This window comes from Myotis daubentonii, chromosome 2, assembly GCF_963259705.1.
Source record: "Myotis daubentonii chromosome 2, mMyoDau2.1, whole genome shotgun sequence".
Classification (NCBI taxonomy): Eukaryota; Metazoa; Chordata; class Mammalia; order Chiroptera; family Vespertilionidae; genus Myotis; species Myotis daubentonii.
In genome coordinates this window covers 41,711,245-41,830,390 of record NC_081841.1, presented here as the reverse complement: position 1 = coordinate 41,830,390, position 119,146 = coordinate 41,711,245, and the positions used below count along the sequence as shown (strand labels likewise).

At 38.9% G+C, this 119,146-nt stretch overlaps 1 protein-coding gene across 1 annotated transcript; it reads left to right on the top strand.

Moving 5' to 3' along the window:
* Positions 1 to 31,036: 31,036 nt before the first annotated feature.
* Positions 31,037 to 118,674, top strand: LOC132227447 (sucrase-isomaltase, intestinal-like). Its single transcript, XM_059682554.1, has 23 exons — positions 31,037 to 31,123; positions 38,552 to 39,071; positions 41,463 to 41,565; positions 41,772 to 41,920; positions 52,563 to 52,731; positions 53,047 to 53,143; positions 53,518 to 53,630; positions 83,081 to 83,206; positions 84,001 to 84,132; positions 85,565 to 85,678; positions 87,214 to 87,330; positions 89,812 to 89,896; positions 98,811 to 98,928; positions 105,773 to 105,941; positions 107,444 to 107,560; positions 108,498 to 108,646; positions 109,388 to 109,472; positions 110,832 to 110,888; positions 112,665 to 112,795; positions 114,321 to 114,409; positions 116,345 to 116,394; positions 116,585 to 116,743; positions 118,484 to 118,674. Exons 1-23 carry the CDS (start codon positions 31,039 to 31,041, stop codon positions 118,544 to 118,546), a joined length of 2,997 nt encoding a protein of 998 aa, XP_059538537.1. The 5' UTR covers positions 31,037 to 31,038; the 3' UTR covers positions 118,547 to 118,674.
* Positions 118,675 to 119,146: the final 472 nt, after the last annotated feature.

Sequence of the window (119,146 nt, the reverse complement as noted above, 5' to 3'; positions counted from 1 at the left end):
TATTAATTTGAATAATCTGATATCAGTCTAGCATGGGCCTCTAGTAGTGTTTTCTAAAAATGAGTCTTTGCACTATGAAACATGGCTTTTGTATGTGTTTTTAATGAATATGACAAAGATACTCCACTAAGAGCATCTTGTGGCCACATGCTATATAAGACATACTAGACCAAGTCCCTCCCTCAAGAAGCTCCCTGTCTATTTAGGGAAGGCACAGATATACACTAATGATTGACTTAGGAGGATATTATTTTTAAGATCTGCCAGCCTGAGCAGAGGGGATTCAGTAAAGGACTTTTCAGAGATGGTGACGCTTGAGCTGAGTGCTGAAGTGGCCATTTGGAAGGACAGGAGAAAGACATTCTATGCACAAGCACTACATAGGCAGTGAAGTGGGAAGAGCATCACACATTCAGGCATCAGCAAGTAGTTCTGTACAGTCAAATGTCTATCACAATTGAAGTGGAATATGAATTAAAATAAATTCTGTATGTTTGGAGGAGTAAAGGGAGATGTGGCCAGAGGGTATTGATCAAGTTTTGAAAAGCCTGCGTGAGACGGAGAGGAGGTCCATTGGGTGTCCATCAGGGTAGTAACGTGTCAAAAAATCCTCGGGGATGACTTTCAGTTCAAAGTGACAGAGTAAAGGCATCATTGTGCTGCTCTAATAATTGAAACTCAATTATAATCTATAAAGAAGGGCTTCTAACATAGCTACACCGAGGCAGGTAGAGAGAGGGGAAGTTGCACCTTGGGAGATGTCCAAAAGTGGTGTGCATAACCTCAGGGGATATAGCAACAATACTGCCTTTGAAATAGCCAGGTCCTGGAATGTGGGAGGGCCATGAAAATATCTTTGAACTCTACTTGGCACCCCCATAGACTAGCTGACGAGGTAGGTGCACGAGGAAGTGTGTAGCTAGATCCTTTTTATCATCCCAACCCAATTAAGCTACTTCCATGACAGAGTAGAGCAAAAAAAAGGTGGATGGTGCACCTAGGGAGGCTGGCCTGCTGCTAAATAATAACACCTGCACACATGCACGCACACACACAAACATGCGCACACACGTATGCGCCTCATATAAAAGCACTTCACTTAGTCAGGGAGACTTTCTGTTATGTGCTAAGTAAAAGCCTTGGGTGACAGTGTTAAAGGAAATGTCTGGAAACAAACAAAAACCCAAGTCATCTCCGACCCATCTTCTCCCATCACCCTTCCCTTAAATAGTCTTCAAAGAAAAGCTAACCTAGGAAAAAATCAGTCCCCATTCTAAGACTCGCTTCAAACCAATACAATATAGTGATTATGTTACTTAGTTACACAATGCTCCGTCTTGCTAGCAGATTCCATCTGGAGACTTTCTCCTGGGAGCAGGTCCTTCCCAGCCAGGCCATCTCATACCTTGATTACCATCTTGAGAGCCAATCAGCAGAGGATCTAGTTAAGTCAAGCTCGCATTCCTGACCCACAGAAACTGCTAGATTAAAAACTGTGTTGTTTTAAGCGTCTAAATTTATTATCCTTTGTTACACAGCAATAGAAAACAAATTTATATCCAGTTACTGATTTCTGAAGCTTACAGTCTCATGTGTGACCTAGACAAAGAATAGAGTTGCTTGAAACAGAGTGTGGTAAAAGTCAGACTGGTGACAATTTAGAAGTGTGTTCCCAGAGAAATGAACATAATTCAGTGTTGCTGTTATCAGGAGAGAGAAAGCTTTCTGGGGGGTAACAGATCAGATCAGGGAAGCTTACTTATGTTGGAGCAAAGAAGAAACAAAGAAGTGTTTAATGCATCAGAATAGTAGAAGCTAATTTGCATATTAAATCGATCACTTCAGTAGTGAGAAATGTAGATTTTTAACAGAAAGATTGGAGTTGAGGAGATAAACATAATTAAATTGAGAAGATGAGGGCTAGAATGAACAATATGGCAGTGAAAATAGATAATGGAGAGGCCACAAGCATATCTGGAAAATATTACACATGCAGGTGTGTTTGGCCTTGGTGACTCACTGAATTTGGAGGATTGAAGAAAAGAGAAACTGACACTGAAGTTGCTGACTTATGTGGCAAAAGGTAAGAGATAATGCAAAAATATAACTTTCAATAGGTAAAATAATTCCCATACAAATATGAAATACTCACATCAAACACTTTATCAATTTCTTAGCTTGTTTAACTTACTTTTTAGATAAACAGTAAGATGCTATTGACTCAAATGATAAACTGGAGACATAGAAAATCAAAATGCTGAAATGAATTTGCTAAGGGATGCAAGATTTATAATAACCTCCAGGACAATACAATACAATGTTTGGAATAATTGTGTCCACAGAATAGAAATCAAACTGGTCAAAATTAATTTGTAATTCTAGGGACAAGAATAACTAATCTCAGTTTTCTTCCATTGACGACGTTGCAGCGTAGCCAAAGACAAGGGGTACAAGCCAGTGTTCAGCTCAGCATTCCACTGCAAAGACATCCAGCAATCTTTTGTCCACTTCATTTTTTCAAAATTTTCCCAGGTGATGATGCCAAAAATGAATCCAGGCAAAAAGGGAGCTCGGAAAGGAAACAGGAAAGAAAACCCCAGCATGCCATTGTGAGAGAAAAGCTTCCCTTTGCCAGTGGTGGACTGTGAGGGCGAGAGGGCAGGCCCCGTCAGCATTGTTCCCTCTGACGGGTCCAACCTTGAATGAGTCTGATGAGGTAGAGATTTCAGAAAGGCACTGGGCAGTCAGGAACACTAGGAATGAGGGCAGATTTTCCCAGGCGGAGCCTGAGGGAGGAGGCAGGCCTGCGGGAGAATCTGTGCATTTGGCTCAGCACTATATCCAACATCGATGGAGTGAGAGTGCAGATTTGAGGAGAAGAGAGACTAAGGCTATCCTCCCTGAGGCTGTGCCTGCTCCCCATGGCCTGCAAATGGCATGCAAGGGACTGAGAAGTGCCTTTTACTCTAGTGCAGCCATTTTCTTCCTTGTTCATCTCATGGCACATAAACTAATTGCTAAAATCCTGCGGCACACCGAAAAATAGGTGTAATTTTGATTCATTCCCACCAGATGGTTGCTGTTAGCTTTTTTATTTGGCAACCTAAGAAGGGAAAAGAGGTCAGAGCCCCTGCCTAAGTAGTCAGGTATTGCATGTTATAGTTAGGTATTACAAATTCTTGCAGCACACTGCTGACAATCGCTTCTCTAGTGGAAAGCATGGGGAAGTGCTGAGAGCATGAGGGGAGTCATGGAGACTCCAGACCACAGGAAGTGAAAACCTCCAGGCCACAGGCCATTGCCACACCACCTCATCATGTTTTTTGCATGCTTCAGTATGCTGTGAGTAATGCAGCTTTCTTTCAATGACGCTGAAAAAAGAGAAAAATAGAGGCAAAAAATAGAGGCAGAATGCATTCTATTCTTCCATTAAATATTTAGGGAACACTTAACCATGTTTAGACCACGGACTGGTATCCTTTGTGCTGTATCCCCATTTAAGAAGAAAAAGTACAGGAAAGGCACAGTTTAGGGAAAGATATGTGTATATGTCCCTCATTTTTTCTCCCTTACTCAGGAGGACATGCCTGTATTATTTCAGTTCACAGAAATTTCATTCAAAAATGTGCCAGGTGTAATGTTAGGTCCCAGGGAAGAGCAAGGTAGATACAGTGTTTGCTTTCCTTCCAGTCTAGTTAGAAAGTAGCAATTACACAATTGTGGTATAGCCTGGTAGGCAGTATGCTAAGCCAAGTGCAGTGTGCTGGAGAAGGATCTATGGCAGAGCCTGAATTCAGACTTACATTCCATCTTCAGGCTTGGTTATATCACTGTCAGGGTACCTGCAGTTTGCTTAGGGATACTTAGGCTAAGCTACAACCCATTCAAAATGTGAGGGCTCAGTCCAGGATTCATCAGCTGAAATAATATTAGAAAAGGCCACACTTTAGAGGTGCTGATCAAGCAAGTTGATTGACATTTGAAGGTTTCCTCATTTGCATACTAATGCCAGAAATGAGTTTTTAATTGGTGAAATTGATGGCTTGATTATTAGAAAGGTAAATGTTGCAAATGAGCTCTAATTGGTGAAATTACACGTATATGAGGATTGGCTGAACTGTTTTAGATATACTCATGCATAAGCAGAGGGCAGTAATCAAGCAAATCTGCTAACCTAGACCTGTAAGAGGTTTGAGCTCTGAGTGGTCCCGTGTCCAGCCACTGATGGGGAGGATTTCCGGGTACTGATGCTGCCCCTAAGGGGAAAAGAATTCTGCTCTGGAATGTTGTTGTGACTGCCTTGAATAAAATTCTCATGAAAAGTGGGACTTGGAGAGAGAGCATTGTGCTAAGTGAAATAAGTCAGTCAGTGAAAGACAAGTACCTTATGATTGCACTTCTATGTGGAATCTAATGAACAAAATAACTAACAAATTAGAAACAGACTCCCCGATAGAAAACAGACTGACAACTGTCAGAGGGAAGTTGGGCTGGGGGACTAGGTGGGAAAGGATTAAGCAAAAACAACAACAACAAAATACACAAAAAACACACACCAAAACCCAAAATTCATAGACATAGACAGCAGCACCGTGATTACCAGAGGGCAAGGGGAGTGGGGGAGGTAGAAGAGGTAAAGGGGGATAAATGGTGATGGAAGGAGACTTGACTTGGGATGGTGAACACACAATACAGTGTACAGGTGATGTGTTACAGAATTGTACCCTTGAACAAAAGAAACCAACAAGAGCTACATACCTATTATATATTGTCAAAGGAGATAAAAATAAATTGGAATAGAAAAAACACACAATGTGGGGGTTGGAATATGTAAAGGGACAAAGATCTGGGACTTTATGAGCTTACAAAACAAGTTATATAAATTGTTTTTGTTCCTGCTTGCAAGGAATGTTGGCTTAATAAATGTGGCAGGATCTGGTCTGAGACTTGTTTTTCTTATAACCTGGTAACAAAGTTGAGAGCACCTAGCTTTCAAGTTGCCCTCATGTCAACATTCAGTGAGCAGAAAGAGGAATCGCATGGGAGGTATTTAGTGGCACACACACACACTCACACTCACACACACTCACTACTATTTCTTTTTTTTTGTCTAAAGTTTTACATATGTCTTCTTTTATCCCAATTGATTCCCCCTCCCCCCAGTCATTCCCACCCCGGGCTAGCCCCCACCACCCCAGTATCTGTGTCCATTGGTTATGCTAATATGCATGCATACAAGTCCTTTGGTTGCTCTCTAACCCCCCTCCCCTACCATTTGTTTCTGGGTCTATTCTTGTTCATCAAATTATGTTGATCATTTTTTCCCACATATGAATGAGATCATGTGATATTTATCTTTCTCCAAATGGCTTATTTTTCTTAGCATAATGCTCTCCAGTTCCATCCATGCTGCTGCAAATGGTAAAAGTTCCTTCTTTTTTACAGCAGCGTAGTATTCCATTGTGTAGATGTACCACAGTTTTTTAATCCACTCATCTGCTGATGGGCACTTGGGCTATTTCCAAATTTAGCTATTGTAAATTGTGCTGCTATAAACATAGGGGTGCATATATCCTTTCTGATGGGTGTTTCTGGTTTCTTGGGATATATTCCTAGAAGTGGGATTACTGGGTCAAATGGGAGTTCCATTTTTAACCTTTTGAGGAAACACCATACTGTTCTCCACAGTGACTGCATCAGTCTGCATTCCCACCAGCAGTGCATGAGGTTACCTTTTTCTCCACATCCTCGCCAGCAGATTTGTTGATGATAGCCATTCTGACAGGTGTGAGATGATATCTCATTGTTGTTTTGATTTGCATCTGTTGGATGTTTAGTAACTTTGAGCATGTTTTTACGCTATTTCTTTATACCTTCCATGAAAAGTATTTCCAGCCCTAACTGGTTTGGCTCAGTGGGTGGAGCATCGGCCTGCGGATTGAAGGTTCCCAGGTTCAATTCCGGTCAAGGGCATGTACCTTGATTGTGGGCACATTCCCAGTGGGGAGTGTGCAGGAGGCAGCTGATCTATGTTTCTCTTTCATCGATGTTTCTAACTCTCTATCCCTCTCCCTTCCTCTCTGTAAAAAATCAATAAAATATATCTAAAAAATAAAACAAAAACAAATTTAAAAAAAGTATTTCCAAATATATTGCATAATTCCAAGTAAAAAAAAAAAAAGGGAAACTTTATTTCAAAAGGGAGAAATAAAACATGGTTAAGAAAGTTTGAGGTAATTTTCAGCTACTTTGACCATAACCTGAAAAGCCTCCAGATAAATTTGTTCCCTGAGTATTTGGTCTGATTACTTTTCTTTCTCTCCCTTCCTCCTCCATCATCCTGTCCTCACACAACAATTTGAAAATCAACTGCTGCTTGGATCTGACAGGCAGACCCGTCAGAACAATAACATGGCCTGGAAGTGTGTTCCTGATGCTGAAATAGAAAGGCTATCTGCGAACTTGGAATATTGGGAAGAGCTCAGCAACACTCTAGGAATTGTGAGGCTCTCTGTGGTGATTACATATTAACCACAAATACGGATTCGTAGGTAGTTCAAATGTCCAAGACCTGAGAATCAAAATTCCATTACTTAGAGTCACTTAGATATTATAAATATGAACGAAGGCTATCATAAAAAGAAGGCGTTCCAAGCAGAGCAGACAAACCCACGCTTGATGACAGAGAGTGTGCACCAGTGTGATTGTCAGGTGTCGGTGGTGGCTCTGCTGAACCAAAGGCGAATATGTTCTGATCGGGGAGGAGGCTAGATGGAGCAGAGGCCAGGATTAGCGTGGTAGTTAGGGCCCAGATTGTGAGAGGCCTGGAGTGCTGCATGAAGGAATTGCACTTTTATTCTTAAGACTATGCAGATTCTTGAGGAGTTATTGAAAGACTCTAAATTAGGAATGACATGCCAAGGGGTTAATTGGGTGTGGAGCAGAATAATTCAGTGTAGCATTTTTCAGGAGATAAAGGATCGCCTCTGGGTTGGGAGAAGACGGTGACAGGAATCCATAAAATGGTGGTGCTATGATACACTCCTCTTCCCCTCCCCGAGCTCCCACTGAGAAAAACAGAAAGACGATGGAACTAGTGGAGTTCAGCACAGCTTTTTGTTCTTGGTTAGGAAGACAAAGGGCACTCCTTCCTTCCCTTCTCCCTGGCTGGGACTACCGTGTGGTTGGGAAGCCTCCATTCCTTTCCAAAGCTGCTTTGACTTTTTTTGGCTTTACCCAATTTTATCCTTTTAAGAATTTTATCTTTTCAAGGGAGCAGACAGCCCTATAAGTCGTCTCTTTCCTGCTCCCTCTACAGGGGACCTGCAGGAGGGGGGAGTACTCTAAGGGGTGAAATGATGTTTTTGGGGATGAATACTGGAAAATGCAAAATTTTTCTCATAATCACCTTGCTTTTTTACACCTAAGTATGGCTTTATTGCTCAGGTTGGATAACTGAAAGCTTTAAGTTTTTTCCCCATTCTCTTTTCTTCTTCTTCTTTAATTAAGAAATGTAAAATTACCAGAGGAATGTTACCAGAAAGTTTATAAACTCTTAGGAAACAAGAAAGGAGACAAAACCCCATAGAACACTGAACAAAGATTATAGAAAGGGCAAGTGATGATTCTTTTCAGGCAAACCTTTTGCATACCCTCACTATGTTGTCTCACTATGTACTGACTTAAGGCAAATTGAATCCACACTGACTTTAAGTCTTCATGGGGGTTTTTCCTCCCTGTTTTTAAGCTACTGGGGAAGTCCAGCAGAGGCTAGGGCAGTGATGGCGAACCTTATGAGCTCGGCATGTCAGCATTTTGAAAAACCCTACCTTAACTCTGGTGCCGTGTCACATATAGAAATTTTTTGATTTTGCAACCATAGTAAAACAAAGATTTATATTTTTGATATTTATTTTATATATTTAAATGCCATTTAACAAAGAAAACTCAACCAAAAAAAATGAGTTAGCGTGTCAGAGGTGTCATAGGTTCGCCATCACTGGGCTAGGGGATGTTTTGGTTATAATTCAAGGACAGATAATCAGACCTTCTGGGAAAAGAAGGAAACTGATAGTTTAAATTAGGATCTCCTTGTATCCCAGAAATTCTAGTCCACATGTCCTATCCGTATACATGTTGTTCCTATGCCTTGACCTAAGCAATTTGGTCAAATGCAACTATGAGATCTTCTTTGGTAAACAATGGTACCTAACAATATTTAGAGGTTGCCAGGGTTAACTAAACCCTTCACCTCCCCACCTCTCTATTAAGTTACAAAGGAAACAAACAGACCAAATGCTCTCATGCTTACAGCCACCCACTAAACAAACATTTAATAATAAGCAGACATAAAACAACTCAGACAATTCATTTCATAGGCTTAACGAATCTCCAGCTCCCTGTTCTTTTGTGTATTCTGACAAGACCTAGCATGAAATACTTACTCAAGGTGAATGTGACAGTATTTTAAAGGCAGAAGTTAGATTTATAATCAACATCAAGCAATATGACTCTCTTAACAAAGTGGTTGGATCCAGTTCTGTTATAGAATCAATCTTTGGAAGCCTTTCTAGAAAGTGAAAGGCTCACTAGATTTCCATATTTATTTGAGAGTTCAAATAGATATAAATGGTTTTAGCCAATTTATGTATTTTGATTTCATTACTGAGAACTCTTTTGAATATCTGTTATATGATTAAAAGGCCACAAATCTTCACCAGCCTTTTTTCTAGCATTCATTATGTTAGTTTACCAGGCCTTTGGTATTGATTGGAGATAACGATATCAGAAAGGCTTGGAGTAGCAACCTCTGGAGCACAGATATTTCTCATTAAATGCTAGTTGGTCAGGCCTGGCTTGTACCTTTCTCATTAGGACAATAAACTACGCCCATACTGTCACTTAAACGAATACATGAGGAATATCACATTGTCTGTACTGAAGCATTTTAAGTTATCACGCTCATAACACCTGCTACTATGGACTCCATGCTTGTGTGCTCCCCTTCTCCCCTACTCACCCCCCACCGCCCCGAATTCATATGCTGAAACCATAATCCTCAATTTGGAGATGGGCCTTTGGGATGTAATTAAATCATGAGGGTAGAGACCCTGTGAAGGAAGGTTAGAGTTCTTATAGGAAGAGGCCAGAGTGCTAGCTAGCTGTCTCTGCTATGTGAGAACACGGCAAGAAGATGACAATCTGTAAACCAGGAAGAGGGACTTCGCCAAGAACTTGACCATTCTGGAACCCCAATTGCAGGCCCCTGCCTCCAGAACTGTGAGAAATGAATGTTTGTTGTTTAAGCCACCCAACCTATGATATTTTGTTATAGCAGCCCAACCTCACTAGGACACCTGCTGTAGTTAATTTAACCTCCTAGCCTACTAGCTGACGGAGGTCTCACGAGGTCCTCCCTATTCCTGTTCAACTGAGCAGCACAGACCTACATGCAAGCATTAAAAATGATGTGCTGCTGGTGCCCCTTTAAAACACTGAGGGCATTTACATGAAGCCACATCAAAATGGTCTTGCTACTTTGCATTTACTCATTCATATTCTTCAGGAGGAGAGCTTCAGTTTGTAAAATGGTCCAACATCGAATATGTCAAAGTGCAGCATACATTTAATTACATAATTTGATTAATAGTGCTTTAGAGAACACACTTGACATTTACTTAGGAAATTTGATTCCTTTGAGAATTGTTTATCACTAAAAGAGTACTCTAAATTTATATTGATGTTATCTTCTGAAACCAAACCTTTTCTTCAATAAACAAATCATGTCAATTTTAGTCATTTTTAAAAAATCTGGATTTGATGAGTTTTTGTGCGTTGTTATTCAACAAAGCCAGATAAAATACAGGATGAGCACCTCACTACTGCAAGATAAAAGCACATCTTTCAGTTGGGCAACACTGCAACTAACTTTCATTTTAAATCCTCCACCAAGGATATCTTTTTCATTGATTTTTAGACAGAGTGGAAAGGAGGGAGGAGATATAGTGAGAAAGAGAGAGAGAGAGAGAGATCAATTGGTTGCCTCCCGCTGGAGCCCTGATCAGGACCCAAGATCAAACCTGCAGCCAAGGTACGTGCCCTTGACAGGGAATTGAACTCAAGACCCTTTGGTCTGCAGGCTGACACTCTAACCACTGAGCAAACCAGCCAGGGCACAACTAAATTTTTTAGAAACTTCTATTGAGATCTATGTTTAAAAGACTGTTTTTAAAAATATGAGTAGTCAACTTACCAAACCTTTTTTTCTTTATTTTCTTATTAGACTAACATGGGCTTTATTTTATTACATTTGTAGTGATGTGATAGTAGAACACATAAATATGTTCAACTTGAATATTACAAAAAATAGTTTTTCTCCTTACCAGAGTTTACCAACCCTGTCTGTGTATTAGTTCTGCTCTCTAAGTCAACTAATAGACCATGATCGATTTGTAAATATTCCTCAGACTGTCCCCTTTATCACTGATGGGAAAAGGAAAAAGAGTCATTAGGTGAGACTCATTATTGAATGAAACCCTTATGACAGACAGGTGGAGGGCTCTGCTGAGCAAGTTGATGTGAGGCTGGGGGTAGAGTAGAAATAGGTTACCCAATAAAATACAGAATTCCAAGTTAAATTTGAATTTCATATAAATGAATGATTCTTTTAGTATAGGTATAAATGTATATACATATTCACATTAAAATATTTCTTATTTACCTAAAATTTAAGGTCTTTCGTATGTTTGATTCTGAAGCCTAGAAACTCTAGGTAGGAGATGGGGGAGATGGGAAATCTATATTTCAATTTTTGTCTTTGCCTGTATATTGTAAATTGTGTTTTTTTAAAAAATGGTGATCTTAAATGGAAGCTCCTCCAGAAAATCATTTTGAACTGAGATTTAGAGGGTTGTTTTCATTTCTACCTAAAACTCTATGAATCTTTCTTTCTGAAACCAGTAAATCAGACTAATGTGAAATACACTCTTTGTTATTTGGAAATGAGTAGCTGAGGGCCATTAAAAGGGGGAAATGGGATGGACATTACTGCCGGATCATTGGGGATTGGTAGAATTTGTGGGTTGTTTGGCATACAGTTTGACTATGGGAAGCTCTCCGTTAGTGTTTAAAATCATATACACTTGAGTCCAGCTACAACTTTTGATGTCTTTCAGTGTTTTCTTCCTTAAGATAGTGAAATAAATATAGCAATAGAATAACAATAATATTTGATTGAATCATGTCCTGGGGATTAAAGCAAATAATGTTACAGAAAAACTGGACCAGAACCAAACAGCGCTCTGAGAGTTTGGAGTTACACTTTATTCACCGCTGCGGGCTTAGGGAAATGAATCCAAATCTAAGCAAAGCTACAAGCAGAACTTCCCTTTTTATAGAAGAGCCAGTCCTTTGTGTGCTTGCTGGCGGCGGCCTTGAAAACTATACAGTTCTATCCGATTAAAAAATGCACCTGGCATGGCATTGGATGTATCTAGTCTCTAGCCTACAAGGTCAGGGAGCTAAGTTTATCTCCCCCACTATTCAAGCAGGCTAGAAAGCAAAGTTACTTTTTCAGAATAAGAGGCCGTCCAAAGAATAGCAGAGAATTCCAAACAGTGGTTTTACAGAACAGGGGTTTTCCTTCACAATAATACTTGTAAAATTCTTAACCTACTTGTCTTATACAAAATACTCAAGAAATGGTAACTTTGTTTTCTTAAGGCTTTTCAAAATCAAGTGTGTTTTGCCCAAAGTTGGATATTTTTCTTTAAAGACAAGTAAACAAGGAAAATTTGGGGGTTTACTGAGGACATTTCAGGGGAAAAAAACATTTTATTTACTATGTAAATTGGGCTAAGGAATAGGCTTGAAGGAAACTATTTGTCTAAAAGAAGGGCGATCATGAACAATTTGGTTTGTTTTTTTTTTCTTTCCTTTTAAAATTATCTCCCCTCTTTTATTGATAGATCTCTAGGGATTATCACCTAAACTCCCATTTAATATTTCAGTATCTGTCATGTACAAATATTCATTGTTTGAGTAAAGAGCTGAATTTATATAATCAGAATAATGATAGTCTAAAGGCCTATAGTGTTTTAATGCAGAAAAATTACATTCCCAAGTATTTGGAAGCCTTTGAGGATTTTATTTTTACTATTACTATAATAGGCTACTTCAAATATTTATTTCTTTTTAAACTTGATTTTTAATAATTATTTAAAGAATATAGATCTTCAAACTGATAGAGTGCAGAAATATGATATGTTGATTGTAGTTAGGCATGAGATAGGTAAACTTATGATAAAATTGGTATGTGATGACTACATTTTCTTCTTTGAGTGAAGCAAATCATCATAACCTGGTGAGGCAGAGCCTCAGAATCTCCAAGGATGGGATTGCCTTTCTCAGGAGCTTCAGCAAAGAGGTTCTGATTGGATTACACCTGGTCACGTTAACTAACTCATTATTTTGATTATTTTAGATGAAATTATTTCATTCATCTTTGTGGGTTGAGGAGGTTCAGTGACTCAGAAGTCAAGTTCTCTTCAGTTCCATATTTGAATCCTTTGGGTTTTTTTTCCCCACCTAATTGACATGGGAGCTGTTTAGGCAAACGTTTTCACTTAATAGGAAACTACATTTATTCATTCATGACTAGATGGACACAATATTCACTCTAAACAATTTACAGTTAAAGGGAGATGGACTAGCAGTGTGTATGGGTGGTTGGAAGTAAGTGTATATCTGGAAGAAGAGGGGAGATCATGGAAAGGGCCTGGGAAATCTTCCGAGAGGTCAAGCTTAAGGATGGGCTTAGAAGTGAGAATAGGCATGTGCCCCAGGACTTGACAACAACTGGTTTCAAAAGGAAAAGAACTGGAGCAGGTGGAGGGATCTCCTTGAAAAATGACCTATTTAGGAGATCTTAATAGGTAACCAGATAGGGTGAATTTTGCCTAGACTCAACAGAGTTAGAACTTTTGACTTACTTAAAATAAATGCTTTCTTTTTTTAGTTGACTAGAATAATAGCAAATGTCTCAGCATTTAATATGTAGCGGGTTTAAGCTCTGCATACATTATCTCATTCAATCCTCATCACAACTCCTTAAAGTACAATTGTTCCCAGTTTGAAAATGAGGAAATTGAAGCTCAGAGAAGTTTAAGAACTAGAGTCAAGGCTGAAACCCAAGTTCATCTGCCTCCTTAGTCTGTAGTCTGATTTGACCATTTTTGTAGGTTTCTTTTTAATTTAAGGGATGAGTGCTTAATATTCTTCTCTTTATACTAAGAAGACAGAAAATCAGCAGAAATTCTTTAAAATAGAATTATTAGCATGGCCTTTCATGCTGTTTCACCCACACACAAAGAAAATATATGCACTCAGAATTTACACAAACTAGTTACATAAGTGATTTATTCTTATTCCCTATTTTAATGGAACTATACAGTTGGGGGGGGGGCAATAGCAATTCAAATATTTATCTTTTGGCATATCCAAGAAAATAGAATTCATTTGAAGAACTAAAGTTGAAATGGTTGTCTATACAATTTATTTTTAATATTTTGCTATCTCTATCTGTATTTTTTTCTTCTTTTCTTAAAAAAATTTTTGTTGTTGTTAATCTTCACCCAAGGATATTTTTCCATTTATTTTTAGGGATAATGGAAGAGAGAAGGAAAAACAAAGAGAAATATCGATGTGAAAGAAATACATTGATTGGTTGCCTCCCTCACCAGCCAATCATTGCCTGGGTGGGGAGGAGGCCACAACCAAGGTATGTCCCTTTGACCAAAATCAAACCTAGGACTCTTTGGCCCATAGGCCGATGCTCTATCCACTGAGCCAAACTGGCCAGGGCATCTTCTTTTCTTATTGGAAAAGGAGATTGGAAGTTTCATTGTTAAATACATTGGGTGGTGAGGTCCATGTCCTGATGGATCAATGACTTAAAGATTTCAGGATGGCTGAATTTGTGATACAGATAAGAAAGTAGGGGATAAAATAGAAATTAGGCAAATAGAGCCAACTGAATGTCAAGACCCAGAAATGAGGATAGTTTCTGGATTCTTCTTTTCCTCCCTCAAGCTGCTTGTGAGCCCACCTGTGAAAATGCCATTCTTTGGGAGATAGTCTTAGAATAGTCTTCAGTATTTCCACTAGAGGGCAGTAATATCCTCTACTATCTTCAGTGATGGTAAATGTTCCTTAGTTTGATAGAGCAGAGAGGGATTAATCCAGCTAAAATTGGATTGCAGGGTGAATTTGGTACCAAAGTCCAATAAAAGAGCAGTAATATTATAGCAACAATTATAGAGCTACAAAGGATTTTTAAATCAAAGTTACAAATAAAATAAATTGCCACTGTTTTGTTTTTGTTTTTGTTTTTGTTTTTAAATGGAATGGTATCCAAATGCTGAGAATGGTTAATCCTGGAAGCTACTATCAACAGTCTTCAGTGAGACTTGTAAATGGGCATAATCATTGGTGTCCCATGAAACCATAGTGAGACTATCTTTCAGATCAGAAAAAGAAGTAGGGATATAGCATTCCTTCGGAGGAACTCAAATGTCTAAATCACTTTGTCTTGTGCAAGAGGTAGGTCTCCTGTCTCTAACTGCACTTGTCTCATTCAACTATTGCAAATTAGCTTAATGGAATTAGACACTAACATGGTATCAGAGGTGCAAAATGTTTACTAGGGAGAACACTTGTGGAAGGTAGGGGGAGAAAGCATGATTGGGCAGAGCATGAGGTTTAATTGTGATGCAGGCCTGGCAAAGCCTTGGCCAACCTGGCTGGGAGCTTTGGGGCAAGAATTTCCCATCAGTATTCTGTGTTAGACTGAACTGAATAGCATTATACCCCTCTTCTCACTCAGTCATAGATGTGAGCTCCATTGGAAGGGGCTCAGGAAGATCCTGAAAGAACTGTGAGGTGGAAACTGTGTGAATACCTGAAAGGTGCCTTGCTATAGACTAAATATTTGTTCCTCCAAATCCATATGTTGAAACCCCAGTTACTGGATGTGATGGTATTTGGAAGTGGGAATTAGGTTTAGATGGTGTCATGGAGATGGGGTGCCTTGATGGGATTAATGTCCTTATAAAAAGAGAGAGAACTCTCTCTCTCTCTCTCTCAAGTACTCTTTCTCCCTCCCCCTCCCGCTTCCCTCTCCCCCTCTCAGACATGTGAGGATACAGCAAGAAGATGGCCATCTGCAAATGGCTCTTATCAGACACAGATTCCATTGCCACCTTGATCTTGGGCTTCCCAGCCTCCAGAACTGTGAGGAATCGATGTTTATTGTTTAAAGCACCCAGGCTATGGTAATTTATTATAGCAGCCCAAACTGAGTAACACAAGCCTTTTCCTACTACCACAGTTAAATTCAGTTTTTGGATGTCAGATAAAATTGCTAAAGGCGCTTCCACCGTGTCATTCTAAAAGACTCCTTGTTCAATGCAAATTTCCTAAAGAGTAGATCTGCCCTATGATCATAGTTTTGTTTTTCCATAAAATTATACAGCTGAAGAATAGCAAAACCTTACTCAGGACAACCTACTCATTCTACATATGTGGAATGTGAAGACGAGGTGATAAAGTAACCTACCTAAAATTGCACAGAACAGTTAGTAGCAGAGCTAGAATTTGGATCTCGTCGCAGTACTTAATCCAGTACTCATTCTAATTTGCTGATGTGTGTCAGCCTGGCCATACACTATTGGCAGGTACCTCCTGTAATCAGCAGAAATCCACCCTGCCCCCATTCTCTAACTGTTGATATCTTGCTTTCATGCCCGAGTCAAATGCTGTCTCCATTCTGTTTGGTTGAATTTTCCTTCACCTGGTGAGGAAGGCAGTATAAGGTGATACAAGTTTCTTCCTAATTGGAAGCCAACATAGAGTAGATTCACTGGAACTCTGCATGTTTGCTGTTAGTGTGGGAGGTAAACGAGAGAAAAACAGCAGTAAGAGAGAAGGGAGGAAGTTGAACAGCTAAGGAAAACTTGAGTTGTGCCTCAAGCTTGTCCTGATTGCATGAATCAATTCTTACATACAATGACAGGTTCTTATGTTATATACCATACCTATGTTATTACATTTTAATCACTGTAGACACTGGGTTGGAGGTTGGTCACTATTGTCCCCTGTTACAGATGGGAGAACTGAGGTGGGATAGGTTAAATAGTTTGCACAAAGTCTGACAGGACTTTCTTCCTCCCTTCTTTCTCCTTTCCTTTTATTAATTCATTCGATCTTTAAACACACATTTCATTGCCTATTATACGTCACACACTGGCATTATATGTAACCTACACTGGACTGTGATGATTCCTTAAGAAAAAGAGATTTAGTGATGGTTATCTTGTTTTTGCTCTGTTTTTGTAAGTCCATTCTGACTAGTGTAAAAGTATTGGTCAAAGTCTGTCCTTGTGACTTAATGCACTGAAAAAATATAGAAGAATTAGTTTTCTTCTAATATGAAAAACACTTGAAATGGTCTGATTATTGTGATGAGAATGTGTGACAATTCATTGTAGTACTCACAGTTCTAACACATTTCCTATGGTATGTGTTTACACATATTATGAAATTTGTTTATATACTTGAATCTGATACTTTTGTTCTATATGTGCTACATACAGTGTTTTGTTGTTCTAATTTGTAATCATTTTTCTCTATCTACCTATAATCTCTCTTAATTGTTTATCATTTCCTTTAGTCTGATAGTGTATTTGATGTATCCTAAGATGTTTCTTTAATATTTATGATATTTTAGAGTTCTTACATACAGATTAGTCATTTTTAGCCTTCTTACAACTTTCAAAAATTTGATTAAGTAAATGTTTAATGGTGCACACAGTTTTTGATTGAATACATAAAACAGTCCAAAACTCACATTTTTAATAAGCCTCAATGTAGTGTATTAAGTTCAAAATCAGTGGTGCATGTTTATACTTAGGACATTGCAAAATTGATTTAAAAATATTAAGTCAATGCATGTTCAGAAATGCATTCAATTGTTTAAAACCAGAGACTGGGGATTAATTCATAACCTGGACATGTGCCCTGACCGGGAATCAAACCAGCGACCTGTTGGTTTCTGGGTTGACGCTCAATCACTGAGCCACACTGGTCAGACTAGAGTCTCAGTACATTTCTATGGCCATCTAGGCCAAAAGAAAACCTCGTTATTATGCTTATTAAGTTTAAGTGGCCTTGCCCAAGCTACTTAATAAATATTTGTGCCTTATCAACTTAGGAAAGTCGAAAACCGAATGCACACAAGCACAAGGAAGAAAACCTGTAATACTTAGTTTCATTCTTAAATAACTGCAATTACTTTTTAATGGAATGTGTATCTGTTGAGTACTACACAACTTCTAACCTTGGAATATCTTTGGACACCATCACACTCATGTCCACAATGATTTTTGCACAGTCCTTACATTTTTATCACAACAAACACCAAAAACCAAGATTTGCAAAAATATGACATCATTGAAAGGAAAGCAGTGCAAACTCACATTGAAACTGTAAACCTACTTGAGCTAGTACTTTGTATTTGACAGATCTGTTTCCTCAAAATTTTAAAATATCCCTCGGAACCCTGTGAGTTTGCTGAGGTGCTTTTTTAAAAAAAATATATATTTTATTGATTTTTTACAAAGAGGAAGGGAGAGTTTTTTATCGAGTTAGAAACATCGATGAGAGAGCAATTTCGATCAGCTGCCTCCTGCATATCCCCTACTGGGTATATGCCCACAACCAAGGTACATGTCCTAGAGTGGAATCGAACCTGGGACCATTGGGTCTGCAGGCCGATGCTCTATCCACTGAGCCAAACCAGTTAGGGCTGTTGAGGTGCTTTAGAAAGCCTTGAAACCCAGTGTGAGAACTAAAGTACTGAGAAATGGCCATGGGAGTTTTCAGTGGGAGTCATAGATAGGGAGACTATAGATCTCATTGTCCAAATAGAGATAGCAAATGTGAAAACGAAAAGGGGCGCTATTAAGTTGTGACAACTCAGATTGTCTGGGGAAACTGGAAACTATTAGTTAGCTAGTAAATTAGGTGGAATAGCAGAGTGAAACCTTGGTTTGAGTGGCTTTAAGAAAGAATGGGCCTGGCTGGTGTGGCTCAGTGATTGAGCACTGACCTATGAACCAGGAGGTCACGGTTCAATTCCCGGTCAGGGCGTATGCCTGGGTTGTGGGCTTGATCCCCACTGCGGGGGTGCAGGAGGCAGCCAATCAATAATTCTCATCATTGATGTTTCTATCTCTTTCTCCCTCTACCTTCCTCTATGAAATGAATAAAAATATATTTTAATGAAAGAATGGGAGAAGGCACATTGGAGACAGTGAGTACTGAAGAAAACTAGTAGCTGAGAGCACAGCCCAGTGTCTGTGGAGCTGGTGGAGGAAGAAAGAACAAAATGGCAGGAGGAGAGAAGCAAGAGACCAACCAGAGAAGAAAATTGCATGGTGGCCATATTTAATCAGATCAAATACAAAAAGTAAGCCAGATGAATAACTGAAGTGTATACACTGGGTATGTAAGCAAGACAAGAGGTTTCTGAGCAACTGCGAAAGGGTGGAAAAGAACAGCAGAGTAGATTTCACTCTCTAGAAGGGACGGCTGGGCCCACCGCTAGGTGAGGTTGCACGCCAAAGGGCTGAATTATTTTAGAATGCAAGAGACTTGAGCATCACCTCACATTTTTGTTTTAAAGCATTTGGTGGGATGTGATCTCTCATCTTTGTAACTGCTTTGTATCTTTTGTAACTGCTTATGATCACTGACTTTATTCCTGTGGGAAGAAAATCCTGAGACACACTTCAAGGACCATTTAAACTCTCATCTCTTTCTGGTGCTTTCAGAAACCCTCTGAGAGTTAGTCTATTTCATTCTTCTTGAAACTTGGTTGTTTTTGTTTTTGTATTTAGTCCTTGATTGATCTCTTATTTTCAGGGTGCACGTCTGGCCTTCCAAGTCACCATAAACTTCCTGAATGGGGCCCCTCCCAGGACACATCAGGCTTGCCCCACCCTCGGCCTCTTGCCCTGGCTGTTCACAAGGACGCCCTTCCTCCTGCTTCAGATCTTCACTCTAATGCCCCCTCCTTAAGGAGGCCTGCCCTCCACTCACGGAAATCGCAACCCTTTTTCTCCGCCCAATTCCTGTTTCTCACTCACCCTTACTCTGCTTCATTGTTTCCTGCAGAATTTTCAACTTCTTACATATAGTTATGAATGTTTGGTGTTCATTTTCTGCCTCCCTCCAAATAGAACATAACCTCTGCCTTTTTTAGGGGACGGGATGGGAACCTCTGTTCACTGATGAATCCTAAAGCCTTTGGTAGAAGATGCTACAGAAGTCACTTACTGAGTGAACACGTTTGTTCTTTATACATTTTCCTCAACGCAGTAAATCTCATCGGTGGCTTCAATAAGTCTTCGTTAATTTCAAAGAACTGACTTGTGTTGGTTCAAAACCTTAAAGTTCTGTAAATACCCCAAATGACAACAATGGCTTCCTTTAACCTTCAGTGCCAGAGCCCGTTTTTCTGTGTAGATTGGCCAGTCAAAGGTTGTTTCTTTTTTGCTCAAGCCTGGAATGAAATGTTTGTTGAAATTTCATTGACTGCTTTTATGTTCCACATTTTTATTTAGCATTTTTAAAAATTGATTTTATCTTTTTTATTTGCCATTTTTTTTGTTCCCTTATACTTTTCATACAGCTTGCTGCCTCACGATTCTATTCGATGATACTGGCTTAAAAAATAAAACAGATTTTCCTTTTCTCCAAAGAAATAGAAAACTTTCCTTTGCACTCCAAGGGGTATGCAGGAGGAATACAAGCATGAATTCAAAGCTAGGACTAAGACTCAGCATGCGCTTTTCTTTACTAAAGTTGGAAAAGTTGAGCTCAGAAGCATTGTTTGGTGTGGTTGAATCAAGTGAAACTACGTGAAAAATAAAGGCTTTCCATAGTCTTACAGAAAAAAAAATGAATTTTGCTCTTGAAAGAAAAAGCCCCCTCGCCTCCTTTTAAAAATGTCCTCAGGTGAGGTTTTTTGCCATCAAATTTTTCTATTTATGTCTGATGTTTTCCCCAATCAATAGAAATCAGCAGGACACTCCAACAGGAATTAGTGTTAATTCTCTAAGATAGAAACTGCTTTTAGGAACTGGATTTAATCCTTTTTCTCTTTCACTTCTTTGGGTTTATTTCCAGTTTTTATTTGTAGCTTGTTAACACATTGAATGCTTGTTTAGTGGCTTTGGTTTGGGGTATAAATGATAATTAATTGTATTAAGAATGAGCCATCTAGTGTGGGGTTACTGCCTGCTGACTCGCTCTCGGTCACTGGCATCTGCACGTTTTACATGCTGTCAGAACCTAGCCAGTAGGTGGATTAGGCAGCGTGTTCATCCACATCATGTCCTGAATATCCTTTACGGGCTCAGAGTTCTGTAGGGCAGCCCAGTGCTTATTCTCTTTCAATTAATAGGCTTTATTTTTTAGACTAGCTTTATGTTCACGGCAAAATTAGCAGAAAGTACAGAAAGTTTCCACATATGCCCATTCTTCCTTCTCCCCGCCCCTGTGCACGTGACACACACACACACACACACACACACACACACACACACACACACAGCCTGCCATACCATCCTACCATCAACATTCCACGCCAGAGTGGGGCATTTTTTATCATCTATGAAACCTCATCGACACTGATTATCAGTCAAAGTCCATAGTTTACATTCCATAGTTTACATTACTCTTGTATGGTTCATTTTATGGGTTTGGACAAATGTATAATGATATATATCCACCATTATAGAATCATACAGAGTAAGTTTTACTGCTCTAAAAGTTTTGTGTTCTGCCTATTCGTCCCTCTTTCCTACCAAACCTCTGGCAACCACTGATCCTTTTACTATCTCCACAGTTTTGACTTTCCCAGAATGCTGCATAGTAGGAATGATACAGTACGTAGCTATGTTAGCTCGGCTTCTTTCACATAGTAATCTGTATTTAAGGGACTCTTTGTCTTTTTGTGGCTTGTTCTTCCTTTCTTTCTTTCTTTTTTTTTTTTTTAGTGCTGAATGATATTTCATTTTCTGGACAGAATAAATAAACCACAGTTTATTTATCCACTAACTGATTGAAGGACATCTTGGTTGTTTCCAAGTTTTGGCAATTATGAGTAAAGCTGCTATAAACATTCATGTGCGGCTTTTGTGTGAAAATAAATTTTCAGCTCCTTTGGGTAAATAACACAGAGCATAATTGCTGGATCCTGTGGTTAGAGTATGTTTAGTTTTGCAAGAAACTTCCAAATTGTCTTCCAAAGTGGCTGAAACAATTTGCATTCTCACCAGCAATGAAAGAGAGTTTCTGTTTCATCCACATCCTCACAGGCATTTGTTGCTGTCACAGCCCCCCATTTAAAAAACATTTTCTAATTTCATGTTAGGATTTCCAGAAAATATTCAAGAATCAAAGGCCAGGGATCAATTAATATATTTTTTCTAATGATGAGAGTTGTTTTTTTTTCTTTCCTTTAGTACTATGTCTTATTTGTGAGGTTTCCCTGGAAACTTATAGAACATTCCAAGAGAGAAAAAAATACAAGATTAATAACAATGGCAAAGGACCTAAATAGACACTTCTCCAAAGAGGACACACAGGTGGGCAAAAGATGCTCAGCTTCACTAATCATCAAAGAGATGCAAATTAAAACGATAATGAGGTATTACCTCACATCTGTCGGAATGGCTACTATCAACAAATCAAGAGGATTATGCTAAGTGAAATATGCCAGTCAGAGAAAGAGAAGTATCACATGATCACACTCATTTGTGGAATATAATTAAAACATAAACTGATGAACAAAAATAGATCTAGAGACATAGAAGTATTGAACCGCAGAGGAAGGCAGGGAAGGGTGGGCAGGGGGTAGTGATCAACCAAAAAACTTGTATGCATATAAGCATAACCAATGGACACAGACAAAGGGGTGGTGAAAACCAGGGTGGGGGTGCAGTCTGGGAGAAGTCAATGGGGGGAAAGGGGACATATGTAATACTTTCAACAATAGAAAAATTAACAATAAATAAATAAATAAAGACTAAACCACCACCACCCCCCCCCAAAAAAAACCACACACAAATCAACAAATGACAAGTGTAGATGAGGATGTGAAGAAAAAGGAACCCTAATACACTGCTGGTGGGAAGTAGAGTGGTGCAGACACTATGGAAAACAGTATGGAGTTTCCTCAAAAAAATTAAAAATGGAATTTCCATTTGACCCAGTGATCCCATTTCTAGAAATCTACACTAATAAAAGACAAACATGCAAATTGACTATACCTTTGCTATGCCTTAAGCCACGCCCACCAGCCAATCAGAGCAACTATATGCAAATTAACCCAACCAAGATGGTGGCCAGCAGCCACAGAGCTGGAGCAAGCAGGAGGCTTGCTTGCCCCAATGATGGAGGAAGTCAAGCTGCCGCGGCGGCTCTGAGCTCCACTCAAAGCAACAAAGTTTCAATTATAGAAGGTAAATAAATCCCAAAATAAAAAAAAAATAAAAAAAAAGAAGAGGCTGGGAGCTTCCATCACTGGAGGGGCTTGGCCAGCCTGAAAACGGCCCTCAGTCCCTCACCCAGACTGGTCAAACCTCCATGGGGTGAGGGTCCCCACTGGGGTGCCTGGCCAGTCTGAGTGAGGGGCTGAGGGTCATTTTCAGGCTGGCCAATCCACTCCAGCGACGGAAGCTCCCAGCCTCTCCTTTTTTTCTTTTTTTTGACCAGCCTGCAAACAACCATCAGCCCCTCACCCAGGCTGGCCAGGCACCCCAGTGGGGACCCCAACCCTGAAGGGGGTGTGACCAGCTGCAAACAGCCATCAGCACCTCACCCAGGCTGACCAGACACCCCAGCGGGACCCCCACCTTGATCCGGGACACCCTTCAGGGCAAACCAGCCGGCCTCCACCTGTGCACAAGGCCTCTATCCCATATAATAAAAGGGTAATATGCAAATTGACCCTAACAGCAGAACGACTGGGAATGACTGGTCACTATGACACACACTGACCACCAGGGGGCAGATGCTCAATGCAGGAGCTGCCCCCTGGTGGTCAGTGCACTCCCACAGGGGGAGCTCTGCTCAGCCACAAGACAGGCTGATGGCTGCCAGTACAACAGTGGTGGTGGGAGCCTCTCTCGCCTCCTCAGCAGCACTAAGGATGTCCGACTGCAGCTTAAGTCGGCTCCCTGCTGGTAAGTGGACATCCCCGAATGGCTGCCAGGCTGCCAGAGGGATGTCTGACTGCCAGCTTAGGCCTGATCCTCAGGGAGCAGGCCTAAGCCAGCAGGTGGACATCCTCCAAGGGGTCCCAGACTGCAAGAGGACATAGGTCGGGCTGAGAACACCCCTGAGTGCACAAATTTTTGTGCACCGGGCCTCTAGTATATCATAAGAATCCCAAAAAACCAATTAGAAAGTACCCCCATTTTCATAGCAGTGCTATTTATAATAGCTAAGATCCGGAAACAGCCTGAGTGCCTATCAGTAGATGAGTGGATAAAAATGTTGTGGTATATTTAGACAATGGAATACTATGCAGCTGTAAAAGGGTACTCGTACCATTTGCAACAGCATGGATGGACCTGGAGAGTATTATGCTAAGCTAAATAGCCAGTCAGAGAAAGACAAGTATCACATAATCTCACTCACATGTGGAATCTAATGAACAAAATAAACTGTTGAACAAAATAGATCCAGAGACATAGAAGGGTGTAACAGACTGTCAAATCTCAGAGAGAAAGCGGGAAGAGATTAACTAAAGAACTTGTATGCATAACCCATGGACACAATCAATAGTGTGGTGAAGGCCTGGGAGGGGGAGGGGTAGGCAGGGTGGAGGTGGTCAATGGGGAAAATGGGAACATCTGTAATACTTTCAACAATAAAGATTTTAAAAAGATTAATAACTAAGAAGAAATAACTTTGAACAGTTTGGGCAGGTAACAAGTGTCTACATTTTTGACTCTATGTTGGAAATTTTGAAAAGTATTTATTTTGTAATGTAGGATTAGAACTACAAACTTGACTGCATACTCACTTCCACTCACTACTTTTTCTTTCTATTTTAATAGCATTCAAATCAGATAAGAGCCTTTCACTATATCTTACACCAATATTTTAGATTTATTAAATAGCATATGCATTGAATTCATTATATTGCATCCTTGACTATTTGAAAAGTTATTCTTATTAAAATAATCCTATATAATAAAAGCATATAGTATGCAGGAGTTCGTATGGGAGTTCGACCAGGGAGCAGGGCTGGCTGGGGGAAGGGAGGGAGTACCTAGCCGGCAGCTGGCAGCTGGCAGCCAGCAGCTGGCAGTTGCTAGGTACCCTACCAGTGCACAAATTTCATGCACTGGACCTCTAGTTAATAATAATAAAATTCATAATCTCACCAACAAAATAATATAAATCTTTTATTTTGCAAACTCTTTTTAATGTGAATGCATAATTTTTATAGACTCAAGTGCTAAATTGTATTTATTGGGGAAGTTTTTGAATCAAATTGAAAATATTGAGTTTGGAAAACTCAAATAATCAAGACGCCTATTTCCACCCTGGGGCCAAGGCATAAGGATGCTATAGGCAGTTGGTATCTTCTGAACTTCAGAAATATGTACATATATATGTCCACATGTATATATAATAAAATATAATAATATATATTTGTTTAAAAAATAACATCTAAATTTTTTTCTTGTTTTTCTTTTAAAGATTTTTAAGTTGACTTTTAGAGAGAAAGAGAAAGGGAAAAGAAGGGAAAAACGACCCCATGTGCCCTGATCAAGAATCGAACCAGCAACCTTTCAGTGCACAGGACAACATCTAAATTTCTTAAAGAATATTGGAAGAAAACCAATTGACTAAGAGCTTTCAGATATCATACATTAAACATTATGGGAAAATATATCTTTGTATTTGCCAAAACCTACAATTATAGCATGCATTGTGAAGAACATTCAGCTTTTCTAATGAGGGAAATCTATTTGGGCCACTAGATTCAGCTTGTATGGTGTTTTGTGTTTGCTTAGCTAAACTAGTATTCTTTATTTGAATTGAGGTCTCCTTAGTTTATTGTAGTTGTACTTTCACCTCATTAAATGGTGACAAGCCTGATTTTCACACATATGTGAGAATTGACACAACTTTGATTTGCTAACAAGGGCCTGTCTGCCCTAGTGAGAAATTTCACTGAAGGATGCTCCTGGAAGTATCACGTTCTCACTTCAGCTAATAAAGTGCTTAATTAATGAAGCTGCCAATGCCAATTCTTTTTTGTAAAACATTGAATGCTGTTAGAACTTTCACCAGATTAGAAAATGACCTTACTTTTTCCATTGCAACTCTTTCTCTTTACCTAATAAGTCTACCTTTTAAAGTCCTTGCCTAAGATCATGGACATAAATGCCTTTGTCGAGTCCTCCTTTTAAGGATTTATTTTTATTTATTACAATTGTAGTTTATATATACTAACTACAGGCCCAGTGCATGAAATCCATGCATGGCAGGGGGTAGGGGGGTCCCTCAGCCCAGCCTGAACCCTCTTGCAATCTGGGACCACTGGCTCCTAACTGCTCACCTGCCTGCCTGCCTGATCACCCCTAACTGCTCACCTGCCTGCCTGATCACCCCTAACCGCTCTGCCTGCCTTCCTGATCACCCCTAACCGCTCTGCCTGCATGCCTCATTGCCCCTAACCACTCGCCTGCCTGCCTGATCACCCCTAACCACTCTGCCTGCCTGCCTGATCACCTCTAACCACTCTGCTTGCTTGCCTGATGCCCCTAACCACTCTGCCTGCCTGATCACCCCTAACCGCCTCTGCCTTAGCCCCCGCCACCCCAGCTTCATCGGGAAGTACGTCTGGAATGATGTCTGGACGGTCGTTTGGCTGTCTGGTCTAATTAGCATATTTTGCTTTTATTATTATAGATAGTTATACTGTTCTAGGATATCTAACCAACGGATGTAAAAGAAATACTAAAACCAAGTAACTTTCTTAATAAAAGACTTCTATTCTATTTTTGTGGCTATAAATTAGAAATAAATTTATATGTTTTTAAAATGTTCATTCAGAGATAATCACATACATAGATTTACAAATTTGGGAAGCTGTAAAATATTTCACATCATGCTTTTTGCTAAAGATGTATTATAAATATTTTCCCATGTTATTAAAGTTGTTCACAAATATGATATTAAAAACAAAATCATCTTTCATATTAAAGTACCATAATAAACTATAACAACTATGATGTAAATGATTGGAATGTCCAGTAGACTTTTAACTTGAATGTTATTACCTCTTAATATTATAAATTGTTAGTATTCACGGCCCTGATTTTTAGGATTAGTTAACCTGCAGGTTAAAGTAAATGTTTGTTTGGTTTGTCATGTGTTACCTTCCCACTCAAATGAATAAAAATAAATATACTAAATCAGTTTGTAAACATTTAGGTGATAAGATGGGTAAACTGCAAGATGGCTTTGGGGGGAGGAATATTACCCAATAGATATACTTTTCTCATAGCTGCTTGTTCCTGGTGTCACCAAATACAGCTTGACTTGAAAAAGCATTTGACTCTCTGATATATAATGGTTTTCTGTGTTTTTTTGTTTGTTTGTTTTTGAAGAATGATCCAGAATGAGTTTTGTGAATGATTTGACTAAGAAAAGGGCACTATCATTGGGATTGTTGGTTAAACTTTGACCGAAGCTCAGTAAAGTTTATTAAATCCATCCATGCCTGGAGAGTAGAATAAAAGATTTATTACTGGCTTGAGAATGATAGACAGGATATTGAAAGATAAGGTCTAGAAAGGACACTGTGGAGTTTGGAAATGTGAAGTAGAACATGCCCGATGGGACCTTGTAGGATGATTCTCCTCAGGACTCTAAGCCCTGGTGGTTTCCACAGTTTGAGCTTTCCTTCTGGTTATGCTCTTTCCTTGGAGAAATGAGAGTGACTGACAGGCTATACTTCAGGAAAAGTGTTAAAAAATAAAAGAACAGAACAAACATCACAGTAGATTCCCCTCTCATCCCCCCCCCCCCCTTAAAGTTAGATGTGTGGTTTGTCTCTTCTGCTCAATAATAGTGCCTCCTTACCAGGTCAGTATAAGATAAATGTGAGCTGCATTAGGCTGTGGATATGTACTTTCTTAGATGCATGTTCTGTATCTTTTTCCTCCATCTTTTCCCCCTACATTGAGAATCTGGAATGAAACTTGTAATCCGTGTTAGTGATATAGGCCCTTCTTCATCTAGGAATTCACAAAGGAGGACAGTTTAATTTCAATGTCATTTCCTTTTTGCTAAAATAATTGACCTGTTTGAAGAAAATCCAACCAACATACAAAGAATACAACAGCTTTAGCTTGCTGTTAAAACTTAGAGGTAAAGGTAATGGGAAAATACCAAGTACCAAATGAAAGCTTGAGTCTGTCTAGAAATAAACTGATGTCTTGTTACTGTAACCCAATTAACTCCCTGACTGTTACCGAACAGAACTATGCTTGTGAATGGGGTGGGTCTTCTATGCCTTCCCACTACTCCCAGGAGGTCTCCATTCATGGCACTTGGTCTGTGAAGGAAGGAATTGTGTTGTGTCCCCAGGATCTAGGCAGCATTTGACCCATAGTAGGCGCTTAATAAATATTTATTGAGTGACTAAATGTACCTTTCAGAAAGGTACATTGTTTTCTGAGTAGAAACCACATCCTTAGGGAGCATCCATAATGGAATCTGTATATAAATGTTTTGAAGAGGATCTTTGAATTGCATAAGGTTCTGGAAAAGAGAAATGTGTGTGCGAGTTCACGCATATCCCAGATTGATTATATTATTTACATGAACGTGATAAATAAAGTGCTGTCACCTGTCCGCTTTCTCATTCCTCCATCACCAAGTCACTGGGATATTCAGGGAAAAGTTTGGAGCAATTACTGATTTAGCTCTGACCTTCTTTCCCGTATTGGATGTATGATGACATCCCGCTATTTTCCTCATTAGACTAGCTCCTGAATATTTCACTTCAATATCTTGCTTATTTAGATTTAATATCCAGAATGCTCTCACCAGCAGGTTCTCCTCCTTAAATATGCTGAGCCCTAGAAATTGATGGATGTTTTTGATCTATATGTCAATGTGAAAAATGAGAGATACAGCATATTAGGATTTCTGTTTATATATGCTTAAAATAGCAATTCACCTGTTAACTTGTATAAAAAATATGGTGCTTTATGTAATCAGCATAATCTGTTAATGAGATTGTCAGAAAGGGGTGATTATAATCAAGTGAGTAAATATGCACAACAATAACCATTTAAGATATTAAATTTTTATTTTAATTGGAATTTTAAGATAAATTATTTTAATAAACTCTGGGGGAGGGATCTGATTTGTCTTTAGGCTTTCATATTGTAAACAGTGATTTAACACAGTCCCCAGAGCTTGCAAAACTATACAATTCTTTATCCTAAGGAATTAGAAAGGTTGCTGCAACTAATTATGATGATCATAGCATAAATTTATTTTTACACATCTGTTCCTCCCTTTGAATATATTAAGCAAATAGAAAAAATAATTAAAATATGTTAATACAGCTGGAAATTTTAAGTATACCTGTAGGGTAAAGGTAAATTAATATATGTGTATGCACAATTATGCTATCTAACAGAAAATATCACATGAACTGAGTAGTTATGGGAATTTTAAGTTTATTACAGGAACTTTGAACAAATGCTTTTCTTACAAGTCACCCATTATTTTAATTTATTTTTAAAACAGTTAAAATTTATACATATATAATACCATATAAGTAAGCAGTATTTCTAAGCATATTTCTGAGTTTCAGCCAATAATCCAGATTTCAAAAATTCTCCTTTGAAAACACCCTGAATTTGACCCTAGCACTGATTTAAAGTTTTAGTAAAATATGTACTGTGAATAAATGTATAGTAAATGCTACTGACCTTTTCCTACTTTGTCATACTAAGAATAAATCAAGTCTAAGATTTTGTGGCATCTAAGATTTTTTCCCATTCTGTCTGAATTCCAAATGTTCAATCTCATTTTCCTTCCAAAGGAAATTTTGTTGTATGTTATGTCCTACTTTTTGATTTATAAATATGAGTGCCACAGCTATATAAGCACTTGACAAGTTTTTGAATACATACATAGTTTTATTTTTTCAGATACATAGTTTATTGCATTTCCTACTTGACATAATTGAGAAGTGGCTAAAATTCCAGCTCCTTTACTTCATGAGTACTATTTACATGGACCTTTTCCATGAACCACCTGAGAAGTAGTGCTTTAAAGTAGAAAGTTGATGATAGAAATGTGGGTCACTGTCCTCCAGGGTTCTGGTCGGGTCTATCTCGGATGAAAAAATAAATATGATCAGTTTACCAATGAAAATATTCAATGGATGATAAATGTGCATGTTCTACTTACGTAACGTTTAAGTGTCTGTACCCTGTGGGCTCACTATTCCTTCAGAGAAGATACCTTGTGTGTCCTCATGAGACAGAGGACTTGGTCCTACACACCCGTCCTATAAACAAGGGCTCAGCATTCTAAGGCTTCTTGCCAGCTGGAATTAGAAACGACAGGACAATGATGTAGTAAATGTGCAGATTTCTTCCCACCCACACTTCGGCAGCCCTGTTTAAATCGTACTGCTGTGCTTTGGCTCTGGTTCAGATCTGGGCCCTGCTGTTGGATGACGGGATTCTGAACTCCTCTGTTCCATTCTGAATAAGTCTGTCCAGGCAGAATTTATTAGAAGGAACCAAGTTCTTCGGCAGCTACCAATGGAAGTATCACTGTATTTGCCAACAGATTCAGTTTCCCACTAAAGATGATTAAGAGATTCTTTTGTAAAAATATGAGAGGCAAGTTGGTCTTTGCGGTTTTCCTGTTTGCTTTTTTCTGTTTGATGTCAACTGCCCCTCATTTCTCCTTCCTCCTTCCTAGAATCCAGGCTCCTTCTGATAATTAACGTCCAGTCAATTGTTGTGACAGACTGATGAAGGTCCTCTGCCTTCTCCTCCCAGGATCCTTCCTTTCCACTTAGAAGAAAAGTTAAACTATTCCTTTCCACTTTATTAAGTTAAAATTACTTCCAGTAAAAACACAGCTCTTAGCCTTGATAACCCTAAAGCTGAGACTTTGTGGTTGGGAGAAAATGTCACATGCTGTGGTTTGTTAGTGAGGGAAAGAATACTGGAAGATACTTTTCTATATTTCACCGCATATGGAGTTGCCCATTTGCTTATACGTAAGATAAAGCATTGTTGAATACTGATGAGTTATACAATCTTATGACTTTGGTTTAACTTGAGTTGTTTCCTACATAAACTCTTTCTCCCAATACTTTTATGCTGACCCTTAAAGTACAGTGATTGAAATTTTTGCTCAACTAGGAATAATTTAAAAAACCACAGAATTGGAAATTTTGAGGTTTAGAAAGAAAAAAAAATTGTAATTCATTGGCAAATTCTGTTACCTAGTCCTTAATTCCTTCAGTAGGTCAAGGGACCTAGGACATGTCAAAAAGAGAAGGTGACTTTTCACTGACATCCGTCTTCTTATGGATGGTAATGTTATAGCTATAACATTATTTATAGATCTTCATTCTAACCCCATGAAATAGGCAGGGCAGGTATTGTATCCATCTTACATTGGAAGAAACCTTGACTCCTAGAAGGTAAATGACACATCCATTACCACAGCCAGCAGAGAGCTAGATTAAACTCCAGGCCACCTGCATGCTAGTCTCATGTCTTTCCATTACACAGTAGTGCTAGCCACTGGTAACCTTGTGGGAAGACTTTCAAGGACTTGTTCTTGGCCTCATTGCTCTGTAGAAAAAATTCAAGGCCAAACAATTTATTCAAATTGTTCCATATAAATATGTCACATGCCATGAGCAAGTGTCACTTTTCTGGGACCATGAGGGCCATAAGGTTTCTCCGTGTTTGTTCCATGGTTCTGGCAGGTAAGGAACTTACCTTTTGAAAATGTTTCTTTTAACAAATTTTTAATCAACATTTAATACAATAAGAGTGTTAAATCAACCTATCTAATCTGTAATATTTCATATCTCTTATCCTTGATGGGTTTCCAAAAGAAATTTAAGGGTTTTCTATTTATTAATGATAACCTAATTCATTAATTAGATACTTTTTAGCATATGCCTGTTTCTAACCACTGAGAACACCAGCCAGGGCTGGTATTTAGTTAAAAAAAACACATAAATTTTCATCATCAACTACTTGGCAATCCTGTAATAAAGTTTATGTGAGAATCGCAGGATAATGTATGATTCCTTCTCTCAGTTCTCAATTTTCAGTGTAATCAATATTCAGTTTTTTTCTGGGCAATCATGCACAAACACTATTTATCTATCTGTGTGTTTATCCATTGAAGTGCCCTTTGTCCTGTGGATTGTTCCATCTAATGCCACTGAGAACCACTTCAAGTTGGTGCCAGTAAGGTGTGGTGCTCTTCTTTATTTCTTGAATATAAAGATGTCCCAGGCTCCTCTTAAACATTCCTTACCCTCAAGGGAGTCATTTTCCCTAAGGAATGAGTCTTTCTTTTTAATGAGGTGTGGCAGCTAAAAGTCACGTTGTTGATGGTAGAGAAGCTTCTTATTGATGGGTTGTCATTGCTTCTAGTTTTCTCAGTGGTCAGTGGTTGAAAACATGCCTGTTTATGAAAGAGTATGATTAATCATTATTTCATGCTAATATTTTCAAGTCAAATTATGCTTAGTGTATTGAATTATTTAAAAAATTATATAGTTACAGTTTCTTATGCTGAAATATTGTTTCATAGAAACATAACATAATTACTCATTTGCTTTAGGCAGCAATATATTCAATATATTCTTAGTTTCCAAAATTAAAATATCAGTATTAATATTAACAATGTGACCACTGGGATTCATGTTACAATTTCATTGTGGTTTTCCCTTTAAGTATAAGTACACCATTAGAAATATAAAAATATTTGCTTTAAAATCATGAGGTATTCCTTTTGTGTGTGTGGACATGTTACCAACATAATAAATTAAGCAAATGCATCTGTTTTAGCATGTGTCAATTTTTTAAAACACTTCTTTTAAAATCAATTTTGTTTTCCTGAAAATTCAATTAAAACATTGGCATGATCTCAAGAAAAACTATATGACAAGATACAGCTAAAGAGTGATCCTTTTCTTCCTCACCGTGTTTCTTCTTTTCTCCAATATGTAATTATTCTTATTTATTTTATCCTTCCATTGTTTCTATTTGAAATTATAAAGAGATGCATATATATATATATATATATATATATACATATATATATATATATATATAGTATCTCCTACCACATTTTTACAGAAAAGGTTTCATTCAGAAAAACTATCCTGAACCTTGTTTTTTTCTACTAAATATACTCTGGAAATCAGTCTGTATAATATATACAAGTTTCTCATTCCATTTTATGATTTATGTGCCCATCATTTATTTAATTACTAGGGGCCCGGTGCACGAAATTCGTGCACTGGGTGTGTGTGGGGGGGGGAGTGTCCCTCAGCCCAGCCTGCCCCCTCTCACATACTGGGAGCCCTCAGGCGTTGACCCCCATCACCCTCTGATCGCCTGATCGGCCCCTTGCCCAGGCCTGACGCCTCCGCCAGAGGTGTCAGGCTTGGACAGGGGACCCCCATCTCCCCCTGATCACTGGCTCTGGCCCCCACCCAGGCCTGAGGCCTCTGGCCCAGGAATCATGCCTGGGCAGGGGACCCCCATCTCCCTCTGATCGCTGGCTCCACCCCCCGCCCAAGCCTGACGCCTCTGACCCAGGCTTCAGGCCTGGGCAAGGGGACCATCATATCCCCCCAATCCCCGGCTCCGCCCCCCACCCAGGCCTGATGCCTCGGCCAGAGGAGTTGACCCTCATCACCCTCCGATCACCAATCACCGGATCAGCCCCTTGACCAGGCCTGAGGCCTCTGGCAGAGGTGTCAGTCCTGGGCAGGGGACGCCCAGCTCCCCGTGGTTGCAGGCTCCGCCCCTGCCTAGGCCTAACGCCTCTGGCTGAGGCATTGGGCCTGGGCAGGGGACTCCCAGCTCCCTGCGATCTCCTGCTCTGCCCCTGCCCAGGCCTAACGCCTCTGGCCTAGGCGTCTGGCCCAGGCAGCGGGGACCCGCAGCTGCAGCGGCCCCACGATCGTGGGCTTTGCTTTAGGCCCAGGCAAGGGACCCCTAGCTCCCGGGACTGCCAGCTTTGACTGTGCCCAGCTCCCATCGCTGGCTCCACCCCTACTTCCTGCTATCACTGGCCAGGGCAGCAAAGGCACTTGATTCTCCGATCATGGCTGGGGGGCAGGGCAAAGGTGGCCCCAGGGCCACCTTTGCCCTTCCCCCCAGCTCTTAGTTCCCCCCTGGGTTTCCGATCACTGTCAGTGGCAGGGGGCTTCTTCCTGCTTTCCCTTTCGCCTCCCTGCATTGTGCCTACATATGCAAATTAGCCGCCATCTTGTTGGCAGTTAACTGCCAATCATAGTTGGCAGTTAATTTGCATATAGCCCTGATTAGCCAATGAAAAGGGTATCGTCGTACGCCAATTACCATTTTTCTCTTTTATTAGATAGGATTCCTCTATTGAAGGACATTTTATATATTAGTTGCCATTACAAATGATGTTTCACTAAATATCTTTGTGTACCTTTGGGATAAATTCCTAAAAAATAGTATTTGGTCAAAAAGTGAAAGCATGCATAATATGTTAGGTATTGTCAAATTCTGTCAATAGCATTGTGCAATTTTGTATCCACGTGCCAGCCATGTACTGATGATAAGGCTCATTTTCCAAAAAGTATGTTTACTGATTTGAAGGCAGTTCTGAGGCAGGTTTTCCATGGGCCTCACTTGCAAAAACATAGTTTAGAAATTATCCTATACTAGAGGCCCATTGCAGGAAGATTCCTGCAAGAATAGGGCTTCCTGTGGCCTCAGCGAAGCAGAGAAGGGAGCGAAACCGCCGAGCTCCCGCCTCCATCGCCCCACTTGCTTCCCTCCCATCCTAGTTGTCTTCAATCTTTGCTCCGCGCCTGCATGTGCAAATTAACCGCCATCTTTGTTGGGTTGATTTGCATACTCATCTGATTGGCTGGTGGGCGTAGCAGAGTGACACCAATTTGCATGTTTCTCTTTTATTACTGTAGGTAATAAAAGGATAACATGCAAATAAGCCTAACAGCAGAACAACCAATCAAAGCATAATATGCTAATAACTAGGGTCCCAGTGCACAGATTTGGGCACATTGAAAGGAACTGTGGGCAGAAAGACTGTGGTAGGCACAGGGGCAGGTCTCAGCCCATCCTCTGCATCCCCGCCTGGCCCCTTCCACCGCAGTCCTGGTCCCGTCTGCCAGCAGCCCCACTCCAGCTGCCACCGTTCCCATGCACTGATGGTGCTTGCCCTGCTTGCACCAACTGACGGCGTGGAGCAATTGGGGCCGGTGCCAGCAGTGGGTGCAAGTGGGGCCGGCACTGTCAGTGGGTGCAAGCAGCAGCGGATGCCCCGATTGCCCCTCAGGAACAGGAGGAGGTGGAGAAATACTCAGGAGCAATCGGGGCTTGCAGCTGCCACTTGCACCTGCTGATGGTGCCAAGTGATCACGACCAGCACTGGGCGCCTGCAGCAGGTGCTAGTGGAGCAGGCACCAGCAGCAGGTGTGAGCCGCTGGCAAGACCATGGTGTGTGGGAGAAAAGAATTTTCAGTAACCACCAGAGGCTCACCCCAATGACAGTGACTGGCACCCCGCCTTAGTCTGGCGCCCCGCTCACCAGCTCCACCATCCCGCCACAGCCAATGCCCACCATGTTCTGCACTCTGCTGCCTGCTGCCAATGACCACCATGTTCCGCACGCCCCCTGGTGGTCAGTGCATGTCACAGCAGCCATGTTGTTCAGTTGTTCAGTTGTTTGGTTGTTCCATCGTTTAGTCTCTTTGCATATTAGGGTTTTATATATATAGACTAGGGGCCCGGTGCACGAAATTCGTGCACTGGGTGTGTGGGGGGGGAGTGTCCCTCAGCCCAGCCTGCCCCCTCTCACATACTGGGAGCCCTCAGGCGTTGACCCCCATCACCCTCCAATTGCAGGATCGGCACCTTGCCCAGGCCTGACGCCTCTGACAGAGGTGTCAGGCCTGGGCAGGGGACCCTGATTTCCCCCCATCACTGGTTCTGCCCCCAGCCCAGGCCTGATGCCTCTGGCCCAGGCGTCAGGCCTGGGCAGGGGACCCCCAGACCCCTCTGATTGCTGGCTCTGCCCCTTGCCCAGGCCTGATTCCTCGGCCAGAGGTGTAGACCCCCATCACCATTCGATCGCCTGATCGGCCCCTTGCCCAGGCCTGATGCCTCCGCCAGAGGTGTCAGGCTTGGACAGGGGACCCCCATCTCCCCCTGATCACTGGCTCTGGCCCCCGCCCAGGCCTGAGGCCTTTGGCCCAGGATTCATGCCTGGGCAGGGGACCCCCATCTCCCTCTGATCGCTTGCTCCACACCCCGCCCAAGTCTGACGCCTCTGACCCAGGCTTTAGGCCTGGGCAGGGGACCATCATATCCCCCCAATCCCCGGCTCCGCCCCCCACCCAGGCCTGTTGCCTCGGCCAGAGGAGTTGACCCTCATCACCCTCCGGTCACCAATCACCGGATCGGCCCCTTGACCAGGCCTGAGGCCTCCGGCAGAGGTGTCAGGCCTGGGCAGGGGATCCCCAGCTCCCCGCGGTTGCAGGCTCCACCCCTGCCCAGGCCTAACGCCTCTAGCCGAGGCATTAGGCCTGGGCAGGGGACTCCCAGCTCCCCGCGATCTCCCGCTCTGCCCCTGCCCAGGCCTAACACCTCTGGCCAAGGCATTAGGCCTGGGCAGGGGACCCCCAGCTCCCCGCAGTTGCAGGCTCCTCCCCTGCCCAGGCCTAACGCCTCTGGCCTAGGCATCCGGCTCAGGCAGCGGGGACCCGCAGCTGCAGCGGCCCCGCGATTGTGGGCTCCGCTTTAGGCCCAGGCAAGGGACCCTTAGCTCCCGGGACTGCCAGCTTCGACCGTGCCCAGCTCCCATCGCTGGCTCCACCCCTACTTCCTGCTATCACTGGCCAGGGCGGCAAAGGCGCCTGATTCTCCGATCATGGCTGGGGTCAGGGCCGCCTTTGCCCTGCCCCCCAGCTCTTAGCTCCCCCCTGGGTTTCCGATCACTGTCAGTGGCAGGGGGCTTCTTCTTGCTTTCCCTTTCGCCTCCCTGCATTGTGCCTACATATGCAAATTAGCCGCCATCTTTGTTGGCAGTTAACTGCCATCTTAGTTGGCAGTTAATTTGCATATAGCCCTGATTAGCCAATGAAAAGGGTAGCGCCGTACGCCAATTACCATTTTTCTCTTTTATTAGTGTAGATATGCTAAGGCTGCTCAACAGCTCACTGGATGTGCACTGACCACCAGTGGGCAGACAGTCAATTGGTCGACCAGTTGCTATGACATGCACTGACCACCAGGGGGCAGATGCTATGACCGGTAGGTTAGCTTGCTGCTGGGGTCTGGCCGATGGGGACTGAGTGAGATGGGCCGGACATGCCCTGGAGCACTCCCGTGGTCCCTCCCAGCCTGATCGTGCACCGGTGGGGTCCCTCAGCCTTGTCTATGCCCTCTCACAATCCAGGACCCCTCGGGGGATGTCAGAGAGCTGGTTTCAGCCTGATCACATATCACCCTTGGAAGGGTGTCAGACGCAGGGCTCATGGCTGGTGAGTACTGCTGTGGGACTGATTGGGCAGGAGCCCGCAGCAGGCACAGTGGGGCCAGGATGAGTGGGAGTGGCAGGTAGGAGCTGCAGGCAGCATTGGACTGCAGGTTTTGGCCTGATCCCTGCAGGCCACCCAGAGGGACCCCACCCGTGCATGAATTTGTGCACCAGGCCTCTAGTTTATGATAAAAGAGATCAGAATGAAGAGGTGAATTGTATCTGTGTTTAGATGTTTTATCCGATTTATGGAGAAAAAGATTTATAACCCATGACATTTATTGTATTAGTACAGTAAAACTCTCACAAATACCCAAAGTGATGAAAGCATCCCTGTCTGCAACAAACCTAGGACTTTTAAAAATAGCAAGCCACAAAAGAAAGGATGAGAAAGTACAGCAGTATTGTGGCATTCTTGTGGGGTCCAATATCGGATAGGAAAAAAATTGATTCATTTGAAATATGGTATTGGAGGAGAGTTCTGTGGATACCCTGGACCACAAGAAAGATGACCAGGTGAGTCCTAGAGCAAAATAAGCCTGAAATATCACTGGAGGCACAAATGACAAAACTGAAGCTGTCCTACTTCAGGCACATCCTGAGAAGGCAGGGTTCTTTCGAAAAGACAATAATGCTGAGAAAAATAGAAGGCAGCCGGAAAAGAAGACCAAATATGAGGTGGGTGGACTCTGTAAAAGAAACCACAAGAATGAGTCCATAGGAGCTCAGCAGGGCTATGGAGGACAGGACACAGTGGACATCACCCATTCATGGGGCTGCCAGGAGTTGGAATTGACTCAACGACACATAACACATGATACCTTGTTAGTTTAGAGGAAACATGTATTGATATTTCTGCACTATTATTATTGAAGATGGACAACTGCTATCTAGACTATAAATGAAGGAAAGTATAGCAAACAGAACAGGCAAGTTTACTGCCTTCTGAGAAATTCATTTGGTAACATTTAGAAGATGATGATGGGTAGATGCCTAAAATTGTGGAGATAGTGAAGAATGTGCACACTGAGAATATTAGGAGCGATAAAGTAAAATGTTAGTGCTTAATTTCTAAGGGACAAGGTTTTTTTGTTTTGTTTTGTTTTTGTTTTTTTGCTTTGCTTTCTTTTACCGAGGCTGACAGATTTATAGTACATACTGTTTTTTGTTTGTTTGGTGTTTTTTTTTTTAAAGTAAGCGTTTTTTATTAAGTGGTTCATTTTCTTCAGGTATTTAATATCATTCATTTTATTATTATTTATTTATTGATTGATTTTTTACAGAGAGGAAGGGAGAGGGATAGAGAGCTAGAAACATCGATGAGAGAGAAAAATCGATCAGCTGCCTCCTGCACACCCCCTACTGGGGATGTGCCCGAAACCAAGGTACATGCCCTTGATCGGAATCGAACCTGGGACCCTTCAGTCCGCAGGCCAACGCTCTATCCACTGAGCCAGACCGGTTAGGGCTATAGTAGATACTGTTTAAATCCAGTAACTATTCCACTCATAATCTAAGCACTTTGAGAGACTTCTTTTTTTTTTTTAAAGTTCCACCAAAGTATCTTATTGATAATTATGTTGTCTAGATATTTTTTTGCACTTACGTTGCCCTGTTTTCCTTCTTGGTTCAGCTCTAGTCCAGTCTGTGAGTTCAAGTTCATGCTTGGCACCTCTAGCCCCCCAACTCCGTAAAGACTGTCACCCTGATCCCGGAGCTTCCGAAGCCAGTTGTCTGGCCAGGAATTGCTGTTGGTCTCCATGGAAAACCCCAGGCATCCCTTGGTGCTTTGAGAAGGTGGATTCGTGTTCTGTAGTACCTGAACCCCAGCGAATTGATTGTCATCCCGAGTCAGGAGCCAATGAAGCTGCTTGTATGAGTCGCGGATGTCACTGGTGTGCCTCCGAGAACACCACCGCTCCGTTTTGTTTCTATAACTCCGAAGAAGAAGCCACTTGTTCCATGAAATTTCCCATTCAGAACCGCGTTGATTGCCATCCTCAACCAGGAGCTTCTCGAGAAGTCTGTGAAGCTAAAGGCTGTGTCTGGTGTTCTACAACCGTCGCCAATGTGCCCTGGTGCTTCTACCCTGCCGATGGTCCACATGGCTACACCATGAAAGACGTGCCTCAAAAAACAGCTCAAGGATGGAGGTATACACCTTCCAGAGCTTTTAATAGCCACTTCTACCATCAGAACTTTCTGATGCAGCCTCATGGGTTTGTTTGGTACACATACCACCTCAGAGATTTCATTCTATTTGTATTGGCTCTATCCTGAGAACTCTGAGCCTTCATGGTGAATCAGAAAGCCTAAAAGACATCATGGCTTTTTGCTTCCTAATTGTTTTTACTTCGAAATCACTGTCAGACTCCCCTGTTGAAGAGTAGGCTACGCCTTTCTTTCTTGTTTCTCAATCAGTTGTGTGGGCTCTGCCAAATAGCCGGAAACACTCATTATTTTGTGGGCTGGGATGATTCCTTGCAAATAGGTTAGGCTATGGTAAAACTCTTGTCTTTTGTGTGATCCTGTCAATCTTTTCCTCTTTTTGTTGCATATCTTTTGTGAAGCATGACACAGCACTTAATTTTCGGTGAAATGATATAGAAAGTCAGAATGAAAAATTGCCCCGCACAGCCACTATTCCAGAACATCAGAAATTATACTTTCACATCATAAGAGTACTTCCTCTCATTAATAAGTGCAAAAGTAACTCAATCACAAATGATAGGCTTAACTTTTATAAGGAGAACAGAATAAATTGTCGTTATGGGGTGAGGCCACAACATTAGTAACAAAGAAGCAGAATTTCCAGAGGATGAGGCCCAGAAATCAGGATTTTAAAAAGATTCCCAGGTGATTCTAATGTGCAGCCAAAGTTGAGAACCACTGCGTCCAGCTCAGTGGTTCTCAACCTTCCTAATGCCACGACCCTTTATTACAGTTCCTCATGTTGTGGTGACCCCCAACCATAAAATTATTTTTGTTGCTACTTCATAACTGTAATTTTGCTACTGTTATGAATCGTAATGTAAATATCTGATATGCAGGATGTATTTTCATTGTTACAAATTGAACATAATTAAAGCATAGTGATTAATCACAAAAACAATATGTAATTATATATGTGTTTCCCGATGGTCTTAGGCTACCCCTGTGAAAGGGTCATTCGACCCCCAAAGGGGTTGCAACCCACAGCTTGAGAACAGCTGGTCTAGCTGGAAGCAGAAGGGTGAGGTCTGGGCTGAGAGGAACTGGTTTATGTCAGAGTGGGACAGGGTAGTCTTGGAAATATAATGAATTCTAAACTGAAAGTAGAGAAAAAAATATCATCACATTTTGATTTTATTGCTTCTGGACCTTGAAAATGCTCTACATTGAACACACTAGCCTATTCTATGGGCTCAAATATAACTTGATTGAGCTAACTTACATTATATGTTATTTTCTCTTATTCTAAGTTAGCCTTGGTTTGAGTTTTTGCAGATTTTAGCAGAGACCATCATGGGAAATTTTTTGAAAACAGATTAAAATCTGAAATTAAAATAATAAGAGCTCAGGATGAGTAAGCAGTAAACCATAAAATAAACTAAATGTCAGATAAATTAAATTATAACTATATTAAATTCTGACTTGGAACAAAGATTATCCAGAAGGGGGAATTGTAAGAGAAGCAGAAACACTGAGCAATTCAAAAAGACTCCAAACGTCAGTGTCTTCACTGTCTGGGCAGCCTTTGGCTTATTGGTAATGTGTGCCTAGCCTTGCACTTGACTCTGGGCCTGGGAGATCCTGTTATGTCTCGATTTGACCATCAGATCATTTTGCTGAATTTATACAACATCTCAAATATTAATGGATTCTTTGTAAGTCAGGACAGAATGTTCCACAGCAAAACAATGTCAGTAACTGGTCCTTTTCCATGATAGACCTAAAACAGTGTACCTAACCAAGAATGTACCTGAGCCTTCTCTCCCTGAACCTAACATTGGAAAGCTGGGTTAGAGTGAGTGGTAGTGGTGACGGCACTGAATTGGAGATTCTAGTAGCTGGACATGTGTAGTTGTTTCACACACATTTGTATGCAGGATGAGGAGAGAGGACAGAACTGGGAGGAGAGGGGCTGTGCCCAGGGCTTTGGGTACATGACTGTCCATTAATTACTTCTAAGCCTGGCTTTTAGAAGTCATGGACAGCCATCCCAATTGAACATGACAAAAGATTTCATTCTACTACAGGGCAGATTGTATCAATATCAACTAAGTCAGGTGGCCATGTTTTTTATTTTGTCGTTGCAGTTTTTCCTATTCTTAGAGATGTATCAGCAAGAAAATTAGTTGATTTATTTCCATTTCAGTGTTTCACATTTACTCTTCAGTGTTTCTTCTCTGAGTAAAACATTTCTCATCTGAATTTTTGTTTTCTTTGAAAGGATAAGTTGTTTATCTCCCTGTTTATCAACATTTATTTTAACTGAGGAATTCCACTCATCTATAAAAATAAATGTGCTTCATTTGGGTTAATAAAAGTGGTTTGTCTTATAGGGTAACATTAATCAAACGTGGTACTATATCCCTGTTTGGAAATGATATTTCCCCAATTGTAATGGATGTAGAATTTCATACTAAGGATCGTCTTCGATTCAAGGTAAGTGTAACTGATAGTCTGTATTTATCATGAATACAAACCTTGTTAATTGGAAGTTTTAAATGTCATAACATTATTTGATTGAGTACCTCACATAATATCTTGTTTTGGAGGTAACTACAATTTACTGTTTCACTTATTTGTAGCATTGCAATTAGATCATTTAAAAAATTAATACACTCTTTATTCTATTTAACTTGTTTTAGATTTATGATCCTAATAATAAACGATTTGAAGTTCCACTAAATATTGAATCTTCCTCAAATGTGTCTTTTGAACCCAACTATGATGTTGAATTTATAAATGATAGAACCCTTCAATTCAGAGTAATAAGAAAGAAGACAAGAACCATATTGTAAGTACTACTTACATGAATATGCTCTTAGTTTTGTTCCCAGAAACAATGCATGGAAAAGTTATGGAGGATATGGGATTAACAAGCTGAGAATATTAGAAATATGAAGTTTAACTTAAAGCTATGTTTTAGGGTAAGATAGGGTAGGAAAATATTCATGTAGCCTCCTGTTAAATTATGTATTCAGAATTAAATTACGAGGAATTGAATTATAAACTACTTACAGCATTAAAATTCTGTGTTCCCTTCCAAAATTGAATTTATTTGGACTGGTACATGGTACACATTCTGTTAATATCAGCTGTTATAATTTTTACTGGTTTTACTATTCATCAGCGGTGTTATTTTTGAGCGCATGATAATAAAAACACATGCCTACTAATCTAAAGTAATATTAGTAATTTTTTATTGATTTGGGGCTTGTCATTTTTATGCAAAATAATATAGTGCCAATTTTTGTTTTGAATTTCTAGGGATATCTATGTTATCCTGACCATTCGCTTCCTTTTTTAAAAAAATATATTTTATTGATTTTTTTACAGATAGGAAGGGAGAGGGATAGAGAGTTAGAAACATCAATGAGAGAGAAACATCAATCAGCTGCCTCCTGCGCACTCCCTGCTAGGGATGTGCCTGCAACCCAGGTACATGCCCTTGACCGGAATCGAACCTGGGACCCTTCAGTCCGCAGGCCGACGCTCTATCCACTGAGCCAAACTAGTTAGGGCCATTCACTTCCTTCTAATCTATACTGGCCTTGAATTAACAAGAATTGTAATGTGGTTATACCTATACAGAAAGTAAAGCTATCCTTGGTTCAGTAACTCAGATAATCAGCTTCTGGTTCTAATAGTGCTGCAGCTTTCAATGTTTATGCTGCCCACTTAGGCATTCTTATTCTATGAGGCCGTGCTGAGTTCCTAAGTGTGGTGGATTTTAAATGGCCACAGATACTTTACATGTCCTCCTGGTCAAGAGGGGAATTCTGTTTCCTCACCTCTTGATTCTGCGCTGGTCCTGTTTATGCTTTGGTCAATAGAATGCATAAGAAATGACATGTGACTTCCAAGATCTGGCCTCAAGAGGCCTTACACCCTCTTGAACCATTTTTCACATCATGTGATAAAAGTCTACATAGAAAGGGAGGCCCAGACATTTAACTTAGTCCAGCCATTCCAGGTGAATCCCCTGTCTTATGAGTGAGACCTTTGTATGCCATCCAACCACAGCTAAGCTGACAGCTGGTTCCTTTCTGACCACAAGGTGCACCAATCCCAATTTATGTCCATATTAGAAGTAAGACCAGAATCATTGCCTACTAAAGGTTTACACTAAATTTTGGGGTGGTTTGATATGTAGAAATTGATAACTAGGAAAATTTGTTACAGTGGCACTCCCTAGAAACGGGCTGTCATTGGTAACAAAAACATAAATCATTTGTTGTTCCCTGGCTTTAGGACCCAATGACAAGCAGAGGCTGCAAAATGGTGAAGAGGCTGGTGGGATGGTGAACAAACTATTAATAGAAGCTGAAAGGATGGTTACCCACGTTGCTTATATCTGCCTACAATAATTTGGAAGTTAGAAAACGTATCTAATGAACTTGTGTATCTGACACAGATTTCTAGGCATAATCTTGAAAATATTAATTGACCTCTTCTAACTGTGCATAATGTCATAGGAAGAGAGAAATAAACTAAACAAAAAACCATACAGATTTTAAGCAGGATTTAGAAAAAAAACACATCAAGAGCTTTTGGATCTGTTGATTGGAATATGAAATTCCTTCTGATTCTCAGTCCTTCCAGACAGCAAAAGACTCCCAAAGATAGAAATGGTCTTAGATAAAGATTGACAGTGTGTGACTATAAAGCCTTTTTTGAGACTATGGAAAGATTTTGTATTGTGCCTGATAGAACTAGATAAAAGTGTCTCTCACAATCTTAAAGGCATTTTCCCACAGTGCTTTGCCCATAATAAAAGGGGCTTTTTCTCTAAAAGACCTATAGATATGGCTTTTGGGTTATAAATCATATTTATAGAAAACCCACAAAGGTTTTAAGGGCATTGTATCAGTGTGGGCTGGAAGAGTCAGAGATACCTCTGACTCTTTATGAAAAGATACCTCTGATGCTTTACTTTCTATGGCCAGCAAGTAGAATTAGACAGCTACTAGCTGTTTTTTATGATGAAGGCAGGACCTCTCAAAGCATGAAACCAGAAGCCCTGAGAAGGTCCTAAGAGTCACAAAACAATGGATTAGGAACCAATTCTTAAGGACTAAAACTGGGCCTACCCCCAGAGTAGGGGCCCTGATAAAAGGTGTCTGGATTTCAGAATTTCTGTGGACTACAAATTGCTATGTGCCTCCTAATCTTTCCTTTTGTTTTTATTAAGAATAATTATTGCAATTCTCCTATCTTTTTTCAATCATTGTGTGTTTGTGTGTGTGGGGGTGGGGAGTGGGGGAGGCAGATATTTTGTTTTTGGAAAAGGTGACTGCCCTGGAGGCGCCTCATCGTGACCATGAGATTATGGATGATGTTATAATGGCTTGAACCTTTTGAGGATTTTAGGAGGGACAACTATATTTGCATAGGAGTGGAATGTAAATAATTGCTGCCAGGAGGTAATCTATAATAGATTAAGATATCTATAAGGCCTTTTCAACTTTTCCCATCAGGTGGTAGAGTCTAATTCATCATCCCTAGATCTCTGTTCACCCTGTAACTTGCTAGAACTAATACTAGTAGAATGTGGCAGAAAACCTGTTGTGTGATATCTGGTCCCCAGCCTTAAGAGATTTTACAGATTTCACTGTTGTATTCATGGAACACTTCTGTAGCATGTGCAGAAGCCTTTGATAAAAGACCATATGGAAAGAGAAGCCCAGTTATCCTGCCTATTCCATCCATTTTAGCTGAGTTCCCAGATTAACCAGCTCTAGCCAGGCCCCAACTGGCTGCAACTGCATGAATAATTCCAGGCAAGACCAGCAGAACTGCACCAGCAATTGTGAGGAATGAGGCATTTTTAATATTCTAATTCACAAAGTTTTGGGGTGGTATGATACATAACAATAGAAAACTGATACAATAACTTTGAACAGCTGGCTCTCGTCTGCATGTCTTGTTCACAGTGGGCAGGGTAAAAGAGAATGTGGTGGGTAACAAGCTCATGGTCAGGAATGAAAACCAGCTCAAAGCACTTGCCTCATAGAACCTGGAAGTGGTAATATAACCTTATCAGGGATAAAGCAAACATTCAAAAAGAGCACATTCACTGTAGTAGAAAGTGTAGTCTTGGGTCAGATGAACCTGGGTTCGCAGCTCTGCTTTGCCACTTGGTTTGCTGTGTGAATTCAGGAAAGTAACTTATATTCTCTTAGCTTAGCTTTTTGTTGTTGTTGTTCAGGTGAGTTTTACTAAACCTTGAATGAAATAATATAAGCAAAGCTGTGTTCTCTATAAATGGTAGTCCTTCACCCTTTATCACAGGTACATATTTTATCTTCTTATGAACACTTGACATTTTCTTATGAATGTGTTTTGTTTTATGTGTTTATCTTCTACTAGAACAAATGATCGTTGAGGGAAGGGACTCCATCTATTTATTTTACTTCAGGGTTGGGGAGCACATGAGACCTGGTTGGAAAGTTTGTAAGGAAGACATTCTGAGAAAAGGGAAGTGTGTGGAAGGCCGCCTGCCCTATTTATCAGAATTCTGACTTAGGAGAGTGCTGAAGGCAGTGCCACTAATTATTAGTTGACCTTTCCAAACAAGTCTGTGCATGTGCAGACCCCTGGGTGTTTACTGGAATCCTTATACTTAACCTTTTGTGTGTTCTTGCTTAAAAGACACTACAAACACATGTGTCTTCCCAAGATTACTTACCCTACTGATTGTATCTAAAAGATAAGCTTTATCTCAAACTGCTGTTATAGTAAAAGCCTAATGAGGCAGGCAATTGAGGCTCTCTGGTTCCTTTAGCTGGACAGCCCCTTAGCCCTCTCTTTCACAGCAAACAGTTGTGTTGCAGTAATCCACTCATCTATCACTCAGGGTCTGCTGGTCAGCCCTGGCATTTCAGCATCTCTAACACATAGATTAATTGGTGCTCAATAAATACATGCCAACTTACTGGTTAATTATGAATTTGAATATACTGAAATTTCTGGACTTGTATGTATTGAGAAAGACACATACAGACAAAGTCCTCTATAATTTCATCTTTTCTCCTTATCTCTTTTGTCTGCACTTTCTCCCTTTATAATGCCCTGGCTTTTCTATCCCCTTTTCTTCTTTAGACCTCTGAATCTCTATTTAAACCTTTGATGTGTTCCAATTTCATATTGTCAGCTGCCTGTCAGACAATAGGAGCTTTCTTATTCGGCTAATCCTTCAACCTTACAATGTTCAAAGCTTACTTCATTCTTCCACACCCCACCCAAATTTTCCAGTGTCCACCTTTATGCATCCTACTCCAAGCCAAACTGGACTACTGCCTTGCCATTTCTGAGATCTACCCTAAACTTTTCTTTCTTTCCACATTTATTCAGACTATTTCCTTTTTCATTTTTTAAAAAATGTATTTTTATTGATTTCAGAGAGGAACAGAGAAAGAGAGAGAGATAGAAACATCAATGATAAAAGAGAATCATTGATCAGCTGCCTCCTGCATGCCCCCCATTGAGATTGAACCTGCAACCTGGGCATGTGCCCTGACCACGAATCAAACTGTGACCTCTTAGTCAATAGGTTGACATTCAACCACTGAGCCACGCCGACTGGGCTATTTCCTCATTCTTGAATGCCTTTCTCTTCTGCTTCTGCTTATCAAAATTCTTCCCAAGTGTAATCTACTATATTCATAAAATTTGTCTGATCGCACTTCCATATGTGGAAGTGACCTCTCTTTCTTTGTAGCTGAAGTAGAACAAAATCTGTATTTTTCTTTAAAATCCCATACCATACTTCACATCATATTCATTTCACCTTATTACCTCCCTCTGGATTTTAATTTCCTTTATGGCAGAATCAATGTCTGGCTTATTTTTATCATTTTCATATATCCAAGCATGCAGCAAATGTTCAATAAGCAAATATCAGTGCACACTTGTCCACTATCCTGTAAGTACGTTTTAGATATGCTCAGAAATAGCGAGACATAGTTAGACTGAAATTAGAGAAATAGGGAGTTTCTTCACCTAAACTAATGAGAATGCAAAAAGCATTCAGGAAGGAGGTTGTGAGCAATGTTGCTGATAGGTTAAATCAGGTGAAGACTGAGAATTGGACATGGGGTTATACCAACATAGTTCATTGCTCATCTTTTTTTTTTTTTATTGTGGTAAGAACACTTAACATGAGACCTACAAATTTTTAAATGTACACCACATTACTGCTGACTATAGGTACAATGTTGTACAATCTCTGGAGCTCACTCATTGTTCCCTTTGACAAGAGCAGCTCCAGTGGTCTTGTGGCGGGTCAGGCCTGAGAGGAGTATCTTCAAGTGAGAGTGGGGAGAGAAATCGGCAAGAATGACGGTGAGCGACTGTTTTGGAAACTTTAATTTTAAGGAAGAAAGAAATGAGGTCAGGAGAGAGAATGTGAGTTTTTTTTTCCCACTTAAGATGAGAAAAATAACAAAGTGTTTATAGTTTGATATGAAAGACAGTGTAAGAAAAAGTGGAGAGAAAGGTCGGAGTCTAGTGAATCACTAGAGGAGTTAATCTGAGGAGCACAGGCAGTTCATTCATCCTAACAGACTAGGAGGTCAAGTCAGAATACAGGGGCACAGTCCACGTGGTGGATGCTCAAGGTTTAAAACCAAATTCTTTTGAAATTGCTTAGACTGAAGGCTAAAAGGAGCAACTGGGGTCTAGTTTGTTTGGACTGTCATGCCACCTTTTAGGAAAATGTCCCAGCTGCCTGGGGTCTGGTTGTTGAGGACATGGGTCTGAATGGTGCTTTGATACCCTCTCTGGCTGAATGGGAGCCCGAGGAGCCCAATTGCCCTAAGTCACGATGCTCCTGGGGGTACTGCAATTCATGTTGTGGTAAACACCTCCTTCTCTATCTCCTTGCTCACCCCACTCCCATCAGACAGCTTGGTTGAGAGGGCTTTTTCAGGGGTCTGTGTTAGCATGCACTCAAGGGAAAGTGAATTATTGAACTTCCTATCACTCTGTATAAAACCTTTCCCATAATGAATACTCAATACATGTTGTTGCATCTTGTGCGTTCTTCAAGTACATTCACCTGGTGTTTGCTATTGGGAATAAGGAATAATAAAGAATATACTCACTATTGTCAGTAGAGCTAATTAGAACTGCAGAGAGAACAAAAGAAATCCAAAATGAAGGTAAGAGGAGTGGAAAAGGAGATTTAAATTCTGACAGGAAGAATGAAATAAGACTTCAGGGAGGAGTTGATTGTAGTGAAGCCTTATTTTTGTTTAAAAGACCTATATAAGAAAGTAAAATTCTAAAGCAGTTCTATTTCACTTTAATTTTTATCTGATCTATGCAGTTTTCTTTCATTTATAAAATATTTAAGGGCAAAGTCGTATGGTATTATTCTATTTTATTTTTCATCTGGTATTATTTTAGTTGCAGTAAAATTATTTTAGTTTTAATTGATCAATGAGAAGGCATTTGAACAATGTATTTGAATGTCATTTTAAAACTCAATTAACATTGTTGTCATAATACTATGTCTTTTTTGTTGTTGTTTACTTATTGGAGTCTAGTGGTCCTAATTTTTAATGCTTAATGTAGGTAATTTCCAAACAAATAATGGAATTTGCTCCTTTATTCAGGAAGTCTTTTTCCTTCTGTGTGCCTTATTTTATAAGTATAAATATATATTATGTAATTATATGTATAATAAGTGTTCGTGAAGGGGAATGAGAAACAGGAAAGAATAATGGTTAATATGGCTTATGAAAATCTTAAGTGACTGCATATTCTCTGAATGGTGCTAACCCTTTGAGAACATTAAGAATTACAACAAGAAGCAGAAGAGGTCTGACAGAGCGTATGCCTCTTAAGTCAGCTATTCCAGACCTAGAGAACAGGCGGTAGCAACTCACAACATGCCACAAACTTCTGACAATCAGCTCTTTCAAAACACCTGACATGTGAATTCCATGGGTAATGATTAGGTTCCTTTTTTAAAATATATATATTTTTATTAATTTCAGAGAGGAAGGGAGAGGAAGAGATAGAAACATCAATGATGAGAGAGAATCATTGCGACTGCCTCCTGCATGCCTCCTACTGGGGATCAAGCCCACAACCCAAGCATGTGCCCTGACAGGGAATTGAACCATGACCTCCTGGTTTATAGGTTGATGCTCAACTGCAAAGATGGGCCTTTTTTTTTTTTCTAAGGAAAAGGGTATAAGTGTATCTATATATGTAAATGCCTAAGTGACCAGTCACTATGATGCGCACTGACTACCAGGGGGCAGGCGCTCAATGCAGGAGCTGCTCCCTGGTGGTCAGTGCGCTCCCACAGGGGGAGCGCCTCTCAGCTGACCACGGGATGTGCCAGACGCGTGGCTGGTGAGCGCTGCTGCAGCGCATGAGCCTCTCCTGATCGGGACTGACTGGGCGGGAGCCCACTGCAATTGCAGCGGGGCCAGGATGAGTGGAAGCAGTGCAGCCGCCTGCAGCAGCCTGATCCCTACAGGCCACACCGAGGGAACCACAGGTGCACGAATCCGTGCACCGGGCCTCTAGTATTTAATAAAATATATATAGGAGAATTGCATCTCAGGTTTGTGGTTACAACTAATAAGACCGGTAGCAGCTTGTCCTTATTTCTGCTTGCCTTATATAAGTAAATGACACTTTAGATAAACCCAGGAAAACCAGGTGCTTCTATAAACAGTAGCATAGACTAGTTTTGGAAGAATCATTGACAGCATACTACTAAAGCTTAAGCAATACCATTCTTTACAGAGAAAAGTCAAGGCCAAAGGATTTTTCTTAAATTACATTTTTTGAGAGGTAAAGTAACCTTTAGGTTTTTGGCAAATTGAGCTTGAAAATAATTCCTTACCTCTAAGGAATGGTTACTGTTCCTTAGAGATAGGTTCCTTTATGGTTAAAGCTGCTGGGAAAATGCTGAAATGCTTCCCTGGTAGTTAATAGCTATTCCCTGAGCTGGTCCCGTGTCCCTCCTGCTGTTCTGTCACCCTCCTTTGCTCTCAACTAGGAACCCACACATCTCCCTCAGTTTTTGCAAAGACCCGTTCTCTGGGGGGTCTTCAGCTCTCTGCATCACAGGGATTCTGATATCTCATCATGTGCTGAGCTAATTTTTAATTATTTTGAATATAATCCTTTTGTATAGTCTTTCTGAATGGTTTCTTTAGCAATTGTTAAGTGCTATTAATATTTTTATACAGTCTTTGAGGCAGATGCTTAATAGTCAAAACAAGAGCACATTTTCCACTGTCATTAATTTTTTAAAACAATCTTTGAGGTAAATGATTGCTACTGATATGATTTAGTTACTTAGAGAGCAAATAATGGTAGCATGTAGGTCTTTATTTTATGTCTTTGTGGCTAGGTGAAACTTTCAATGAACTTTTAGGAAACTATACTTTGAGGTTTTGATACTTATAAGAGAAAAAATGAGAGAAATCTTGCTCTGAGGCTTCCGATGACCTGAAAAATGAAATGCGTGTTCTTGTTCATTAGGGTCTGAAAAACCTGTATTCAAATAAGAACACAAGAAAAAAAGATAATAAAGGCTTTTTCCCATGGGAAACAGATTTGATACATGCCATTACTCTTCACACACGGAACTTACCTGCTCACCGTATTTCCCTGGACCTTCACCTTCTCAGGCTGGGATATGTGCCCTGGTCTGCCCCTGTATCAGCGTGGACTTGTTTATCAACATGTATCCCGTTGTGTTGTAACTACCTAGTTGTTCCCGACTCTCATTCCTCTATGTATTTCTCCAGTGTCCAGTGCTGGGCACTCAGGAAATCATCCTTGAACGAGAGGGGGAGGGGGAAAGGAGGGAGAGAGAGAACTAAAAAAGCAACAAGTTCCAGCAAACATTTTAGTGTGGCTACAAGCAGCAGTCTCCGCCAGGGTGTGAACCTTGGAGCACGTGCCTCTCCTGGGAACAGGGTTGGGAACTGGAGGGCAGTAGAGGCTGTGATGAGGTTGTGGGCTCGGGAGCAGCATGGGGGCCTCTCACCTGTGGCTGTGTGCTGTCACGGCCTCCACCACCACTCTCTCCTTTCCCGTGGTAGGTGCTTTAACCCTGGCTCTCACAATGTAAACAGGTGTTCTTGAACAAAAGGCTTCTTTCATCCTTTACCTTTGGGAAATGTCAGCGCAGCAGTCAGCTCTCGGAGATTCGGTCTGCATTGCCACTTATTCAAAACTCTGAAAAAGTCTCACAGAAAAGAATCTAGCTCAGTTTGGGTAACCCAACGATTCCCAAGTTTTATCTGAACACAGACCACTTTTATTTCAAGAAAGACCTACTTCCATCTCAACAGATAGAATGCTGCACAAAAATTTGAGCACCAAAACTGACTGAATCCTGGCACTATTATTTGGGTAATTTTAGGCAAGTTATACAACTTTATTCTTTCTGTGTCTCAGTTTCTTTTTTTAAAAAAGTCATTATTAAAAATATATTGTTTTATTTTCTTTTTTCCCATCATCATTTATCGCCCCTTTCCCCCTCCCCCGCCCGCCCTCCCCCGCCCCCACCATCACATTCACCACACTGTTCAAGTTTCAGAATTCTTTCCTTTTTTTCTCAATCCCTCCCTGCTAGCCCTCTCCCCAGAGGTGTCTACCTGCTCTCTATCAATGAGTTTGTCTCTATTTTGCTTGTTAGTTCAGTTTGTTCATTAGATTCCACATATGAATGAAATCATATGGTACTTGTCTTTTTCTAACTGGCTTATTTTTCTTAGCATAATGTTCTCCAGGTCCATCCATGCTGTTGCAAAGGATAAACTTTTCTTCTTTTTTATGGCTGAGTAGTATTCCCTTGTGTAAATACACCACAGCTGTTTTATCCACTCATCTACTGATGGTCACTTTGGTTGTTTCTAAATCTTGGCTGTTGTATACACCATGGGCATTAAAGTCTTTCTCAATGCACATATAACATAGGGGTGAAATGAACATAGGGGTGTTGTTTTGTTGTTGTTGTTGTTGTTGTGTTGTTGTTGTTGTTGTTGTTGTGTGTATGTAAATAAATTCCCAGAAGTGGAATTGCTGGGTCACAAGGCAGTTCCATGTTTAATTTTTTGAGGTAACGCCATACTGCTTTCCACAGTGGCTGCACCAGTCTGCATTCTTCATTTTAAAAACAGGCATAATAGTGCCTCCCCATGGGAATATTGTGAGGATTAAATGAAATACTGTATATATTACCCCAAACATTTAGCAAATACTTAACAAACATGAATTGCCATTTCCTCAGATCCCTCACATCCCGTCTTTATTATCTCATCCCCCTTTAAGCTAACTTTGCAGGATTTTTTTTTTTGACAGGAATTTAATGGAGAAAGGAGTTTTTATCAAAGTTTTATAAAAGTTTTTATTAAAAAAGCCACCCAGTCACTGTCATTCTGCTTCTCTGTCTGGCACAGGTGGCAAACGACTCTTGGAGGCCTGATATTTTCTAACCAGTACATACAACTGATGACCTCTGTCCCATCGACTTCCATCTACGGATTTGGTGAACATGAACATCCGTCCTTTAAGCATGACATGAATTATGTTCGATATGGAATGTTTTCCAGAGATCAGTCGCCAGTGGTAATGTGTGGATATAGATTCTTAATATTAGAAATCTGACTTATGGAAAGGGAAAAAGGGAATGAATGCTAAGAATGATTTTCTATAAGGTCCTATAAGCCTACTCTCAGAAATAATTTGGGTTTATACTTAATTGGTGATAATGGCAAGTTTGAAATTGACATCCACTCAGGTTTTCACCAGTTTGACTTTTACCCTCACTAAATATATGACACTTTTATTTTTTTGACATGTCACTAATTGCTACTGGATCTCATTGAGGTAGGAAAATTAAATTGTAATTCATGAAAAACAATATTTCTGTTTGTGTTGCAGGCACTTAGCAATCTCTATGGAGTTCATCCTTTTTATATGTGCATTGAGAAAGACTTTAATGCCCATGGTGTCCTCCTCTTGAATTCCAATGCCCAAGGTAATGTGGTCGTCTGGTTAAATCATAAAGAAGCCAATGCACAACTTAAATGCTGCTTTTTCCCTTTTCTCCCTTTAAAAAATGCTTATTAATCAGAACAATATAGAGTGAGAGATTGTCTACAATTTAATATTTTGTTTCAAAATGGAAAGGTTTTAGTGAACCACATACAGTCAGCCTAATAGATTGCAGAATTCTATTAAGACACAGTACTATAGAAATCAGAAGTCCTTCAACAAGCAATGTTAGAAATTTCAGTGCCTAATATTAGATAGGCAACCTAAGTAGCATCTAAGTGGCAGAAATATTAAAATAGTGATCTCTGCCATTTATATTATTTGTACTTATTCTCTATTTTGCTTTGTTCTTTCCAGATGTCACTCTGAGCCCATCTCCTTCTTTAACATTCAGGACCATTGGAGGAATCCTTGATTTCTATATGTTTCTTGGCCCCACTCCTGAAAATGTTATCCAGCAGTACACAGAGGTGAGTACAGCACAGTAATTCACATTCAAGTTTTCTTTGTCCTGGCTGTGAGGGAAGGGGGAGCAATTAGCAACTAGTCTTTAGTCTTCCAATCTCCTAGCTGTTTCCACATTTAGGTAAAGGCTTCTGACATGGTTACCATTTCATCTCAGCTCCATTACTTCTGATCCATCATACCCTGTGCCACTTGACTCTCTCCCAAAGAATTCATCAGCCAGCCACTTGATTCTCTGGGATCCAATAGAACTGGGTGTTGAGGAGTCAATGTTTGGAGGAAAACCTCCTGATGGGACAGAACTCCTGGGGAATTGTGCAGTAGTGACCTTGGTTTATCATCCATACTCAACCTTTCTTTTTGCCCTCCTTCTAGATCAGAGGTGGGGAACCTTTTTTCTGCCATGGGCCATTTGTATATTTATAACCTCATTCATGAGCCATGCAAGATTATCAACTTAAAAATCTGCCTGCTATATTTGGTGAAACATTTAATGCCTTGGCAGGGCCAGACAAATTATATATGGTCTGTGGGCTGGACATTCCCCACCCTTGTTCTACATCTTTCCTTTCTAGATCTAGGTGGAGATACTCCACCTCTGTCCCCTGCCCCTACATCTACCAGCCATTTGGTACACAAATGTAGCCAAGGTACAATGCCAATTTGTTGCTCATCCCCCATCACACCTCATTCCTCAAATGATCTCCCCAGGGTGAACTAGTCAAATACTACCAAAATCCACAGGGATGTCTGCAGTTCCTAACAGGAAACTTGCTAACCCTGAAAAACTGTCTAACAAAATAATTGTAGGTGTTAGAGTAGGTGGATGGGAAAGGTAGGGTGAATGTGTTTTGGTCCGGGGGGGCGGGGGGGAGGTTCTTAGCAGAGCTGTTTAAATACTAATTACTAGAATGCCTTTTGTTATGGCTGTCACTGAATCTGATAAGCAGGAAATTCAAAATGCAAAGACAAGGCCTTTGTTGGACAATCATGGGAAGAGAAAGGGGACCTGTCCCATCAGATTTCTCAGTTCTCTTGGAGATCAGGAAGTGCCTGATGGAGGTTCCTGGGCCCAGCTGGAAATAGGCTTGCACCAAATTTTGTGGTTTCAAGGGATTCCATAAAGATGCATCAGTTCTCTTTCCCAAAGTCTACAGAAGCTTCATCAAGGCGTTTAGAAAAGATGGGATTGAGAATGGAGACAAGAGGGGGGTTGAGGAGAGAGCTACTTAAAGCTGAAAGTGACGCCATCCTCCTTTTCTTGTTGCTTGCTTATTTCTGTCCTCCTTCGTTCCAGGGGACACCTACAGCAGGGGTCCCCTCTGCCTAGAACGGCTTTGGTTTGATTCTCAAAGCCTTTCAAATCACTAGCAAAGGATGTGACAAAAATGAAGCAAAAGTTAATCCCATTTACCTTGTCTCCTGAGCAATCTCTCCCTTCTTTGAAGAACTGGCCCAAACTGACAGCTTAAAAGAAATAAACTTTTCTCTTTCATTTTATTTTCTATATATATATAGAATATATATATATATATATATATATATATATATATATATATATATATATATATATTACACAAGTGTCCCCTTGGGAGGTCAACTGACCGGGAGTCAATCGCTCACTATGATGTGCACTGACTATCAGGGGGCGACATGGAATGAAAGAAGGCCCTGGCCAGCAGCCAGCAACCACTAGGGACCCTACCCGTGCACAAATTTTGTTCACTGGGCCTCTAGTTGTTGATAATATAAACCTCCCTTAGCCCACTTAGTACTCTAGGAGAGGTTATATACATCTGCATAGCTTAGATTTCTAGTAAGAACACTCCTACAGAGGGCCTGGGTTTGAATCCTGTCTACTGTTGGTGTGCTGTGTGATCTTGGGCAATTCCTTAACCTTCCTGTGCCTCTCATTTCCTGCATCTGTAACATAGGGATAATTGTAGTATCTACCTCATATGATTGCTGTAAGAATCAAATGTGATAATAAACATAAAATACATTTAATCACCCATGAAGCTCCAGAAAATTCCATATCACGGACACTTATTTTATTAGGTTTCTCTGAAGCTGCTGATTGCTGTCTTTGAAATCCACTTGCTAAGCTTTTGAAACAGTATTTTCTGGTTTACCTATCCCCTTCTAGCTTCTTTTTCTTAATCTCCTGACAAATGTTTTATTCACTCCATCAGTGTTAGTATTCCTATCAGTATTCCTCAGCGTTCTGTACTCTTCAAGAACAGCTTTTCAGCAATGGCATCACCTACTATGCATGCACTGATGAGTCACACGCCCTATCTCCAGTCCAAAGCTTTTTCGTGAACTCCAGCATATTTATTTTTGCCTATTGAAAATGTATACTTCACATTCCACAACCATCACAACATATTCTATACAGAATTAATAATCTCTTTCTAAACTTCTTACTTTAACTAGATCTTCCCGTTATCATTTTCTGAGTTAACAGAATTACCAAGAACCCAATCATCCAAGAAAGAAACTGAAAAACTATCTTCTTCTCGATCCTTCATTGTCTGACAGCCCATGGATTGATTCTGTCCTTTTATTTTGTCTCTGGCGCTCTTGCCTTAAAGAGCTTTCATCTTTCTCCTTGGAAGGTTATACTAACTAGAGAACTGGTTCTCTTACTTCCTGTTTGGTTTTCCTACAAACCATTTCTCATTCATACTTTTGTCAGGAGGATACTTCTAAAAGGTTAACCCTACCTTTCACTCCTCTGTTAAACATCTAACCGTTATCTAAAGCAGTGGTTCTCAACCTTCCTAATGCCACAACCCTTTAATACAGTTCCTCATGTTGTGGTGACTCCCAATTTCATTGTTAAAAATTGAACATAATTAAAGCACAGTGATTAGTCACAAAAACAATATGTAATTATATATGTGTTTTCTGATGGTCTTAGGAAACCCCTGTGAAAGGGTCGTTTGACCCCCAAAGGGGTTGTGACCCACAGGTTGAGAACCGTTGATCTAAAGCATCATTGGCAACTAAAAATATATGTATTGCAAAACACATATGTAATTTTAAAAATGTTAGTAGCCAAGTAAAAAATGTAAAGACAAGTGAAATTCTATCTAGAACATTATCATTTCAACATGTAATCAGCCAAAAAATAATAATGAGGTATTTTATATATTTTTATACTAAGTCCTTGATACCTGCTGTGCATTATTTTATACTTAACATCACATCTTAAGTTGGGCCAGCCATATTTTAAGTATTCACAGCCATATGTGGCTAGCGGCTCCCATACTCGTCTACATAAGACTAAAGGATAAAACATCTAAATTATTTTGCATGGCTTATGCAGGCTTTTAATTAACTGCTTCCACTCTGTATCTACAGCATCATCTCCCATCAACTTCTTTTCAAACTCTGCACCCCAGCCCTACTGAAAATGTTCAAGGTCTGCTATGTTCTTAGCATACATGCTTTCCCTTTGCTTGGAAAAATGCCCATCTCATCACCTTGGTGATTGGCTTGCTCTTTGTACCACATTTTCTGTGAAATCTTTCTCCTACTGTTGATGATCTACACTCCCACTCTACATGCATCCTTCCTAGTTCACACACAGTATGAATGGAAGCTTTGTTATCTAGTGACTTCTAGTCTTGCCTTTCCAACCAGTCCAGGTCCTCTCTCCAAACCTATGAAATCAGGTATTATGGAATTTATCCTTGGCTGGCATAATGAAGAGCCCTGTTTGAATCAGTTTTTTATTTCCTTAATTTTAACCCATGTCTGAGCAATTTATTTTTATTGCTTTGGGTATAATTTACAAATCTACTTTTTTCTAACAAACGTTCAAAGCCACATGAAATTAAATTATTGGTAGTTATTTATATTATTTTTATAATGCTAAACCCCCAATGAAATTAATCTTACGGAAAGGGGACTATGTGCAATTTCAGTTAATTAACTTACTAATTAATTTACATTCTTTAATTAGTTTTTCTTTATTCTTTAGCCATAACACAAATGACTTAACAACTTTCTAGCATGCTGGGACACTAAAAAAAATCTTCATTTACATAGTTAGAAAGAACATCTACATTTCCAAATAAGCATGCCTTTGTGACTATTCTGGATTGTTTAAAATGAGGTCAATGAATATATTTCCGAATAAGTTTATTTTTAATTACACATTACTATGGAAATTTGTTCTCCATGTAAAAGTGTCAAATGATGCAGAAGTATACTCCCAAATCCTCCTGCCTGTAGCTGTAACAACCACTTTTAATAGTTTTCCAAATATTCCTCTAGAAATTTACTATGAATTTATACACATGTATTTATATTTTCCACTCATGTATGAGTAGGATAATGCTAGAACTATTTACTTTTGTGAGGTGGTCTTTTAATTTACCTCTGTGTTAGAGATCTTTCCATATGAGTACTTATAAAATCTATATAATATTTTTAGGACATAATTTTTTTAGAGCAGTTTTAGGTCCATAACAAAATTGAGAGGAAGTTACAGAGATTTCCCATATACCTCCTGCCTCCCCACATGCATAGCCTCCCCCATCGTAAACATCACTCACTAGAATGGCACATGTGTTACCAAGGATGAACCTACATTGTCACAGCATAATCACTGATGGCCATAGTTTACCTTAGGATTCACTCTTGGTGTTGTACATCCTAGGGGTTTGGACAAATGCATATTGACATATATATTTATTATTATAATATTATACAGAGTATTTTCATTGCCCTGAAAATCTTCTCTTTTCTGCCTGTTCATTCCCGTCCTCCATCAGCCGCCATGTCTCCATAGTTTTTCCTTTTTCAGAATGTCATATAGTTAGATACAGTATGTATGTACTAGCCTTTTCAGATTGGCCCCTTTCATTTGGTGATGTACATTTGAGATTTCTCCATGCCTTTTTGTAGCTTAATAACTTATTTATTCTTAGCACTGAATGATCTTCTACTTTCTGGATGTACACAGCTTATCTATTCATCTACTGGACAGATTGGTTGTTCCAAATGTTGGCAATTATGAATTAAGTCGCTATAAATATCTCTATGCAGGTTTTTGTGTGGACATAAATTTTGACCTCTTTTGGGTGAATACTAGGAAGCACAATTGCTGGATCATATGGGAAGAGAATGTTTAGTTTAGTAAGAAATTGCCACACTGACTTCCAAAGTGGCCTCCAAACCAGCAATGAATGAGAGTTTCAGTGGCTCTCTAGCCCTCACCAGCATTTGAAGTTGTCATTGTTCCAGGTTTTGGGCATTCTAATAGGTGTGCAGTGATGTCTCTTGTGACTTAATTTAGATTTCCCTGATGACATATGATGTGGAAGGTACTTCAGGGACTTATTTGCCATCTGTATATCTGGTGAAGTGTCTTTTAAGGTCTTGGGACCATTTTTTTTAAATCCTGTTGTTCGCTTTCTTGAGTTTTAAGAGCTCTTTGGATATTTTGGCAACTGTCCTTTATCAAATGTGTGTTTTGCAAATATTTTCTCTCAGTCTGTGACTTGTCTTCTAATTCACTTGACATTGCTTTTTGCAAAGAAGGACTTTTTAATGTTAATGAAATCCAGCTTATCAATTATTTCTTTCATGGATAGTGCCTTTGATGTTATATCTTTCTTCTTTTTAAAAGTTGTACCAGCTGACATTTTAATGTTTTCCTATCGTAGAGAGTGGAGCAACAAACATCCTTGTTCAAATGTCTTTGGGCACATGCACGCTTCTGCAGGATATATGTGGTAAAATGCATGAATGAAGGACATGCCTATTTAAAATTTTGATAGCTATTGCTAATATCCCTTCAAAAAGAAAAAGACTATTAATTTTCATTTGTGTCTAGAATACAAAGGGTAGGAAATGGACTTTAAGACACTGAAGTGTGTTGGTGGCAGGAGCACTGGGTTCAAGCATCAGAAGAACTGGCTCCTACCCCCCATTCGGGTGCTCTAATTAGCTCTGTGACATGGCATGAATCACTTAACCTTCCTGTCTCCCTGTGTCCTTTAAACTCCCAAAATCCTACTAGCTACAGCGTCTAACCCTGGCTTTCAAGCATATAGTAGAATTCAACAGGTTTAACATGCAGTTTATGAAGACTGCCTTTTCTAAACCAATGCGATAAATCTTCTTGCCTGCATTCTGGTAGAATGGAGCCAAGTGCAGAGAGAAACTAAGACGCGCAGGACGCACTCAGGTTCTCAGAAGCCAGGTCTGCACGGGTGTCTTGCTCCCCCAGGGCTGCTTTGGCTCAGAGCCCTGCTTTCGGCTGAAGGTCTGAAGCTGGGAATGAGTCCAGGCAGCAGCAGACAATCAGAAAGAGAGGAGCAGGCCCAAGGTGTGGCATGCGTCCGCTCGACAAGCTTTCTGAGAGAAAATGCTGTGTGGCCCGACTAACCGGTTTCTCAGTATTCACAGGTGGAGATTTTCCGTATAAAATTTTCCGTAATTCAAGAGTTTTATTCCCCACACTGGTGCCAGCACAGGGTCCAACCAGTGACTCAAGTAAACACTGTCCTTTACCAGCATTACTAATACCACTGTAAATGTTTGCTTGGTTTAAATACAATAGCACTGCAAGGTGGTGGAGATAAAATCAACTCAGGGGAACCTGATCCCAGGTTTTGCTAGAAAAGTGAGAAAGTGAATAGAAGGTCAACCGCATGTAATTTAAAAAAAAAATTCAAACTGGAATTCTGAGATGAAACTGAAAGATTGCAGTGATGCCAGCGATGCCGGCTATTTTCTAGGCCGCTGCTTCTTCAGTGTTGCTGCACATTAGAATGTACTGATTTTGAGAAAAATTGACATGAGGTGGAAGGTGGAGGGTTGTGGGGAGGGACTCCCAGAGATTCTGATTTAATTGACCTGGGGACTGGCCTGGCACTAGGATTTTACAAATCTCTCCAGGAGATTCTAATGCTCACACCAGAGAGCCAGAGTTCCAGCCTTGTGCTACCCTGTGTGGTAGCCACCAGCCCCGTGTGGCACAGAACGCTTGGAAATGCACCCAGGTCAACTGGAGACAGGCTCAAAGCCTTCGTGTAGGAAAAGAAAGTGACATTGCTAATTAATATGTTATTCATACCATATTTTAATGTCAATAGTACATACTACACATTAATTTAACAGTATATTAATACCACTTATTAACATGATATTAACAAGATTAATAACACGATTATATTGATAATTACATGTTTATAACAATAAAATACTATTTTATATGACTTGCATGTTGAAGTGATATTGTGAGTTCAGATATAGTGAGTTCAATAAACTATATTACTAAAATTAAATTAAATTTTACCCGTTTCCTCTTACTTTTTAAAATGTGGTACTAGCCCTTGATGGTTTGGCTCAGTGGAAAGAGTGTCAGCCCGAGGACTGAACAGTCCCAGGTTTGATTCTGGTCAAGGGCACATGCCTGGGTTGCAGGCTTGATACCCAGTATGGGGCGTGCAGGAGGCAGCTGATCAATGATTCTCTCCCATCATTGATGTTTCTATCTCTCTCTCCCTCTCCCTTCCTCTCTGAAATCAATAAAAATACATTTTAAAAACTGTGGTACTAGACATTTTAAAATGACCAATGTGGATTATATTTGTGTCTTGCATTATGTTGCTATGGGACAGTGCTGGGTGTCATCGGTCCAGGCAAGATCTCTGATGCTGCCGTATGTTCACATATTGGGAAGATCCAGGACACTAGTTAAAAGAGGGGGAGGGGCCCACTTTATGTTTGGGGCCATTTCTTTTTCTCACAAACACAGAAATAGTTTTCTGAATAAGATTTAGTCTTTTACCAGCATTACTAATATAATTGTCAATCTAATGTCATCTATAAACTCTTCATTTCCCTGTTGTAATATCAAGGTAAATTCATCAAAATTTGTGTGTGTTTTTAAAAATAAGCTTAAATATTGCAAAGGAGATTACTCTCAAAGTCCTTTCCTAAGGCTAAAGCTCTCTATAAAATCGCTGACTTCCTCTGGAGAATATAGTGGCTGTGGAAAGAAATTCACTGGCTTCGCCAAAGAGGAAGAAAAATCTTGTGATCTTGAGTCCTAAGGCATCAAACGGCCTTTTTTTCCCCATAAAATTTTTATACCAAAGAAGAATTTGAGAGGCATAATAATAGTCAATACTGAACCAATCTACTAGAACTTTCATCTCACCATTTTTCTTAATAGTCAGTCCTGTTTTCTAGCAGTGAGAAAGCCAGAAAACAAAATTTTCTAAAAACGAACTTCCAGGGCTAGAGGGTTTATCTAAAATTTATCTGGATAGGAAAACTGTGAATGAAATCCCCCTTTTTTGTTAGATAATTAGTGCATTGCTTTGTAAAGTTTGAAATTTTAATAAATTTTGTCTTGTCCTAAGCCTTTGTTCCTGTCAGCTATGTTCCGTGATGTGTATGAAAAAGGTGTAAGTTCTCTTTGCCCTTTACATTCCTTTCTAGCTGTGCTTTCCTCTTCTTTCAATAGCTCTTGAACTAGAAAATGAGGAAAGGCACAAAGCACATTGTTTTGGGAGAGAATGTACTATTGTCTGTGTTTCCAGTTTTATAGTTCTAAAAATTGCCTAGCCTTATAAAATGGAAGCTATAGTTCACATTTAGGTGCAGAATTGAAGGGCCACCAAATTGCTGAATTTTGTGACACCAAGGAAAAATTTTTCCAGGGATTGTTAGAAATGGTCCACTTTGCTCAATAGTCACCAAGAAAATCATTGTTAAGGACATCATGCAGACTTTAGAAAACCAAAAGTAAATAAAGCCCATGGCAGTATATCAGTTTGATGGGTCGGTCCCCTAAGTAATTTTGATTTGGGGTCTTTTTGTCTTACAGACATGATCTTGGAAAGATCTGACCTTGGAAAGTTTAGGTATCAGAAGTCTTAGAGTTTTAATAGATTATACTCCAAGATTCCCTTTTGAACCTTGCTTTTTAAATGGCTACATGGACAATATTAAACTTTATTGGCATATACCTATTAGTAAGTTAGATTTTCTGACATGTTTACAGTGTCTATCATTATCCCCCATATTTATTCTTCTTTTCATTTTTTGGTATCTATGTATCTCAAGAATATCTGAGTCTCCCATATGCCTCAGTTTTGTGTGAGCTTACAGGGAGCGTTTGGGATTTTCTGAGAAGGCAAATCCCAGGCAGTTCAATGTTAGCTTCAGACAGGCCTCAGGTGTTGAATCTTTGCTTTTCTCTATATGACTCCCATGGATTTGGTCAATTGATGTACCTGTCTGAGCTTTAACTTTCTTAATCTTTAAAATTCAGTTTATCACTTTCCCTTACATAGTTTTCCTCAAGATTAAAGGTATCTCTCTGTCTAGGTAGGGTTATATATATAGTAGGCCAATGAGTGGCGAGTCTCATTCTTATTATGAGGTGGTCCATGTTTGTCCGAAATGCAGAAGATAATGTATTTGTTTGTTTTTTGGGTTTTTTTGTTGTTGTTTCTTTGTTTTGTTTTGTTTTGCCTGATGACACTGCACTGTATAAGAGAGATACAGTTGAGTGTAGGACACTTTCCCTGAAGCTAACTCCCTAAATTTAACTCCTGTTTCTGTCCCTTACTGTTTGTGTAATGTTGGGCAAGTTGTTTAATCTCTTGGCCTCAGTTTTCTCACCTGCAAAATGAATTATGCATAGTACCTACCTGATAAAATTATTGTAACTATTAAAAGTTAGTACATATGAAGACTCTAGAACACAGTTCTTAACATATAGAAAAGCTATATAAGCATATATTCATCCTGGCACATCTAGGTACTTACTAAATGTATTATTATATAATTGGGTCATGGCCAGAGACAGATGTTAAAGTGACAGTTTGGGTGGGGAGGGAGAAGAAAGGCTTTTGAATTTCCTTTGGACACCAAATGTACTGGGTTATGGCTGGTCAGTAATACATGGATTAGAATGATGAGTTTGTGTTACCAAAATTATGGAAATAATCCAACTTGCATTCTCCAGACACTTTAACATGTATTTTATGAGTTGTTGCATATAAAAACTTAAGAAATATTCAGGACAGGCATTACTATCTCCATTTTAAAACTGAAGAAACTGAGCTTGATGAAGTTGAATTGAGTTGCCTAGGAACACAAAATAGAGAGCCACATAATCATGGCTTCCAAATTTAGTTATTTTTATCTCCCAATTTTGGTTATTTTTATCACTAGATCATACTTGCTACATATAAAATGGTGTTGGTAAATGGCCATAAGTATTTTTGTGGATTTTCCAACATGTTTATTTAACTTCACTGTTTTAATTTCTTCCCCAAGGAAACTTCTATACAATCTATACTGATATATGTTTGAAAAGATTTTAAGTATTGACATCTTTAATACTGTCAACAATAAATAAATTTAAAATATATATGTAAATAAAATAAAATGAAAATATTGTAAGTAGTAGGTCTTTAAAACTATAGCTTTAAATTTTGAAGAAATTGTTAGGGACATTTCTATCACATGAAGTTTTTGTAAGCAAAGCTCTTGGGAATATGTTTTGTTTGTTTCTTTTCCCCAAAAATATATAACCTTCAGGTAACGGATGTTGATATATTCTAGGTGCTTCTAAAAATCTGTTTTAAATTACAAAAAGTTATTGTTTCTCTGAAGCCACATTGACCTCAAGGAAATGACATTTTTAGTTTGCATGGCATTGCCAATACTTAATTTTCACCTTCATTTGAGAATTTGCATAGTAATGCACAAATTATATTAGTATTCTTTTCATCTTCCAGGAGCAAGTCATTAAATATGTTTAATGAAAGGATTTCATCTTCTTTAAGTTTCAAGATCTTTAGGTTAGGTTTATGCCGGGGCTTTTGTCCCAGCATCAAGAAGGGTTCAGGAAATCTGGAGAAGGCTGTGCATAGATTTTAAATAAGAGTCTGGAGACGAAAGATAAATTTGAAAGGCATTGGGGGTCAGAGGAGCTTAGCTAAAGGAGCTAAGTTCTAAGGTCTTAAGTCTTAGATCTAAGCAGACCTTAGGTTCTCCTCGTCCTCAGGACCCCATGCTTTTTATTAACACAACTTGTCCTGAGGCTAAGCAGAGATATACACTTCAAAGACTCAGGGTTTCAGTACAGAGTCCATTGTCAGAATGGGGGAATTAGCCTATGGCTGTTCAGACGTTTGGCCAGTAGGAGGCAATAACATGTAGATTAAGATGCCCTTTAGCTGTCTGGCAGCCAAGAAATCAATTTAATGTATCCTATTCAGGTTTGGGGAAATGCCTTCAGCCATTCCCAGATGCAGCCCTGCTGTACATGCTGGAATTGGTCTCCGGCAGGTTTACACTCGTTTAAGTGTTTATAGTATCTGAAAATCAGCTATTTAGGAATTGCTTCTATAGTGTTCCAATTTGGGCATGATTTCAGAATATTACTGAATTTTTAAAATTTACTTTAAGTTTGTCAGGTTATCAGTCTCTATATCATAGCATATTTGGCTGCTGTAATCGGAACTCTCAACATCTGTCCTGTAGATCGTCAGTTGGAGGGGTTTCCTGAACGTTTGTTGCTATTTGAGTTTGAAATAAGGTCTCCTTTCTTACACAAGCAACCATTTATAATTTGTTGAAAGGGTGTACTTCAGTTGATAAGTCATTTGTTCAGAAACCACATGAGCACAGAAACACAGGGGATGTAGGTAAAAGGTTTTAAAAATAACCCAGGTACTATTTTCTACAACTGAAAGTTCTTTCAGTTTAATAACATCTGCTGATTTCCCCTACATGCTCTTTCAGGAGATGGATCAACTGATCTTTGCAGAAGCTCTAAGAGTCCTCGTATATAAATCTTTCTGTTCATTGCTATATGCTTCCCAGAGTTATTTTTGGACCCATAAAATCAAATTATTGGTTTAGAAAAGTCTAAGGTTAAAGCCAGTTATTCTATCCCTGGGGCTCTTTGCAGTTCGCCTGCCACTCGATCAACAGAAAAACACGTGATGTTAGAGAGCATTTTAATTCATTGCACTTTCAAGACCACACAGAATGTCCAGTGGTCTTTCAGAGCAGGGGTCACAATTCAAAGCTTATGAGGCTGGACTGCTAAAATAACCTAGTGGAGTGGGTGGTGGGAGCGTGGCTGTTGGAGAGTACACACTCCTGCCGAGAATGGGAGGGGAGGGTGTGTGGGGAAGAATGTGTTCCTGAATGGGGCACTATGTTCGTTATTTTTATTATGCTTTTAGGCATAGTAGTTCCTTATTCCTCTGAATGTCACCAACTTCCTGTTACCTTACTTGCTTCTCCTACTGATGTCTGTACGGGGGAACAAATGGCGCTGTTGCTCATGTGTGGTGCTTTTGTTGACATGGGGTAGAGATGTGGAAAAGCCAGTCCACCTAGTTTCTTTGCTTCTGGCCCAGAGCCAATATCTGACCCATCTGTGCTCAGGGAATGTTCCAGAGCCACCTCTACTCTTTGCAGGAGATGTCTACTGTGTGTTTTCCTGTCTAATCAAATCTCTGTGTTTTCTTCCTTTCTGGGATTTCCCTTTGGTTTCTGTTCACCAAGGGACCCTCTTGCAGTTTTCAATTGATACACTGAATTTATAAAAAGTATCTTTTCTATAACATTAAGAGACTTGATGTAGGGAGTAGAGGTTGCAGAAAGTCTGAAATCTTGAATCAGAGCTCTCCTATTTCTACTTTATAGAAGGTAGTCAAATTATAAAAGCCTAGAAATATGCTGAGTGTGGAACTCATGTCCCTCTCTTAAATAATCATTATTTTTTTTCCCTATAGATTATTTTGTTTTGGGATAGTCCTAAAACCCATATACTTATACAAAGCTCATTTTTTTTCAGATGACCTTTTCCTTTAACTGCTCTTCCTTGTACTACATTCTACAATTCCTCTCAGCAATTAAAATAAACTTTTTTCCCCCTGAGCTTATTCTCTTTGGGGTTTTAAGATCTGAGGGAAGTAGAGTGTGAAACTAACATTTTAAAATTAAATAATGCTGATGCAAAAGAGTTGAGTGACTAATTTTAAAGCTCAATATACAAAAAACATAGAGATTGAGAGGGTAGCAATAAGCAAAATTCAAGACCTATGTTAAGGAAAGTGACACATCTGTACTCAGCTCTAGTTATTTGCCACCTTTAATTTTCACCTTCAGAAATCTGAGATCCAGAAGAACAGATCTGAGCATCTTATGCTCATAGTTCACATCTTTGTCTTCTTTTTATTTGTGTGCCCAGAGTTTATTAGACCTACTGATATGTAGTTGGTGCTCAATTAATGGTTGTAGAAAGGAGGATGAGATCTTTTAGAGATTTAAATTATTTTAACATATAGAGGCCTACAGATAATTATTAGAATAGCTGATATTTATTGAGCACTTAGGGGCCAGGTATGTTTAATTGCTTTTCTGTATTATCTTTTTTCCCTTTCTTAGCATATAACCTCATTTTATTGATGAGGACTAACTGATGGATAGAGAGTTGAGGACACATAGGAGATAAGTGACAGACCAAGGGTTTGAATCTGGGGCTGTTTGACTCAAGAATCCATACTTGCAACTAGTCTACTTTTCAGCCAAATTGAGGAATTGAAGGCTACCTCTATAAACAAATAAGCCAACAAATAATTACGTGGGTCACTGAGGCAAAATCTCTGGTTTCCTTAGAGATGTGCATTTTAGGGTTTTGTGTTAGAGAAAAATCCCAAGCTTTAGGAAGCAATGGTTCTTTTAACTCAATGAATAGTGTCTTTTATTATTTGTTTTTCACATTATAGAAATATGTGTATATAATAATAAAAATCAAGTTGCATACATTTGTTTAAAATTAATAGAGAACAGGCCATCCTTCATGTTTATCTCTAGTCTCACTCTGCTGAGGGAGGCGTTTTCACCATTTCTGCTTGTATTTCAAGTCCGGTGATTGTTTCCATACCTATGGTTGTTTCTATACATTTATAAAGTGCTTCTGTACTAGGATCCATTTTAGACTCAAGGTACATGGGAATAAATAAAAGTTAAACTCGTTCTTCTTATGGAGATAACATTCTAGTCAATAGACAAATAAATGAGATGGGTAATTTTAGGGAGTGGTAAGTGCCATGTAGATAATTTGGTTGATTTGTTTGTTCATCTTGAAATTGTAGGTTTTCTCATTCTTGTTGTTGGGTTTTCTCAAACATCAGTGACCTCTGCGTGATGGATCTTACTTATGAATGCAGGACTAATCAGGTGGATGATTAGAGGTGGACTCAATTCTTCCTCAGTGAGAGGATCAGACCTGGGGTTGGGATTGTGGGTAGGGCTGGTTGACAGGCAGGCAGGCCAGCTTCACTTTAGGGTCTGTGGTTTTGAAGTAGGTTTCAGCTGTGCTCCCCACCACTGGGCACTCTGATGTGCCTACCAATAGTAGAAACACATTGAAAGGATAATCTGGGATGTAGAGGTAAGATAAAGAAGTGATGCTTCCTAGTGAGAGAATTTTGCCTTTATTCGGACCCATTGGATAGTTTCTAGACTGTAATGTGGGTATTATATGAACAAATATTTTTCCCCCAGGAGAATACAAAATTTAGATTTTTATGTGTAATTTTCTGATTGCTAAATACGAAGCCAATCTTTTTTTTTTTTTTTCGAAGCCAATCTTTTAAAAATTTTCATAGCCAAATGAAAAATGCTTCAGAACTATGGGTGTGACTTCTGCCTCAATCCAGTTCTATATAGATATATGCAAAAGAGTGGAATGACTAATATTTATATCTGTTATATATTATATATGTTATATATATTTCCATAACACACACAGAAAATAACAATACTTGCTGGAATGTTGTGGTGAACAGACTTAGGCTATTTGCCTGACATGGAGCCTCTGGTTGCCTCAGGCCCCACTCAGCTTCCCCAAGAACTGAGAGGATCAGTATCTCAACACACAAATAACTAGAGTGATGGCTCATGGGTTTGTCCTTAAGAGTCCCAGTTTCCACCTGTTGTCTCAGTGGTCTGGTTTGAACACTGTCATGTGGTCACCCTACCCATACCCATTCATGGCACACAGTGTTTGGTCAGTCCTGAGAGGTGTTTTTGTTGTTTTTTTTTTCTTTTGTTTTGTTTTTTGGTAATGGCGAGGGTCAGGGGGAGTTCCATTTCTTTAGAGAGAAATTCTTTGTTTAACCTAGTGCAAACTCTGTTGCTGCTCATGAAAGGAAGATGGGGCAGGGGCAGCTAATCAGATATTTTGATTTCTGTTCCACGGCATCCCTCCATTTCTGTAACCGCCTACTTGAGATTGAGCTGCTAAGATTCAACCAGAAGGAAATCTCTCCTCCATCCTGCATCATTTTTCCTTGTACTTTCTAGGTGATACCTCCCTCAACTCTGGTATTCAGGAAAAAAAATCTCATCTGCTTCCTGTAACTTGTAAATGTTGTAATCATGAGCTTGCTAATATGTCACTCCTATTTATCAGTACTTTTAGTGAATAGATTTTTCAAAATAATTTATTGTAATTTAAGTGGGATTTGAGAATAGAGGGAAGAAAAATATGGATGCGTAAGTCAACATCATGATCCAAAGCTTTTTTACTCTTTCTGAATGACCTAATTGAAATTGGGAAAAGATTGGCCCTGAATTCTGTTTTTCTTCTTGTTCTCTTGATAAGAGGTTGCATGCTTAATGAGGGAAGGGCTTCTGACTGTACAGTTGTCCTCTGTTTGAAACTGAGTCATGGTTTATCAAGATTATTGATCACATACTCTCAGAGATCTCCTCTGATCCTGGCATGTGGCAGTGGGTCATCCTGCCATTTGGGTCCCAGGAGTTGCGAGGTTATCCAGATAAATTAGACCACGGCAGAGTCACAAACCTATCATCTGTGCAAAATATGTTCTATGCTGGTCAGGGTCAGTTCTGCCCTTGAATCCTGGCTAGAGATCAGTGTAAGACTGGGCCTACATACATGTTCTTTTTATTCACCTTTCAAGGTAGATTTTAAGTATGATATTTTTAAAAGTTAGTGGAGTGAACTTACCCTGAATCACTCCAAAGCAGGCTCCCAAATAGACCTTATCAAATAGATCAGCCACAAAGTGCCAGTGACATTTTATAATCGATGCTTGCCAGTGCTTTTGAAATCGGGAGTAGGAGAAAGGGAAAGGATTAGAAAAGCCTCATTTAAACAACAAGCCTTCTCCCATCTCTAATAAGCTGCTTCCTTTCTTGCCCGGGAGTTTCCTAGCAAATAAGTTGCTAGTGTTGCAGCAGGGGCAGTATCAGCAGCTTTATCTTTCCCCCTTGTGTTTCAGTGAACACACACACAAACCTGGGATACTTGTCAATAATTGAATTTTGTTATCTAGACTGGGGTGTTCACCCTGTGCAATTAAACTCTTTAAAATGATCATGTCATCAATCACACAGACTCTGCAGGAGCAACTGAGGGAATGGTTAGGGGAAAGACGGGCTTATGAAACATCCAGGGGGTAGAGCAGGAGGAGTTCTTGTTTCCATTTTTAGAGGCCAGTTACCAGGGAGTTGATTTTTATGGTGTCTCCTTGCTCAGCTGTTGGAAGCCATTTTAATTATTCTTTCCCTGAACCAAAATTATCACTGGGCTTAACATTGCAACATCACACAATATACATAATAGAGTCTTTTGTGAATGGATGGAAAGTGATTCCACCCAAAGCGGGGGAGGGGGGTGGCGGGGGTGAAGGAGTGGGGAGAAGGGAGCTGTCCAGAGAGACTGTGATTTGATCGCTAATCAATCAATAGGATTGAACCCTAAAAACTGTATAGCTGATTATTCAGTCCACAAAAAAATTAAATAGAACATTGAGTTAAGACCCATACAGGTGAATCTTAAATGACATATTCTCACCAAATCATTTTTGGGAATTTACTCAGGGTGTGGGTAGTAGGAACTTGGCTAAGTTGCTTAACCCTTGTGAGCTTTAGATTTCCCATATGCAGAGAGGTACCATGATACCAGGCCTGCCTGTCAGACTTTCTGTGTCCATCTCATAAGAGAAAAAATTGAAAATCCTCTGGAAAGTTCTAAGATGCCATTGAATGTGAGGTAGCAGTAGTGGGTATTTTTATTTCTTTGTCTTAAAACTTGACAGCTAAACAACTTGTTAATCCTGTGTCGTATAACAAGCTGTTACCTTTTCTGTATTTCCTCTTACAATTTAAGCTGGCTGAACTGTAACTTATCTCAGCTGCAGCTGAACACAGACGTCTGTAAGAAATTGATTCTCTTCATTCCAATTTCTTCTATCATTGATCAGTTGATCTCATAAGCTTAGCAGAGCTGGGAAATATTTAACAACAGAATTCTGATATTGGGAGGAGTTGAGTTCTTTGTTTATATTGCATTTTATTAGGAGATTCTTGATGGTTTTACTTGCTTGTGATTTTTTTCCCTCAAGGCGTTTTTCTGGTTCAAAGGAAATTACAAACTAATTTTCTGTCCTCTACCCAAATTCTGGTCCTCCTTTAGTTTGACTTCTGCACTTTGAACTTGTGAAGCTATAGTTCACATTATACGATAGAAAGCAATCAGCCTCGTGTAACTGCCCTGTCCAGTTTTGAGAAATGTGTAGAGTGTTGCTTTAAGCTTCTATGTAATTTAGGTTTCCTGTGACTAACCAATACCACGATTGCATCTAATTTAAGAATGTTTCTCCCACTCAGCTTTTTATAGCTCCCTCCTACATTTGTTACTAAGAAAACAATTTAGGCAAATATCACATCTTGAGTCATGAGGTATGTATGTGTCTCCTTAGAATTCCTTGAATTTCAAAGGAAACTTCATGTGAATTCAAAAATGCACCCCACCCCAGTGCGCGCGCGCACACACACACACACACACACACACACACACACACACACATTACCAGGCTGAAAAAGTGAAAAACACATATTTAGCTTTTGAGCTTTGAATGAAAAAGCATTGTGTTTCCAAAGTCTACACACAATTGGTTCACTGTAGCCAATCATAGAGGAGAAGGGAGTTTCCTAAGGGTCCTCCGCAGCCCCTTCGTTGACTGAATGAGACGCTGGAGCTATGGAGAGACTGGCTGGCTTTCTTAAGGTCCCACAGTGGCGGCTGGTGTGGAGCTGGACTCAGAGTGCAGATCATCTGCACAGAGCAATGCCCCTCCCACTCCCTCAGGAAGCCCACCTAAATTCTTTTGCTGTTCCATGTGCCAAGAAAACTAAACACTGCAAGAATTTTTCCTGTTTGAATATTTCATTTCTAGACAAAGTTTGGTCTATTTGGCTACTGTGGAAATGTTGATCAATGGAGATGCAACTAAATCCGCTTCCTGCTGTAAAATGTAGGCTTTTTTGAAGCCCAAATACAAATGGAAAAATGCAGTCAAACCTTTCAAATGGTTATCAAATGAAATCAAAGGAAAAGAAAACTTTTCCATTTCAATGAACAGCTATGCTGTGACTTGTCAACTTGAACATAAATTTGTTAATTTATGAAAGGCAAATTGATTTTTCCTGCTTCTTAGAACTGACTTTAACCTCTGTGTTAAGTGCATCTTTCTAATTGAATGATTTTTGAGTAGAATAAAGAATCTGATGACTTGTTTAGCAGTAAGGAGAATTCGCCCACATCTTTGTTTAGATTCCAAGTTCTTGCTTAGTACCTAGGGGCTTTTTGGTTAACAAGGACGTTTTTCTTTCTAATTAATACGTATAAAATTATGAGAGTAAAATAGACCTTCTTCAATGGGAAATGACAAATAACTGCTGAGCAGTTCATCTTTGGTAGACCTCAGCATCTTATGTATTTATTTATGAATCAGGCCCACAGAAATTTGGGCACAAGAATTTTTCTCGACATATTAGTGGATTATTTGGAAGTCAGTTTTTACTTCTTCTCTAGAAGAGAAGGATTGATAGTGGTGTTTAAAGATTAACATTAAGAAATTACTTGAATCATTCCCCTCAGCCTGGTATTGAAGACACATCACCGTCTGATCCCCCCTCTTCACTTTTTCCTGGAAGATTTTAAAACATATCTCAGACAACATGTTTTTTCATCCATAAAACCTGAACTTTGTATCTCTAAAAGGACCTTTAAAAATTAAAATGTAACTTCCATGCCAGTATCACTCAACAGCATTAATCAATCTAAGTCTTAAGTGTCACCTAAGTCTCTAGTCCTTATTCAGATTTCCTCTTTTATCTCAAAGATTGTTTTATAATTAGTTTGCTTGAATTAGGATCCAAACATTGGAACTTGTTGTTATATGTATTAAGTCTTTTATTCTTGAGAAGGCTCTGTCCCCACCTTTTTGATGGTATTGATTTATTGGAGAAACCAGGTCATTAATCTTGTAGAATGTTCCATATTCTGTATTGGGCTGATTGGTTCTTCAAGGTGTGGAATGAGTGCCTCTATGCCATGTACCTTCTGTGAACTAGTAATTAATCTAAAGCCTTGATTAGATTCAGGGTCAGCTGATCAGCAAGGATGCACACATGCACGTGGTGCTGTGCACTTTGTTTAGTCCCGTCAGCCTGGTGCTCCCACTTACGATGCTGCTGAGCTCGCCTGGAGGTTCCCCTGACCCTTCCGTTCTAACTCCTGACTCTTCCTCCATCTCCACACAGTCTCAGTGTCATCGATGGCCACCACCTGGATCCATTACTTAGGGTTGCAGAATGCTGTGGGCTTTTGCTTCCCCTTCTCAATGTGGTCCTGCCCACTGGGGCCTGCACCTGTCTTCCTTACGTCTGAGTGTTTCAGCCAGATGTAATGTCTTCCCTGTTTCATGTGCTTCCTAGCATAGTCATGAACGTCACAAGAAAATATAAGTACTTATTGAATGGAGTGCTGAGGCATGACTGAATTGGGTTAGGACTACATCATCCAGTGTCTATGTTGAATCAGAGAGAGAAGCAGGCTCTGGCCTTGGTGCTGAGGCAGGCAGCCACGGGGCCCCGCCTCTGGGAGCTGTGTGCTCTACCCAGCGCCTGGCTTGCAGCAGGGAGATGGGAAAGACAAGTCTTTCTTACCCGCTGGTCCCCAGTGGCTCCCAGAAAAAAAAAAAAAGAAATTACTTGAATCAAATTGGTAATACATTTGAAATCACACTACAGTCTCATGTGATGGAAGCATCATGGTGCAGTGGAAAGAGCAATGGATTTGGAATCAGAGCTGCTGGCTCACTGGGGAAGTAACAAATTCATTGAGCTTCAGTTTCTCAAGTGCTCAACTGAGGTACAAATTCTTATCTATAGATGATGGCATGACAGAAGGTTTTTGAAAAGATATAACAGGACCTAGTCCAAAGGCAATTAATAAGAAAAACATTATGCTAATATTAAACTTTTAATTCACTGTAAGATAATCTAAAGAAAGCATGATAGGGGAAGGTCAAGTAGGTAGTGATGGCAAGCTTTCACCTTTTTCTTTTTATTATTTCTCAGGATACTTTAATGTTCTGTTTTAATAAAGTTTTAGTAAGGTTAAAACTCATAATGTAATTATTTTTTGTTAGCCAAGCTAGCGTCTATTAAATTTTGGCTTTAATTAAATGTCTTGGCCTGTAAGAGTACTGACTGTTGAGCAGATCAAAAGGGAAGAATTCAAAGCCTGGAAAGGAACGAAGGTCATTTAACTTGTCATGTGTTGGTACGCATGATTAGTAACAACGATCAATTTTCTTAGAACTTTCTTCAAAGCAAGCCCAAAATAGATATTTAACAGTAAAATGTCAGAAATACTCCTTTAAAAGAAAGTAAGAAAATTAAAGCTCAGAAAATTAAGCTCAGAAAAAATAAGACCAACATTTTTACAACCCAGCTAATACCAGAAGCTCTCTGCCATTATCCAGGGTGCCTTGTTGGCAGTGTTTGTCTGCAACAAAAGCTTGCCGAATGCAGTGAAAAGGATAGCAGGCCCCATCCATGTTGCATTTGCTCCGGGATAGGATTTGTAATGGCCTCTTTCCTTGCTAGATCAATTCCAAACATGTATACCTAAATGCCAGTACCTCCGATCCAAATTTACCTTCTAGCAATTCCAGTATAAATTCTCCACTCTGGTCAAGCCCGTCTTTTGGCGTATATTTAATTCATTCCTGCCTGGTCCTCTTTGCACCTATTTCTGCTCACTACCCATCCACCTAAGACAATATAAATGTTGCATTTCCTAGTTCTCCCATGACATGTTTCAGCTTACTCCAGCCTATTCTAGTCTTCTCTTTTTTCACCCCCAACCCCAGCGCACTTTCTTTCTGTTCCAGACATTTTGACAGAGGATTATCTCCTGACCATAGATTTAATATTTGTATCATGCATGTAAATCTTGACTCACTATCCAAAGGCTACATAAGCCATTATCGGCGATGGGATCCAGTAACTAGATCCTTAGCAGAACAGAAATTCAACCTGCAAGTTTTGGGAGAGCAGAGAGCTGGCATGTATCCACAGTGGAAGCAATTAGCATCATGCTATAAAAGCGCAGAGTTCTTATAATCCTAGTATCTCCATCCTAGATATGATTAATGTACACATTGGCAATGCTACCTCCACCCAACGGGTTGTAAGTTTTGCTTATACAGTGCAGTGGGGAAAATTGGTTTGGGGAGGTACTTAAGTGACAATGACCCTTTCTTTCTGAGTTTATCTGTTCTCATTTGCATGTCAGAGAATAATACGTACTTGAATTTGTTTATTGTACAAAAGTGTGAAAAGCAGGTTTCCGTCTTTTCACACACGGGCTTAAATGGTACTCTAAGAGTGAATTGTTACTGGTTTTCAGTATCTGTTTAAAAGTTGGAGATACACATTGCGGTTGCCATTATTACCACTTGCTTGTGACTGAATTTTTAATGAGAGCCTGACCTGAGGATGTGAATGAAATTCATGTAGCTCATAATAAATACCTTTTGTGGACAGGCTAATACATGCAGGATCAGTCTGGAAAAGATAACACAATTTTTTCCCGAGAGTTCACAGAAAGTCATAATAAGTTAATTCAGGACTGATTTTCTACTAGCTTTCATATATATTTATAAGGTCTTTCCTTTTTTCTGTCACAGGTGGATGAAATAAAATGTTTTATTGAATTTTGATTGGACTCAGTGCTGGGCAGGGGAGATAGTATCTGTTAGAGGGAAAGGAAAGCCCATAGAGTTTCAAGCTGTGCCTCCTCAGTTTACCTAGAATTCAGTGTCTGTAAGATCTTTTTAACTTTTTTCCTAAGAGTATGTCTTAAAATAGCTCAGTGGATGATTTGGCCATCAAGTTCAAGAACTTGATGAGTTTAGAGTGTAGGAGAATGAGACACATTTTTACCATGAAGCATGTTGTGAGAGAGCTCAGTTTATAGAGCTCTTTCTAGTGGAATCCATTAGTAATTCCCCACAGAAACTCTATGCATTAGGCCTGCATGTTTTCCATTCAGCAGAAGGGGAAATTGACGTAGAGATGATAGTGGAGCATTTATCAGATTAGTAACACAGTTAGGGGAGAAAGTTTCCAAATCATGTACTTTCCAGTCTGTTGCTTAGCTTCCTGCGTCTACCTTCCTCCTTTCCAAATGTTCTATAAAACATACATATGGGTTAAAAATAATTAATTATAATTCTCTTCTCAGTTGCTATGGCAATGTTAGTTCCTTAATGCATCCTGTGTTCCTTCATGCCCTCTGACTTAATTTCCCACAAAGCAGCTCAATTTTAGAAATAAGGCCTTTTGAAAATAGGCATCAAGTATTATTATAGGATTTTTATGGTGTCCCCCTGAGAGAATATCTGTAGGCTTAATGAGAGACCCTGGCCTTGTGACTATGTCAGAAGACAGATTCCTCCTCCACTGGGGCCCTGCTCCCCACTATGGACATTTTATTTTTAGAGCAATCAGGGAATTTCAGATGAAGAAATATGTAGAGTAACATTCAGAATCCCCTTTTTCTATAACTATACACTGAAAAGAATGAATTCAGAACCTCTGTGTTCTCCCCCTCTTCCACACTTTATTGTCTCTTGAATCTTTCTGTTGTCTGATTATGCCTAAAGGGAAAAATAAGAGTGTTAAAATAATTTTATTCAAAATGACTTCTAAAGTGCTAAAAAGCAAAGATTATTCCTGCTGGCACTTAATGTAATTATAATGTGGTAAATGATAGGCAGTCTGGCCAATCTAGAAGGTAAGCGCCTTTCTTCAGTTGATAGATTCGTTCCTGTAGTTGTCTGTAATTGTGTTAATATTTGAAGGAGAATATATTTTAATAAATTAAAACATTTCAGATGTTTATATGTTCACAGATAATAATTTATCAATTTAAAACTTAAGTTAATAAATTAGTAAATTTTTCTTCTTTAGGGAAAAATAGTTTAAATTTTGTCCAAAAAGTTTGGTGCTACTTATTAGCACATGAGAAAAAAAAATATAACTGAACAAAGGCATGTATTATCTCTTTCTGACATGAGCATATATAATAAAATAGCTTCAGGAGTTCAACCTGTGTGTTCATTCCATTTTATTGTGTCAGTAAAGCTCCCCTCGGTGAAGCAGAACCACTAGGTGAGATAAACTTGTGACGGGAATTTGATCTTATGCATATGTGCAAACTAGTTAGTCCTCCAAATATCCCACGAGAGTCTGTTATGGTCCATCCAACCAGAAACATATAGAAAGAAGAATTCTGGTAAATGTAGTTCAGCTTACCTAAGCTGGCATGTGACAAAGCCACCATAGGCGGTTTGAGATTTACATACTTCCTTTAGCCTTTAGGGATTAAAACAAGAAAAGGTAAAATGCCTCACTCTACCTCAGGTTTGCAATTGATCTTTTAAAATCAGAATTTAAAAATCAAACATTAGCACTATACATAATACAAATTCTAGCATGGCATAAACTTGCCAAACAAATATTGCCTCTTAAAAGTAATGATCAATAAACCATATATTAATATAAATCACATGTATATGCCCTGTTGCTTTTAAGTAACATAGTATAATGATTTAAAACCTTTGAAATATGGGAGTTGGAGGGGTCTGCATGCTGGCGAATTGAGGAATTTTAACCTGCATTTCCTCCTATACAAAATGAGGACAATCATGCCCATCTCCCAGAATCACTGGCAGGCTAGCTGAGATAATGTACATACAGCTCTTAATTTTGTCCCTGGGACACAGTAATTGCCCGAAATTATAATTATTATTAACAGTAGAATGCTCATCATTATTTTGTGAACATTTTCCTGCTTTTATATGGAGAACCGTGATTGATAGCTTTGACCTGATTTTATTCAAATGGAATTCCTGACTTTACGGTGCCAAAAGGCGAATATAGAGATACTGAGATGCGTTTTTGATACCACACTGATTTTTCAAACCTCCGACTTTTAAACCCCCAGTGCTGAAAGGAGCGTTCTGCGCTCACTGGGGCTGGTTTGTGTGGACTCCAGCGGGCAGCAGAGGAAAACACCTGGTAGGCGCGGAGCAGGTGGAGACTCCTCTGTGCAGCACCCTTCTCTTGTCCTTGTCATTCCTGTGCAAAGCCGCTTGCTTCTAGTTGCAGATGGTCAAGAACGTGAAGCCAGAGAATAAGCAAATGCAGCTTAGGGGAAATGGATGCAATTTCCTTATGTGAGACGGACTTTCCTCCCCGGGCTGGAGGAATTTATGGTTTGTAGCAAGAAGTAACAAGAGCAAGGGAAGTTATTCTGGCTGTATACTATAAAATGAGTGAAGGAGGCATTTTTTATCCCACCATGCATTTGTTTCATCTGCCTGGTGAAGAAATATTGTGTTTGTGTTGTCTTTTAAGCCATGAGGATGAAATTAAATCCCTCATTTTTCTCCTAGGAGAGCTTTGCTACTCCAGGGAAACAAATATAAAATTTGATTAGGATAGAAATAGATTTAATAAAATATATCCTTACATTAAGACATCCTGAGACTATCGGGCTACACAGCAAAAGGGAAATGGAAATGAAGGAGAGAATTTTATCCCTTATCTTCTCAGCAAATCTCATCAGGCATCCTAAAGAAATACCTGAAAACATGGGATGACTTCAGTGATATTTAAGAGGCAGTGGAAGTTACTAGACTGGGAACCGGAAGATCAAAGTTTGAGCTACAGCTTTGCCCTGTGCTATTTTAACCTGGTACTAATCATTTATGATCTTGGACTACAGCTTCCTCCAGTATAAACGAGGGATGATAACATTTGTTCAGTTCACCATGTAGTATTGCTGGTATATAATAAAATCCAACACAGGTATACACCTCCACATATGAAGAGACAGAAGTGGCAGTAGATGCCCTATGAGCAAAATAACAATAGTTTAATCTCTAGTACTAAACTAACAGGATAAAAAATAGAACTAAGAACTGGCATGTGACTTGGAGAAAATATTTGAATTTACTTTAAGACATAGTGTTATTAGTTAGGTCAGCATTTATTGTCTATAGCTAATAGACCATGCTTTTTAATGTCATCTATATGTATTGTATACTAGTATATAATATCATTGGTAATAATTATATGTTACTTATAGTGACATTTTCCAAATTTCAGGCCCTAGATGCCTAGAGAATGCTAGAAGAGTGCTCTGTGCTCTTCAATTAGTGTGAGGAATGTTTCTTGACGTACATTAGAACTTATGACATGGGGAAGCTGGTACACATATATTTCAGCTCCTGCAGAACAATACAAAGCATATTTCCTTGTTTACTTGGACACTCTGTACTGCTTCCTACTGTTCAGTGTGCTTTTGCTTTGTTCATGTTTATTTGAGGCTCAGCACCAGTCGGAACTCCACGATGCCAATGGCTCTGGTTTGTAGTCCTTCAAGCATGTCTTGTTCTCAGCCTTTGTATCCTGGATGCCTCCTCCTCCTCCAGTTTCTTCACTACCTTTTAGGGTAGGTGTTTGCTGTGCTATTGAGAAGGTGGAAATAAAACATTTACCAATTATTGCAAGGTGAGGATGAAAGAAAGTAGATTTAAAATGTAGCAGCAGAGATTAACATTAAATGTGGTTGTATAAGAATCACTTGGCTTCTGGCCAGTGTGGCTCAGTGGTTGAGCATTGACCTATGAACCAGGAGGTCATGGTTTGATTCCTGGTCAGGGCACATGACCAGGTTGTGGGCTCGACCCCATTAGCGGTCCAGTAGGAGGCATCCAATCAATGAATTTCATCATTGATGTTTCTATCTCTCCCTCTCCCTTCCTCTAAAATCAATAAAAATATATATGTATTTTTAAAAATCCACTTGGCTAAGGACTAGGAGATTGAGGAGATCTAGCTGATAAGGTCTTTGGTGTCCACAGATGAGGCAAGTTCTGTGTCCAGAAATGGAGTCACAAAAGATAGACCTTGTACCTGCTCCCCAGTTGCTCACATTCTAACATAGTAATTCTTAAACCTCCCTCTGCATCAATCATGCAGATGCCCTTTAAAATACAGATGTCTGGAGTCCACCTCTAGAAATTCTGATTGAATTATTCTGATCAAATTAGTCAATGGTGGGCTCTGGGTAGAGCACCTATCTTTAAAAGCTCCCCACATGATTTGAATGGTCAGCCAGATCTGAGAATCACGGGTCTAATCAGTTCTGGTTTTAGTCTTTTGTGTGGTGTCAAATCATAAACATCACAGAATCTCCTTTTTGACTCAGTGTGCCCCTCTGTAAAACATGGATGGTATCATCGGCTCTTCATTCATTCCTATCATAAATAAACTATTATAAACTTCATATTCTGTGTTCGACATTATAATAGGGTCAGAGGGCGAGATGAGTCACAGTATCCACAGAAAAGTCTTTACAGAAAGAAAACTCTGAAACTGCAGACCGGAACCACTTTTAACACCAACTTGCTGTACACAGCGGATGAGAACTTCGTGTGCTAATTTATTAATGAAACCAGGACCTGACCCTGATCAACTGCAAGCTTCTGGCTAACAATCACATGTCTGTGCCGACAAGAACCCCTTTAGTTTAATCTCCCGGTGCACTTCTCTGTCTAGCAATCCCACTAAATGTCTGACTAGTCTATTTGCAATCCCACTCACAGAGACAGTTATTTCACACTTTATCTTCTAAAACCCCAACACCACCTCCCCCAACTTTCAGCTGTCGGTGTGTCTTATTATTTTACAGAGAAAAATAGAAGCAATTAAAAAAGAAATACATTGTTTCTCAAGTACAGAATCAATCAATTTCCCTGCAAATAGGCCCATATAATTTTGCCTTTCTTCTTGTGAAGGTGGTTCCTGCTCATTTCTAGGCGTAACAATTCCTGTGCTCAAAATCCACCTGCACTGTCAGTTACAGAAGCTCCTCTCCACGCTCAACTGCATCGCCAATTTACCCCTCTCTGCCAGGTCCTTCCCATCAACAAACCTGCATTAATAGCATCTATCTGAACAAAACTAAACAAAAATCTCCTATTAAGGACCCACACTGTCCTCCATCTCTTCGTTCCTCTACCCATGTACAACTTTTTGAAAATGTCTGTGTGGGTTGTCTCTACTTCCTCACTTCCCAATTTCACATCACACTCCAATTGGGCTATAATCCCCACCACTCTCTATGAAGGTGTTATCAACATCAAGATAAGTCGCCAAGTCTCTGTTCTCATCTACGTCACATGGTATTTTCTAGAAACTTCTAGAAACATCCTCTTCTCTGAACACCACATTGTTTTGGCTGTTCTACTCCATCCCTAATGGCTCATTTTCAGTCTCCCTTGCTGATGTCTTTAAATGTTGAGTTTCCCAGAGGTTAGTTGGAGGCTCTCCTTTGATCTCTGAACTCTCTCTTGTCATATCTCCTGATTTCATGACTCTAAATACATTTGTTACTGGCTAACCCCAATGCATACATCCATATTTCTCATGTGTGGTGCTCTCCCCCAACACAGCTGCTCATGCTACTTCTTCAGTCTTTCCCATCTCAATGAATGGAATTGATTGTCCTGTCCTTCAACCCTCAAATTAAATGCCACCCTCTATTCCTTTCTTTTCTTCATTCTACCACATTACATCCATTGGAAAGTTCTGTTAGCAATGTCTCCAAAATGTATTCTAGTCTGACTCTTTCATTATCACATGTGACCTCCTTTGTTTGTCTCTCATCTCTGCCTGGACCATGTACCAGCCTTCTACCTAGTTTCATGGTGACCACCATTGCTCCCCTGTAATTTATTTAACTGAGTTGTCACAGTGATTTTTTTTAAAAAATTAATAGAGTATATTATTCACTTTAATGGCTTCCATTGAAATTAGAATATAACTCTCAACTTTCAAACAAATTAACTGTAAATAAGACTTTTTTGAGAAAAATGAGAGAAATTTAGATGAGCATTTGATGATATTAAGGGATTGTGGTTAATTTTCTTAGGTGTAATATTTTGGTTATGTAAGAGATTATTTTTAGTGATATATTTAAGGATGAAATGACATGATTTCAGGATTTTTTTAAAAAAAATGCTGAAATGCCTCATCTCCCCCTCCCCCCAAGGTAGAGATATAAAGATATGTGGCAAAATGTTAACTGTTAGTTCTAGTTACGTGGAGGTTTAGTGTACTATTGTCTCTTACATGTGCTTGATAATTTTCATAATATAAAGTTGGGGGAAAAAGACAACTAAAAAGTTTCCAGCTATTTGTCATGGACCTTTATGATTTAATATCTGCCTACTTCTCTTGTATTTCACTTTCCCTTTTGTTCGCTGTAGTTCATCAACACTGGCCATCATTCTCTTCCTGTACACTCCAAGCCTGTGCACCCTCTGGTCCGTCTCCCTGGTGCATTCTGCATGGCTGACTTACTCAAGTCTTACTGCCAGAGATTTCCCTAACATTCCTCCACAACAGCCCCACATACTCTATTTCTAATAATTATGCCACTTTGTTTACATGTTTATTGTTGGTTTTCTTCTACTAGAATTCAAGCTCCAAGAGGGAGGGATCTTGGGTTTAAAATAGTGCATGGTGAATACTTAGTAAATACATGAAGTGGATACTACTCTTTAAAACATTTTAAACATGTAATTTTACTAATGTCAACAGATCTTAAAGCCAGGACTGAGAGGTGAACTCAAATTTCTTTTTATTGGGAGCCTTTAAAGTTCTATTACATTACTTCCTGGTGGAATGGACTAAGTGGGGTTGGAGAGAGAAGTCTAGGGAGCATACTCCCCCACTCACAAAATTTAAATAATTGCTTTTATAGGTATATGCTTTGGGAGGGAATTCCATGCCTTTAATTAAATTCTCAAAAGAGTTATTGAAACTCCAAGTTTTCATCATTATTTCTTTGGTTGTGACCAGAGACAACTTACAATGTTAGATGCTCATCACAATGTGAGAAATTTAAACTAAACTTGTCATCAAGTCCTGAAGACCCATGCTTGTGAACATTTAACTCACTTATTTGGATTTAATACTTTTCTTTTTACAGGCTATTGGACGACCCTTTATGCCCCCATACTGGTCTCTGGGATTTCAGCTAAGTCGATGGGGCTATAATAGCATAGATGTGCTGGAAAAAACGGTTGAACGTTTAAGACAGTACGATATTCCTCATGTAAGTGCACCCCAAACACTATGGGGGGATTGATTGTAACAAAGAAATTAGGTGTAGTGATTAACCTGTAATCTATATCAAAATATATATTTGTGTGTTACAGTAGTCTGTCCTTATTCACAGGGGACATATTCCAAGATCCCCAGTGGATGCCTGAAGCTGCAGATAGTACCAAACTCTACGTATATTTTGTGTGGGGGTTTTTTCTACGCATACATACCTTTTCATGCAAAGGAAGCACTATATGGCTTCTCTTTGGCATAACCAAGTTTGCAGCATCACTACTCTTTTGGGGCCATTATTAAGTAAAATAAGGGTTATTGCAACACAAGCATTATGAAACTAAGACAGTAAATATGATAGCTTACCTGGCTACTAAGTGACTAACAGGTCGGGATGTATGCAGCATGGGCATGCTAGACAGATGATTCACATGCCAGGCGGGAAACAGCATGATAGTGAGAGATTTCATTATGCTACTCAGAAAGGCATGAGTTTAAAACTTATGAATTGTTTATTTCTGGAGTTTTCCATTTAATGTTTTCAGACCATAGTTGTGATTGCGGGTAACTAAAACACAGAGGGATTTTAAGTGGGGGGTAGGGATTACTGCATTTTCTCAGTTTCCTATAAAATATTCATTTTCATCCTCTTTTCGTACAGGATGATCTGAAACTCGCATCAATATTTAAATTTCCAATTCTATACAGTCCCTCAATAGCTACTTATGAGTCTATGGCTATGTTTGTGTTTCTAATGTTCGAAGGCTGTGTCTACACTGCTCTTTTGAACAGGATGTTCAGTACGGGGATATTGACTACATGGAGCGGCAGTTGGACTTCACCTACGATAAAGCTAACTTTGCTGGTCTGCCCGAGTACATTAAGAAACTGAAAAGTGATGGAATGCATTATGTCATTATTTTGGTAAATATTTTCTGAAGATCAAACATACAATATTTAAATTCATATTTCCCAAATTTCTAAAAGCATATACTACAATTAATTTAGCAAAAAGAATTTCTAGCACTAAAGTATTTGTGAGGAACAAAATTTTATTTAATAGGGAATGATAAACATTATATTTTATTAAAGGATAATAAATTATAAGCAAGTTTTCTATTATTCAGTGGTACAAAAATGTCATCAACAAGTCATGAAGGAATTTAGTCACAATTTTTAAAACTACAGTGTTCTTTCTTCAAAAAAAATTGACTTATACATAGAAGGAACAATAAGGCTTTTCACAGGTCACATAATTTGTCAAGATTTGAAGACTTGGTCATAAAAATTCTAAACAAATGATTATATAGTTATTGAATAAATGCATTGAACTTAGGTTGCAGGAATATTTTCTTCATGTTGGGTACAACATTATATTTTACTTAATACATTTAGAATATAAAACCAAAAGTAATCATAACTACTTCTAGGAGCATGACTGCTACTCAAAGTTGGTTCATAATGAAGTGCTTGTCTCATTAATACCTCTTATGAAATAATTGTTCTATCTGTTATCTTAATGTAATGATAAAAATGTCACTATGTGTTATAATCCCTAGATGACTTAATGGTGTTAGAGTTTTATGGACAGAGGTTTTTTTTGTGTGTGTGTTTTTTAAGATGGCTTATTATAAATAAAAGTACATGTATTTATTATCCAAATGACATTATTTAGCAGGAATGTATGAAAAAATATTTAAATATAAATATATTATGATAGTAAAACGTTTAGCAAGGGAAATAGACTTGGTGTAGGGTCAATAAATATTTTTGGAAAAAAATGAATATAGAATCATATATATTTTTCTTCTTGAGTCATTGTAAAACTTGACTTTTTAAGAGGGACAGTGACTTTAAGAATTTGCCAACTACACTGCTTCATTTTGTAGAGGAGAAACTTGTGCCCCCTTAAAATTAAGTGGCTTAACCAGGCTTTTTGTAGAATCCCAATTTCTTGATTTCTCCATGTAGGCTTTTTTATTTGTTTTACAATTTCATAGCCTTATCTCATATAAAAAGCGACAAACAAAAAAAAGCAGCATGAGTTGTATTTATCTACTTATATAACTTTTTCAGTGAAGAAAACGAGAGATTTTTGTTAGAAGCAACTGATTATGTTACTAACTTAACTCCACATTACTTGGCTCCCCATTTTGCAGCATTAAAAATGAATGAAAATAGAGAGTTCTTATATTTGTAACCACACTTAATAGCTGGGAACATATTAATGTATGCAGTTTAAAATATATTGTGCATGTGAATAATAGATACTCGTATTTTAAAACTTTTGGAAAGTTTATACTTAAATATCAGTTATCAGACTATTACCAATGACAATGTTCTTGGGAATTTGCAGGATCCCTTTTTGACAAAAGATGAACCACAAGGTACTTATAGGCCCTATGAACTTGGACAGGAATTGGGAATTTGGGTCAATAACTCTGATGGGATCACACCAGCGGTTGGCAAGGTAAGAACCTTGGAGAATAGATGAATACCGCCTTCTATACTGAGTTTTTATTTCAAAAATCACAATTCATAAGGCATCAGTGAATTGATATCACCTGCGTTTAGTTAAAAAAATTATGTGCAGCTTCTCAAGCGGAGTATTTGGAGCATTGGCCTGGATACTGCGGATTTTTAAGAAATTCCTTACGTCCCATAGAATTGGTGAGAAATCAAAAGGATCCACTTATATACACTGTAACATTCTGAAAAGGCACAGTTTAATAAGCATGACAAAATTATATTGATTGAGATTACATAGGAAAATTAAGTTTAGGTAAATTGAGGAATGACACATATAAGATATTTCTTAAATGGAAGAACATTTCTCATTGTTTTCTTTTACACAATAGAAATACTTCAATGCTTTTGCTAAGGATCAAAGCAGTACAATATTATTTAAAAAATGTAATACTGACTTATAAAACGTATAAAGTGACAGTTATTCTTTTCCCAAAATATACAATTTATCATTTCAGTGTGTATTCCTCTAGATTTTAAATACATGTAGCCATCGTTTTACATGGAAAATAACAGTATATAACATTTAAAACTTTTAAAAAACTATAACAATATTGTATATATATTTCCATGTTAATACATATGAAATTACCTTTTCTTTTGAAATAATATGAGATTCCACTGTTCTCATGTGAGGAAATTAGTTTAACTGATTCTGAATGATGAGCATTTTCTTGTTTCTCATATCTTAATATTACAAGCAATGCTGCAGTAAACATATTAATATATGTTTCATATTCTTATCTCGTGTCCATATATGCTTTTAAAAAACTTTTATTTCTTGATTTGAGAGGGAGAGAGAGAGAAAGACAGAGAGAAACATCAATGATTTGTTGTTATTTATGTATTCATTGGTTGATTCTTGTATGTGCCCTGAACAAGAATCGAACCTGCAACCTTGGTGCATTGGGATGATGCTGAGCTACCCGGACAAGGTCATATGCGTTCTTAAATTTAATTATTTCACCCAAAAATTTACATTAGAACTTGAAGTGACTGGACATCTGTGCAGCATGGAATCTTCCCATCTATAAACATTCTATATCTCTCATTGATATGTCTAATTTTGAATACTTCATGGACATTCTGTAGTTTTCATTAAATTATTATTATGGCTTTTGTTGACCCCATAGGCATAAGTTTTTAATGCTATTATAAATGTAATTTTTATATTTTAATCCCTATATTTGTATTCATGTAGATTTATGCGTGGAGATAAGTGGCTAAAATATAAAAGAACAATAAAAATATGATTTCATGTACAATTTCATGGCTGAAGAACACTGGACAGGGATATGGGTTTCTATTCCCAGTCTACTACAAACTTGCTATGTACTTTTACTATGTACTTGGTTCAGTTATATAATTTCACTGATTCTCAAATTTTATTTGTATGACTCACAATGCCCCACTATAGCTATTTCTACACCATATTAGGTCACTTATCATTATTTACTTTAACTTACTTGTCCGTTGTAGGCCTGGCCTCCAGGAGATTCAGTGTATCCAGACTACACCAACCCCAAAACAGCAGAATGGTGGATACAGATGTGCATGGAATTTAAAAACATTCTTGATTATGATGGGATCTGGATTGTAAGTCCAAATTTATTACTTAATTTTTTTCCCCTGGTAGAAAAGTAAAATGTTCACCTACTTCTCTTTTTTTCACTTTATAATAAGTTGAAGTGAAAATTTCCCCTGTCCTCTTTCTTGATAACCTCTGTCTTAACTGTTCTAATGCACCACTGGAGGGGAGAACCGCTGCCTAGAATAGCGGCAGCACCTTGTTTGCTATCTAGATCCATGCTTCATCATACTCTTTATTCATTCATAATGCTTATACCTACTCAGTGCAGGGCACTGGGGAGGCAACAACTGGGGAAATAGGCTGAGAAGCAAGCGTTTGTGTGGCCCTGACAGAGCAAGCAGTAGATACAATGGATACAGAGATGAAGGGCATTGAACTCAGGACAATTGAACTCAAGTCTGGGCAGTTCAGACTTAACCAATAAAGGTGATGGTTAAGAGGAAGACTGGCCAATGAATGGGAATTAGTTTAGTGAAGCAGGGTGTGGGTGTGGGAAGTTTCAGGTAATAGGAACAGCATGTGCAAGAGTGCAGAGGAGAAAGACCACAGGGTGGTGTTGTTCTAATACTATTGGAAAATCACAAGTTGCATGCCTAATAGGCCCCACTCTGCCAGAGAGATACTTGCAAACAGAATCATGTGATCAGAAGATTGAATGAGGGCTAGACAACTCTCACTACTCAACAGAGGGGCATTTTCCCCTACATGCAGCATGATTTGTTGTTTTTTCCTTTGCTCATGCTCTCCTCCCATTTTTCTTCCTTTCTACATATTCAAACTCTATGAGCTGATCAACATGCAGCCTCCATATCCAATTCTCCATGAACTCTTCACTGTTACTCTTACTTGAAGTAATTCTTCCTCTCACTTCCAGAAACACTGATTTATTGAGTACTTACTCTATGCCAAGAGGCATTGAAAATACACTTAGAAAAATTCTTACCTTCAGGGAGCTGACATTTTAGTGGAAGATATACACGATAAACAAGATAAATAAATAAAATATATAGTATATTGGGTAATAGTCATTATTAAAGAGAAAAATTAATCTGGGAAGTGGGTGTCTTAGTTGATTCAGGCTATTTAGTCCATTCAGACTGATTAACTTATAAACAACAGAAATTTATTTCTCACAATTCTGCAGGCAGGAAGTCTGACATCAGGGTGCCAGCATGGTTAGGTAAGGGCTTTCTTCTAGGCTGCTTATTGTATTCTCAGATGGTGGGAAAAAACTAGGGAGTTCTTTGGGGTCTCTTTTATAAAAAGCACTAATCCCATTCAGGGAAGCTTTCACCCACATGACCTACTCACCTCCCCCAAGCCCTTTCTCCTTGTACCATCACTTTGTTGGGTGTTTAGATTTCAACATGTGGATTTGGGGAAGGAGGGGCACAAACATTCAGACCATAGCACTGGGGTAGGAAATTTAGGAACTTTAGAAAGTTTGGAGTTTAAATAGAGTGGTTAGGGAAGGTTATAATTGATAATAAGACCAGAGGCTGAGCCCTGGGGATATCTAAGGGAAGAGCATTGAGACAAGGGAACAATGCGTACAGAAGCCCTGAGCAAAATATGCTTGGCATTTTCCAGAAATAGAAGGAGCTATGTGGCTTGAGCAGAGTAATCAGGGGGACAGTCAGAACACAAGGTCAGAGGGATGTTGAGGCAGTATCACAAACTGCATCATGGACCAACTGTAAGATCTTCAGGTTTTACTCTGAGTGAGATGGAAAAATGCTGGAGGATTCTGAGCACAGATTTTCGAAGGATCACTCTAGGGCTGCACTGAGAATAGACTATAGGAAGGCAGAAAGCAGTGTGAAAACAGAGATGAATCCAGATTTTATGGAGCTTTATAAAATTTTGGCAGCTCTTTTTAAGAAAAATTATTAAAAGTTACAAGTAAAATTGTAGGTATAAAATTATGAAGGGGTCATGAAACTTAAAGGACTATGAAACTATTAACTTTCTTAGCTTCTGAATAAATCTACCTCTGGGCCCACGTGGAAGAGAGAGACCAGTTAAGAAGCTATTGTGACAATCCAGGCAAGAGACAATGGTAGTGTAGCCTGGCAATGCAGTGAATAAGACATCAGATTATGTATACATTGAAGATAGAGTTGACAGGATTGATTGACAGATTAGATATGAGCTACAAGGAGAAAGATTAAGCACAATTTGTGTCTATAACCATTGGAAGATTGGAATTACCTTTCACAGAACAGAAATGGTTGTACCTATTTCTGTTCTGTGACATTTATATATTTGTGAAACTTGCTAATAGCCAGTGCATACTCTTTGAGACCAAGGACACTACCTTGTTTATTGCTATGCCTCCTAGAGCTCTTAGCTTACCATCTCACACATTTAGATACTCAAAATGTGTCTGTTGAATGAAAGAATGATTTTTATGTACTCTGCTTCCCTAATGGAAAGTAAGAAAACTATGCCCATTATTACTCATTGAGTTTCTATTTTTATATGAGGATATGAATGAACCATCCAATTTTCAAAATGGCCAACAGCCAGGATGTGAAGAGAATCATCTAAACTATCCACCATATGTGCCTGGTAAGTACACTGAAAGTGTCAGATGAGTTTGAAACATTTTTATATTCCATCGGGGAAAAAACCTCTTTAATGCCATCAGTTTGTCTTAGGAAAGTACATTTCCTTTTATAGCTCACCAATCTAGGAATAATCCAGGAAATTTAGAACATGGATGTGTACGTTCTGTATTCCTTCGGTGGGAAGGCCTTGAAATGTTTGTGAGTTGTGTCCTCACTTGTCTAAGAAGGATCCAAAAGCTTCTTTCCTTGGCTATCCTTATAAGAGGCAGGGAGCTAGATTTATTGATGTGTCACAGCTGATTCTTTGATGAGTGAGTTCTTCCCTTTGGCTGCAAAATGTTTGCAATTTATAATTTCCATAGTTTTTGCTATTTCTATAATTAATTGCCTACAATCGAAAATAGAATGCCATAGGAATGTGAAGATTTGAGGAGTAGAGTTTTGCACTCAGAATGAGAAGCTTGTCTTTGACTGCAGACTTCTAGTTTGAGGGATTATAGCACTTCGTTTAGAGTTCCTTTAAAATTACAGCCATGTGCAAGTACAGGGATTCAGTTCCCAGTGAAACCGGAACAAAAGGGAAAAGCAAAAACTGACATAAAATCCACCTCTCAGAGCCGGTAAATCCTAAATCCCACTCACATCCTTTGAATCCACGAGATGCTGGCCTCGCTCCACATGTTACTTGCGAGGCTGAAGAAATGGTGTGCATAGTTGGTCCCTTCTCCCATTATTCTGTGAAATAGCTAAATGAAAATATCAAGTAGGCAGCAAGATGTATAAATCTGGAGAGAGGCAATCTGGGCTTGAGATAAAAAACTGGGAATTATATGCATAAAAATGGTGTTTAAACTTGCAGGGATTGATGAGTCAATGTATTGAGAATGTCAGAGAATGTAAAATGTGAACTTGACAAATGGGCCCTCCAGCCCTGAGCCTCTAGTAGACCTCTTACCGCAACATTTAGGCTTTGGGTGGAAATAGAAATGCAGCTGAGAAAACCAAATGGAAGCAATTGGATAGGGATGAAGAAAGGCAGGAAAGAATCCCTCCTTGTGTCCCGAATGAGGAGATGAAGAAACACTCAAAACAGATGACATGGTCAATTCTGTCAGATGGTGTCAAAAAGTTATACAAAATGAATTCAGAACATGTCCAGAGCTCAGCAATGCGGAGTGTGGCAATACTGACAATATTCGTTTCAGTGGAGTAGTGGGAATAGATACCAAACTAAATTCTGAGTGAAAGGGAGATGAGGAAGTAGAGGCAGACGTGTAAACAAACATTTGGCAGGGTTGGCTCTGAAAGGAGCAGACAAATGGGGCTGTAACTGAGAAGAATGTGTGTAGAAGGGGATGTTATTTAATTATCTTTGTTTTTTAACAAATGAGAGATACTAGAGTGTATTTGTTTGCTGTCAGGAATGAGCCAGTAGACTGGACAAAGTGGCTAATGTGAAAGAAGAAAGAGATAATTCAAGGACTGAAGTCGCTGAGAAGAGAGCCTAGGCTAGCATTCATTGTGAAGGGATGGAGCGGTAAAAGAGCAGGCACGCTTCACTGTTGCTGGAAGAAGAGCCAGCATACGGATGCACATGGATGTGTGGGCTAGCTGATGGGAGGCTGAAGATCTTCCCACTAGAGAAGCTTCTATTTTAAAGATGTGTTCATCGGTGCAAGAGATAGGGAAAAGGAGGGTGAATGTGGGGAGTAGGGACTTTTAAGAGATAGAAGGTCTGTCCCAGTCAGATCTGACGGGCGGCCAAACAAATTCATGGCAGAAGCTTGGTGGGATTCCCAGGCAGCGTTGAAGACTCATTTGAATTCTTGAAGCAAAGGATGAGGAATAGAGAGAGAATGAAAGGGTCAGGTAGTGAATGGAATCACGCACAATAATTCCAGCAACAAGACACCTGTGCCCCACGCTGCTTAGTGGTATGGAAGCCCCCCCCACACACACCACCTCCACCCCACCCCACACACACACACACACTGAAGGCAGCCCGCTGGAGGACTGGCAACAAAACAGATGTCACAATGGCCCCCAAACCTAGTCCAATCCCTTTCTTTTGGCTATAAAATGGGGATATGAATTCAAATTTGCAAGTTAAGAATTTAAAATATTCTATATAAAGCAGGTGAGTGGCATACAACAGGTGTACAAAAAAATAGCCACTATCGTATCGATTACAAACAATTTGGGAGGATTTAAATTGAATTCTGAGTACTTTGCAAAATACTAAAAATAAGCAATTAATAAGAGGATGATTATTATAATAATTTTCCATCATTATTGCTTCAGGATGTGAAGCCAGAAGTAGCTAAGACAGTCCTCATTTTCACCCTGACACATTCTTTCACATATGATGGCCTAATGCTTACCTACCTTACTCCTGTCTTATATTCTTTTAAAGAACAAATCTATCACTATTTGGAACATTACAAAAGGAAGGAGTATTAATCAGAGAAAAAATGACTATTAATACCAACTTGGAACATGAAAAATAGAAACAAGGCCAGTTAAGCTCTCAGATGCATTCTTTCTTAAATAGATCATTGTAAAAAGTGTTGAAGGAATCTGCTTGTAGTCAGGACAAGTGTTACCAAGACACTGAGCTAAAGACTAAAGTCTGATGTGGCATCTGATGAATATTCGTATCTCCTGTGCTATTTTTAACCAGTATTAAATTTCTTTCCCCCTTCTCTTTTACAAAACAATCTAAGGAAGTGACTTGCAACCAGTGTGCTCCAAGAATTTTTAAAACATGCAATACCTGACTATTTAGTGAGGGCCACTAAATAGATTGTTAAATTTAAAAAAATGACAACAGCCAACACAACTATAGCCATCTGATATGAATGAATCAAAATCGTCAGATCAGCAAAAATATATTTTTGTGGTGTGCTGCAGAGTTTTATTAATTAGTTGTATGTGTGCCATGAGATGAAAAAGATGAAAAATCACTGATCTAAGGTTTTACCACTTTGTGTAGTCTCTTTGATTGGTAACTGTTTCTGATTATATAAAGTTAGACTTTGAGATAATTGTATTCCAGTTAAAGTACGGGAGTTCGTAATTACCACTGCATTCCAGCAGATAATTATCTACATTTGTTGCATTTTTTTCTTTGTGGCCAAGCAGGCTGGCTTTATTATGATATAGTTAGTGGTTAAAATGTTCTCTCAGGAGTCAAAGAATATGATGAGGCTGCTGCCTTCATTTACAGGGGGTGAGAAAATTATTACACAATATCTAGATTCCTGCGTCTATTTTACATGCTCTACAAGTAGCTTTAACTTGAGCTGAGCTATGTATGTAGTTAAATTTAAGACATAACTGATGGCCAAGGAAAAGTTTCTCAGTTTTATTTTACATTTTGAAAAATCATTACAAGTTCCATTAGACTTATTGTCAAATGCATACATTTAGAAATTAAATGTCAAGAGGCTCTACATCTCTTTAAAAACACATTCTTTTCAAAATAATAACTGGTTGGGAGAAAAGTTTATAGTAGAAACAAAAATGCTCCAAATGGACATGATTGTCTCGCCTCACCCTACCCCCACCCCCTTTCCAGGGAGACCAAATCCTTTCAGTATTTAAGACCTTACATGTCGTCTTCAATATATCACAAAGACAGCTTTGAAATGATATTAAAATCTCAATTTTGAAGATCTAAAAGACAGGCAAACATTTCAAGGCCACAGGATGTGGGTTAGAATTAGATTTCCTTCTGTATTAGACTCTTTCTATCCTTGTTGCTATGTTGAAAAAAATGCATTTAAAAAGTCATAAAAGCTACTCTACTTGCTATTACAGATCCCTGTCATTCCAAAGCTGATCTTATTGTTCTTCAGCTAGATATGCACAGCAGCTTCACCCTAAGTTGCAATAAATGCCTTGAGATTAGGCTCCATAATTTTAAGCTAAACAAATAAACATAGAGTCCTAGCAGGAAGGTTGAGACTAGACTTAAAAGGTCTACATTGTACAAGGAGAACATGTAAACTAGGAAATACCTTTATTTCATATAAAGTAATAACAACCAATAGTACTATTTATTATTAATATGCATATTAGTAATTTTTTATTATTGATAATATAATAATTAAAGTATTAATTAAGAAAAATAAGGTTAGGGAAACTCACAGAATGGGTCCCTACTAAGAAACCCCATTAAAGCCACTGTCCAAAGGCCCATCTCTGAGCAGACTTGTGCTGTTGTTTTTTTAATATATTTATATTGATTTCAGAGAGGAAAGGAGAGGGAGAGATAGAAACATCAATGATGAGAGAGAATCAATGATTGGCTTCCTCCTACACAACCCCCACTGGGATGGAGCCTCCAACCGAGGCATGTGCCCTTGACCAGAATCAAACCTGGGACTCTTCAGTCCGCAGACTGATGCTCTATTCACTGAGCCAAACCAGCTAGGGCTGAGCAGACTTGTTTTAAGTCAAGCCTTGGTGATGTGTACTGTATAATATGCTCAAAGTCATCAAATTGTATACATTAAATATGGGTAGGTTTGTGTATATGAATCATACCTCGCTAAAGCTGTTTTTCTTTCTTTCTTTTTTTTTTTTTAAAGAAATGGAAAAACAGAAGAGGAAAGGCTAATACTTCCTGTAAATAGATTTTAGAAACAAGAGCTAAAAATCTCACTAAAAATCTCAACTTTGACTCCATCTTACTCTTTTCACTCTGAGTTAACTCGGAGGGAAGAGTTCCTTCCTGCCCTGAGATCTCCTTTCTAGAAAGCCCGAGTCTCTGCCATCAGTGGGTGAGACTTACTCCCTTGTGTGTATGTGAGGCCAAAACTCCTACAGCAAGTGAGAGTGTTAGTGAGTGGTATCTAGTCTTTCCCCGACTTAGCTCTGACAATGCTCACGTTTTCTTATATAGTTGTAGCCTTTTCTGTTTTTAAAATCTTCAGGAAGAAAGTCATTACTTGGTTTGGCAAATTTTTCTCATATTTAACCTAAACTTTCTGTTCTTTAAATAGATTTCCTTTTCAATTTTTTTGTAGAAATGGGAGAGAATGTCCTAGTTGTGCTGTGTGAGAATTCTTTGTTCTCTTGATGAACAATCTTTTGCTCTGTTATGCACAGTACAAGATGCTAGATAACCACCATCTATTCGATCTGTTCAAGGTTATGGGCATACAAACCAAACAGATCGTTGTCTCTAAGAAACTCAGAGTCCAGTGAAGGTGACCATCATGTAAACACGATTTGACCATCGTGAAATACAATCAGAGACTTCTAGGTGATGATGGCAAAGGAGGCCACACCCAGAATTTCAGATATCAATTAAGGGGGAGTGGGGAATTGAAGAAAAAAACACAAAATTTTGTGCATAGCAATCAAAGAATGAAAGGGCATCCAATCTTACGCCATTACCTTCAAAAGTGGCGGAGAATGTCTCATCCCATTTCCCCTAGAAAACAAAGCCTGAGGTAAAACTTATCTGGAAAAGATGGGGTTCGTTTTTTGCGGGGGGAGGGTGGAAGAGTAGGAGGTGAAGCAATACCCACGCAGGATGGGTAAGGAAAAAGGGAAGTGAGCAGAGGAGGAAGGAAAGCAAATACAAGATGGTGTTTTACTGAATTGACCAGAGCTTCACAAGAAAATAGAACCATTGCTAAGCCATATTATTATTATTATTATTATTATTATTACTAGAGGCCTGGTGCACAAAAATTTGTGCACTCGGGGGGGAGGAGGGGTTCCTCAGCCCGGCCTGTGCCCTTTCGCAGTCTGGGACCCCTCGGGAGATAACGACCTGCTGGCTTAGGCCTGCTCCCGGGTGGCAGAGGGCAGGCCCAATCCCTAGGTGCAGCCCCTGGTCGGGCTCAGAGCAGGGCCGATTGGGGAGTTGGGGCGCCGCCCCGTCATGCACAGAGCAGGGCAGATCAGGAGGTTGTGATGCCACCCTCAGTCACGATCAGGGTAGGGCCGATTGGGGAGTTGGGGCACCGTCCCCTGTCACACTCAAGGCAGGGTCGATGGGGAGGTTGTGGTGCCACCCCCTGTCACGCACAGAGCAGGGCCCATCAGGGGGTTGGGGCACCGCCCTCTATCACCCACAGAGCAGGGCCGATCAGGGGGTTGGGGCGCCGCCACTCTCACACTCAGGGCAGGGCCGATGGGGAGGTTATGGCTGTATCCCATCACACACAGAGCAGGGCCCGTGGGGGGGGGGGTTGGGGAGCTCCCCCCTATCAGGCACAGAGCAGGGCCGATAAGGGGGTTGGGGCCCCGCCCCTTGTCACACACAGAGCCTCAGGGCGATCAGGGCGTTTGGGCGCTGCCCCCTGTCACGCTGATCCCGGTGCTGGGAGGCATATTACCCTTTTACTATATAGAATAGAGGCCTGGTGCATGGGTGGGGCTGGCTGGTTTGCCCTGAAGGGTGTCCTGGATCAGGGTGGGGGTGCCTGGCCAGTCTGGGTGAGGGGCTGAGGGCTGTTTTCAGGCTGGGAGTGACTGAAGTTCCCAACTGCTCCTTTTTTTCTTTTTTTTTATTTTATTCTGGGCCAGCTTTACCTTGAGGCTTGGCTCCAGCTCTTAGGCCTCCACGGCTGAAAGTAGGTTTCTGGCCTTTGCTTACAATGTTGCGAATCTGCTGGCTGAAGTCGGCGGTATTTGTTACAATGTTTCTTAAACTGCCCGCTCAGAGGCCTGCAGCCGCAGGCAGGGAACATTGGTTTCCTCCAACGATCCTCCGTCACTGAGGCAAGCAAGCCTCATGTTAGTTTCAAGCTGCCTGGCTGCCGGCCGCCATCTTGGCTGACAGTTAATTTGCATATCTCGCTGATTAGCCAATGAAAAGGGTAGTGGTTGTACACCAAATTACCATGTTTCTCTTTTATTAGTGTAGATTATTATTCTTATTTGTTAATCTGGTACGTGTGAAATGATAGTTCATTGTGTATTTAATGATTACAAATAGTATTAAGCATTTTTTGTCTTCATTGGCTTTTCAGGTTTTACTGACCTGTTCAATGCTTTTTTTCCCTATTTTTCTTGTGAGCCATTAGCTTTCTTTCTCCAAGAAAGAAAAATATGTGTTAAAAATATCTCTACAATTTTTGGCTTATCTTTTCACTCTCTTTTTAGGATCTTTTGTTGAATAAAAGTTCCTAACTAAACTACTGTCAAATATATCAGCCCATTTCTTTATCAATTTTTCAAGTTAAGAAATACTTTTGAATTTGAGGTCATAAACATATACAGTTTTAAAAATATTTAAACAGTTTTGCCCTTTCACGTTTTGGTCTTTAATCTACTTGAAGTTGATTCTGAGCAGTATGAGAAAACAGTCTAACTTTATTTCTTTTGTTAATCCTAACCTGAGGATATTTTTTCCATGGAATTCTAGAGAGAGTGGAAGGGAGGGGAGAGAAGGAAGGGGAAAGAGAGAGAGAGAGAAACATTGATTCCAGGGAGACACATTGACTGGTTGCCTCCCACACGCAGGGCTGGGAATTGAACCTGTAATTCAGGTATGTGCCCTTGACTGGAAACTAAACCTGCAACTCTCCTGTGCTCAGGCTGATGCTCTAACCATTTAGAATACTGGCCAGGGCCTTTTTTTTTTTTTTTTTTTTTTTTTTGGTATATGGAGACGGACTTGTCCCAGAACCAATTAAAAGGCTATTTTTTTTCTCCCACTGACCTGCACTACTTATTTTTTATGATAGATATCTACATATACTTTGTGTTACTTTTAGACTGCTATTTCTGTTCCATTGATTTTTCTTTCCATTTACCAATTTGACACTGTCTTAATTTCTACTGCTTTATAATGAACCTGGAAGTAATGTGGGAAATAGACTTATCACCTTGGCCTTCCTTCTTCAAGAATGTTTTCGCTGTTGGACATTAAATCCATAAATCAATTTGGAAAGCACTGACATTTTTATAATACAGAATTTCCAATAGAACGAGTAAGGTACTTTCCCCCTTTATTTGTCTTTTAAAATTACTTTTTACACTGTGCTATGTGAGAATTCTTTATACGCTTGATGCACAATCTTAAAATTTTATAATGTCTTTAGGAAGGTTTAGATTTATTTGGTTAATCTTATTTCTCTTGGTTCTCTATATTTTTTATACTATTTTAAATGCCTCATTTTAGTCATTCTACTTTGTATTTGTTGTTGATTTATAAAGTGTAAGTGGTTTTGTATATTGATTTTTTATCTAGAAAATGTGCTATACTATAATACTAATTCTCATAGTTTACCTGTTGATTCTTTAGGATTTTATTTCTCCATAGCCATTCATATCATATGTGAATTACACATAGAATTGGCTCTCCCATTCTATTCCTTTTAGTTTGGGTTTATTTTTCTTTGCCTTATTTCACTGAATAAGAATTCCAGTACAAGACTGAACGGAATTGGTAATGGTGGGCACCTTCTTCTTCCCAATCTCAATGACATCATGTTTTAAATATTTCACAATTATGTATGAATTTGGCTATAGGTATTTTTGTAGAAAACCTTAACAAAGTTAGGGTAGTTTATTTGATTACTATTTTACTGAGAGGTTTTTGTCAAGAGTAAAGTTCAATTTTATCAAACACTTAAAAGCATCTGGAGATAATTGAATGCTTCTTTTAAATATGTTAATACATTATGTTGATTTTTAAATATTAGACTTTGTATTTCTGAGAGAAATCCATCTTAGTCTTGATACTAACAGCTAACTGTCTCATAAATTCAAGATAAAAGTGAAAAATATTTGTCATGTTAGTGTAACACTGTTGTCACTGCTTGAAAGATACTTAATGTCTTCAAGAAACTCATACACTAGTGAGGGTGACCAATATGTAAACGAACAAATAAAATTCAATAAGGATATGTCAATTATGTTAAGAATGTATATTTCTCTTATTTCATTTTTAGATATCACAGGTGGCTTATTGGCGGAGAAAACATTATGTCCCAATTCCAAGACTTATCTGGGATATCATTATGATACACATTCTCTGTTTGGCTGGTCCCAGGCAATTCCTACTTTCTAGTGAGTAGTTTGTAAACCAAACCTTCTTGAAATGTTTTTAGTATCTGCACATTGTTATTAAAATGTCCTTTAAGAAATGAGAAATGTTTGTTTAAAGCTGGTGTTACATGTTATCATTTCTTAATTTATTCAAGGACCAGTAAGTTATCTTCCTCTTCGAAGACTTTATCTTACTGATTTATTATTTTTATTAAATGTTCTCATTGATTTTATATATATATAGACAAAAGCAGAGCAGAATGACCTCATTAAAGTCAGGATTTGTGCTGTCATAAGTTTAAGACACCAAGTGCGATAGACCGGAAGATGGCAGATAATCCTCTTCTCTCCTGGAATTAATAATCTCAGGTCGTAAGCATCCTGTCAGTGCCACCTGATTTATGCTGCCCCTCTGTGTTCACCGTTTCTGCCTTTTCCTGTGTATATCTACTGGGAGACTCTCATAGGCTGCATTAGTAGAATTATATTCAAGGGTTCAAGTATAGAACACTGTGTTTCCATTTACTCTGCATCCTTGTCTGTCTGAAACAGGTGTTCCTTCCAATTGAGGATCATTAGTGTACTTCCACAGTTTGTTATAAGTATAGGCAAAATATATATGACTCACATAGTCAGCTTGTTTGATTTATAAAGCGAATTCTCAGGAGTAGAATAGGATCAAAATAGAACAGATTATTTTTGCCATATGCAAATATATTTCATTTTTATGCTTTGGAATTTAGCCATTGTCCTAGAGCCATGAGTTCAGGGACCTTAATGAAATCTATCTGGTAAGCATGATAGAGAATTACAGACCTGAAGTGAACATAAGGGTCATTTAACCACAGTCTCTCTTACCTGATTCTGAAAAATATTTAGGTCTTAATTTGACAGAAAACAAAATTAATACACATATAGTAAACTTGATAGACAACATTCTGAATATATATTTAATGGGGCTAATTATAAAAAAACAGAATCAAGTGGCTTGCCACTATTTGAGGTTTATCTTATTTTTTAATTAAATCTTTATTGTTCAGATTATTACATTTGTTCCTCTTTTTCCCCCCCCCATAACTCCCCTCCTCCCAGTTCCCACCCCAACTTCTGCCCTCACTCCCCACCCACTGTCCTCATCCATAGGTGCACAATTTTTGTTCAGTCTCTTCCTGCATCCCCCACACCCCTTTCCCCCCCAAGAATAGTCAGTCCATTCCCTTTCTATGCCCCTGATTCTATTATAATCACCAGTTCATTCTGTTCATCAGATTATTTATTCACTTGATTTTTAGATTCACTTGTTGATAGATGTGTATTTGTTGTTCATAATTTGTATCTTTACCTTTTTCTTCTTCTTCCTCTTCTTAAAGGATACCTTTCAGCATTTCATATAATACTGGTTTGGTGGTGATGAACTCCTTTAGCTTTTTCTTATCTGTGAAGCTCTTTATCTGACCTTCAATTCTGAATGATAGCTTTGCTGGATAAAGTAATCTTGGTTGTAGGTTCTTGGCATTCATCACTTTGAATATTTCTTGCTACTCCCTTCTGGCCTGCAAAGTTTCTGTTGAGAAATCAGCTGACAGTCGTATGGGTACTCCCTTGTAGGTAACTGTTTTTCTCTTGCTGCTTTTAAGATTCTCTCTTTGTCTTTTGCTCTTGGCATTTTAATTATGATGTGTCTTGGTGTGGTCCTCTTTGGATTCCTTTTGTTTGGGGTTCTCTGCGCTTCCTGGACTTGTAAGTCTATTTCTTTCACCAGGTAGGGGAAGTTTTCTGTCATTATTTCTTCAAATAGGTTTTCAATATCTTGCTCTCTCTCTTCTTCTGGCACCCCTATAATTCTGATGTTGGTATGCTTGAAGTTGTCCCAGTGGCTCCTTACACTATCTTTGTATTTTTGGATTCTTTTTTCATTTTGCTTTTCCGGTTAGGTGTTTTTTGCTTCTTCGTATTTCAAATCGTTGACTTGATTTTTGCGATTCTCTAGTCTGCTGTTAGGAGTCTGTATAATATCCTCTATTTCAGTCAGTGTATGCTTAATTTCCAGTTGGTCCTTTATCATAACATCAGGGGTCTGACTAGATTTCTTGAGGATCTCACTACATTTATCGGCGGTCTCACCGGTCTTTTCGAGGGTCTTACTAAATTTATTGGCAGCTTCTAGAAAGTTCTTGAAAAACCTTAAAAGTGTGGTTTTGAACTCTATATCCAGTAGTTTGCTTTCCTCCATATTTGTCATTTGTGACCTGTTTCTTTGTCTCCGCATTTTTTATGCTTCCCTGTGTTGATAAAGTGGTTTTCTATGCTAAGTGTCCTCTAGGGCCCAGTGGTTCAGCCTCCCCAATTACCTGGGGAGAACACTCTTGGTACACCCCCTCGTGGTCTTTGTGCACAGTCTTGTTGTAGTTAAGCCTTGATTGTTGTAGTTAACACTGGGAGGGAATGACCTCCAGGCCAATTGGCTGTGAGAATCAGCTGTGTCTGCAGTGGGAGAACTTCTGTGCTGGAGACACCCCTCTGGGGCAAGACTTGCTTCAGTGGGGCTCTGGTGCTCACTGAGTCTGCCCCCTGAGTGTGTCCTTTAAAGGTCCGAGGAGCTGCAAACTGGATGGTCCCACTCTGACCACTGGGCTTCCTGGCTCCTGGATCTCTAGTGAGGTGCTAATCTAGCCTTTGCCTGAGGCTACCCAGCAAAAGCCTCCATGCAGGGCTTGGGCAGGGCAGGGCGGGTCCCATGGGATCCACGGGGCGGAGCGAACAGTTATGGCTGCTCTCAGTCCTGCCCTCAGAGGCTCTGCTTCTCAGTGTCCCGGTAATCGCTGCAAGCACCTCCGAGAGAAAGCTGCCCTTGAGTTCCAACCAAGGCCATACAGTCCCGCTTCTCCCGTATGAGTCTGGGTCCCCAAAGACTCGCCCGGAACTGGAGCTCAGAGCCTGAGACTCCCTCCCGATTGAAAAAGACAACCACGCCCTCAGCCGCCAGCCCGCTCCCCATGCACCTCCGCACCTTAGTATTTTACTTCCATACCGCTTCTCCTCTGGGTCTCAGTATGCTTTTCTCTTTCCTTCTAGTTGTAGAATTTCCACTCAACCAGCCTTCCTGTGGTTCTGGGTGATGTCCATTCTGTCTTTTAGTTGTATTTTTGAAGTGGTTGTGCAAGGCAGCAAACTCTGGTGTTTACCTATGCTGCCATCTTGATTTCTCTCCCTATTTATCTTATTTTTAAAAAATGGTATTGAACTTATTTGGGGTGACATCTATATATATAAAAGCCAAGCAGCCAAATGGTGGAATGACCAGAACGACCAGAACGACCAATGGCTATAATGCTCACTGTGGCAGCCAACGGCCCAATTAGGGGCAAGGCCAGCCAGTCAACTACCCTCAGCCCCTCCCTCCTGCCAGCCCCTCCCCTGATCACCCCCTCCCCCACCTTGATCACTGAAGTGCGACTTTCAGTGATTCTAAGTAAGTAAATGCTCTCCAGCCTTCATAGACCAGGAACCTGAATGATGAGTGACTAGGAGGAAAACTGCTCACAGTCTGGACCATCAGTCAGGTGTCCAGGAGAGGTGCCCAGCACAACCACCATCTTCCTGCGTTCTCTCTCCACTGCTTACTGCCAAAGAGGGCAGCCCCATCACACCACGGCCTCTCTTTGAGGTTTTGTTAGCAGGGAACTAAACCGCATTACCTGTCTAGAAAGAGGCTTAGAAACAGAAGCTGTCAGTGTCCCTGACACTAAAGCTTCCTGACACTTTGAAGCTTCAACTCATCCAAAAGGCAACAGCAAACGTGTATGCACCCTGCAAAGATCTTTGACACTAATAACTCCCCACTGCCAGCCCTGCCCCTGATTGCCCTTCCCACCCGATCGGGGGTGGGTGGCCCGAACCCACCCATGTACGAATTTGTGCACTGGGCCTCTAGTTTGTTAACAAAATTATATAGGCTTCAGGTGTATAATTCTATAATACATCATCTATATATTATATTTTGTGTTTACCACCCCAAGTCAAGTCTCCTTCCATTACCATTTATCCTCCCTTGCCCTTCTGCTACCTCCCTCCACCCCCCCCTTTCCCTCTGATAATCCACCCTGTGGTCTGTGGCTGTGCATTTTGTGCTTTTTTTTGCTTGGCCCCTTCACCCTTTTCACCCTTAATTTAATAACCCATTTCAAATTTCTATTGAAAAGGCAAGGAATCACTTCTTAGATTTTAGAATGTACCACTCATAACTATTAGTAGGTTACCCAAGAAATTGTTAATTGTATTTAACTCATCAAGAAATTTAGGCAAGAAGAAGATGAAGGAGGAGGAGGAGGAGAGAGAAAGAAGGAGTAGTAAATGTAGTAAAGTATTCCTCTTCAGTGTTGAAAATTATATTTCTGAGTACTTTTCATACCTCAGGGATAAAAAATGAATGTGACTTCCAAATGCTGAACTTAATGAAACTTAATGAAAATTACTTCCCAGAGGCATAAAAATAGTTTTAAGTGGAAACATTAGCCAGCTTTATCTAGAGAAGGCATAAAAGGTGTTTACTGAATTTATTACTACAGCCTCTATCATTCAATTTAATCTAATAATTTAAATCCCACTCATTATTTTACCCTTGAGAAACAAAATGATTAGTCATGGATTTCCAGGTAGATAAACAATGGCCTAAAATAGGGATTCAAGTTGTCTAACCCGGGTGAAGCAGATCAGGGACTGTAACTGCTAGGCAAGTTTAGAAAGTACAGGAAGGAAATGAGCCGTTACTAAGCACTTGTTATGGGCTGGTTGTGAGAGGTGCTTTCATATATAACTTATTTTCATTTATACATTATAACAACTCTGAGAAGTTAAGCATCATTAGCCCCATTTTATAGTCATTAAGTAACATGCTCAAAAGTTACATGTTATAATGACGAGCTAGACGAAGCTTAAACTACATCTGTTTAATTGCAAAACTTATTTCAGTTAACTTCTTATTTATAGGTTAGATTTTAAAGTGCTTAAACATAGCACCAAATAAATTCTAACTTCTCCGTTGGCTATAATTTTAACTCTAACTCCACTGCAGAAAAAGAAATACTGGGAGAGCCTGGCACAGTCCTTATTCCAGAAGTGAGTGAAAACAGGGAATAACTATGTGACTTTGCCTAAGTAATTCATCTTATATTTGAATCTTTCCAACTCCTACAGAATGCAATTAAGAATATCCATCTTGCCAAACCGGTTTGGCTCAGTGGATAGAGCGTTGGCCTGCGGACTGAAAGGTCCCAGGTTCGATTCCGGTCAAGGGCATGTACCTTGGTTGCGGGCACATTCCCAGTGGGGGGTGTGCAGGAGGCAGCTGGTCGATGTTTCTCTCTCATTGATGTTTCTGACTCTCTATCCCTCTCCCTTCCTCTCTGTAAAAAATCAATAAAATATATTTAAAAAAAAAAAAAAAGAATATCCATCTTGCCCTAACTGGTTTGGCTCAGTGGATAGAGCATCGGCCTGCGAACTCAAGGGTCCCAGGTTCGATGCCGGTCAAGGGCATGTGCCCCACTGGCAAGTGGACATCTGCCGAGGGCTCCTGGGCTGCCAGAGGGATTTCTGATTGCCAGCTTAGGCCCAATCCCCCGGGGAGTGGGCCTAGGCCAGCAGGTGGACATCCCCCGAGGGGCCCCAGACTGCGAGAGGGCACAGGCCAGGCTGAGGGAACCTCACCCCCCGCCGCCGAGTGCACAGATTTTTGTGCACTGGACCTCTAGTCTATATTATCAAAAGCCAGTGACTGTAATGCCGTAACGCTATAATGACCAAACGACCGGTCACCAGGAGGTGCATTGAGGGGTCTCATGGCACGGTGGGTCTGGGTCTCATGCAGTTTCGCACACTGGGCCTCTAGTAGAGCAATAAGATTACCAGAAATAAGTCCTTGCCTTCAAGGAGCTTTATATTTCACTAGAGTTTAGCAAATTTTTCCATTATGAAAAGAGATGTATCAATTTTGTAAATAAGTCAATTTTTATAATGTATATTGTACGTATGTGGATTGAAACAACTGTCAGAGCTTCAGTGAGATTACAGGATGGTTTGATACAAGAGGCCAAAAGAATATGAATGGCAATCAAGGTTAGAAGTGAAGTTGAAATAGAGTGGAGACCAGATTTTGATGTTAAAGAAAAACCCCCAAAGTGGTTAAACATACAAGTTAAATTCAAACAAAAACAACCAAAACAAAAACTTATAATAATGATTCTAAATATCTACACATATGTTATTTTCTATATACATGTAAGGTTTCACTAAGGAAATATAATCAGTATCAAACTACAATAACTGGCATTTTCAACATTAGTATAAAAGCAGCCATTGCCACATATTAAAAAAAAGCAGAATTTTAAAAAATGTTGATGTCTAGGACTCATTCCCAGATAGTCCGATTTAGTTGATCAACAATGATGCCTTCCTTTTTTTTTCTTTTAAAGTTCTCAGACATTTCTAATATATAGCCATGGTTGAGAAACTATATACAACCTGCCTGGTAGTATAACTTATAAGAAACATTTAGTGTGAGAAAATTTGCACTAAATGAGAAAATTTGGTTTGGATGGTTAGCAATGGCTTTTAATAGCTATTTCATAAAATTTGTAAAATAGTTCACATATGGTAAGTTCTCTTTTTGTTTTCTTCATTCCTGCCCTTTCATGTTCACACAGATTTATACATTTGATAAAATATTTAAATTACATGAAATAGGGGCTTGTTCATGTACTTTAAGATCATGTGTTGGTTTTTTGTGTTTGTTTTTTTGCGGGGGGGGGGGGGAGTATCCTTTTAGAATGCTACTGAAGAAAATTTTTCTTTTGTTCTCTCAAAGTGCTTCTCAGAATGCCACAGGAAAGCGAGCATTTGTTTTGAGTCGTTCAACATTTGTTGGGAGCGGGAAATACACTGGCCATTGGCTGGGCGATAACTTTTCACGTTGGAGAGATATGCATATGTCAATCATTGGAATGCTAGAATTTAATCTCTTTGGAATTCCATATGTAAGTTTTCAAATTAAACATTCAATTAAATTAAGGCCTATCTGTCAACCCATATTATTTGGGGGCGCCAATCTCCTTCTATGAAGATAAAATGCACTCAAGTTGTTTCAGGACAGTATAAATAATACGCTTCATATAGTCACGTTAGCAATTGCCCTCAACCTATATAGATTTCAAGAGAACCACATATTTTTTAATTATTTTTGTTTGTTTTGTGTTAGTAAGACACTTGGTCACGGTAAAACTGGAGAAGTTTATTTCCTCTGTCGTTCACTTCTATTTTCACCCCATTCACATTCTTCTATAACCTTTTACTATGAGCTTTCTAGGTAACGTGTGAAAAAAGAAGGGACGGACAATTTGGAAGGAGGAATAGAAAGTTCACTCAGGGAGGAAGTGAAATTAAATCAGTAAAATGTTCCAAACACACAGCAAAATACTTTCTTAGCTGAGCCCTAGTGATAAACAATTTAGCTATGAAAGAATTTGCTATGTTAACAAATTTCAAAGTTTTATTGTAGCAGATTCCCCATATCCAAATGACTTTTTACAAGAATAACATATAGGGCAATATTTGTCTTATTTTGGAAAGCTTCAAGTAAAATTGCTGTGTACTCAAATTCTGTGAGAATTCCATTTGTTGTTCAAGTGATGGATTAGGTACTTTCAAAGAAGTGCGAAATAAATATTGAAAGTGAAATACAGCTTCAAGTTTTGTCTGGACTAGAAACTGACAGAGGCAAAAGTTATAATATAAGCAGACCCATAGAGGAAGGGAGCATGACCTGGTCTTTCTCCACTGAAAATTTGAGAGTTTTAGAAGAGTAGATTACAACCCCCGTAGTTGTTGGTGTCAGTAAGACACTTAACCGTGGTCACGGTAAAACATTTTTATTACAAGTGACAGGTTTTATGACTGCATGCTTTATTTCTTCATGCTGTTTTTTGCCTACAAACTTCAACATTAAATGAGTTTGGGGGTTAAATATAATATTTCTGAGAGAAAAAAAGAGTTCCAGAATAAAACAATTTGGAGACTTAGAGAGACCTTCCTTAGATATAAGGAAGCAAAGTATCTGTAACTTTATATGATAAAAGGGAGAGCATAATCAGGTGCTATAATCCTGAGGCTTTTGCTCCAGCCTGAGTGGTTAGCCACTAAGAATTTGGGTTAGCTAAATGTTCTACGTCTTTAACTTCCATATTGAGGCAGGGACTTTATAGTACTGCACTTGGGCGGGGGAGGGGGGGAAGCATTTGTTGGAATATTGGATTACCTAAAGCACTTATACTGTATATAGCCCATAGTATATTTTTTAATCAAGGTGGGCAAGAGGGAATTATCACTTTTCTATTCCAAATGTTTTTCTCAAAGAGGATCTTTCCATCTTTAGATTCCAGAGTAAAAATTAAAAATAATGTGTCCTAAAATTTTCAGTGCAGGTTTTATTGGCAAAAGTAATAAGTGATATATTTTTGAGGTCATAAAAATCTTTCCCCAGATTGGAGCTGATATATGTGGGTTTAATGAAGAGACAACTTATGAACTTTGCCTTCGTTGGATGCAACTTGGGGCATTTTATCCCTTTTCCAGAAACCATAATGCAATTGGGATGAAGGTGAGTGAGCGTTAATGTAAAATGGTAGCTACTATACAGTAGTCATATTAACTTGTACTTAAGAACTGGGATTTGAAAGTACATATAGAATCATAAAAATATGAATTAAATCAAACTTTTAAAACAAAGTTGTCAAAATATATAATTGTTTTTTTTAAAAAAATTATGTTATTGATTTTATTTTATTTTTTAATATATTTTATTGATGTTTTTACACAGAGGAAGGGAGAGGAAGAGAGATAGAGTGTTAGAAACATCAATGAGAGAGAAACATCGATTCAGCTGCCTCCTGCACACCCCCTACTGGGGATGTACCTGCAACCAAGGTACATGCCCTTGACCGGAATCGAACCTGGGACCCTTCAGTCCACAGGCCGACGCTGTATCCACTGAGCCAAACCGGTCAGGGCATGTTATTGATTTTATAAAAAAACTGAGAGAATAACTAAAAATGAATGTCGGAGAAAGAGCTTCTCTAAAATTGTCCTTAAAAATGCATTTTTTACATAAAATAATTTATTATTTTTCAATTACAGTTGACATACAATATTATATTAATTTCAGGTGTACAACTTAGTGATTAGACATTATATAACTCACTAAATTATCACCCTGATAAATCTAATACTCCCCATGAGGAGCAAGCCTAAGCCATCAGTCAGACATCCCCTGAAGGCTCCCGGACTGTGAGAGGGCGCAGGTGGGCTGAGGGACCTTCCCCCCCAAGTGCACGAATTTCGTGTGCTGGGCCTCTAGTGTAATATATTTGAGAGACAACTCTGCAATAACCTACTATTGTGAAAGGCTTTCAAGTTGAAAGAAATAATATTTTTTAAATGTTCTGTTTCTCCCTAACCACTAAAGAAAGAAAAAAAAAGTAACACTTAAAATTTCCAGTTTCAGTTAATAGGTCTATTGAAATGTTTCTCTTTTATAGGAACAAGACCCTGGGGTATTTGGAGAAGAGTTCGCTGCTATTTCCCGTTCTGCATTAAGGATTAGATACTTATTACTGCCTTACTTATATACCCTCTTCTACCATTCTCATGTCAGTGGAAATACAGTGGTCCGAGGATTGATGCATGAGTAAATCACATTTAATAATTATTCTAGTCTTAGATTTTCTACCATATAGATCTTAAGAACCGGGTTCTCCTACTAAGGGAATTATGTGAGGGATAAATAAATATGCAAATCAGTTTTTCTCTCCATTGACTATGATTAGAAGTAGTTTACAGATTTGAAGAATTTAATTAAGAAGACTCAAAAATTTTCTAACAAAAATAAAAGTTGTGTCTTGCTGTCTAAAAAGTGTGGAATATAGAAAAAGACTGAAACATGGTCCCTGCCCACAGACTACTGGGAAGGTTGCAACTAACAGAGTTGAAAGTAACTGAGTATAATATGGAACATTATATATGTGTGTCGCAATTATGTGGCATAACCTATAAAAATTCAAAGAAAGGCAGGGTTAATTTGAAATGGAATGGACAGCTTTATGAAGGAGATGGGATTGATGCTGAATCCTTAAAGGTTGTTTAGGATGCAAACAGGAACAACAAAAACTGAAGACAATTTGATTGCTTGGCATAGTTTTGACCTTAGTTTTAATGCCCATTTATCTTCTGGTCAGGAGGACAAATGATTTCAGTTGCTTTACTAGATGATGAGATTTTATTCCTAAAACTCTGCTTGTCCCCTAAACCTTTCCCTGTTTTTATCTTTTTGGTTTTCTTGGTGAACCTGAGGTAGTTGAGTAAGACTTTAGTTATCTATGCAAAGACATTAATTTGATTAAATGAATAATTTTTCACCCTAAAAATCCAGATTTACATCAGATCCTCAGACTCATGGAATTGACAGAGCATTCCTTTGGGGACCAGCTTTAATGATTACTCCAGTACTTGAAGAGGTAAGGACCAGAGTTTTATACCAGCACAATATAATTATTCACAGTAGTTTACCTTAGTGCCATTTGATACTTACAACCAGTCCAGGCTTGCCATATTCTCCTGTTTTTCTTACCTCATTTTCATTCTTTTGTTTGAAAACAATGTATTTATATATTTATTCTACCTAACGTAAAATATACCTCATGTTAAATAAGTCTCAATAAAACTGAAATATATGCTTTTGCTATTTAGAGATTCTGAAATTGATCTCAAGATAAATTGCAGAAGTAAGATTTTGACCCCCAAATATAAATAGAAAAGAAATAAAGTACTTTGGTCACCTATGCTATGTAATAGCAGTAAAGTCTATTCTGAGAATATCAGCTGTTTTTATTAGCCTTTATGGAAAAAACAAACAAACAAATTCCTGTTTCAAATTAATTTTTCCTCCTCCTCCAGATGGCTATCTTACCCAGATTTTAGCCACAAAGAGAGGGAAAACATGACTATAATCTGAGAGGACTGGGGGTGAAAGTCACACATGCAGGAGAACAGGCAGGATGGATGTCATGAGAATGTGTTGACAACAAATCAGTGCCAACTTTCAGGACTAAGTATTAGGATTTCCAGAGGTAGAAAAAATATTTTCAAGGCTGCCTGTTCATTATGTCAAATTTCACTAGCTTTGAACTTGTCAGTTACACAAGAACTGAAGTTGGGCCTTTACGGGATTCTTCAAAGCAACTATTTTCTCTATTTTTGGATTGTTCTTGAATTCACCACAGCTCTATCTAAACACACACACACAAACATACACAAGAATAATATAGGCCAGCTATATTAATGTGGTCTACTACCTATGTTTATATATACACATATACATATATGTATATAAATCTGAAACGTACACATAATAATATATGTAACATACAGAAGAACAAACCTATACTTAGTAAGAACTCAAATTTTTTTTAAATAAATGGATAAATATTTCATATTTTACATTTTTAATAAGTACATCACAATTGCCATTGAACTAAAATGCCATAAAGTAATTACCTGGTTAGTAAGAAAATATATCTACATTATACTGAAACAATATTTTGAAATATAGCAAACCCAATTTGGCTTTTTAGAAAAAATTATCAATAGTGTACATTAACGTTCCATAATCTAGACATGAAACATATTTTCTGATAAATCATGCATGTTTCATGGAGATTCTCTAGCCCCACTGCGTAATCATGTCTGGGTTGACTAGTACTTGGTTTTAATGATAAATATGATAGGATTCAATATCCACAGAACCAAATGTATTTTTACTAGAATACTTTAATTAAAAAGAGGATTGAAAAGTCAAATGTTTTCTTTTTTCACAGGGAGCAAGATCTGTGTATGTATATTTTCCTGAAGCGTCCTGGTTTGACTTTTATACAGTATGTATTTTATAGAAAAAATAATATAATCTATGAACTCAGAGATTTACATGCTTTTTCCCCACTGTTTTTAATATATATATATATATATATATATATATATATATATATATATATATATATAGAGAGAGAGAGAGAGAGAGAGAGAGAGAGAGATTGATTTCAGAGAGCAAGGGAGAGAGGCGATAGAAACATTGATCAGCTGCCTCCTGAATGCCTCCTACTGGGGATTGAGCTCGCAACCTGGCCATGTGCCCTGACTGGAATCGAACCTGGGACCTCTTACTCCATAGGATGACACTCAATCCACTGAGCCACTCCAGCAAGGGTTCACTAATTTTTATATGACTTCTAGAGCATTGGACTGTATAATTCTGATGCTGTGGTTCTTTGGGAAACCCTTTTAAAAAAAAACAATTGTTTGCTCCTCTCAAAATGGTAGAATTAAGCCATAGATTGGCATATGTTTAAGCTGAGAGATAGAATGATTTTTTTTAGAAGTAGACATTTATTTTACACAAATACAAATTCTTAAAAGCAAATGACTCTACATAGTGATATTTTCTTGTAGCAGAGTGTAAGAGATACTATAATTTATGAATCTGATACTTTATCTTGCAAGAAACAGAAAGCTTGCTCAAGTATGAGGTTTATTATGGGAATACATATGAAATGACAAAAGAAATGGAAATCTAAGACCAGCAACTCTAAAAGCACTGGATTTCCTGGAGAAATTCAGGATTCAATTGCAAGTTTGTAAAATTTCTGCCCATGTTGTGCCATTACCAGGACTCAGAATTCCAAGTTATCATTTTTGTCTTATTAACAACTGGCTTCCAAAGATCCTCAGCGTCTAGAGGACTCTATATTTTGGAGTTATATTTTGAACTTCTATTTTATAGTGGACATATTTCAATACATCCTTTGTGCTTCTATGATAAGTGGCAGGCTCTTTTCCATGTTTTATAGTTCAAATTCTTAAGAATGATAATTTCATTGATCTAACTACCTTTTCTGCATAAGTTACACCCATTGGGGGCTATGCTCTCCATGAGGGGGGAGAACAGTGGAATGTGAGGGAAGCAATGTGACTTCTCTCCTGTAATTGAGCTCTCTCCTCCCGTTCTTTGAGTATGTTTGGATGAGCATTAGCTCATTTCACCCAGCCTTCAAGGAATTTTTATGGGACTATGTTTAGATGATAAGGATAAGACTATTTTCACATTTGAAGAAAGGACGTACAATCTATTTTCAAATGATCAGTTAGTTGTGACTGGTGGAAGTGGTATTATGAATTCTCCATTCTCATGGTCAGGTTATTATAGTATCTTAAACAATTAAACCAACGGTTTTCAAACAATATTCTGTAGAGATGCTTCCTACATTTCCTTAAATATTGGCTTTACATTTCATGTTTTAATAAAATTGATTTTAAAAAAGAGTATAACAAAAATGCTCACACAAAAGCATTATTACATCAAATTGTAACACTTTGGAGCCCAAAGTTAACTTGTATTCTTGTCATTTAACTTTTTAGTAAGTAAATGTGGTTATAAAGTTGAAATGCTAAAATTAGTATATACTGATGACTGCTGCTTTCCTTTTTTAAAAAACACTGACATAGACATTTAAGCCACCCTTTTTATTAGTAAATTCCATGGTGCTCTGTTGCATTTCAACAGAAGTTTGGATTTTAACTTCCTGTGTCTCCTGAAATCTATTACTTGTCACCAGTGATGTAATTGGAGTGGTTAACTCTGGCTTGTTCTGTGCTAGGGGGAGCGAGTATCGCCTTCTTGGCTGAAGAAGTCTGTTGAAGTTCCCGCTCCTCTGGATGTAATTCCCCTTTTCATCCGTGGAGGATATATTCTGCCAACACAGTTTCCAGCCAGAACAACAGTGCTGAGGTAGTAGGCACGTTCTGTCAGGAGACCTCTCCTTCAGCTCGGGATTTGACCTTCCTGTTGTAGTAAAACTTCCTTATTAGTGTCTGATGAGGGGTTTGTATATGAGTAAGTGACTGCTGACAGGAGGTGGCTCAATCAGTGGTGCAATGAATTATTGGTCTATGTATGTGTTTGTACATGTGTATGTATGAGTCAGTATGTTCATGTGTGTGTGAGAGAGAAAGAGAGAAAAAGAAGAGAAGGAACAGAAGAAAAAAGGAGAGAGATTAGCAGATGATGTGCTTGGGCATTTCATCCAGGTCTAAGCTATCTAGCCCTAAATATCTTCCCATTGTTATTTTAAAGATAGCCAGGGATTTTTAATTCATGAATTCTCTCCTAGGTTTTATATGAAGGCTAGGTCAGGATCCTCATGCTTTTATCCATTCAGGTTATGTTTAATTAGTCCTTTTCTCCCTCCATAGATATGTAATCAAAGACTTTGCCTAGCAAACAAGCAGAATTTTTAGTAATAATCATTATTTTATATTTCTATTTTACATTAAAGATTCATAGTAGCAGATCAAAATCTCTAATCGGCATTAATTGAAAATAAAATCATCTAAAAATATGCGTCATTATCAGAAAGGAGTTTTGGCTAGACATTTTGAAATATGAAAAAGGTCCCTGAGGATGCCTTGAACTATATAGTAGATCTATAGTTTCTAAGCACTAACTTGCAAAATACATTCATTTGATTTCAAGTTAATATATTTTAGTTCATTTCCAAGAAAGAAGAGAGGGTCTCGTGCTTTAATTTTCACTTTAATAGAAACAATTTAATGAAATAAGTATATTGTATATAAAACCAAAGTATTTTCCTTAAGGTATTCTCACTATAACTCAACTTCTCCAAAAGTAAGATTGTTTTATCACTTGTACTGTGCAGTTCTTTTCTCTATGCAATTTTGGGGTTACCAAGTGATTAGGATCAAATCCTTGAGTCCTGTCTCCATTGTGGAATCACAAGAAGAAGGCACATAGATTCTGGCATCCTTGCTCTTCAGAGTTAATACAACTCCAAGCAGAGCAGACTCTCCGAATTACTATTCAAGCTCCATTTTCCTGGAATCCCTTTGGTCATACTTTAAAATCAGCTCCCAGGTTTCCAGATCCAAAGACTCGCAATTTTGTAGATAAGTCAGAGAGTGAGGGGTGTACCTTCAATAAGCATGTTATAGTACTTATTTTTATTACTTTATTAATTATATAAGACTTTGCTTTTTTTTTTAAGTGGGACACACTTAAGAGGCCTATGCTATTGAAATCACTCATTTCCCCTCAGATTGAGCAGTTCAGAGCAGAAATAAGTTACTTAAGGATGTTTTAAGTTTCCTATCACTGGAGATATTCAAACAATAAACTAAGTGGAAATTTGGTAAAGGTGTTTAAGAAAAGACTCAACATTTTTCTAGGTGGTTCCATGAGATGCTAGGAGTTAGGTCCTTCTCACTCTGAAAATACAAATTTTCTTCTTTTTCTACAGCCGGTTGAATCCTTTTAGCCTCATAATTGCTCTAGACGAACATGGAGAAGCATCTGGCTCCCTTTTCTGGGATGATGGTGACTCTATCGGTAAGTAGACCAACATGTACAACAGTTGGAATGTTCTGAATTTCAAAATGACTTCACTTAAAATTAAAAATTGGAGATCTAAACCAATGCAGTAAGTTTGATATAATAGACACCATGGTAAGATTCTGCTTTCACCCACATTACTGTCCAGGAACCTGAAAATTTCCTCAGATCTGGCTACTCTTCTGGGTTAATCCACACAGGTGAGACCATTATCATTAAGAAGGTGAAATACATTATATTTATACATTATCTCTAAAAAGGTAAAACAAATCACACTGTGGTTACCTGAGAGGAGACAACATTTACTTATTAGTATGCTACAATAAATTTTTTCTCATTAATTTATTCTCACCTAGGAAGGAATAGAGATTCTAGTCTTAAGGAGTCAAACTTTCAATAGAAATTTGTAGGAACTTGGCTCTGGTGGCATAGATGTTAGGCTAGGAAGGAAGAACTGTTGAGATTCTATGGTGGGAGACATGACCATAATTTGAAGAATTATGTGTAGTGGAGGAAGGGGTATAGCTTGAACTGAGAAAACAGGTCAAGATTTAGCTACTTTGCCCAGCTAGAGTGGCTCAATTACTTGAGTGCCATCCCGTGGGCTGAAAGATGTTGGGGTCATGTTCCATTCCCAGTCAGAAAACATACTTGGGTTACAGGTTAAATCTCCAGTCAGGGCACTTACAGAAGGCAAACAATCAATGTTTCTCACATTGATGCTTCTCTCTCACACTCTCTCTCTCTATTCCTTTTCCCCTCCCTCCCTTTCTTCCTTCTCTCCTCCTCTCTAAGCATGTCCTTGGGTGAGAACTTTTAAAAAAAGATTTAGCTGGCTAAGGCACAATATCAATGGTTTTGTTTATTCATTTATCTCTTATTATCCACAATTTCTCCATAATCTCATAGATCAGCAAACTATAGAAAAGACTTTCCTTAGAAGAATAGAAATGACTTATATTGTTAAGAAGATAAGTACTCTACATACAGTGATAAATATATTCAAAGCAGCCACATTTTGAAAATCATAAATGGGTTTTCAAGGAAATGGGCACTATTCCAAAGAGACGATAATGCCTGTGCATAGGTTGCTGCTGAGAACATTTCTTCTGTCTCCATATTAGTTGACTTTACATCCACCTTTCTTTCCTTGCCCCTCATTCATAAGCAGGAAACACAGAAGGATAAACATTTTTATAAGGAAGGTGAAAAGGTAGAAAAAGAGAATGTGAAAAAGGAAATGTAAAGGTAAAAAGACAGATGCACTCCTAATTTTACGTATAGACAATATGGCTGGTTCTGTGGTAGGGACCGAGAGTGTCCAGAGGCTGCTAATGCTTGTATTTTCATGGAAATTGGCAGTATTTTGTGTCCATTTTCATTCCTCCCTTCCCCCCGCCCAGTGAACACTTCAGGAAGCACTGATTAAGTCACACTTGAAAGATTGTTTTTAAATTTTAGAGGACAGGAATTCAAATCAAAAGAGAACCAGGGAAAAAGACAGATACCTCTGTCTGTGATAGTGAGTTTGTGTATGGACAGTAAAGAGAAATGTGGAAGGAGGTTGTCTACAGAGTTTTATGCTATCTCTCGCTGTACCAAATTAAAGTGTTGAAACATGTCTAAAACCAAGCTCCTGTCTCTCTATTTTTCCATATGAAGTAAATATGGAAAATGAGGAGGAACGTGGGAGGCATGATTAGAGGATGAGGTTACCTATTTTGCATTTTCCAAAGGCCATCATTAGAAATGTAAGTTTGATTATTCACTTTTTTCCCCCTCAGCAATTGCTGGGTAATTTAGAGGATTCCAAGTGCAAGGTTTAGCCAAGACTTGTGGACATAGGACTTTAATTGAGCAGAATTTAAATTAAAAAACATAGTAAAAGATAAAATTGACCTTTATTTTCTAATGCTAATACTTATTTTGCAGATTCTGTTGAAAGGGGAGAGTACTTGTATGTGGAATACAAATTCAGTAATGTAAGTGTAAACATTCAGTATTTGTTGTGACATAATAGTTCATTTATATAAAGAAAGTATATTTTAAGGGATTTCCAAAGTAAGAAGTTTTTAAAAGTATCGGCAATTCTCCATACCACTTTAAGCTGTACATTTCTGTGTATTATCGTTATTTGTTTAACATTTTTTTTCCTCTCTCCCTTAACGACAGAGAGCTCTGAAAGCAACTGTGATAAAAAATGGCTACAATGGAATCACTACTCTGGCATATAGCACTATTCAGATCCTTGGTTTCACTTCAAAGCCAAATGTTATTTTTATGAATGGGAAAACCATCCCAAGCAACAGAATGCAGTATAATTCCAACGGGGTAAGGTTTAAACACTATTGACTTCAAAGGCAGATTTTCCTTATTAAATCTCTAGGGCTAATAATTGAATTTTCCCTGAATGTTACTTCCTTGCCAAAGACACAGATCACATTTCTAAAATAATAACTTGCATGTTTCTGAAACTCAAGGAAGAAAAATTAGCACAGAGTTATATTTCTAGCTAAAAGTATGCACATGTCAGGTCTAGAAACTTTGTTGTGTTAAATATCACAAACGATGTCATGTAAGGCTGGGTGTTCCTCACTAAATATAACATAAAGAAAGGATAAATGAGTGGCTAAAATAAATGAGAATAAAAGCTGATAGAAAACTGGATGGACTGTATTTCAATTCCTTAATTTAACAGATGACAAAACTGAGCATCCAAGGAGGTGAAGTTACTTATCAAGGCCATGTACTTTAATAATGGACAGAACTAAGTCTTGACCTTGAAACTCCTGACATTTCACAGCTCTTGCCTTCTATTCTGTTCCATTTGGAAATGAAATATTTATTTAATGGGTTCCTATTAAGAGTTTTAAAATCGTATTTGCTAAAAACATGCTTATAAATATAAGACATGATCCCCACCGCTGAAGAACTTAATAGCAAGCAGAATAGACACCAAAGCCCTAAATAGGAGGAGGAATCTACATTGTATTTCTAATCTGAAGTCTTCATTGTATTTCTAATACCTTTATCACATAATGCAACGTATGGTCTTTAATACTTATACAGAGCAGTATCACAGAACTTAAGATACTGACTTTTCATTCCCTTCTGTAAAATTAAAAAGAATTGATGACAGGGTCATCTATAATAATAAAAGCGTAATATGCTAATTAGACTGGATGACCTTCTGGACGACCTTCCGGAAGAAGCTGCGACAGCGGTCGGGGGGGCTGAGTCAGAGGCAGCCACCACAAAGGTGGAGGCCAAGCCCCTTGCACAAATTTCATGCATTGGGCGTCTAGTTTAAATAATAATATATTAAAAACTTACTTTTTCCTAATTGAATGGAATTTCAATCTGGGGGATTTTGTTGAGTAAGTTGTTTGATATGTTAATCATAACAGTAATTCTTTATTTGAAGTTTTATGATTTACAGAAGACTTTAGCAACATGAATTTGTTTGATTCACAACATGCTCCTGGGTAGATCTGTATGGCCAGTATTATCATCCAGACTTCAAAGAGGAAGAAACAATGTCTTAGAATGATGTTGCAATTAGTAAGGAAGTGATGGGAAATCAGAGCTGTCCTTCCTTTTCCCTCTGTGCTCTTTCTCTTTCCTGTTAATTGAAAAATGATTGATAGGTCAAAAAAACAGAAACAACTCTATTGGGAAGTTAGTTTCACAAATTTTAGTTTCATGTATGTGTGTGGCTGATCTTGAATAAGAGAAAAAAATCCCAGAAGAACTTGATAAAGTTCTGTAGGGTACAAAGATCTCTTTTGAGTAATATAAGTTGTTTAATTGGAATATTCCATAAACTTATATTCTTAGAGTGTATGAATCATTTGATAACTCTAATTTACTCCAATATATATTATGTATTGGATATATTTTATATAAAATATACACTATACATTACATGTAAATAATTAAGTTATCCCTTAACACTTGATTACCTTTGATTATCTTTATAGTATCATATGTTAATTCTAATATCTTCAACTATAACTAAATTTCTTTATATTGATTTACATTTTCTAATTTATTTATTTTCTCTCATTACAGAAAATCACTTTATGGATATCTGCACCCCTTTCACAGGAGTTAACCATTTCGTTTGAATATTGAGTAATAACCAAAACAACAACAGTGAAAAATTATCTGCAGCAATCATTTAGAACACTTAAAAATTATTTGAATAAATGAAAATTATTGTTTAATTTGAATAGCAATATTATTAAAGTATTTCAATCTTGTGTGTGTACATTACTCAAATTATCTGATGTTGTCTCTTACAAAAGCAGGGCAAAATGTTGGATAAAACTTCCCCTACCTTATAAGGACTGAAATGATGAGCTGATGAGCAAGGTTATGTTTTCTAGTCTTCAAAGCAAATCTTTGAAAAACCTATTAGGATATTTCTAACTAAGTAGAAGGCTTATGAGCCCAAAAGCTAGTGGAATTCTAAGGAATTTTAAGAAACTGTTTACTTAACTTTTCAAAGAATTGGCATAATCATTTGCTGTATCAAGTTAAATATTCACTGGTGACTAGGGTATTGAGCTATGTGGAAACCAAGAGAGAGTTTAAGATCCCAAAGCCAAGTAAAGAAAGTCTTTCATGAAAGGGGAATGAGTAGACCTCTGGGCAAATAGGCACTGAGAAGTGACCATTGGATTGGTCAAGATGGATGTTGTTGGTGAACATTACAAGAGGGGACCAGGTGGA

Coding starts and splice junctions, on each gene's coding strand:
- LOC132227447 (XM_059682554.1), top strand. CDS start 31,039: ATGTCACATGCCATGAGCAAGTGTCACTTTTCTGGGACCATGAGGGCC. Junction 39,072..41,462: donor AAAACAGCTCAAGGATGGAG/GTATACACCTTC, acceptor TTTGTCTTATAG/GGTAACATTAATCAAACGTG. Junction 112,796..114,320: donor GCCAGAACAACAGTGCTGAG/GTAGTAGGCACG, acceptor CTTTTTCTACAG/CCGGTTGAATCCTTTTAGCC.